General features: G+C 39.6%; 8 protein-coding genes and 1 long non-coding RNA gene across 18 annotated transcripts; 4 read left to right on the forward strand and 5 right to left on the reverse strand.

The window, feature by feature from the left end:
* The first annotated feature begins 41482 nt into the window (after positions 1–41482).
* On the forward strand, positions 41483–47182 carry LOC109852910 (zinc finger protein Elbow-like). The gene is made up of 2 exons (XM_020424488.1): positions 41483–42025; positions 45169–47182. The coding sequence occupies exons 1-2, from the start codon at positions 41963–41965 to the stop codon at positions 46657–46659; spliced, it is 1554 nt and encodes a 517-aa protein (XP_020280077.1). The 5' UTR covers positions 41483–41962; the 3' UTR covers positions 46660–47182.
* Positions 47183–56462: 9280 nt separating this feature from the next.
* LOC109852912 (mitochondrial GTPase 1) lies at positions 56463–98005 on the forward strand. 2 transcript variants are annotated; one of them, XM_020424490.1, is made up of 2 exons: positions 56463–56831; positions 96874–98005. In XM_020424490.1, the coding sequence occupies exon 2, from the start codon at positions 96931–96933 to the stop codon at positions 97915–97917; it is 987 nt and encodes a 328-aa protein (XP_020280079.1). In that variant the 5' UTR covers positions 56463–56831; positions 96874–96930; the 3' UTR covers positions 97918–98005. The 2 variants fall into 2 exon arrangements, with proteins under 2 accessions (XP_020280079.1, XP_020280080.1); XM_020424491.1 differs by lacking the exon at positions 56463–56831 and adding an exon at positions 96044–96121.
* Positions 62413–95749, reverse strand: LOC109852909 (syntaxin-binding protein 5). 5 transcript variants are annotated; one of them, XM_020424482.1, is made up of 23 exons: positions 95604–95749; positions 88313–88410; positions 87373–87555; positions 87028–87162; positions 84943–85006; positions 83282–83486; positions 83118–83193; positions 82839–82993; positions 82431–82722; positions 81959–82202; positions 81440–81699; positions 81039–81228; positions 76035–76325; positions 75081–75612; positions 67884–68009; positions 67664–67783; positions 67378–67503; positions 67002–67208; positions 66778–66886; positions 64549–64632; positions 64101–64196; positions 63857–63981; positions 62413–63780 (listed from the first exon to the last, which is right to left on the reverse strand). In XM_020424482.1, exons 1-23 carry the CDS (start codon positions 95721–95723, stop codon positions 63527–63529), a joined length of 4092 nt encoding a protein of 1363 aa, XP_020280071.1. In that variant the 5' UTR covers positions 95724–95749; the 3' UTR covers positions 62413–63526. The 5 variants fall into 5 exon arrangements, with proteins under 5 accessions (XP_020280071.1, XP_020280075.1, XP_020280074.1 ...); XM_020424486.1 differs by lacking the exons at positions 75081–75612; positions 76035–76325 and adding an exon at positions 72583–72628 and having other exon boundaries at positions 67884–68000; XM_020424485.1 differs by lacking the exons at positions 75081–75612; positions 76035–76325 and adding an exon at positions 72583–72628.
* LOC109852913 (phosphatidylglycerophosphatase and protein-tyrosine phosphatase 1) lies at positions 96680–100512 on the forward strand. Of its 4 annotated transcripts, none has more exons than XM_020424493.1 (6): positions 96680–96689; positions 96874–96946; positions 98724–98866; positions 99140–99217; positions 99486–99725; positions 99808–100512. In XM_020424493.1, the coding sequence occupies exons 2-6, from the start codon at positions 96931–96933 to the stop codon at positions 99934–99936; spliced, it is 606 nt and encodes a 201-aa protein (XP_020280082.1). In that variant the 5' UTR covers positions 96680–96689; positions 96874–96930; the 3' UTR covers positions 99937–100512. The 4 variants fall into 4 exon arrangements, with proteins under 4 accessions (XP_020280082.1, XP_020280081.1, XP_020280083.1 ...); XM_020424492.1 differs by having other exon boundaries at positions 96687–96801; XM_020424494.1 differs by lacking the exons at positions 96680–96689; positions 96874–96946 and adding an exon at positions 98435–98520.
* A 1407-nt stretch (positions 100513–101919) lies between these two features.
* Positions 101920–103267, forward strand: LOC109852907 (guanine nucleotide-binding protein subunit gamma-1). 2 transcript variants are annotated; one of them, XM_020424481.1, is made up of 2 exons: positions 101920–102056; positions 102267–103267. In XM_020424481.1, exon 2 carries the CDS (start codon positions 102272–102274, stop codon positions 102482–102484), a length of 213 nt encoding a protein of 70 aa, XP_020280070.1. In that variant the 5' UTR covers positions 101920–102056; positions 102267–102271; the 3' UTR covers positions 102485–103267. The 2 variants fall into 2 exon arrangements, with proteins under 2 accessions (XP_020280070.1, XP_020280067.1); XM_020424478.1 differs by having other exon boundaries at positions 101922–102173.
* A 25-nt stretch (positions 103268–103292) lies between these two features.
* LOC109852906 (X-ray repair cross-complementing protein 6-like) lies at positions 103293–106152 on the reverse strand. Its single transcript, XM_020424477.1, has 9 exons — positions 106071–106152; positions 105668–105839; positions 105401–105572; positions 104889–105312; positions 104701–104800; positions 104367–104610; positions 104130–104291; positions 103796–104020; positions 103293–103636 (listed from the first exon to the last, which is right to left on the reverse strand). The coding sequence occupies exons 2-9, from the start codon at positions 105830–105832 to the stop codon at positions 103530–103532; spliced, it is 1599 nt and encodes a 532-aa protein (XP_020280066.1). The 5' UTR covers positions 105833–105839; positions 106071–106152; the 3' UTR covers positions 103293–103529.
* Positions 106153–106505: 353 nt separating this feature from the next.
* Positions 106506–108116, reverse strand: LOC109852884. Its single transcript, XR_002250048.1, has 3 exons — positions 107980–108116; positions 107572–107767; positions 106506–107473 (listed from the first exon to the last, which is right to left on the reverse strand). It is a non-coding gene; the product is annotated as an uncharacterized LOC109852884 (long non-coding RNA).
* Positions 108117–111555: 3439 nt separating this feature from the next.
* Positions 111556–113868, reverse strand: LOC109852885. Its single transcript, XM_020424445.1, has one exon. It carries the CDS (start codon positions 113866–113868, stop codon positions 111556–111558), a length of 2313 nt encoding a protein of 770 aa, XP_020280034.1.
* A 5907-nt stretch (positions 113869–119775) lies between these two features.
* LOC109852886 (adenosine receptor A2b-like) lies at positions 119776–120877 on the reverse strand. Its single transcript, XM_020424446.1, has 2 exons — positions 120614–120877; positions 119776–120081 (listed from the first exon to the last, which is right to left on the reverse strand). Exons 1-2 carry the CDS (start codon positions 120875–120877, stop codon positions 119776–119778), a joined length of 570 nt encoding a protein of 189 aa, XP_020280035.1.
* Positions 120878–122417: the final 1540 nt, after the last annotated feature.

A 122417-nucleotide genomic window follows, 5' to 3' on the forward strand; every position in this document is an offset into this window, starting at 1 on the left:
TTTTAACGAAATATTTGAAGTTTGTTGTTGTTAAAAATCTCATAGAATTTAAATGTTCTTTCTCATTCATTTTGCTTTTGTTTGTGTTACAAAAAATAATTGAACGCGTAATAATTTTAAGAAATGAAAATATTTCAGAACAAAGGAGGGTATTTTATGAGATTCATAGAATCGATACCATAAATGTGAAATACGCGCGATTAATTGTGAAGTGTGTATTTAGTTAAACTTTCGTGAAATATAAATCTAATTAATTACTGTGCGTTATAAAATAATCTCTTTCGACTGTCAATAATAAATGTACGCGTAACGTTACGTGTGTGTAACTTCGCTTTAATATATTTAAACATCGATCAATTTTATCTCGAGTAAACACATAAGTTAGAACGCTGTTTATTATTATTTGATTATATATGACGACGAAACGAATTGATTTTATCGTTACTTCCATTTCTATCTCTTTTATTGATAAGTAATGATCTGATATTTATAAAAGGCTGAAAAAAAATCATGTGTTATATTTAATATTTTATCAGACGTGTCAAATGACAATAACGTACTCAGAATAAATGACTTTCATGTTTGCTATCTCGGCCCAAATAGACGAAAATATTAGATATTAATTCGAAATAAAAATTATATCTATACGTTCTATCATTTAGTTACTAAATCATATCATGACTCTACATATTATTTTAGAAATCAAAAGCGATACAAAATGACTTGTGTCGCTCGTGCGTAACAGAATTGGTAACGATAACTTCGATTGTTTTGAAGCTGCTGCGCCAGTTTTGACATTTCTAAGTTGAAAAACATGTGATTATAAAGATCGAAAATCGATCTAAAACTTGTCAGGAACGCGCGATATAAAATATCATATAACATTAAACCGTGCGCGTTTCCATTTATTTCTCGCCACGTTACCTCTCAATAATTTTATCTGTACAACATAATCTTTTCTTCAAAACAAATTGCACACAAGCTCTTGCGAGAAGTTCTACTAATAAATCTCTGTTTGAGATTTTAAAGAGAACAGAAAATACTTATCTTGCTTAAATAACACGTGTACACACGTAGCGCATTACGTCATTGCGCACATTGACTTCAGAGAACATTCTCTATAATATTCTAATAAATTTCTAATGTCAGTTTCTGGTATTTCTATTTGCGCCGAGATTGCGCCAAGTGTCAGTATCTTCTGTGAAAGGACACTGACACTTCGCGAATCATCGGTCGCCGCAATTTCTCATTTATTTTTATTCTCTTTTCTTTTCGCGAGAAATTAAGAGAGAGAGAGAGAGATGGAGATCCGGTGATAATGGCAGCGCGAGCGTACTTATGCGTACGCGGAATTGCAAAATGGCGAATGTACGAGCAGTAAATCAAGATACGGAGCTCATCGGGTAGCCGTATATTGCGACAGTTATACGAGCCATCCATCATCATTTAGAGGCGGCATCTATCAGCGTCACCACTCTGCGAGAGCGATAATGACGATTCAACGGCTTAGCGGCTCGCTTTGACCCGCGGCACTGCCTGTACAATCGTTAATTTACAGGCCTTTCCTGCGCGCCTCGCCGATATCTCGCGTGTACTCTTCCGATAAAGTCGACGGCTGTCGTGGTAATCGCCTCTGTCAGTGGTTCTTTCCGTACGAGCCTCTCAAAAGCAAGTTTCCGATAATGACTTCGTACCTCGAGCGACTATCATCGCGCACGCAACGGCGCGTTACACGGACTCACGTACTCACACGAGAATCACGTTTCTCAGGTGTATATGTACCCTCGAGTATAGGTGTAAGTGTCGGCCGCCGAGACCGCATATCGTTCTCGTGTATCGCATCGAACCCGATGATTTCAGATCACCGGTTAGAAAAGGCGAGGCGTGTATAAGAAGAGCAATTATGTGTCGGAGAGACGTCACGCGCTGCTGCTGGGAACACCAGTCATATTTTCTTCGTCGGGAGTTTTCGCCGGAGAGAAGTCTCTATGGCGCGTTAGAAGCTTGTTCCGTCGAGCAATCGTCGGCGTCAGGCCGAGAAGAGGCGGGTAAAGAACGGGGGCGGACCGGGTTGAGCATTGTGCGCTGATAGATGTGTCAAATCCGGGTCGTATTGTGCCCGCGGAGATAAATGGAAGCCGGGTGAAGAAGCAAAACACGTGCCTTTGTTAGCGATCTACTCATCGAAGGTAATTTGGAGCGCTTCTCCTTGATGATATCCGTAACGGCGCGCGGTGCTCGTGGCGTGTGTATATATATATATATATATACTTCGCCTTGATTTAACCGCGACGACTGGTAACGACCAATCCATCATTGCGATAAAGCATTTTGCATATCGAATCGACAAACGTCGTTGTCGATTCATATCTCTTTGCGAGTGAATTAATGTAACTTTATTACGTGTTTGCTACTGAAGTAAATATACGACACACACTCTCCCAATGTGTGTCAGCAAGTTTTTTATACTATTGATAAATAAATTTCGTTCGCCGCAAAATTTTTTCTCCTCAGCACACACACAAGTCCCGTTTGTTTCTCACGCGTAATAAGAAAATACCTGTCTAAAGATAAGTAACACAAGAAATTTTCTCTTGCATGCACTTCGGGACAGCGCCTCAAGCTGCACTGATTTCGCGGCTTCATTCTCGACAAATTGTGCGACATTATTTACCCCGAGTCATTTCGCTTGCTATTCGCTTGCGACATAATTCAGGCCAGTTTCGTGGGTCGGTCTATGATTAGCCTTGCCTCCCGCGGAAATATTCGGGAAAAGACCCGGGACAAGAAAAGAAGGATGGCCCGGTAGTTGCACGTTATTCGAGAAAGACGCATCGCGGCCCTCGCGTTGATATGAAACGGCAGGAGAGAAAGATAAAGAGCGAAAAAGAGAGAGAGAGAGAGAGAGGAGAAAACGTAGGCACACTTCGCCACCCCAGCGACACGGCTGGGTGCGGAGCTGAAAGCGAGAATTCTCCCGCGGCGCGGAGCCGCGGCACCCGCTCCGCATAAATCATCCCGCTTCTGCTTGGAGCAGGGAAGCGAAAATAGATGGAGCTCTCTCCCCTCCTTCTCTCCACATCTCCCTCTGAAGCTTCATAGATGGAGAAGCACCCTGCCTCGTAAGATCTTGCGGATACACACCAAAGTCCTCGCCTCTTCTCTTGTCACTTCTGATTCCCACCCCTTCGGCGAGGAATAAAGACCTCCCACGTATTTCCGTCTTCTTCTCTTGGTCCAGGTAGCCAAGATCTTAACGATTGCCACCTGTACACGAGCATCTACACGCTTCATCTGTCTGTATAGACGGTAAATGAAAGAGCATCATCTGCGTCTTTTCAAAGTTATTATGCGACAAAAATTCGAAATCGAAAGGTTACTCCATGTTTCTTCCAAACGTGGCAATTGCTCTAGGACTGAATAAATCAGGAAATGACGAAGTCCTTTTGCTGCAATCTCATTCATCGTTTTCCGAAGTTGTTCGAAGTGCTCTGCGCTTGATAGATGATGCTAGACGGACGATCAGCAAAAATCAATTCATACCTGTTGGTAGCCATCCGCGCGCGCGCGTACACACACACACACACAGGATTTCCGGGGTTTGCATTACTTTCATCAATATCCCGTAGTCCTCCGTGGTAGAATAAGAGTTTCCATTATATTCCGGTTCGCAGCATGCTATCAAGCTGAGCGAAGCGTGGTGTGCTATAAATCTTCGCCCTGTTTTTACGTGTTTGACCCCTCGAGCGACCGCGCCATTATTAGACACAGCTTTCAGCCTTAACCTACTAAGAATCTCAAGAAACCACACCAGTAGAGCTTCCCGTTTTCTGACGTTTATTGACCAAACCGTTTGGCTCGCCGAACCTCTCGCTTCCCCGTTTTCCCGAAAGTGCATTGAATTCATCGTCTCTTCCCCGTGTCAACGACTCTCTCATGTTTGCCACCAGTTAGACCGTGTCTTACCCTATCTGGATTTCACGCTTGTTCCCCGGAATCATACGGAAGCTCGGATTGTCGGACGACAAGAGAACTAAAATGCACAAATTGCTACATTTAACACCTCGTAACTTGTCAAGAAGCGCGTTGTCGTCTCGACCAAAACATCCCTTTCGCACAAAAAAAAAAAAAAAAAAACACTTGATGTTATAAAATAAAAATAGAAATGAAATATAAGCGTTTGGTTTGAACAGCGTCACGTATTATGGCTTTTAGTCGAAAATAAAAGTGAGCCGTAAATATAAAGCGGAGGTCTCGCCTCCTCCGTCTGATCCTTTTTGGTAACGACTTCTTCGTCCGAACCGTCAGCAAAGCGGGCGTAAAGCCCGGGACCGACAAATCATGGCCGGTCCGGGGTCAGAGGGCGAGAGCGACGTGAAAAATTGCCGACGCTTCCATGGAAAACTAATAACGCCCCGCCACATCAAACGCAATTCCGGGAAATTATTACACGGACCACAACCGCCCGGCCGCAGCTTATACTGGCGCGCAACGTTTAAGGTGGAGGTGACGCGGTTCTGCGCGTTTCTGGCCCTGGTCGTGAGTAACGTCCCGAGTAATATTACGATGACAGTAATTGCCGCTTTGATCAATGCGAACCCGGCCGCGAATAGGCGACCCGTCACGCAACCGGGATTCAACGCGATCCTTTCCGGCGTCGCCGAAACGTTTTCCCTTCCTCGTATTGCATTTATGCACTTACCGCAAAAGGGGATGATAGCAAATGCGCGCACGATCGCTCTGTGTTCGGTGAAATAAAGATCAGAAATCAGAAAAAATTCAGAGAATATATCTGTTATTACCCCTTGACAAATACTATTCATCATAATACACACTCTTCTCCAACGATATTTCTTTTATTCCGATTGAAGGATTGCAAAAAATTTGAATCTGCCGAGCCGAGATGTATTTATACAGCAATCGCGGTAAACGATCTTTTAACACTTTCGCACACACTTCGCAGCAATCGCGCCCCCGAAGCAACCGAAAAGTGTGAATACGGAGAGATCGTAAAATCGAGATATCGCCGGCGAGTTGATGTCGATTAAGAATTACGATCGTCGAAAATCGCCAGAGCTATTAGGAGTCGGCGAGTGACGATAGCGTTGCGTGGCGCGGCGCGACTCTGCGCGGCGCGGCCGCGAAGAAAAAGAAGAGGCGACCGAACCGAGGCGACGACCGCTTCTTCTCTTTCTCCGCGAGGATTTTATTTGCGGCGGAATAAATAAAAATTTACGAGCAATTTACAGAGGGTCCTCAGCCGCCAGGTCAGGGGGATCCATCAATTTACTCCGAAGTGCTCGTTTGGCGCGCGGGCTACAAAATCGTCGACGAAGTTCTCTTTATGAAGCTAGAATAGATTAATGCTCTCGTTTGTTCGGTAATGGCCCCGATAAATTATCTTAATAGCTTGAGGCGGCTATAAATATATTCTCCGGTTCCCGCGATCTTACGCTTGTTTTCCAGCTATATCGCGATCTCCCGACCGGCGGCAATGCGCTTGTCGAACCACGCCACGTTTTCCGTGTCACTAATTCGACGCGAAAATGCGTACCGCGGTAGTATTTGGAACGAAAGGATTTACCGCCGTCATCGCGGTGCGGCGCGAATTATCGAAGGGGGATATCTCTGTGTGAAAACACTTTCGCAAAATGTCCGAGATAGGAGCGACGACGTCTCCTTTATTTTCGCCGAGAACATAAAATCTTTTAGAACCGAACTATCGCTTCTCGCGGAAACGGTTATAACCCGCCTAAGTCGTAACTCTCGCGACTGATGGACGAATAATGTAAAAAAAAAAAAAAAAAGAAACTGGTAAATTACAAAAAAAAAAAGCCGCGAATATATATTTGCCATAAATCAACTCTTTTCATCGTCTTACGTTGTAACAATTTATGTTACGCGCTGTTAATGGCGGTGGCAAGGATACGCTTGGGAAGTCGCGTAGCTGGCACGGAGGAAAAAGATTACGGAGAGAAAGAGAGAGAGAGAGAGAAAAGAAGCGCGGCGAAACGCGACGGCTTCGCATCAGCCTGGACCGAAAATAATCGGTTGCCATTAGCCGTGCTACACTCCACCGGAAGATCAAACGGTTCCTCCATCCGTCAACGGCGCGCTAATGCACACGTTTCACTGCGCGCCGGCTGCGCGTCGGTATTTGGCAGAAATTAGGTTGGTAATGCGTCAGCAGCCGGTGCCGGGCGAGCACTTAACGCCGTAAAGTTGTTTGATGGCACCGCTATCACCCCTAACAGTTCCTAACAGTCCGACGCCCACCTCGCGCTGCGCCCCCGAGAGTCTGACACTGCAACCGTGAGTTATTCACTTAATGCGGCCATTACGCGCTCCTCGATGGCGCTTCATCCTGATTTACTCGACAAGCATTTATTGCTTCTATCTCGACCGGCGATATTAAACCCTCCGCTCGCATTTCCTACGTGCGTACGTTATACCTACGCGATTCGCTCTCGGCGCGCGCGCTCCCGCCTTCCCCTCTCCCCCAAGCAAGCAAGCGAGCGAGCGAGCGCGTTGGGAAATTGATTTGAGACAGTGGCAGCGCTGGCATAAACAATCGCTGGGAAATTAGGACGGTCGTCGTGAGACCGAGAATAACGAAGAGTAATTATGACTGATGTTTCAAATGGGATGCGATAAATTCACGACAAGCGCGATTTTACGCGCTTGTTTCCTACGAGTTGAGTTTTCAAGATAGTGTATCCGTTTATTAACGTATCTTGGCAACAATCGGATAACGGGACAAATTAGCGGTTGGCATCGCGGAGACATTTTACGTTAGAGGATATATGCGCGAATGTCAACGTAATAGAAGTACAATCTATTAAAACGATTGTTCTTGAAACAAGCTCGTTTCGCGCGAAACTGTTCGCTGCCACTTATGGATATTGCGGGTTTCTAGCATCGAAACCGCGTCTGAAATTAACAGAATAATTATCGAGGATTCGTGGCTCTTGAAAATAGAGACTCGCATAGATTTCCGTCGGTAGTGGCTGGTAGTTCAGCGGTTGGCATCCTTTGCGGCTCGTCTCCTCTCATCTCTCTCTCTCTCTCTCATCTCTCTCTCTCTCTCATCTCTCTCTCTCTCTCTTTCTATCTATCTATCTCTATCTCTTTCTCTATCTCTATCTCTTCGTCGTCGTAGCGCCTCGCTTGAAACCTCGTAAACCCGGGAACGACCAATTAAACGAAACGAGCAGCGCACTGATGCACTCTCCTCTCTGGCTGGTTGCCTGCCTGCTGGCATTACCTACAGGTTATACGACTCGCGGAATTACCCTCAAATTACACAGTTCGTACCGATGTGTGCACTTCTCCCCGCTACGGTGCGCGGCTCTGTATACTTACAGCTCGGATAACAACCGGGCTGCTAGCGACGCCGCCATTCGCTACGAACGAGAGAGTATAACCGCTCTCTCGCGCGCCCAGAAGAGCTCTACGTTAGCTCCCTATCGAACTCCCAGCCTCGAATCGGGAGGATTCGCGAAGCCTCACTTCCATCAGAGGTATACTTGGCGAGGGAGCCAGTAGACTCGCTCTGATGATTGACCGGCAACCGAAGAAAGTGACGGTTATGAGGGGCGTTCACACGCGCCGTTCGATTTGACTTAACCCGCTCTGTTCCTGGAACTGCGTTCCTGGAACCTATAAACTCGGTAGTTGCCCGGTCGCTCGTTTCTCCTGCCCTCCCTGCATGAAAACATTCCTGTGTGAGTTGTTGTACACCTCTGAAAGGATCTGAGAACTTGGACGGAGGCTAATACATTGCGCGATGAAAGAAACAATTTGGGATATTAAATGAAGTCGATAAATCTTGACGAAAGTTGATTTTGTATCTCTTTTTTTGTAAAAAATATTATCGTTTGTTGCGTATCTAATCAGTATGTGTGATCCGGTCTACAAAAAAAAAAAAAAAATCTCAGGATGAAATTTAAATACAACATGGAGAAGACTCTCGATATAGAGTCGTTAGATTACATCACACAACTCCCTCTAGACAGAGTTATTAAGGAGCATGCTCCCTGTCAAATTATCTGGATACTCTCCTCCTACCGTATGTCTTGTCGACGCCTATCACCCCAAACACGCTCGGAGAGAGACCAGGTGCGCGAGAGCAAATAAAAAACTTGACAACATAATTAAGAATTTTATATAAACCGTCACCGCGCTTCGTCTACTGTGTGTGTGTGCGCGCGCGTGTAAATGCGATTTTATTTTAACGAAACTCTTGACGGCTATTTTGACGAGAAAAAAATATCTCGCTCCGACAATTTCAATAATACCGTCTACATCGATTAGGTGATTAACTGTCTGATCCCGAGTCTCGGCTCGGATATATCATATTATACCTTAATTTTGTATAATGCTTCTTTTTTTTTTTTTTTTGCTCATAAAAGAGATCCATCGCTAACGAGCGATCCGATGGAAAGAGGGGGATGCCATTGAGGCCGTTTGTTCGAACTCTTTCGGACTCGTTGTGTAACAAGACGAGTAGCCGCAGCCGCCGCCGCCGCCGCCGCCGCTGCCGCGGCTTTCTTTTGCCAATATGAATTTCCGATTCCGCGAAGCGCCTCGCCGCGCCGAAAACCGTCCACAGTCGTCGCCGTCGAATACATTAGTGATTCCTAACGGGCGACGCGCCGTAATGAATGTTTCCGGTGACAGCCGACAGCGGGGAATGCCTCCCGCGACAAACAATGCGGCTCTGTTCATCGGAACCGCCTCCAACCCCGTGTCTCTGTGTGCGCATCGGTAACATTTCGCCGCTGCTGCCGCCCAAAAGAGAGAGAGAGAGAGAGAGAGAGAGAGAGAGAGAGAGAGAGAGAGAGAGAACGAGAGGAAGCCTCCGTCGCCATCCCATTTCGCTCGAAATTCATTCCTACCGTTCCCGATCTGGCCGATCGCTTTCTTCGTTCTTCGAGGAATGCCGCTCTCGTTCGATCGTATATGCGCGAGTCTGGCGGATTATAGTTCATCAGATTCTCTAGCCCGGCCGTTTTGCGTCCCGAGACTTTCGGAAACTGAATACGTTCCTTCGCGCAAGCACCCGAGCAATTTGCTCGATATTGGCAGTTGGGGATCACGCGTTTGACCTACGACACTGACGGATTGCCGACTGACATTCATATTACCGCTTTGCGCGGAGAATTGTTGGAAGAAACACGTAGTCAGGATGCAACATCAAGCAAATTACGTGCGCACGCGAATCGATCTGCGATAAATTTTGCACTTTGATACTACGTACATAAAGTAAGAAACATAAGTGTAAACATAAACATAAGTAAGAAATAAATCAACATTTCAATGTCAAAAATAAAAAAAACACGCTTTTTAGCGTTAATATTTGTAAATAAAAATATATATTAATATATATATAGTCAGATATATATAGTCTTTTATCTTCAAATTGTTTTCGCTATAATTAGTGCCGCATTGTACAGCCGATCGTGATAATATATCGCGACCACATGCGGCTGATTTTTATTTGCTGCTCTCGTCGATAAAAAAAAAAAAAAAAAAAAAAGTTGAAGCTTTCAACGGGAACGTCGTGCGCTGAGCGGACTCTCCGGGGTGTCATATATCGTGAACATAGAGTGGCCGAAAGCGGTCGCTACATTGTGGGAGGTCTTAACATATCCAAGTCGAAAATTGGCCGATCTGTTAGCGATGCGGTATGCATGCGTCCGAGATGCGGGGCGCGAAAGTACACTCGTGGTCTTCCGTTGCATGTGTGCTCACATTGCCGGGCTCCAACGGCGGATTCGATGTTGGAATGCGGGGCCACTTGTAGGGGCCACCCAATGCTCGCGGAGTCCATTTCCATTGTTGGCGGCCGTATCGGTAGCCGAGCCGCGAGAATTCCAAAGCTCCGTGCGGAAATACGATTTGTTCGTGTCCCGCGGCGACTACCGCCGTATCCGCACTCGCATCGCTCGCATTATTTATACGGTGATCCATAATATCGATGGCAAAGGTATCCTGGGGACGGCATTATGCGCGAGCCGACGAATCTTCCGCGCCCGATGTCTCAAATGCAGCCGCGGTTAAATGATAAATTCTGATCGATCATACGCAAACGATGATCAAATGTTCTCTCTTGAATGTTTTTTTTAAAACTCGACGAACATCAAGCTCCACGCACGGGTCATTGTTATTTAACATCTGCAGAAAATCCGCGCTGCTGTTTTTCGCGAAAAAGTAGTTTTTTTTTTTTATATATTTGCAATTGTTTTTATTTATTTAATTTTAAATATTTAGATGTGTGTGTGAGATGTAATAAAAAAACATTTTTAACAATCTCTATTTTATCATTTTCAAAACGGACGACGATTTTCAGAATCTTCGAACGTGCGTAAAAGTTATCTCGCGTTCTCGCGCGCAAATGTTGAAGAGAGCACATTTAAGCGTTACATTCGATTTATTTCACTTTGTGTTGCGCCGCATTCGGTTTTCGCCGTATAAATACTTAAACGCGAAAGCATAGTTTAATTCAGCGCATCCGGAGATACCGGGGGCCCGAGAAGTTGATTTCCATTGTTGGCGGCTAACCACCCCGCAAGAATTCCAAATCCTTGTACGGAGATTGAATTTGCGCCGCAGCGTTCCGCGTGATTCCTACCGTTTGCATTGCCCGCATTATTTGTACAGCGGACCGTAACCACCGCCGTTGCAGTAAAGACATCCTGTATCGTTCATTGGATCTTGGAGCGTTTGCGCTTTAGACCACACAATGCGGGCGCGCTCGCGTTCTTGCATCCGAGGATTTAACGGATAAACCATGTGCGAAATAGTCGTTACATCTCGAAAAGCTAGCAGCGTCCTCGCCTCAGAGTTTCTGCGGACTCGATTAAGGCAAAATACTGAAATTGAATCTCGCGTTATTACTCGCTCGCGGAAAAGACGATAATTTTTCTTTCGAGCGATAAGAGCCGTTAAGAGTGACACACCTATAGTAGACGTAGATTCAGCACCGCGAAGAGATATGCGCGAAGTTCTCTCGCGCGGCGAAAGTCTCGTAAATTTTCTCGATTCAAACAAGAACGGGGTATACGTATGAAACGTCGAAGAACTTGCGTATTTACGATCGTAAATTCACGCGCGCCGTTGTTACATCTATTCTACACCTGGACTTGCGTTATGACGTTCGACGAGAAGAAAAAAAAAACGCACATTCGCTCGAGTGAACGAAGGCGGTTTTCTGAACACGTGTACACACACACACACACGTCCGACCGTGCGATCGCCATCGTTCACATCCATTCCCGCGGAGCGCGCGCCACGAAAATCGCGCGCATAATTTCGTCTCGCCGCGCGCTGTTTGTGTTACGCATCGCGTAATCTTACAGCGAGCAAGCGTGTTAACAAGCGCGCGCATGCGAGTTTGGCGATAAACTTCCAGCGAGCATTTCGTCGCTCGCCCGGGAAGCGTCATTTTTAATTCACATCATACATCCCCGCAGGCAGGCGCCGATATTTGTTATACGATCAACGCCACGCAGCGTTTCTCGCCAGGGGCGGATCAAGAAATTATTCCAGTTTGCGTTCTAATCAATTTGTTTGTTTTGTTTCGTTCTCATATTTACAATCAAAACACGCGACAAAAGCGCGAGCTCTATTAATTTTCTATTAATCTCACACATAACTCGAACTGTCAAAACAGCGTGTGACACCAATGGTGAACAGCAATAATAACTAATCACAGGAGGTCGGGTTGACAAAATGCTTTTAACGTGCACCGTAAAATGTAAAAATACATTCGGCGTGAAAAAAAGAAAAAATGCGGTCGGACTCGTTTTTCAAATTTTCATGATTCGACGGTACCTATGTATGTGTTATCCGTGTGTTGTTTGTAGATTTTCTCTTGTCATTCCCAAGAATTCACATTAAAATAAAAATAAAAAAAAAAAAACAAAAAAAAAAACTTGTAATCGCGTATTCATTCTCTGTTGATTTTTATTTACATTTACCGAACCGCGAGATAGCTTTCATAAATACAAATTAAAAAGATACTCGCACGGATAATACACTTGAGGCACTCTCTATATTCGAGAGAAGAAATGTTCTCTTTATTTGAGCGATAAGGGCGTTTCAAACAACATTTAACCCGTGTATCCGTCCGCGCCTGTAGGCGCTGTGCGCGACGTGGCGCGCCGCCATGAATGGCCCCCGAGATTCATGCCGACCTCGCGCTCGGATCATGTAGCGTGAGGCCTTTAAGAGAGTAGCGGGAGAATCGTTGATCAGAGGCGAGGTTATCTCTTGTCTCTCTGGCGAGAGGCGGTCGAATGAAAGGCACCGACAACGTCCAGCAGCGGGCCATACATCAACTCGCGGCCTGAGTAAATAAGCGGTGCCCCGGCGCGACCCCCCAGGCCCCGTCCTCGCTCATCCCGAAGCATAAGACTCGTCGCGCACCGCGTGCACGATGCTGGCCGTGATAAGTGTCCCTCGAGAAAGTCGATCATTCCGCTTATTTCTCTCTCTCTCTCTCTCTCTTTTTTTGCATCCCGCCACGCCAAATATCCCAGGCAAACGACCAGGCTCGCTCTCGAACGAATAATATATAATCGGGGCCACAATGTAAAATTACACGCCGTAAATACTTTATTTACACGTCTTAATCGGCGCTCGATTCAGCGCCGTTCACATGCTATCCTATAATCACCCAAACACCTGCCGCCAAGTGGTGAATTATCGTCGTGAAAGGTAATATCTGCGTGTTACATTAAGGGTGGGGAAATGAAAGTCAAAACGATTACGTGTGTACGTGTGTGCGTGTAAAAGTGTTAAAAAGAAATCTCTCTCTTTCTGTTTGTTGAAAACGCCTCGATAAATTATTTTTGCTGTAATGACAAGTTTCTCACATTTTTCTATTTTTATTCATTGACATTGTGTTCCAATCGAACGTTTTAACTATATTCTTCGTTCTTTCTCAGCTTTTTATCAAAAAGCGGCAGTTATCTAACGATAAACTCTTATAGTATTTCACAATAGGTACAGGGAAAAAATAATATATATGAAAAAGCATGTAGTGATATATATGACGCATACGTCGCTTAACTACTTCACGATAGAGATAATCGATTCGTAACATTTGTCATTGTTGTAAAATTAATTATAGACACTGGAGACACAAAGAATGATATATAACACGTAATTTTTCACCAACGTCAGTGCTATATCACAGTGCTATATCAAGAATCCAAGTTGTAACATCAATTCGCATAAAGTAATGGTATTTTTATGGTTATTAAAAATTTATCACACACTTGTCATCAGTCATTTCGTCGTTTTTTTCTCGCGAATTTTGAATTATTTATCGTCTTGTTTTGACATATTCCATTTAATCTCATTTAATTACATCGGAAATCTATAATTTACGACAAATGATGGAATTAAAAAAATTGTTTAATCTTGAGTATACATATATATGTTTATCATTGAATTTATTATTTAACTTTCTGAATACAATCATATTGCATTCGATGTTTCTTTGTCTTCTCAACTCATTTCCATTCGCCAAAAGCCCACTGATCCCGGACTCGCGAGTGAGCTTTGAGGCAAGATAACGGATATTGAATTGCTTAGTTTATTCGATTTTGCGGATATATCGCTGAGCAAACATCCCATGAGAGTGTATACGCCTTTTGAAGAACTAATAACAGCGGCGAAGTCACAGCCTTTGAGCGCAACCCTGCCATCTTGGATTACAGTCTATCTTTTCAAAAAAAATCTTCGATATAAGTTCGTTAGTCGTTTTCTCTCTCTTCGGTTTAACTTTTATTTACAAATATCGAACATTACGTAAACAAGTTTTTGCTAGTGTATTTAAAGTCATACGTACGCGTATTTTGCTACTTATTGACATTACATAAATAAATAAAGTAAAACTACTACGTTCCAAAAATCCAAGATGTGTTTCACGAGCATTTCCTTTGCAAATTCCATTTAATATTTCTGCGTCGTCAACACGACGTGTGTTTTTGAAGAAGCATTTTGTACATAAAGACGAGAGAAACCTGACAGACAGAGAGAGATGATGCGTTTCTCGTGACGCGCGAAACATTCGCGATGTAAAATCATATAGAGTTATTGAACGTCAGATATTAGAGCAACTTACATCGCTGCTACGTCGTAATGCGCACATTTCAAACATATATTTTCCGCAACACCGGTGCGCGATAAACATCCCTGAAATAAAATAGCTATCCGGCTGGCAGTTAAACCGGTAATATGTTTCAGGAGCAAATGGCCGGATTCTGATAAACACAAGTTATGCGCTTACGCGCAGTGTCTTTTCGGTCGTCCAATAAATTAAAGCCCACCCCCTTGCCCTTCTATGAGTCCCCGAGCATCCGCCGGGTCGGATACGAAAACGTTAGTATGATTATAATTTATTCTTGATTAGCATTAATCCTCACGTTCGCTCCGGGTTGCTTTTTCCTTGCTCTCTCACTCTCTCTCTCTCTCTCTCTCTCTCTCTCTCTCTCTCTCTCACTATCTCTTTCGTTCTTCCCCTCTCTCCCGGTTTTTTTATTTTTTTTATTTCCATTCAGTCTCCCCGCCCTCTTTACCTCTCTTTCAGTATTAGCTTCACCCGTAGCTTTTATTGGGCCATTGGTCCGGTCGTAACTTACACTTATGATTATTAATGCCGACAGATTTATCGGGGATTGGCACGAAAATCTGAAACGTGAAATAAAATGGTACATAAATTCAATTAAGACCGGATGCCCCGCGCGCGTGAAAGTATCATTGCCGGACATATCGCGCAACGTGGCGCGCTTTTCTCGACCGGCTGCGACTACGCTCGGCTCGCTGCTGGGTACCGTCGTTATCGATAACGCGGCTATTTAATTCGATTATAAGCCGAGAGTGATACAATATTCTCCGCGATGTCGTTGAATAAAAGCCGTGCGCGCGGTGTTATTATTACGTTTCCGTGTAACGAAGGAAACGAATGAAAATTGCTTGATATATCGGCTATCGACGGTTCCGCTCGGATTAAGTGCTGCATTAAGTGCTACATCGAATACTTAATCCCGAGTGAATATTTCACAGAGATATATATTACGAGAGAGTGCTAGATTTCACGATGTGTTAACCGTAGTTCTTATATTCTCATATATATATATATTTAATTATGCCAAGATGGTATTTTTCACAAGATAAGAAAAGTAAAAACTTTTACGTACATTTCTATGTGTAGCGTGTCGTTGCAAAAGTAATTAAGGTCAAGGGGGAAAAACGGACGAACTCTCTAATATGCTAATTTATAAGAAAAAAAAAAAAAAACGGTCGTCATTATAAGTCGTTAATCACTTTCAGTTTTTTAAATGCCTCGCGACCTCACTCAATTAGCTGTTAACTCAGCGCGATTGCTTCTTCCCCTTCGCTTTCTTATACGCGAGGAATATTTTTCCCCCGAGATCCTGTGTAACGCATAAGGTAATTATAAATATCAGAACGAGCGATCAATATCGGCGCATCGCGTTAGTCCGAGTGACGTTATCAATTCAAAACCGGTATTAACTGCGGTAAGAAAAAGCATCAATAACCGAACGCGTCAAGATGTCACCACACTTGATTAATGGAGTGACTGTTGGGTGGATAATGATGGATGAGGAGCACGTCGTTTCTGGCTATGGATGACTAATCAGTCCGCGCATTTGCTGCCATTGAAAATTCTCCTATTAAATTTATGTAAGCGTCCCATGTTTGCGACTCCCCTGATATTTACAACGTTTGTATTATTTATGAATAAGATAATCATGAAAATTCCGATCAGCCAGTCAACTGTGATGGAAGTTGTTTTGTTATCTCTAATAGAGGCTTTCGCGAACTGTTTTTCTGACAAACAAGCGCGAATGATTATTCAAAGGTATGCAAAAGTGTCCATATAATGTAACGACAAAACGCTTTTAGATACATTCAAACGCGTTTTAACCCATTTGCATCATGTGCCTACTTTAAGGTGTCGCTTGCTAGCGTCAGCGTCGTTCAACTGACGACTGGCCCGTATCACCGCGCGCGATCGGTCGTATGTGCCGTAAATGACACTGAGTTAATCAAAATTTGTTATGTGGTTTATTGAAAATGTACTGTTGAAAATAATTGGTAGTCACATCGCGTTTTACATTGTTTTTTTATAAAAAAGGAAAATTAACTTATTTTATTAATAAATACAAAAATTATTTCTCGTAGAAAACAAAAGCAAAACTTGTTTAAAATATAATGAAGTATTGTAGGCGAGATACCCATAAAGATAATTAAACGAAATCCGTATAGCATCTGAAGAATATTTAGCTACTGGTAATATAACCAGTCGCGGTTCGCGAAATATTCCGCGCTTGGATGCAAATGGGTTAAGCAGACTTGTAAATTTGCGACATGCTAATATGGAACATGTGCAAGACACACGGTCAAAGATAAGCGTTTTATCTTAGCGAGAGACATATTATTTATTGACAGACCCGGAAATAACAGCGATATATTCTGGTCGGAAATATATCGCGACGAAATGTGATATTTCACGTATCCGCAATCTACAATTCTTAATCCGTCCGGTTGTGCTCGCTCAGCGCCAATTCTCTCGAAAAAAGAAAGACGGAAGAGATGAAGGGAGAGAAAGAGAGAGAGAGAAAGCGACATTAGCCACTCTTATCCATTCAAACAAAATGTCAAAGTGCCAGATGATAATGCGCGGAAGATAAATCAAGCATGCTGAAAAGATGACGGTGATAAATGTAAACACGTCTGCCAGGCGGCCCCGGAGATAGTTACCGAGATACACGACGGGTCGTGACTGATGGCGATGTCGTGAGATGTGGTATCATAATAATTCATAAAGGCCGAGGCCAGAGGCTTAATCGCTGATTAATGAAAGAACAGACTTGTCTCGATCTCCGCTCCTTCTTTTTCTCATTATGTCTCTCTCTCCTCTTTCAGTTGAGATCCTCTCTGACGCGTTCCCGCTTCTTCTTCTCCTTCTTCTACGTTATCTTCTTTTCTTCTTCTTCTGTTTCTTGGCACGACGGTGCTGCCGCCTGACGTATGTATATGTACCAGAAGAGTGGGACGAGTAATCCGACATGTGTTCGTTTGGGCGATAGACCCAATTAATGTTGCGGCGGCCGCGCTGCCCTGTCGAGTCCATAATTCACCCAGGGATGGCCCCTTCCACGAGATTCTTCGAAGCGCAGGGACGGATATATATACGGGAGACGCAACAAATGCGCGCGTTTTAGCTTCTCTCGCCAGTATCGGCTAACGTTAATCTTGATTTATTAAATTTATCGTCTCCGCTTATAAATTATACGTACTGATGTGTGTTTTATCTTTCGAATCATGTTAGATATCGGATCGAATAATCATGCTAAAGGAAATGTTACAGATTTTTGTTTTAACTTGCAATTGCTTCTTTATTAATTCAGATTTTCAATAATGAAGAAATGTCGTGATCTTATTGTCAAAATAGAACAACGATATATTGTGTATTTTCTTTTAAAAACCAACCGCCTAATTAAATTTTCAAATATAATAAATTATTTTATATTTCTTCAACAGTCTTACTTGGTTTTATCTTCTTATCTATTATACGTACTGCTTCCCGTACACGTTGTTCTTTGTATATCAATTTATTTATCAGTGCTCTTTTGTGTGTGCGAGAAAGCAATAAACTTTTATGCTTACCAGATCAGATAGCGATACGTGCTCGACGAGATAACAGAAGTTAATGCTTTTATCGACAGTGGACGAGCATGTATTTACCGCCATCTGAGGTTATCTTCCATCAACCTGCATCGGAACTTGAAATCTCGTTCATTTCGAATGTATTTCACAGGCGGACGTTTGCCTGTCTCAGCTGGGTGTTGAACTAATGGCCAATTTACACGAAACGTTATTTTAAAGGGTACACGACAACGTGGCAGCAGAGCGTTGCTAGTTTCCAGATCAATTATAACACACGTTGAATATTTATGCCGGGGGAAATGAATATTTATGCCGGAAGGCGTGTATATATATACATATATAACGTCTTGTGCTTAGGATACTCTTCTATATACATAATCGATAATCGCCCGCTGATAATTGTAATAACGTAAATCAAAATTGATGTGATCATTTATTTAAAGCGATATAATCTAATATTTCTCAATATGTGTATATATCGTGCGAGCTCTCTTCCTCTCTCTCTCTCTCTCTCTCTCTCTCTCTCTCTCTCTCTCTCGCAACAACCGTTTCCAGTTAGAAAGCGGAATGTACAGAAAAACCATCGACTATTATATTTACACCGCTCATTATCTATAAAGTGTCGGAGTCTGTATCTACTTCACGGTAATAATTTGTAAAATTTTCACATATACGAACATCTTACGTATCGCAGAGGCGGTGAGTTTGAGAAAAATTATCTTTTTATCGTATACAATATAATTAGTTAATAAACGTTAACGAGCTCGATGATATTTTGATGCGGCCATAATATTTCTTAATTAAATGAAAAACGCGCAACTGATCGAGTTATTCAAGTTGGACGGTTTAACGGTGCGGCATTCCTGTCGCTCTCAAAAAAACAACTGCTATTCGCCGCACAACTAATTAAACGCGATACGTACATACGTAATCCATATGCGAATACTTTCTTGCACGTGCTGGTTACAAGCGCGGCTGTTTAAAATTCTTGAAACTGTTATTCGAGAAGTTATACACGCTGCCAACTTGACCATTGCGGACTGACTTAATCATTGCCTCGTTACCCTCGTTAAAACTCGCGTTTTAACGTCGATATGTTTACAATTGCGCCAGCGCTTAACGCAGAAATTGCTCACGATTTGGCAAAATGTGAAATGCGAGAAATCATCTACCGTAGAAAAAAAATAAAAACTATGACAAGCACAAAGTTATCGAACGCGCCAACATTTGAACCACTAAATATCGAAGCGGACAGTTCCGAGTACGAACCGCCCCGCCGCCGCCAAAAAATGACAAATGAGACTCGCGCGCGTCAGCCAAAATGTCAAGGGTCATCTTCGAACTTTATACATACGCTACACCGACTGTATTGTTTCTCCTCGAATCAGTTCTCTTTACAACACATTATGTAATCGCGTTTCGACGAAGCTTTCTTCGCTCTCGCACACGTCCGGCTCTCGTCGCTTCGTTGGTATTCCGCATCATCCTCGGATTTTTCCCTACCTCCCTCTCCCTTCTTCTTCCCCCTTCCGTATTCGGCGCGGACGCGTGTTGAGAATGATACATTATTTCCCATGCGAATGTTTCTTTGCCGCGTAATGGCCGATAAATAACACAAATTAATGCCTTATTCCAGACATGTCGGTTATTTATGCCCCGGAATAACTTTATCCCGGCGCGTGATTACCGGCAGGCACGCAGAGCCCTGCGTTTCCACTATACACACGCTTCCATATACACGCACGTACAGACACACACACACATACATACACACATAGCACGGCCAGGCAGAACCGTCTTATCGCGAATTATCTGCCCGGACTTGCGGAATGTAGGTGAACCTGTCCTGATGTATCTACGACCGTAGCGAAAAGTAAGTATATCGCGCCCCCCGTCTCGGATTCGGTGTCTCGGGAACGGAGACTTCGCTCTGACTAAACCACCACCACCACCACCACTTTCACGACTAGATCTGCTACCGTGTCGTTTGTAAGTCCGTCAAGTTCTCTGTTGTAACTTGAAGAGACTTGAAACACAAGTATAAAGACAATTTGTTACACCGTTGCTCTTACGACGTGTTCTCAATTCGTCACGTAACAGTCTCCGAATAGTGAGACCATAAATTTTTCACAATGATATATTGTCCAAAAAAAGGAATGAGAGAAGCTAGAATTTCTAACGTGTTAATGGATGTCGAAAAATATCGTATATTAAGGGATCGGAAAATCGTATTTTGGAGATTTTTTTAAAAGGGTTTTAAAATTTGTCTAGACCGAAAAATATATGACCGAGAGAGAGAGAGAGAGAGAGAGAAAAAGAAAAAGAGAGAAATAAAAAAAGAATAAACGTCGGTTAAAGCTAAAGTTTATTGTCACTTTTGAAATAACGACATAGTCTCTTAAATGTATTTTTATATTCTTTGTATATGACGTTTATAAAATGTTCGACTTTTTGTTTATATATATATTTAAAGCTTGGCTAAATTTTTTATTTAGTATCCTATTATTTGTGCATCCCAAACGTATTATTTACAATCTCTTCGTATAAATTACACATACAATATCTCATTATATATCGCTACGTACGTGTTATTGTAGCGTGTCAAGAGAGACCTTCGTTACGTCAGGTAATAAAATATTAAATTTATATAAGAACGTAAATCGTATTTATCACGTGTGTATGTACGTAGCGGCCGTCATTAACATACTTTCAAATGCAATGTTCCTCGATAATATACACGCACGTTTTACTTTTTACTTTTGCAACATTGTTACACTTCACGAAGTATGATACCTGTCTCATGCCTAGCCAAGGAAAAAAAATATGTTGCAATATATGAATGTTAATTGCGTGCGACTTTGCTAACGTGTGAATTAAATCAAACTTGATAATTCCCGGATTAATTAGCAATGTAAAAAAAAAAGTAGGACAAAAACAGGTAGAATAAATATTCAGTATATTATTTGCCGGTAAAAAAAGTACGTATACATATATATACACATATATACGTATATCTATCGAACAGTCGCAATTATTCAGAGATTTTGTGCACACCGGTCACGTAAGCATCAAGACGAATGTTCCGTTTATTTTCCGAGCTCGATATCGAAAAACGAAATCAAGGACGGGAGCAAAACGATTCTTTATTCACGCGACGCGTGTCCTATATATCGGCGAAACGAAGTGTCAATATATGTACAAGGCTACGAAATAACGTACTCCGCTTTAAATTGGGCGATTAAGAATTTCGCCGATTCAATCGCGAATTATTGCCGCTCGCAATGTATTACACGCTCTTTTATGTACATATCGCATAAATTATGATTAATTTGCAAAGATTAAGAGATGATCGTGTTGCACATCCCGCTGCAATTTCTCGCCCGCTTCTTTTTGATGTATTTTCACGGCGCGACTCTCGCGCAACGAGACGAGATCTATCATTTTCGACTTGCTTTACTTTTAACACGATCCCGTATCTAATGTAATATGTCACGATGTATGAAATGTGTTCGCGAGTGGAGAGATAACGATCGCGAATTCTCAATGTTTCTCGGTCGTGCAAACCGCGGCGCGAGACGGCGATTCTCTCTCTCTCTCTCTCTCTCTCTCTCGCTCCCGATCTTTCTCTCTCTCTCTCTTACCGAAGTAATACCAAAGTATATCTACGTAATTATTCACGCGTCCTCGGACTTTCCAATCACGTACGCGATAAAGACGGATACCGCCGTTTATCCCGCCCCGTGGATCGGAATCGAGAGAAACCGAATAACCAAAACCGGATAAGTAATGCGATTCTTTAAAACGGTTGCCGACCGGCGACCGGTTTCAATCATCGACAATTGTGTCGAATTCGTTTCTAAGAATAAAGATTGTTGCAAATCGATTCGACATCGATTTCACCCGATTCGTCCCGCGACATATTTCTGTCTTTGAACGGGAATAAATAAACACAAGAGATTTTAAAAGCGCGATGACAGACGCTCTCTCTTTCTTGGCAAAATTATTTCAGATTGCGCGGACCGTGTAATCCCCGGAATCGTGAAACGGGCGAATAAATAAAGAAACCGTGTGCCTTTCGCGTGAATATTATCGCGAGTGTGCAGCGAGGCGATTAAACTTTTCTGGGAACATGACGCCTAACCATGATCAGGCACGCTGATTGGTTTCGACGTAGCGAAAAGACGCTATACACGCGTTAAAACGCAAGTCCCCGCGTTTCGTTTCTCGCAAGCTCTTTGCGGCAAGGCTCGTTCGTTGCTTTTCCCGTTGATAGAGGTCGATGTTGTCGCGCTAATTGCATATCCAGAACACAATTTACAAGCGCGAACTACCGCCGTTTCGTCGCGTAAGAAGAATAAGGATAGGAAGCGTCAGAAAGAAAAGGAGAGAGAGAGAGAGAGAGAGAGAGAGAGAGAGAGAGAGAGAGGAGAAAACATATTTCATGTCCCTTGGATAACAATCAGTATCCTCAAAACATTAATAACACATATCGAGTGCAACAGTGTATATGCGCGCGCGCGACGAATCGTAATTTTATCGATCGTAAATCACGCGCGTAATTTATAATGCTCCCCGATGAATATCTCTCGTTAATTTGTGTTCTTAATTGCAGTCGCTCGATCGCGCGATCAATTACGAAATACTCCCGCGCTCGCGCAGTCCGCGCGCGAACGTGGACAAGGTAAGAGTCACCGGCTGTGACTTTGAATTGAATGAAAAGCCGATTACACGCCGACGGATTTCCAATGAACTCCCGGACGGATTCAGACGCGATTAAAGAGACTGACGTGCCCGAGATCGGTGAGGAAAGAGCGCGTGTGTGCGTGCCTTTTCTGTTGTTCCGTGTTAGGGTGCGCAGGAAAGTTTACAGGCCTGCTAACCCCGTAGGGACCGTCCCTCTTCTTTTCTCCCTCTCGGACCGTACATCGATTCGTATGTCAAGTAACTTTCGAGTCCGGGGGTGAGCCAATATTTCAGGAACAGTGGAACCAAGATTGAAGCTAGGAAGCGATGGGGAGGCTGCTGCTGACCGCAGAGAAGATAAATTTGTTCCGCAATTGAGACGGGCGTGCCGCAGTAAATCTTGTCTATTAGGTATCTCTTCTTCTTCTACTTCGTTCTTCTCTTCTCTACGCCGCAGGTATAAAACTATAAATCGGCAGTGGAGAGACACCGCCGTATTCAACCTGACCGCAAGAAATCACGTTTACAAGAGAAAAATTTTCACCTGGCATAGAATTTAGCTTCGAACAGTCGACAGTAGATTATTTTTGTCGTCCATCGTGACACACACACGGCGAGATACGAAAACACAATAGATTTACCTCTTAGCCCTCTAATGTTATTTCTTTCAAGACGCTTTAGTTCGCAAAGAAAGCAATTGCTGTATACCAATTTATCATTATTACGAAAATACAGACGAAATGTAATAACTCACGCGAACAAGAACGATATTGCGACGTTTTGAACTGCGAATGTCAATTTATATAACTTTCAAACACTGGGGATGTAAAAAATGGTTTATTTTGATGCAAACCGCGGGAGAAAAATTCGTGCGATTTCTCGTTTCTGACACTTAGAATTCAATATAGCTGGGAACGAGGCTCCAAGGAGCCTTAATATTTCTTGATTCTTCCCCTTTTTTCCATTACATTAAGTATCTATTTCTTCAAGGTTTTCGTGAAGTTTCTTTCTTTGTCGGCTCGCGCGCGATGCTTCGTTTCAAATTAGATATCTCGACAGAGATTTTTTCGAAGCCGAGTTCGAACACGCGTATAAAGATAAAGAGAAACTTAACTCGTAAATTTGTTTTTTAGTGAATAATAAATAAAAACAAAAAAAATATCAAAGGAGACAAGAGAAGATTTCTGGCATTCAAAGTAGCACAACGGTATAAAAAAAAATAAAAGCAGGGTAAAACGTTTCGTCTTTTACGATCGACACTATAATTTCTGTGTCGCATTTTCCAGCATGTCCATTGCTTAAGTACGATTTATAACGTGATTTCTAGTCTCATATTTTGCGAAAATGGACCCAGTGCGAGAGAGCAGTTAAATAGCTAGGGAAACGAGGACCTCCTCGAGGATGTTAGGCAAAAGAAATCAGATAGGATGTTTGGACAAGCTGTCGTTCCACGACAATAGAAAAGTAGAGCGTGGAGAATGAGGAATCTGTATCGGGCAATAAATATACGCATATAGATTTTCTTTTAGAAAAGATGTCGACTCAAATATATGTAGCACGTATTGCACGTAATCCTATAACTGATATTTTGATTCACCACTTGCGAATATTTATAAAATTTTTGCGACATTTGTTTATTCACAGTTTCATATTTGTACATCCTTGATTTTATTTATTTATCTCGCAAACACGAGAGACAAACAAATAAACAAGCATTCGAAATACTGAACATACAATATCACGAGTAAACCCGAATATTATGATCTTGAAAAAACAAATAATAACTAATCTACTAATTTTTTTGTGATTTTACCTCAACCTTTAGAGAGTAACTATTATAGTAGCCAGCAACAAACTCGGAAACTTCGCGCAAACAACGTAGGTTTTATACATGTGCAACATTTTACGTTAAAAACTTCAAAATTTCAAAGAAAAAATGCCGACTCTCTAAAGGTTAACATTGACGTTTTTTACAAACAAATGTTTGTAAGATTTTGATTTGTATTTTATTTTTTAGTAATTGAGAGTTTTTATTATATAACTTTTTTCTTTCGTGTTATTTGTCTCGAAGGAAAGAGAAGGCGAGAAAATTTGTGTCGTGTGTAATTATTTGTTCGAAATAAATGATTTGACTCTCTTCTCTCGTAAAGCTCTGCGGCCATTATAAATTTCGGTTTTTCTAAAGACTGTGCTTTTTTTTTGTTCGAACTATAATTTTTAATAAATAAAAAAGGTTTTATAGTCGAGCATCTTGTGTTCTTTTTCAACGACTTAATTCTATTCTCACTTCGTTATAAACATGTCTATTTCAAACGTGTCTGAGCTGATGGATGTCCGTCCTTCAATCGTCGATATTACCAACAAGACGTTCTTTCAAAGCGCATTAGTTCCCGTCGTTTTGACACTAAGAACTCGGAGAGGGATGGAGGGGATTCGAAATCGATGACAAACGCGCGTGATAAATCGACTACTGAAGCGGCTGATTTAGCTGCAGCAAGCTATCCGGAATCTTTGGCCGAGTGAACACCGGTATCTAATGGAGTCGTTGATCGGTCGACGCTCCCAGAAACACGGGAGCCGATGGTGCAACGCGTAACCCGCCCCCGTTAATACGCCCGATACCTTGACCGCGCGTAATCTTTCGCGGGGGCAGGAGGTAATTAGTAGTAACGGACGGTTACGTCCGACATACGAACAATGGAACATCGGCGATGCGATGGGAATAGGAAGAGGGCGATGGCTGAGCGAGTATGATAAATGAACGGTGCCTGACAAGCGGCCATCGTTGCCCGATGATGGATGGCCGGCGGTCCCGCTCCCTAATTATTTCATACTTTGCAATCAGAACGATAATCCATCCGCGGTACCTGCAGCCTGTCACGGATAAATCATCGGTTATCATTCCTGAGTCATAACACGTGTGCGCAAGCGAGCGCGAGCGCAAAGGGATAAGGGTAGAAATAGGAAGACTCTGCGTTGCGTGTCGTGTAATTGACCAATTTGAAAGAGAGTGAGAAATTACTACTTTTACAATGTAACTTTTACAATGTAATTTTTACGCTTTTTTTGTTTTTGCAATATAAGACTCCTAAATACTCGAGAGTTATGACAAGCAAAAAATTCTGTCACGCACATTTCTATCAAGAAGCAAACCAGTATTTTTCTTAGTCAAATACGCCAATAATTCTTTTTGATTACTAAGCATCCGCAAATTTAGACCAGTTGTTACAAAAACTATTTTCTTGCTTCCGTAATTCAATGTCCGCGAGAAACATGCTTAGAACGCGAAATAAAAGGGAAGTTACTTCAATTCCTTTTTTTTTTTTTTTTGTTTGGTATATACACAGTTCAGTGTAAACTCTCAGGATTTCTAGAATTAAAGACTCTCATGAACACACTTTTAAGCTTAAGAGTGGTCGAGCAGATGGCACCGGTGCCAAGCTTTGGCGCTCCATTTTAGAGACAGAAATTATCCAGCACAACGCTTTCACCATCTTTCACGACCCAGTCGTTAAACTCTAGACACGTTTGCGCGAATAATGATCGTTAAATCCGGTAAATCTCCAGAGTATTTTCAGCCGCCACGCCGGTAATTGCGACCGAGTGAGTTTGCACCAAGTGAGTTTGTAATAATTAACTTTGGGACAAAGTTTCGATAAAAGATGCGATATACGCTTGTGTGATTTTGGCGATATATAAAAAAAAAAGTACAAAAAAAAGTAAAGAAAACAAAACCGTATAACAAGTGATCTACATACGTCTAAAATAATTAAATTATGTCTACTTTTTTTTTTGCAGATATATTACGCTGTAACATATAAGCATATTGATATTGTAAAGTTTTAATACGAGTCTCGCAATAGCAAACTCGTCTTTAGCAAATACTTCCACGTAATATAAATATAAAAGTTATTGTGTGACACAAAAATCTACGGTATATATCGTCGTTGAAATTAGCGTTTGCATGATTAGTAGGCTGTCGTCGACGTCGACGTTTAAGCGATATTAATAATTCAACGCTCGTTCGGGACGTTTGCGGGACGTTTATTCTCGACTATAAATAAAAGAGAAGCTAATATGCAATTGTCTTGCCACAGTAATAACGAAACCTTATCATTTTTATAATTCTCATGTTACAAGAAACGTGTTTACATATTTACGATCTATACTCGATGAAAAATAATTGTAATCACGTTTGTTATTTTCTGCATGTAATAGAATAGAATTAACTCGAGCTGAGATATTAAGTTAAATAGATATTATGTTACATGTGCGCGCGGATTTTCCGAACATTAATTGTTGATTGTTTTATAGAATTGTTATTGGCTTGTTGTCGGAAGTAACGACGACAAGCAACCGCGATGTGTAGTTTACATTAGTTCTCCGTGAGGTAATTAGTTTGTAAAGGGAACACAGGTACGCACACGCGCGCGCACACACACACACACACACACACACACACATACACACACACACACACACACACACATTCTCTCTCTCTCTCTCTTTTCTCATTTCGTAATGGTACGGGATGACAGAGGCGATTCGACGTCGAGCCAATAATTTGAAGAATACCCCACCAAAGCACCACCATGCAAACAATTGAGCCCGCCGTGTCTAATTGCCGCGAATGATTTTCAAACCGCCCGTCATCCTAAGCGCCTAATAAATGGATACAACGAATCCCTTAAGCGATATATATATATATATATATATAAGACCCGGCCGTCATTTCCGACGAACGCCGAAAGGTTACAAAGAGCTGTCTAATTTACCTTCTAGCGGCGCCGGCGCACCATGTTGCCACTGCTCTCTCGTCACGTTCACCCGATGACCTGCGTGATCCTGATAATCAACCGCAGACAAATCCTCAATGTCGGTAGCCTCGTAACTCACCGATGAATGACGACGATACTCGCTCACGGTAACCAGAAAATAAACTGAAACATAAAAACAATATCTCTGTAAAAGGATCTTTCATGTTTCCCGGTTTAATCACATGCAATGATCCGTTCAATGCAACATCTCTATCTCTACACTTGTCCGGCTCCCCTATCAATTGCAATATAAAGTCAGGCTAATCAGAAAAAAATGCCACTCAATCGTAACAGATGATGCGAGTCGCGACTTATTGAAAAAAGAAAAACGTTTATTCATCTATCATATTCCGCGCGCTCTAAGCAAAATATTATATATACAATACATATATCCGAAAATAGATATTTTTTGACAGTGATAGTTACACCGCGCCGTACAGATTGCGGAGATCCCACGAGTGCGAGCTACGCGCCCGTCCAAAGAGAGACAAGAGGGGGCCCGGGAGACGGACGGGGTGAAATCGAGACAGGAAACACCGTTAGCCGCGCGGGCTCTTTGATGTCGGATGTTTACTTTATGGCCGCGGCATGATTGTGACAGCGTCGGGCTGTACCGAAGGGCCCGTGACGTCATAAATGAGGTGGTCTCCCCTCCCCTAGTACTCGGAGAGACCCTATACCCACACTGTACCCAACTTGTGATCCCCTCCCCGCCCCTTTACCCACGTCTCCCCCTGTGCACTTCATCACATAACCCACAAACGCCTGCAATCCCTCGACCATGCAACCCCTCGCGGACAGCCCAGTGTCGTGTTATAAACGCTCGGTACCTCGTACACCGGACACGATTCTATTTGTAGCGCGTTGCATCTCTTTCAAGCCGCGCGTGTGTGTACATTCTCCTCGCGACAAAAGCAATATGCGATACACGAATTTACATACGACTTGAATGATCATTATTGCAATCGTGTTGACGAAAAAATCTCCTGCTTAAAATGCAAGTTAAATTAAAATAATAAAAAATAAGAAAAAATTTAAACGTCATTATCGCGCGATCAACGCGATATCTCCGTCGGAAAATTGGTCGATGTTAATAAGCGATACGACTTGAAAGATAAGATGTATATAAAAAAACTAGATAAAAAGAAGAACAAGGCTCTTGAACGCGGCGTATATGACGATCCTGATCGTCGCTAACGCGATGCTTCAACGACGCGGGGTGAGCTAGCCCGAGGTTTACGAGCCGGTAGAGCCTTCTGACGAGGGCCGCGGCTTTACGTCGTCGTGTGTCACGCATCGTTACTGCCGCAACGCCGTTATGAGACGTTTACGATAAGATATGTCGCACCTTTCGCCCCTGACAGCCCACAGATTTACCGTCGGTGACGAGAATATAGCTTAAAGGAGAACGGGATGAGACGAGAGAGAGAGAGAGGCGGCGAAGAGATGTTGCCACGTCATGGCGGCAGTAATAGCGGTGTGTGTCTGGAAGGCGCCTTTTGCCCGGCTGTCCGAGAAACAATATTATACGTTAATAGCTTCGGCCGTTTCGTAAAAGGTATGTCTCGCCAGGATTAGCCGAACGGTCGAGTTGCGCAATGAAATGCAAATGTATGATGTCTGACCGCTAAATTTGGACACGCGCGCGTGTTGTTGCACGTGAATCTTACGCCAAAATTCTCCATTTTCTCCCCCCAAACACAATTAATTATTCATAACGCGATTAATATTCTCGTCTTGTTGACGCGCAGTCGATTCCACGGATTCGTAGGCACATCAAACGTTGACAACAGTTGTTGCGTCTAATAATAGTAGTTTGCTTATTAAGCGCTGTTGTGTTGAAACTATCGAAAAGTCTGTAATTTACAATTACAACAGACAAAGATACAATGATGCAAAAATAAACTTGCCGATTCACGAGTGTTAATCCCTTGAATTTCCTGCGGAGAGAAAGAGAGAGGGGGAGAGGGAAGCACGTCGAGCAACCGGTCTACACCAGTCATCCTCGGTCATGTCATCAGAATATACACCGAGACAAAACGCGCGGACTATAATTACCAGACTGAATAGGCAATTTATGCCTGCATACATTGTGGATAAGTGTCGTTCCATGTAGATAATTGCACGGAGCTCTACAAATTACATGTATAATCGTACGTCGAGGACAGTCGTCTCCGGTTACATCCCGGAGTACAAAGTTCTATCTTTGAAGAATCCTTGAAACGAATGACGCGAATTATTCTCACAAATCGCGATGCTACACACTCGAAAGATGTTTACCAACAAATATACTAGAAAATATTCGACCTTTTCTACAATATTTCTTCCTTTCTCTCTCTCTCTCTCTCTCTCTTTCTCTTTTGTATCGCAATTCACTTTTGCTTCCTCAAGAGTTACTGTTGTTTTTGACCGAGCGAAGAATGTTGGCTTCGCGTCAGCGAGAAAAATCGTTAGTCTATATTTTCCAATGGCGGTTTTCTCGACGGAGGGTAAGAGAGCTTGTTGCTTGTTTAGGACCGGGACCGTGTATTAACTTCAACTTCGATAGTATAGTCGGAACGATCGCCGGGCTCCCCCTCCTTCCCAACCCGTCTACTACCGAAAACGCTAATGGGGAACGTATACAGATTGGGAGGAACACTTAGCGGAGTTAGCGCCCGCGGCTACTTTATTTACGCCGTTCGACGCACACGTCGACCCCGCGACGGGCAACGACAAGCCTATGCACACAGTAGCACTCGATGTTAACCGACTGTGCAAACACAGGGTCCGCGCAGACTGTGTTTGTGGATGGTCCCGCTGCTCTTCGCGGTTACGCGCGGTTGGTCCTCGCTAAACTGACGTCATGATGCTCATGTCAGTCGAAATGTCGGTGCTACTGTACGTTCTGTTTACAGAAACAACTTCAACCGTTTGACACTTTCGGAAAGATCCCTGATTGGTCGCGGCAATGTACGGTGAGCAAATATGCCTTTAGTCGAAGGTAACGATGTTCAATTTGATCGTTTCGGAATCTTCAGAATTCCCGACTCGCCACCTTTGCGCGGGAACCCGTTGACCAATCGACCGCCTAACAACATTGCTTTCGCAAGTGTTCGTTCCGATGTCGCGTGCGGGTTTGGGCATTCGAAAACGTTTGTAGCAAATGTTACTTGTTTGAATTGACGTTATATCAGAGAAGCAAAAGCGGCGGGTCTCCAAGTTGCGTCGATCAGAAGTTACGAGATGTCGCACTTTAAAGTCCGTCAAAGTCCCTTGCGTGCCGCAATCGCGGGAGCGACTCTCTTTCGTACGATTGCGGCACCGCACCAATAAATTCAGGAGGGGTGTACAATGTCGCTTTATATAAACGGCGGTACAAAGATACTCTCACGTCCGTTTCCCCTGAATAGACGGGGTCACGCCTATTCGGCGCGTTCGGCACTCAAATATTTCATGTTGACACTTTCGACATTAACTCTATTCGTCAGGGACTTGTGCCTATCCACAGTAGCGCCGTATTCATCCGCTTGACACGCTGTGCACGCTCCTCGTCCTTTTCTTCTTTCCTCGCGCGCTGTGACGGGCAGCTGTTCGCGCGCCCCGCGCATTCCCCCTTCTTTCCTCCAAGAGTCATTATATACAAACTGCACGACGTGTCCCCGGCCGCTTTTGTACGCTCGGAACGTTCTGTTTGGACAGGCCTCGTTTCCGGATGTCCACCGCGAATTTCCCGCCGCGACGACGACGACATTTCACCGGCGCGCAGGTGTGTCTTTCTGACTATTTCTCGTCGCAGGTTGCGCCACTTATGCGCGCGTCGTGTGTCTTTTTTTTTTTTTTTTCGCGAAAATTTAAACGCCTCGGGAATTCAGAGGCATTAAAAACATGTCTTTCGAAAATATCGATGCGCTCTACGACGATGTTATGTTGCATTGCGATAAGAGAAAAGCGAAGGTAAGTATATACACACACGCTACGCATAGCGCCTTGAGAGAGAATGCGAAGCGCATGCAAATGGCTCACGTTTAAAGTGAGAAGTTTTACGACTAGCAATATTATAATATTTTTATGCAACATTCTTATAAAATGTAAATACATATACGTGCAACATAAACGTGTATTTTATTACAATCATTGCGATTATTATACGTGTACATATGTATATCTTTTTCCACATTAAACAATCTTAAAGATTAAATCAATTTTACGCTCGCATGTATTTTTCTCATATCCTTTATCTCTTATTTTTTAATATCATTTTGTGTGTATTGATGTCAAAGTGCACAAATAAAAATACCAACGACATACACGCTAAGTTTCTTCACCACAAAATAAAGTATCTTATTTAAAAAAATATAGAGGTGCATCGGGAGAGACGTCTCTCTCCCATTGCGTCCTTATCGAATGCTATCGAGACGACGTCGGAATCACGAGATATTATCCTACGGAGAATCGCAAGCGCGAGGATGATTCGAACGCGCAGGCCCTCGCGCGACCGCAAATCATTCGCGTCCCCGCCTCGGAGCCGGCTAACAGTTTTGTAAAAAGCTTTTGTGAGTTCACCGCGCTCGTAACTTCAACTTTGTCGCCGACGGTGTTTCCATCGTGGGACAGGAGACGACCAGACCTGTACCGCCGGCGCGGTAGAGGGATTAGAGCCGAGCACAAAGGGGTCGGCGACAGCGGATCCGCGGGGAAAGGTAAAAGAGGAAGAGATAAAGCGGAGAGGGTGAGAGAGACGCCCCTCTTTCTTCTCTCCCTCTCTCTTTCTCTCTCTCTCTCTCTCCCTGAAATTACAGCCTCGTAACTCCCGGTAAGCGGGAAAGAGCGTATGTGACAGCGGGCGGACAGGCGCGCATGGTTTTCCGGAAGTTTTATAGCCATCAGGGGGGTGTTCCAGGGGTGTTTCGGGCCGAGCTATCCGGCCGTTGCCTTACGCGGTCTACGCCGTTACACGGTTCCCGCATTCTCGTAAACAACCGGCCAGACGTGCTTATCGTGTTCTCGCAACGCACGCCGACTTGTGGTTCTGATGCACATAAAACTGCGTGAAGATTCGATAATGACGTAATCGGTGCTACAAGAATCGGTTTTTGAAAAGCCATTATTCGGCTTTCGCAATCCCGGTTTAGTTCAAAGGTCATATTTTCATTTTCATGTATCAACGTTTTGGTTATAAAATTTATTTTAATAAATCTTTTTTACTCAAATTCGATGTGTCTCCAGAAATTAATCGTTCTTGTATAAATGTTCTCTCTCAACTTCATGCATAATTCACTTAGTTTTTTTCTAATTAATGAAGGCGATACTTCTTTCGATGATAATAAACTTCACAGTCTTCAGCGGTTTCTGAATATTTTAAAATTCTTTTATTTTTAACACAGATTTAGTCTCGAAGTAACAGCAAAATCTACAGATGAAATCTCGCGTTTGATGTATGCGTGTCACGTGATGAAACAAGATCCTCGAACTTCACAGTATATCACTCGCATTCGCAATCGCGCGTCGTTTTCTTTTTTTCAAAAATCATGTAAAAAACTTTAGACTTAATATTATTTTTTTCGCGTCATTTAAATTCTAAATCCATGAACGTTCTCTCTCTCTCTCTCTCTCTCTCTCTCTCTCTCTCTCTCTCTCTTTCTCTTTCTCTTTCTCTCTTGTGTGTGTGTTTCACGACGAATAATATTAATTATGAGGCTAAAGTTTCCGCTTGAAGTTCTTCATACGAAAAGCAACGGTAACCTTGTAAAACTGGCACCTAAATGGGCAAAATTTGCCTGTTTGATGATCGCGTGATGCAAATTACTTTAGAGCTATTGGTCGCGTGCATGCCGATTGTAATACATTTAACTATGCCATAAATCTTACAATCGCGATGCACAAATTATTTCACTGCACGCGTTTACAGCTCCGCGATAATAACTCAGCGTTGTATAGAATTTTTATGACATTTATATTACTAACATTCATCCATCCCGTCGAAATGATTAACTTTATGCTCTATGTTTTCTTGTTAGAGAAAATAACAAATTGAAGAAATAACATATGGTTTTGTGTGTATATTAAAAATATAAATTCCTAGAAAAAATTTTTAGTAATTTAAAAATTACTTTCTCGCGAAAGTTACGAGTTTTTTTTTTTTAAATTGAGTGATAATACGCTATAATTTTCGAGACGCCATTCGAGAATTTATTAGCAATCACCAACTGTCAATACTATCGATCGATATATATTTTCAAAGTATTTCAAGAAGAGTCTCTCGGTATCGCCTTACAAGTCACATCGTTTAATAGCTTCCGCGTTGTCGTATATATAAACTGTCAAGACCCGATGTATTTATAGAGTTGCCGTGATACACAACTACAGCGTACTTCCGTCAAATAAGAACGCGGTAGGTAGGTAGGTATATATAAGTGCGATAAAATTTTGTGTCAAAGAGATGTTAATGGTACGAGAGAAAGCGCATGTATTAATATAAATCTTTCTCATGTTTTTTTTTACGAAACAGTAAAAAACGTCGTGTTTTCGGCTTGTTACTTGTGTCGTAACTTTGTTTGGAATTTGTGTCGTAATTTTGTTTGGAAAACACGGTTATATTTGTTATTCGCAGGTGAGGTAATTAAAAAAAAAACAAAAAACAAAAAAAAACCAAAAAAAAACAAATGTGAAAATATACACATGTCATTGAAGACACGCGTCTAGAGTGTTAATCGATTAAAAACAAAGAGAGATATCGTTATTTATTTCATCGAAGAGAATATCAAGATCATAAAGGACAGTTGTTTAATGGCACTTTGTCAAGCGAAACCGTGAAAAATCCGCGCTCCAGAAATGGAGAGCAGAGATAGATCTCAGACTGGGCGAAATGCCGCATCGTGTTTACCGCATCGTCGACATCGATCAATCAATACACACGGTAGTAGTGGACTTGCCCACGTGATACAGTAGGGGGATCGGGATGGATATTGGATTGCAAGATGAAAGCTGCTCGTTAAATTAGTTTCTAATCTGTCTGATCTCTGAAAGCGCCGAGTTCCCGGGCTTCATTCTCGTGCGTCTAATCATTAATCTCTGCCAGCAGATGTGCCGCCGTCATTGATTTAAATCACCGGCGCGTTGGTTAACCCTTCCTAATCTAGTCTGCCCGTCTGGACCAAGCCTGATGCCCGATCGAATTGCCGGGAGGATGTAACGAGATAACGTGTACTGTTGCATATACACACAGAAGTGGAAGCGAACGTGTTCCGCGTTGCTGTCTCGAAAAGGAAACGGAAAAGAAAATCCGACTTCTGCTTCGATAGACACTGTCAATTTTTCTTTTCTTTTCCCCGTGAGAAGCTCGATGTCGCCCGCGTACTTCGAAGGAACAAGTCCACCGAGAATGCACACATACAAATGTAAACGCGACGATCGTGAGAGACAAGTGTACATTGTATTGAGTTGACAATGGCGCGTACCAACAAATTTCTGAGAGATTAAATTCTCACGTTCTCTATGTAACTCAACGTACAGACTCAACCTCAACCCAATCTGATTGCTTTGTTTCATATTACGAAAAACAAAATTAATCTGACTGGAGATTTTGATGATCCTCAGACTCGATTTGATCGCATTTTGTTCATTTATTTCAACGTAAAAGTAAAATACTCCGGTTTCCAACAAAGCTTAGAATGCTCTAATGCGGAATAAATTAAAAAAACTTCTGTATAAAGTAAATTAAAAAACTATTGTATATATAAGTATTGAAAATATAAATTTACATTTTCTAATAACCATGCAAGTAAAAACAACCTCTGATCTTAATTAGATCCAAAGCTCTCTCCCTCTCTCTCTCTCTCTCTCAATACAAAGAGCAGCACTCGCAAAGTAAAAGACGAGAAAAATGGTGCGCATCTTCGCTGCGTTTTCCTCGCACTCTCGGCTGACTCGCGGGGGTTGACAGCGGAAAGAGAAGCGCGCAGTGATATCTCTCGACGAAAATTTCGGTACACGCTCTTTGCGGGGCCGTCCGCGGGCTCGTGAGCACAGGCCGGAGACAGTAAATCAAGCCCCCGAGAGTGAACTCTCGGCGGTGGCAAACAATGCGCGGCGTGACGAAGGCATTGTCGAGTTTACGCCCCGCGGGGTGGCTCTCTCCCGGCTAACATCCAGAGCTCAGTTCACTCACTATTATGGAACGAGAACGGCGCGGCGGCGGTGGCGGCGGTGGCGGCGACGGCGGGAGGAGAGAGAGATGGGGAGCCCCCATCAATTACATGGGAAATTGCGCTCGCATTATTTATGTGCGTATACACCGACACGAGCCGCGCGCACTAGGCCACGCCACGCTACTCCACGCCACGCCGCCGTGCCATGCCGCAGTTCTCCGCAGCGGTGGTTATCGATAGCCCGACAAAGAGGACATAAATAACGCCTTTTGCGCCAGTACACGTTCTGTATGCTCATATCGGTACCAACGTGTATATGCTCTCTCCCGTTATTCGCACATCGGACGGATGATTCTTAGCGAAGCGACGATCCATTATCGGAACTGGCACGTACTCGGGAATAGGGGAGGGTCCTCCTCTTAAGCGTATGTACAGGGTTCGGTATTAAATCGAGGAAGCCTCGCGATGCGCTGTTATTGGCTCGCGACGCGAGTTACTCGCGGTAATTATCGCTGTTTGTAACTTCCGTCCGTTAAAATCAGAAATTCCGAGTACGGAAAGTGCAATTGTGTTAAAAATATTGTCTTTCTCTTTAATTGGGTATCAATTATTTTGTTTATATTGATTATAAGTTTAACAATATATCTAAAACTCTTTTTTTAAAAAAGGAAATAATTCAGAGAACTTGTCTCTCAAGATACACAAAAGATTTCGAAATTTTATCATATTTACTTTATGTTGCTGAATTCCCCGCCTCGTCGTTCGATGATATAGCGGCAACGGCACTTAAGCGCTTTTACCACCAGAAATCGTGTCGCACGGAAATATCGCGCGACTAACGCGACGCTTTATACGTCCGACCGTACATAATGTACGGATACGTAAGGTACGTGAATAGGATGACAAACTTAACCTCCGGGCAAAAGGAGTAGGATATACGGCAGGAGCTGCCACATCGGTGGAAAAGTCCGAGAGGGTGGCGGAGCGCGGTATTCGGAGTGAAGGGACGGGAGCGGGGGAGATGGATATACGGAGCTGCCGAACGAGGCGACAGCTGTCGATTTCGTGCAGCCCTTGTGCAGAATGCGCCAGTGGAGTTGCAACCGACTACCCATAAATAACGCGCTCGTTTCTGGAGCGCGCACGAGACGAGGAGGGAGAAATTGAAAAAAAAAACAGAGCGAGAGAGAAGGAGAGAAAGAGAGAGAGAGAGAGAGAGAGAGAGAGAGGGAAAGAGAGGGAAAGAAAACGCGCCGAGAAGTGGAAGGATGAGAAGGTGAAGAGAAGGATGAAGAAACGTCAGCGACGTCACGCGAACGTTGTCGACCGAGCGTCGAGCCGCCACCTCGCGCGTTCCGTACGCGTTCGTGCTCGTCGACGACGTGGCGGGATTAGTTCATTACCCGTGCGTTATACTAATCGTGTTTACGCTTCGCCTGATCGATGTGCGGTGAGCGGAGGGTGATTATCCGTCGCCGGAGTAGCTGAGCTACGCTGAGACACGATGACGCGCGTGAGGAATCACGGACTACGGCAAGTCGGGCAAAGTCAGCTCCGAAGTGTGGCAAACGAGATTCCCTCTTTCTACGGCGGCGCGTCGGATTTGAGAGCTAATCTTAAAAAAGTTCTTCGAGAACCTTCGGGACACAGAAAAAGAGAAAAGAAGGGTGAAAGAGAAAAATGACGGTCAGGTGGAAAAATATTATCGGTTGTTGTTTCGTAGAAGAGCGATTTATAACACAATTATTCGAGTAATTTTCGAACACCGCGCCAAGTGTTGCTCCTAGGCATTAATTAACATGATTGATCGCGAGATGATGGAAAATAATGGAAACTTCCCGCCGGAATAACTTCAGAAGCCCCGGCACAGTCATTAAGAAGTCAAAGGAAGTAGAACTGCGTGACGAAAACCTATAAATCGTTCGCGTAATTGCGCGCAACGCGCTGCATAGTCTGTTATTACCGGAGACCGATAACGATAATGTTCGCACAAACCATGTGCCGTATGCATTAACTGTAGCTTTCGAGCGTCATATAAATTCTCTTTACGTCATTCTCGTATAAAATGAGAAAACGATATGTGTCACTTAACTACATGTCATACTCGAGTAGCATCAGGTATAATTATTGTAAGATATCTCGCGAAGTTTGAATGAGAGAGAGAAATATTTGTCGGTCGTAAACAGGTCAGGTCAGATATCGTATATTTTCGTATCTGCAGTATTCCATGTAGTCCACGTCTTTAAATAGTTAATTGACCTTAATTGATTGCAGAAACTGTGTTATAATATATTATCAAACGAGAAAGAGAGAGAGAGAGAGAGAGAGAGAGAGAACTAGTTATTATTTAAATCGGTCCGTGAGTATCGTTTTGCTCTATAAACATTTTACAAACTCCTCTAAAACATGTAAATGTATTTGCATTTAACTTTAACTATTGTAATCATTAATGTTATATAAAAAAATATATAAAAAATATATAAAAATAAAATCATATAAATTATTTAAAATATCTTTAAAAAGAGTGTACCATATAATTTTTAAATTGTTGCTCGTCTGTTCACAATACGTATAATTTAGCGCAATCGCGTATGTCGTGTATAAAACTGACTTAGAAAACGAAATAAAAAACCTCGATTATCTCTTATTATACCAATATGTATGTATGATATTACTCGTTGCCAGTTAAATATGACTGCTATCTCATAGTCAAAATCTCTTTGTTTCGTCGCTGTTTATATTCTTCTATGCGTCATGATCTCTCGTCCCATCAAGGAAGTAGATTCTACTGATGCTTCACTGCCATAAGTAACGTGACAATCTCTCTGATCCATACATCATGCTTCATGATTTGTTCCGGTTCGTAATGTAACATCGCTGCTTCATAGTCAATATTCATGTTAATCATTTATCATTCTGTCGCAACCACGGGCTTGTAAATGTTTGCTCGTTCTGCATTAGGTTGACGTAATGTTCACGGAATCATATAAATCGTTGCATTAGATACGCACATATGTTGTACGTACGCGCGCTGACTCAAATAAAAATAGTTTTTATATGCGCATGCTAATTGCCTATCATTTATCGAGCGATAAGTATGCACAAGCAATGAGATTATTAAGATGAGCGTTAAATTGTAAACAAACCGCGTGTAATGTTTTTTTTTTAGTTGCCGCAAAAAAATAAGCTGCCAACGAGTAACACGTTCGTCAGAATACGTCAGAAAATGATAGAATTAAAAACAAAAAAAGAAAAAAAAAGAAAAACATTACCACAAGTGATATTTTTACAAAAACATGTTGATTCGAAGAGAATTTAATGTTTTAAAAAATAAAAATCCTGTCGCTTTTATTTTATTTAAATAACGCGAGAAACGCGACGACGTTGTAAAGAGTTAATAGGCTAATGGTTCGCTAATAGTCACATATTGCACAAGTCTCGGCGCTTTCCCATCCGAAAGAAACCCGGGCAACAATATCCCCGGCACTATTTCTATCTTATCTTCCTGCCGGGACGACGTTCCGGGCGGTTGTTAAATACGAACAGTTTCCACGGAAGAGCATTAGCGGCGTTATTAGCGCTAGTTAGAGGATACGCTTTGGTGAGAGATGAGAGCGGTGTATAATTATCCGTGCCTCTTCCCCTCTCTCTGTCTCGGGCCCGAACAGACGAGGACGACGTGTTTATGTGGCGCCGACTGAGGCAGCCTGGCAGGAGTGTCTTGTATTATCTGCAACATCAGACCAACCGACGACGACGGGTCGTTGAAGGAGGAGGGTAGCGAAGTCGAAATGAGTAACAAGTAATTCAGCCTTTCTTGCGCGCGTCGCAGCTGCTCACTGAGAAATTACGAACTTAGAGAGCGGGTACTTACAGCGCGAATTTATTACGATTTAACGACATTGCGATATCGCGCACACAGATTCGCGCATGTAAATTTGCGTCAAAGAGAGAAGCAACAACACGCATATTTCTCTCGATTAGAGGGTTGCGAACGAGAAGTAGCAAACAATTTATTAACGAAATTTATGCCAGTCTCGTTAAAAATATTTTTTGTTTTGTTTTGCAAAACTACATTTCATACGTTTTGCGACTGACAGAATACACGGGCGTATGTAAAAATATATTTTTATTCTGATTTTTAAAATAAATCGAAATAATCGAAATCGAAAATTTGCCGATTCATGATTTTTAATATCTATCTCTTTAATATGCATCTCTGCGACATAAACACCGCGGTGTTTCACGCATCCCCATCACCACTACCGTTTTCACAAATGTCACGTTAATGTCGCGAATGGTCTTCTCTTAATGTTTAATTAAAGCACCGTATTAAATCAGGTTACATGATACAGTACGAGAGAGAGTCAATAATCAATACGAATTACGTAAATCACCTTTTCCGCGTGGCACGTGCAACACAATCATGGCGCGCCGCGCACAACTCCCCTATAATTTTGCGAATAGTAATGAGAGGAATTGACACTCGAATTTCCATGAAACAATTGATATGCATTTCGATACATCGGCTAACGCATCCGTATCCGCCAACATGCACCATTGCCATTGCCACTTCAATCCATTTTAGTCAAATTCATTAATTGTTACAATATGCATTAGACTCCGCGTACCAGGCGTTTTAAACGTTTTCGTATTAAATTTATTTCGGTATTAAATTTTCATTCATGTATCATAAATATAAAATTCTATTTCTCTACACACACACACAAAGAGTGTGATTGCTGAAGTAAAATAATAGTTTACATACAGACAACAAACATTTGTGTTCGCACAAAACATAAGATGACTTGGCTATATATGCAAAATAATCACTTTAAATAAATTTAAAAGAAAATGTAATAAATTACAATGTCTAAAAAATTGCGATCGTTATATTTATGACCACATACAACTGCAAATATTAGATGTTGTCGAAGAAATATTATATTGCTTAGTTATACAGTCGGTAGAATATCAGAACTAGTGTTTATTATTATGGTTTGCAACACACACAGCGAGGATGTTTTTTGCTATTTAGTTTTTCATGGCTTTACAACTGCTCTAAATAAATTACATAGAAAATCTTTTACTATCTGTGCCTTGTGTTCAGGCATATCCTTTTTATTGCGGATAGAGAGCCTTTATAACGCTCTCCCGATGCGTTTGCCGTATATTGGACCTCAAGCGTGAATGCATCGTCGTAAACGCATGAACAAAGGCTGCGTTTAAGTGCATAAGGCGATCGTTATACTGCTTCACGCTCTACTTATTGGTATATTATAATTGTTCGATATACTTTATCGCTTTACTTTATCGCCCTAGGATTCGATGTCGAAATAAAACGCTTTGTAACGCGATATAAAATAGCTCCCGTTTTCCCTTTGTGATAACCAAAAAATTCTTTCCTAAACAAAATCCTCGACATCAAATTCATCAATCAACGTTCGCGCAATTGTACAAGAACCTTTTCTCGCGTGCGAGAGAGCGTGTTTTATTTTGTTCGCGTAAACGACGAAATGCCGCAATCCTTCCAAAACGCTAAGAGCGGACCGTTTTACGATTACGCATTCAACAAATCTCGCATGTAAACCTTATCATTTCGCACACTCGCGCGCGCGCGCGCGCGGCGCGTATCGTGAGATCGTGCAGGTGCCGGGGCGTTATACGGTGGCATCCATACCTCTTTAACAACGCCACGATGCCAGGCCCGAACGTTGGAGGTAACAGTATCAGTGCGAAGTAGCAGTACATGCACGAGAGAACTCCCTCAGCGGTGGCGCGGGGTCGTGGTGGGAGTCGCGAGAGGGCACCCCGTGCCAGTTGACACGTCGTTGGCCGGGTCGCTCGCACCCGGCAAAAGTGTCGGAGTAGCGCGAACCGACAACGACCACCGTGTCGCTACGTCCGCCGTCGTCGTCGCCGCCGCCGTCACCTTTGCGTTCGCCTCTTTCGCCCGCATTGGTTAGTCGCTGCCGCTCGTGGTGTTTCGTGTCGCTCCGCGCGTCGTAGTCGCGATACACCGTCCGATGTCGTGGAGAGGGAAGGGGGGAGGGTAGGGGGGCGCCCACGATGTTGTCGCGGAGACGCGAAGAAGGGGAGAGATGCTCCCCGGGGGAGCGAATCTGCGGTGGTATAGTGGGGGAAGTCAGCTGAACAGTAAGGGAACAACGAGGGTTGAGGCGACGTGAAGGGCGAGCGGCGTTCCACGTCGACCGCTCCGGAGCGTTTCAGTTGTGAGTCGAGTCTCGTCGCGTCGACTTGTAGTGTTACGTTTGCACGAATGTTGTAACGTGAGTCATCAGTTTTTCCGCTTCTTGTGTGGCGAAACGGATACCACTTTTGCCACTAGTGTGCTACCGTTTTTCTCTTTCTGTTTTCGTTTTGTTTTTATTTTGGCTTAAGACGAAAGAGCGCTTTATTCAAGTCTTATGGGCTAAAATAAGTGTCGTCGAAAACCTCGTGCATGGCTCCGTTCGCGAGTGACACCATTGTTCCGCTGCTGCCACGGATATAAGAAAAAAAAAAAAGTGCGACGCGAATCTAAATCAAGTTGGTTCGCCGATGCGCCGAAGAGTGCGGTAGAAAAGTGGTGCTTCTGACGGTGCGAGCGAGGATCGACCGCGAAAGATGCTGACGTCCAGCGCGAATCAGTATCTCCGTCCTGAATACCTCACGCCGCTGCCTACTACGGTTAGTCTCTCTCTGTCTCTCTCTTTTTTTCTCCCTTTTTCTCCTCTCTTTGTCTATGTACGCTATTTACGAACGTCTATTATTATTTTACATCCCCTGTTCTCCCCCTGTTTACATCGCGAGTTAACGATTTCTCGAGATATGCATCTTTCAGCGTTTCATGTTTAACGAGCTGTTATTTCTTAGCAGCTGTCGTTCGCATCGTTTTGCGTGCGGAAAAATTATAGAGTATTTTGAAGAAAAAAAACATCGTTTTCTTTGCATCTGTTTTATATGCATTTCAAAAAAATGGAGAATATTTGCTTTGTTACGTATTGAAATGAGAGAATTTAAATTCAATTTGTACCGTGTGTATGTGTGTGTGTGTGTGTGTGTGTGTGCGTGTAAATATTTAACATATAAATTAACAACATTATTTTGAGCGCGCGTGTATAATCTTTCGATGAAAATAAACGACTCTATTTCGCAATTTTTGTACACTTCATTTCGAAACTAATTGCAACGCGAATAAATAAATAAAATAAATACAACCGGAACGCGCGCAACAATCGCACTGATTACCAAAAAGCATTTTGTGGAAATTCACATGTATTTATATTTTATTAAGGCAAGTGCATCTCTCTCTAGTCAAATTATTCCAAGTGTCGCGTATACACAAGTCTCGCTTGAAAATATCTTTTCTAGCGGCTCATTAACGTCGCCTGTCGTCGTTTCGTTAATCCCGACGGAAACACGCGCGTCGCGTTTTATACTCTCCTCCGGACTCCTGTTAAACTATTTTGGGGACAGCGAATGTTGGCAAAGTCTCGGCGTGCGTCGGTCTGATTTACGCGCGTCATAAATCAACATGCGATTCGGTAATACAATGCTGATTGTTGCGCGCGGAGAATGAGATGGAAAAGCCAGTGAAATATAGAGCATTCGATCGACTCTTCGTTATTGCGCGGATATTGCCGAATGTATTATTGATATAATAGGCTTACGTGTGTGTAATGGTCAAATTTTTCCGCAGTTAATCAGCTGCAGTTAAGCGTTCAATTGGCGACGCACATGCGTTCGCTTAAATTAGCATTTGCAAAATCGAACGGAAATTGAATGTAACACAGTAGCAATTTGATTTTTACGAGAAAAAAAACAATTTGTCACGAAAATAAATGAGAGATATATAAATTTGCACGTATGTAGGAGAAATACTCTTTGGTTTGTCTCGTTAAAAGAATCTATGTCTATACAGAACACGATGTTACAAAGAGTAAAAAAAAAAAAAAAAAAAAAAAAAAAAAAAAAAAAAAAANAAAAAACAATTTGTCACGAAAATAAATGAGAGATATATAAATTTGCACGTATGTAGGAGAAATACTCTTTGGTTTGTCTCGTTAAAAGAATCTATAACTATACAGAACACGATGTTACAAAGAGAAAAAAAAAAAAAAAAAAAAAAAAAAAATAAAATAAAGAAAGTGCTGTTTTAAATAAAACATTTGTCGGTTTTTGACGTTATAAAAAAGAAATAAAAATGACACGATGTTAAGTTTTTTGTTTCTTTTTGAAACTAGAAACAAATTGACCACATAAATATCTTTGTAACAAAAGGAATCGACCAAACAAAAACTTTTGGCAAGACTAATGCTTTTTATGTGAGTCACTTTTGAAAAATAATCCAACAATTGCAGTTATTGTGCGCAAACAGCAAATCAGTAACATAAGAGAAACTCTGGAAAAAAAATCTGGTTCACGTAAAGAATGAGGATCATTTCAACGGGGGGTTGCATAATGCACCGGACGAAGGGTTGGAAGCTCGTCACGCGGTGCATAAATTAGTCGCTACAATTAAAAGCCGGCGGGCGACATTAGCGGATTAAAATATTACGTTCGAACGTTCCCGTTAACTTTCACGAGCGCAATTAATATATAGCTCCGCGTTGCCGTAATGGCCTGTTGCAATTCACGGCATTAATATCTGTCGGCGTCGCGCCATTAGTACCGACCCGGCCGTGAGCGGCGGGTTAGTGTTGCATGATCGTTGCATTTTAATTACGACGGAACATCTGTTCGGTGGACGTATCAGTCGACGAGAAATATCGCTCCTCTATACGTTAATTATACCGAGTGCATCATCGTGGCCACTTCGAGCCGGGGGACCCGCGAAGGCGCCGATACTAAATTCCCGCACTTTACACGCTAATGACGTCTGTATCGAGCAATTGCATATTGATTATATTTCTTAGTGCGTTCTTCTTTTCTTTTTTCTTTCTCTCTCTCTCTCTCTTTCCGATATAAAAAGAAAAATACTCCACACGGATGACGATTATCAACGACGTTCCGCATCGCTGACGCGTCGCGCCTCAAGCTTCTTAAGAGTTATAACGTGTGCGTAAATACCTCTTCCGATTAAATGATCGATTAATCGAACTAGAGAGATTATTTGCAGCAATTTTGCAAGCGTCTGAATTAGAAATTTGCATCAGATTAAATTGCCGGTAGAAATAATTTTAATACTTAACACGTTTGTAGAACTCGTCAGAAGACGCATAATCCGTGCGTCGAGCAAAAAACGAAGTTTTCGATAATCAAATCAAGGAGAATTCTGACGGATAAGTTTATCCGACTCACCCACCCTTCATCCACGTCACTTCTCACTTGTCGAGAGACTGACATAGAGCTACAGATTGCGGTTTGCGCGTCATTAATTGGACTTGCTTCCATCCGGACACGTCACGCGCCAAGTTTCGAGTTGTCAGATCGTATACTGCGGCGTAAAAACTATTGATTGGAAATCATTGGTGTGCGCGTTGAGAAAAACATCGGTCAAATAATTAGATTTCTTTCTCGAACAACATCGACAGATGCTAATTACTTTGAAATTAGTTGATCGTAATTATAACGTTTACGCATCATCGTACGTAACAAACATAAAAAAGTTTTGCGTATCAAGTATCTACACTATTCTAATTTCTGTAACTTTGTGAGAGTTGTAAATCTCAAGTGTGTAATTATTATGTTGAAGAAGTGTGTGAGTCGCTTGTTTAAAAATCTCAATTTTTAAAACATAAATGTATACATAAGACACGGTTCCCAACATAAACATCTCACCCAAATAGTGCAACTCAAGGTTAAGTAGATTATTTTTATTTTGATTTCAGTTAGATGCAAAGAAGAGCCCACTCGCGTTGTTGGCACAAACGTGCAGCCAGATAGGAGCAGATACACCGTCCAACAAATCCCTGCTGAGTTCTTTGGACAAGTCGTCGAGTAACAGATCATCCAAGACGGAGCAATGTCGCGAGAAGTCGTCGCCGGCGGTGACAGTGTCAGTCACGACAACCCCGTCGATCGAGTCCACAAAAACCAGTTTCAAACCGTATGAATCCTGCCTGGGTCGCGAGAAAGCGTCCTCGCCAGATGAGCCACGATCGGCGTCGAGCCATTCAACGTCCGGTCGATCCAGGACGCCAGGCAGCAGCGGCAAAAGATGTCCCAGCAATCAAAGCAGCACGTCAACGCGCGCGGTTACGCCGCAAGGTAGAAAAACCGCGACTCCGAACGGCGAGGTAACGCGGGACTCGCCGGCTTCGAGGAATTCGTCGTCCTCAATGATACAGGCATCAAACAGTACGATGGATTCCGCTGTCACGAGTCAGCCAACCGTCAGTAGCCCCTCGTTACAGTCGAAACCCGCCTACAGTCCCGCCGGCGTACTGGCGATGACCGATCCGTCTATCAAAGATCTCCCATTGGGCACGTTTAAGCCGGCCTGCACTTTGCCGGCCTCCACCGCCGCCTACTTAGGCTATACTCCCGGTCAGTTGCCGATCGACGTGATGGCCAGCTCGCTCATGTCGCAGCACCATGCTGCTGCTCTGAAGAACGGTTTTGCGGCCGTCAACCCTTACGTGTACGCGCGGCTCAAGAATCCGACCGGAACGGTCGACGGCATGATGCCGATTTGTCGCGATCCCTACTGCACCGGCTGCCAACTCAACTCGCATCTACTGTCCAACTCGAGCTCCGCGGCGGCGGCGGCGGCAGCGGCCGTCGCCAACCTCGCCAACGGCAAGTTGTCGGCGAGCGCGACTCCTGGTACCTGTCCAGCCGGCTGCGCGCAATGCGATCATAAACCCGGCACCGTCTCACCTTACGGACCGCTCGGTGCGGCCAGTGCGGTATACGCGCACGCGCAACTAGCCGCTTTAGCCGCGGGCACGCAACTTCCTTACGTGTGTAGCTGGATAGCCGGCGACACCGCGTACTGCGGCAAGCGATTTGCCACGTCGGACGAGCTGCTGCAGCATCTAAGGAGTCATACCAGCGTGACAACGAGCGCCGCAACCGATCCTGCGAGCGCAGCCGCCGCGTTATCCCTGTTGACGCCACCGGTTGGATTACCACCGACTCATTCCCTACTTGCAAGATCATATCCCACGCCGCCGTTGAGCCCGCTCGCCACCGCGCGTTATCATCCGTATGGCAAACCCTCACCGTTGATATCACCGTCACTGTCGTCACTAGGTCTGCCGTTGCCGCCACCGCCGCCGCCACCGCATCCGCACGCGACTGCCGGTTTACCGCCGTACTTCACGCCGTACTCCCTCTATGGACCTCGTCTGGGCGCCGCTTCCGGGATGCATCAATGAGTTCTTGGTACTGAGCGTTCGTGAGAGCCGAGGAATAGTAACTTGCGAGGCGAACTGTGAATTTCTCTGCAAATTCTCTCGCGTAGTATGTAAAACGGAAAGTGTTGGTTTTTTATGCTTGTTGTTGTCACGGAGCTACGTGGGAAACATCAAGTTTTTGTCGAGCAGAATATTGGCGCGGTAGGATATATTCTTTTCGATTATTACATGATAGGGTATACTCTCTCGGTGTGTCTTCCGCAAATTGTGAATTTCAATTTATAATTAAATTACAATTAATACAATTATGTTGAATTTTGATTGTCTTGTATTCAAAAAAATCAATATAAAACTTAAAAAGGAAGAACATACACAAAACGATTTCTTTTTTATTTATGGATATGATGTTAATATACCGATTTTCTACTATATCAAATGCAAATGTTTCAACCCTCGCGCTACACTTAAGTAATTTGTAATTTTGTTTTCTCTCGTCTTTAATTGTTGCTTATTTATAATAAATCTTCATAAATTTTATTCGTAAAGTCTGAACAAAAAAAAATTAAAAACAAAACAAAATCTAAAAACAATAAAAATATATAATTGAAAATATGTGAATAATTTAGAGTCCCAATGTATATTTAAGATATGTAAATAAAATTTAAAAAAAAATGTATTTTAAGACTTCTGAGCACTACAGTCATATTTACGTTAGAATAGAAAATTATGACCTTTTGTTATGCGCAATTTTTGCATCAAAGAACTAGATTTTTCAATTGTAATTCGAACTTTTATTATTATACACTAGTACATGCGATAAAAATCTATGTATGTCACGTATTTCCAATAAAAATATGCCTTACGATGGCAAATAATAAAAATTTACAGATAAGTATCAGGCTGCTCTTGAAACCCTGATGAAGTGAGCTGAAGTGTTTACAAAACGTCAGTATAAAAATGACACTAACGCGGTTCAAACCCGAAAAACATCTTCGAATGTTAATAAAAATTTACAGATATGGTGAAAAAAGTTCTTTAAAATGTAAAAAAATCTAGTTTTTTCGCATAATAAAATGATTCGAATAAATTTCATATGTAATTTCTCACTTCTGACATCACGGTATGGCTGCAACAAATACTCAGGAGTCTTAAAACACAAACGCGGGAAACATTGTCTATTTTATTATCAGTTCGTATAAAGCTGTTCACGCAAACATTCGAGGATTAAAAGCGCATCACTTCGCCGAGAGCTATTAGCTAATTTTGCTTTGCTACTTGACGTTATCATAAAAAGTATCACGCTAATATATCGAAGCAAATAATACAAACATGTAATTTCAATATACCGAAACTGCTAAACATAAGAACAACATTTACGAAGTATCAGACTGCTCTTGAAACCCTGATGAAGCAAGCTGAAATGTTTACGAAACGTCGGTATAAAAATGACACTAACGCGGTTCAAACTCGAAAAACATCTTTGAATGTTAATTTACGAAGTAATCTATAATAATAACTTGTTAATTGTAAATGCAATTTAACAAACTATTATCGATAATTGACGACTGGTTTCTCCGAAAAATTAAGATTACGTGATCGAGTTGAAAAAACAACACATTTATAGATAATTAATCTTTGGACATGTGCGATGTAAAAAACGTTGCTCGCGAAATTACTAAATTCTTCAAAATTTCAAACTTGCAATTATTTCAAAAAATATGCAAAAAAATTGTCGGTGCTTTATTCATCCTTTGCCCATCTACCGCATCCGCGATGCCTCTTGCAATCAGAATCGGATGATGAGTGTCACACCAAACGTCGATAAACCAATGTTTAACTGTGATTTCTGAGTGAGAAAGTTGTGTGTGAGAGAAAGAGAGAGAGAGAGAGAGGGAGAGAGAGAGAGAGTGCGACGCGTTGCGCTTCCATGAGAGAGATTATATGTGAGTTCGAATGTGTGCATGACTAGAATTTGTTAATGCGCAATTACGGGGATTTTATTTCGAACGAAAGTAATCGTAATCGGGTAGACAAATATTTTGTCAGGCATTTACTTGATCACTCGGCGATATGAAAAATTTGCTGTATGCTGTGTAGACGAATATTAACATTATTCGGGTTTTGCGTTAATAAAAAATCAATTGTTTTCACAACAATAAAAACGTTAAACGTTTTTTAATTTAAATTATAAGAACAATGAATGTTTAAAGTACATTCCTTTGGTTAATTGCATAATGAAAGAATTTATATTGTTGTTAATATTATTATTGTCGCTTAAATAAAAAGCGATCTTTTCAAATCTTAATTTATCGATTACTTAATTTTAATTTAATTTTTCCCTAATCTTGATTTATAGAGTCAACATTGTATATATATGACAACTGAAGATAATTAATTCGGATAAATTTAGCATAAAAAAGTATTGGCGCTTAAGAGCATCTTAATCTTTTTGAAGTAATATTTTAGACAAATATATATATTTAATGGCCGCATTCAGCACAATTTAGCGCTTTGTATTTATTGTCTGTAATTGGTCTATTTCTCTTATTGCAATAGATTAGATTGCAAGATCTATTGCAAACGTAAAAGTATATGCCAATGATAAGCAATAATCACAAATTGCTTACTAAGCGCTCGGTTCTGCCGATCGCGGCCATTGTTTTCCTTATAAGAAAATACAATGCACAAACTTGCTTTGTATTAACATTTTTTAATGCAAAAATATTCAAAAAAAAGAATAAATTACAGAAACACACTATCATCCACTATATTATTATTCTAAATTGAAATATATCGTAGAAAACTTTGCTTGACAATTTTATTATGAAATATTATTTTATCATAAGTATGTAAATAGAACAAAACGAAAATACGCAATATTTTTTGTTCGAAATTCATGTGAAATTAATCAAAATTATATACGTGATGTGAATAATCTTTTTTGTTTTTATTACTTTTAATTAAAGCGTTCTCCGTTTTTGCGACTATGAGAAAATAATTGATATATATATATAAAAATGTAATCACTACATATATATATGTACTATTTATAAATTATGTCCATGTCTACTTCTCTCTTGTAATTATTGTACATTTGTTTATAGTCGTGCAACAAATCTCTAATGTAAGGTGGCAACTAGTTCAGATATACATATATATATATACATATATAAATATATATATAAAATATATATCTGCGTCTATTTTTGCGTAACCAAAGTTTTAGTAACTATCTGTATTATGTGTAGTGCAGCGAACTTTTTGTGTGTGTACATGACATTACATATGGAAGAGAGGCACGAATGACTATATATTACGAGACACTGTAAAAGTTGTGTAAATAGCTTTATTATTAACGCAACGTCGTAGTTAAGTGACGTTACAGTTATGAGAGATATTGAACATTGTCGACAAAGAGTTGCTCACTCAATTCTAATTTTTGCGTTGACTTTAAGTATTTCTCGTTTTTACATATTATATACAGTTAAAGCTTTGTATTTACTTGATGACACGTGTCAGTGTCACTATCTATGTCAACTCTAATACGTCGTTATAATATGATTGTTATTCTATGTTATTCAAGAGTTTGATTCTCTTTTTAAAACCGAAATACAGCAGATCATTTCTTACAAAAAAAAATAAATAAATATTTGATTGTATTTATTAATATTGTTAAATATGCGAAACACATCATTTTCTTTGAAATGTGTAACACGATATAAATAGTGCCGTACGAAGTATTCTTTCACAGTAATGTTTCTCATCGTGTTTTGTCATCATTTCACGATATGCTGTTTTATCGTGTATAAAAACAGCTTTATGTAAATGCGCCTAACGTTTAACCAACTGCGTAAATTAATGATGTTCACAGTCAAATGCTCCGGTGAGAATTACAAATTACGGTCGTCATCGCTTCTGTCGTATTACGGCGAATCAATATTAGCGCGCTCGCGTTTCCAGTGCAAGCACGACCTTAATCACCATCGCTACATGAAAATAAATCATTCGTAATACGGCAAACGATCGCGTTATAAAAGCATCGATTTCCCAATGACAAGCGTCGACAATTTACCGTCACGCGGCGGACTCGCCGCGCGCCGGTAACAAGACCTAAATTACTTGAACTGCGTTGTAAAATTGATTTTCGACTGAATAACATTTATACGCACGAGTTTATACGGATCGGCGAAACGCGCGTTGGCGTTATTATGTATCGCGCACAAATCGGAATTTTCATTCTTCGTGAAAATATAAAATCACGAAAACAGTAGGCCGCGGAATTATAAACAGTTCCACGATTATTCTCTCGTGTCGCGAGCTATTATCGCTTTTCCGCCGCGCGGAACACGATAACAGAACGCGACATGCGAAGCATCCCGGATAAAAACCCTCGGTAATTTTACGATAAGTTGAATAAAGGAAAACGAGAAGCTTGGCGCGCGGTCTTCTGCTCTCCGCACTTCTAAAAGAGAGAACGTCAGCGGGACTCAACGTCGGGACACAAAAAGCGGAAGCAGATGCATGAGAAGTCGAGCGGCATTGAACGCGGCTGTGCTTGCACGTAGAGCGATCTCGCTTGCCCTTTGAGTGATTTATGGACAAACGCCGCGACTCCATCTACTTGACCTGTTCACCTCGTTAGAAAGGATAATGTATTCATGTGAGTGGCCAACCTCAGCCGTTCAAAGCTTCTATCGAACCGCAAAACCGAACGTAGGAAAACAGCCTACAGGACAAAGACTCTCGTTTCGCGTCGCGAATTGTGTTTCAATCCGTGTTTACACGTATTTTTTTATAGAATATTGAACTTCTGTTTTTATCACTATTATTTTTTATTATTAAAAAATAATATAGAACACATTTGTATTTTCAAGTTTTCACTGTTCGATGTGGAATCGATTCCGCAATAACAAAAGTTTTCTGCATATATATTTTCCCACGTGTTGATTTTCGTTCATGTCGCAACGTAACGCATAAATGTTTATCATTTCCCGTCGAAGAGTCATGGCCGCACCCCGCATCGCGCGCGTAACACGCGCGCTGTTCTTGGCCGTGGCAAGAAAGTTGCAGCACACATCAAGTACCTAGTCAAGAGGCCTCTTCCGGCAATGTTTTGCATCAGGGAAGACATCGACGGCGGTAAAAGAAAGCACCGGCACACTCGCTGAAGAGTGCTTCAAACGGATTAGTTGGCGCCAGTAAATTCAATGGTTTCCGTCGGTCGACAAACCGGTTTCATCGATGCCCTTTTACACCGTACACGTACGTATACCCTACACATTGTTTTTTGCGTCGCGCGTATTTTAAACTTAAATCAACTCAACAAACATGAATATATCGCGTTATACTGTATTTAATTGTTAACATAAAAAAACGCATGTTTGCACGAAGTGAATAAAATCGTGAAAAAAATGTGCAAATTCGAGAGGTTTCCAACGATGTTAAATAAAATATACGTTTTTTTTGGTTTGAAATGTATTGTTGAACAGTAAAACGGTATAAAAAAATATATACATATATAAATATAAGTTACGCATCATAAATTTTAATTTTCGAAACTTTTGCATATTCTATTGACGCGAAAATATTTTTTATTCTAAATAATTTGTAAAACAAAACTTGACGTTCGAGAGTCAAACACGTAGCATTCGCGTTGAGAAATTTGTTACTATGGATAATCACATTTTCCCACAAAAACTTAAGTCCGAGAATCGTTGATCAAAACAGAGTGGTCGAGAGACAAGCTGAGAGTGATTAAGTGACCACACGTATACGCACACACGTATATATATATATACATGCACATCGCACGCGCGATTGCCACTCTTACAGATCGATCGTTTGCCAATCGCGGAATTGGGGCAAATCGTGGAAAGGGAGTAGCGCGGAAAAGGACCCATGAGTAATCCGGTACTGCCTCGATAAGGACCAAGAGAGCCAGAGGGTTTCGTCCGATACAACATTGCTGCATAAACGAATTAGACGGCGTAACACGGTTAGGCTGATTGGTAGCTCGCGATTAGGAAGCAATTACCTCTGCTAAACGAGATTATGTGGCCGCAGGCTTCGTCGATTCGCGCCAACTCTCCCTTAACCGGATCTTCTTCGAAAACTGCAAATCGACCCGTTTTCGCAAAGTTATTTGCGTCTTTTCCCACACTAACGCTACGTTGTGCAAGCAACTATTTAGAAAATGTTGCGTCACGTTAATGTCATCGCAAAATACGTTTATGAAAGTGAAATACATTTTTTCTAATAATCAATTTTTTCTCTCTGTGTACAACAAAAGAAACAATAAAGTTACAGAAGTTGTACAATACAGTTATATCGTTGCACAAACAGTTGGGAAATGTAATAGAAGAAAGAAATAATTTTTCTTTTTCCATTACGGCGCACAAAATCCGGAAGAAAAAAAGTTTAGATCAGACATAAACCTCTTCACGGCACTGTTGTGAAACTATGTCTCGTATAAGATCGGACGTGGAACAGACACAACCCCGGAGGTGACTGCGCGCCCCATGTGACTACTACCTACCTACCTACCTTTAACGTTAAGGGCAAGACAAACGACGCGTCAGCGCAGCCCAAGTAGAAGAGATTAGTCTCGGAATGATGAACGGCCGGCGAAAAACCGCGCGATGTGCTCCAACTGTATATTACAAGGCCGTAAAAGCGGCACGGAAGGCTATCTCGACGGAAAAGAAACGAGCAACGATGTCAGGGCGGTTTCTCGCAATTAGTCAAGTTTTCCCGTCCACGAGCGGATCGCGTCCGGCAACGGTGCCGCCCCTACGGGCTTTATTTATGGTCGCCGGCATACGTGTAAACACGAAAATGGACGCGGACAGTCGACAGAGCGTGCAAAGGACAACGGCGTTCTTGGGAAATCGGAGCAAAATCTTTTAGTCAACGGAGGGGCAAAACAAACCTCTGAGGCGTGAAACGACCTTAACTGAAATAGAAAAGAAACAACATATCTCAATATTGTGTTTCGTTATCTCGAAAACTGTTGAAAAAAAATGTAATTGCCAAAGTTGTTTAATTTTTTTTAACGTGTGCGAAATTTTTTAATTTACTTGGATTGTTCTCTGAATTGTATTTCGCAAGAAAACGCTCGTCGCGCACACAATTTCATATTCTTGATTTCTTTAGTACTAATCATCCACCTAATCTCTCGATGACGCAGCGTGCGTCCAAGTTTAGACCTTCCTGCCAAACGTGTGCGCATACACACACACACACACACACACCATGCCAAATCTCTCTCGACCCCGACGGTTTCTCTGTTCCTTTCACTCGCCGGTAATCGATTATTACGGCGGATATTTCCTACGAAGTCGAGTTGACGTCGCGCGGCCCGCTCCATTGTGATTCCGTGGCCCCGGGGCGAGATAAATTGTGTTGTACAAATACCCATAACGACCGCGGAAAGCTACGGGACTTGACTAGGGTGAGAATTGGCCCGCTGCAAACCAACGACGGCCCAACGAAGAGTAAAACCGATAGCATACAAGCATCGCTCCGGGAAGCTAACTGTCCTTTGATTTCTTTGTTCGTCGCGTTTCGCGGGCACCGCGCGCTATTTCCATTCAATTTCAGATCGTCATCATCGTCGTCGCGCGTTGCCTCTCGCTATTCTCCGTAACGGACGCGGTCGACATAGAAGCGCTACCTTTGAGAGCGAATTTTCTTTTGCTAAATCGATTACACACATTTTGCGAGAGAAACGGAGCCGAAATTAAGACGATAGTTTCGCGCGGGGCGACAAATTCTACATGATATTAATAATTAATTCTATGTAACATTCTCTACATAACGCTAATAATTAAATATCTCGTGTTTCTCTAACCTTGTTGGATAAAAAAAAAAAAATTCATTAATACTAATGATGGAAAGAGCTTTCGTTAAAATGCAACAACGTGTGCTTGTAGTATCATCATCGGATAAGATACAAAAAGTTATATATGTACGCGTGACTTTAGTAAACTGGTGCTGCATTATCCTTCTTCTGACTCAGCGTTCTGTCTGGCTCAACAGTGTATTCACACGCCGCGTACGTGTATGCTTCCTCATTAATCTTTTTCTGACACAATTAATACCCAACGATTTGTCCATCCGACAGCCGTCGTTCTTAAAGGAAAATCACAAAGGCGAAGAGAGATGACACGAAAACTTTTTCCTTTTCTTCTCATCTCGGGCTTCATCGTCGCGGTTTTTCAAAAAGGTTAATAATGCGAGAAGCAAACTCGAGATATTACAATACCAGAATATTTTTTGTCAAAAATATCAATATATTATATAAACTGTTTGCCTCGCTTGACCAAACACATCAATAAAATGCAAAGTATAAACTCACCGATGTTTTTTTTCCTTTTTTTTTTCATAAATTTTTCAATTTGTTTTTATAACTCGCATCGTAAATACGATTACTGTTCGTAAATAGAAAAATACACACGTCGGTCTCTTCGGGTTTTATATTTTACACGTGATATATTCATTCGAATGCGCGGAAGACGTGTCCGCACGGACATCTCGCGACATCTAGAATGTGAAACTAAAAACTCGTAGAAACACGTGGTGCGACCGAGTAGAGTTGGATCGCCGCGCGACGAAAAATAATGACAAGACAAATGATTTATCATAACAGGCTTATAATTCTATAATCTATAATCTGATCGCGTATAATGAGAATCATTATCATAATGCTTGTCTTCGAGCTGAGTGATCACACTGCCCTGAAATCTGTGATCATTTCCGACAACCTCCCGGTGTATCACGGCGCTGCGTGATTGCACGTTTATGCGACTCCTGTTATTTTCAATCATTACTCTCCTCGCCGCTTTCCCCCGCGTTGCCCCCAGACGCAACTTCCCCCTTTCCACCTCGCCCCATCAACAGGTAATTGTTATAATGAACAGCAAAATAATAGGCTTAATCCGCGCTGGTTTCATGCTTTGTTTCGGAGAGAGGCACGGCTCCGATACACAATAGCTCCGACGTGAAATAAATCGCTAAACCTATCCTCAAATTCCTCTCGGCTTGTTATTACGTCCAAACAGTGCCCACACAAATTATTCGCGGCTCTCTTTCTCTTTTGTATATATTTATTTATTCTTACCGTTAATTCTTTTGTATTTAAAAAAACAAAAAAATCGGAAATTTTCATTATCGCGAATCATGTTGCTTGGCGCGTGACAATTGATGACGGGTTTTGTCGATATTTTACGATGAAACGTGAATATCAAAAAGAGAGAAATAAAGTAATATCAGAATCACTCACCGGTCAATACACACCGTGTGCCATTATTTAAATCCATTTCGAACGCTCCGCTACGCGCCGTGCGAAAATTAACCTGATGAGATAATCGCCCGCCACTTCGTATTGGCACAGCCGACACTCGGCGCTGACACTTGCGGATTCTTGCGCACCGCTCGCTCACTTACATGATGTCGCACCGTGGAAGGCGAGAACAAATCACGCGAGACACGACGATCGCTTGTTGCTTCTCGCACGGCGGCGTTTTCGATTTTCGCGATCTTCGATTCGCGCGTCCGGACGTTTCGCTTGTTTGATTTGCGATCATCGATCGGAAATCACGCGAATCACAATCCCGCACTGGATTAAAACATGGCGATTTGCCACTCAACCGCGACACTTAAAAATGTACTGTACTTACACGCGCGAAGAACAAAAACGGAAGGAGCAAAACAACGCGCGGAAATTCACTGGACGCTAGTCGCGTTGTCCGGTCGAAAAACTTAGTGCAGATTTCGAATGTGCAAACATGGCAAATGGCACGGTGGTGAACTCTCGAAGCAGACGCGTGTGAGCGCAGATTGGTCAGTGCTCTCGGTCGGGTCAAGTGAAACGCATCGCTTATCGAAGTGAAGTTGTCAACGCGTGTTTCGACTGTTTTCGGAAAAGTCGAGACGACGTACTCTAGAAAGTTAGTCGGAATCGGAAGCTGTGTCAGAGGAGATCCGTCGTGTTTCGTTTCGTTAACGCGTTCCGCTCATAATGTGTCGTTGGTGATTCGTCCGAAGTGCCGTGCAAAATGACGATCGCGTGATTTCCACTCGTATCCACAAGTGTGCGAGTCCTCAAAACGCGACAAGGCAGGCGGCTGAGCGAAGTGAGAGAGGCAACAAACAAAACACGGCGACACATCGGCGAAATCGTCAAGTCCACACGAGTGAGTTTAATTGTCATCGTTATGTTTTTGTGCACGAGTGATAAGTTGCACCCGCGATTTATAGCAGATAACATAATCGCGCTGTTATGTTCGGAATTATTACGTTCCTGACAAATATAATAGAGCTTGCGCGCGGATAAAAAAAAACACGAAAGAAGCGTATCTCGTTGACTTGCGAGAACGACAAGGAACGCGGGGAGGAAGGTTGATTGTATTCAGTATGTAAGTTAAGCTCGCGCGCGATAAAAGCCACTCTAAATAAAGCGGCGTGTGTGCACACCGATCGCGTATACAGCCGATATAGAATTCGGTCGGAGGGAGGGGTGTGTTGTTGGTGATGGTCGGAGCGTCGCGACGACGTCGAACATATTCTATCAGTCTGATAGCTCTCGGTGGGATACTCGAAGGCGGAAGGAAGGTTAAGAGAGGGCGGGCGGTTTGGTATCTAATATCGGCCGTGCACCTTTATGTCGTCGGTATCGGTTTATGTTACCCTGGTAATCTTCGCCTCGCCACGCCATCACGGCTAAACTTTCCGCACATAAGTGGCACACTATGCCGTAAATAAAAAGGCAAAAAACCGGACAGCCGCCGAGAAACGTTGTTGTTGTTTTTTTTTTTTTTTTTCGTGCAAAATAACTTGAAAAATTTAAGAACGATGAAGAATCACAAGAAGTTTTCTTCGTTCTTCGATCTTAATTGTATATTCAAATGTACACACACAACTTGTACACGCAAATGAATTAAAAAAAAAACTACCCTGACTTTGTTGTTTCTTCGAATTTCAAGCTCACGACTTTTGTTTATTTTTCGATAGTTAAACCATTCTCGTAATGCAACAAAACAAAAACAGAAAATCTCAATTGTTTTTCCAATGTCTCTCGTTTGAGAGATTGAGTGCAAAAACAAAACACGGCATCAACGAGCTCGTTTAATTCAGCTTGTGAGACGCAGACTCGTTTCGCGAGCGATTCCCCGCGTGCTAGTTTTAGGGCTACCTGAAAGACGACCGGGCTATTTAACATTCCGCCTCATTTCCTCCGCCTTCGTTCTACTTCGCCGTTCTGTCGTCGTCGACGCTCCCGAGGAAACGTTCGCGCTCGATGCGAAAATTGCCTCGCCAAGAATTATTGACTATAAATTACTCGTCTCGCTTACCCTTAGCCTTCCGCCGTTCCACGGGCGCGCACTCCACCGTTACTCATGCAAATGACGGCGGGGGCCCGCGGGCTCCGAACGGCGCAGCACTCGCCACTTACTCACCGTTACACGGAGATCTCTCCGGAACGAGATAGGTGAAGGCGAGGAGAGAAAGAGAGAGAGAGAGAGAGGCGTCCGGGTTCTCGATATCGGGAGGGCGAGGCGCGAATTGCCGCGAATTTACATTTTATTGCGCGCGCCCGAGACAGACTGCCGGCGCTTCTTCGCACTCCGATCTTTATTCGTTTCCTATTTACTCGCGTGTTGTTGTCGAGACACAAACCAACGCCGTGTATATTGTCGTTCGAATCGCGTGAGAACGTCTCTCGATCTTCGGGACGTCGATCACGACGAACGGTCAGAAAATCAATCGTTGGTAGTAAAAAAAAAAACGTCGGACGTATCTTTCGCAGTTTTCTGCAAAACTACATCTTAGAGAAAAAATTTCTTAAAACAGAAAATATTCAGATTTTCGCGAACAACCGTATAAATTGTTCGGAAAATACGAAAACGTTTCATTATAAATAATCGTGATAAGCAAATTTCGGTTCTTCGTTCTTGTTGTGGCGAGGAAAGGAAGAGCGGCGTCATGTCGCGTCGAGACGCGCGAGCGAGTCGACGGCGGCGGCGGTGGTGTACCGGAGGCTAAATTGAATTTTTTTCAATTCATTCCACTCTCCTCTTTCGCGCACGACCGAGACGCCGCTGTAGTCAATGGGTATCTGTGCGCGACAGCCTCACCTATTCGCAGTAAATTCTCATTATTTTTAAATTGGAAATGAGAAGTGTGCGCGAGAGTGCGGTCGAGAGGCACCTCCTTCGACGCCCTGAGTCGGGCGCGTCGCAACGCGTCGCGCCACTGCATTATTCCACGCCAATGCCTATACCGGGACGCGAAGGAAGAGACGCAGAAATTAATTTAATTACGGGCCCGGGTGGTGTCGATAGCAGTCACCATTCCTTCCGGTTAAAGAGCGCGAAAAAAAAAGGACAGAGGTTTACGAGAGCTTTGACCCATGCGCGATTTTTTCTTGGCGCGAGGAATCTCGTCGTAAGATGGCTCATCACCTGGCGCAGTCTTTCTGTTTTTCCTGTGCTAAATAACACGTCGATTAAACAGAAAATAGAATTTTTGAACGACATACGAACTCGATGTGTTTGTAAAAACGTGAAGATTTATTTTACAAACTTGTAAAATCTATTTTATACGGTTCTGCAAATACAAGAAAAAAGTTGACTCTCTCTCTCTAGTCGTAACAAAAAGTTACTGTGGTTAAAATGTTTGTGTTGCAACATACAAACGAAGTATTATATACATAAATTTGAATAACACAGGGAACTGTTCACTTTGTATAGAAAAAAAAAACTAGTTTTTAAAACAGATGAGAGAGACTAACGTGTTCTTTTAAAAAGGAAGAACAATCATGCAAATTAGCTAATTATACTATTGTACTTTTAAAATAACATTATGACGTAAAGAAAAACGGGAGACCAGGATATGATGACGTTGGTTGACTGAGTAAAACTCATTTATTAAAGTTGAGAGCCAAAGATACAGTCTGTAGCCGAGGCAGTACTCTTACAATTATAAAATGATATCTACACGTATATCATAGCTGTTGAATAATAAAAATGCTATTAGATCAATAGTGTAGTGGTAGAAGTCGAAAGCATTAAGTACTTGCGCTAAAAAGCAAAAAACATTTTCTTCACAATATTAAACTTAAGTAACGCATCTTACGACTTAACGAAGAATCTGAAATCATATGTTTAATCATACGAGCAATGTCAAAGTTTGTTTTATAAGGAGAGAGCAATGATATTTGCATAAAAGAAATTTTTCAAAAAACATACATAACAAAAATGATTCATTTATGTTTAAAACAAGTCATATAACTTGCAAACACTTAGTGAAATTTCAAATGGCGTATATTCCGATTACTTTTTTTTTTTTTTTGTGTTCGGCCCAACGTTCTCTAGAGCACTGTAAAGGTTACTTGAACTCAACTAATATCGCGTATATATTTTTATTTATATATATGTGGTATGTGTATGAGTGTATTTATTCGTATATTTATTTGTAATTTAGAACATAGCTGTACATTTTTCTATATAATTCTATAATTGTGTACGCTATTATTCTTATATTTATATATATATATTTTTCAGATATATATAATAATATAACATGTGTAAAAACAACAAACGATAAACAATATATAAGTTTTCTCTGATTTGAACAGAAAAAACTTGATATACTATTAGAATAAATATATAGATTTAGAAATGGTAGAAATTTTTCATTTTTTTTTATTTTTAGAAATATAACGTGTTCGCTAAACTCTTCGAGACCATAGCACATAAAGCTACAAAACTTAAACAGTAAACGAATCGATCAATCAATCAATCACAGTCGAGCATCTTTTTTGTTTTCATCTACTTCTCGCAATTCTTTTTACGTACTATGATCTTTGAAGTACTTTGAAAAGTTTTTCAAAGATATGACTGAGTTTTTCAATAAATAATGAGAAATTGACGATAAATATATGTATATATAGTATAAGTTTTTGTGCAACAAATTTTTAGGATATATCACTGCAACATTAACAAATAATAATTTAAGTAATTTGTTTCGATAATTAGCTCACAATTAAGCTGTCTATTCTATTAATATAGTAAACAGTTCTTGTTCCACCGAAAAGAGAGAAAAAACGCCTCTTCCCTATACAATATATATGTACCAACACTCGGGCATTAACAAATCTCTCCGCTTGCTTAGGATATTTAATATTTTATTTTGAATGTATCTTATCTACCATTAAACTGCTTACATACTGAGAGTGTGTGTGTCGGGTATTCGAAGGAATAATTAATTCTAGACGCAAGATAGTGTTGCGGGGGGGGGGAACGTCTGTCAGAGTGTCAGCAGTTTAGCTCTCAAAACAGGATTCTCGAAATTCAGAGTCGTCACTAATCTGCGCACTCTCACGAACGTATTACAAATTCAGCATCAATATATAGGTATTTGTATATGTATATATATATTTTTTTTTTCAACTACAGTTCGCACACACCTCGCGACGAATGAGCTCGCGTCTTGTTTTTGTACTAATAATCGATAGTGAAGACATCCCGTGATAAGAGTGTAATGGAACAACGGATTTCTCTATTTCTTTGTGTATATTGTCGAAGGAAAATTATATTATGAACTCGAATTAAAATTCGAAAAAATGCGTTACTAATTAATCTTCTGCGGATACATTATTTAAGTATAATATATATATATATACGAGTGTGATATTAGTACCATATTAACATCAACTATACAATTATTGCTATGGAAGCAGTATACGACGATTCAGAGCCTCGATAAATTCAAACGAACTTATCACATATGTGTATGTATATATTTATAGACATATACATATGACCAAACATATACATGCACACGCACATGTACGTATCTGGTTTGCTCACGCATATGTATATATTTTCATATTGTCTTTAATTAATCTAAACTATACGCAAGTGTTAAAATTACGGTAGTTGACTCATTGCACATTGTTTGAATATATACCGTAAATCCAATTGAACTTATCGTCGGCATTGAAATAGCGTAACTCATAACACATTGTTTATATAAACAGCTTTATAACGCGGAATCTGGCCTACTGTATTTATTTCTTTATATATATATATGTATAGGTATATACATAGCACAAGTGTGTATCTAGCGATATATAACTACAATATCGATAACAACTAATACATTGTTATCAGCGTGACAAGTGCGGCAGTTTCTGCGCGCGACCCGCCATCCTGGATAAAATATATTCTTCATTGCATTCAACTTTTATCCGATACTCTCTCTCACTGAGTATAATTAACTACGTTTATTGTCAATACATTCGGAATTAGTGTCGCTGTGCCGTCTTGCCTGCGTTCGTGACTTTCTTAGGATAAAGCGTGAAATTATCATTTTCTTTTTTTTTTTTTATCGAGAATTCCCTTCCCCAAAAAAATATCCCGTCTACAAAACTCGTACAAACTCAACGAACTCACAAGAATCGCATTGGTTGTTTCACTTTGTCCCCTTAATGCATATTTATTACGAAATTATCTACGGTCGCGTATAACGATAAATTCTTAGATACAAGTCAGCTTACAATGTACACGATTATAAAATTTACACCATCGCGGAATAAGAATCATTATGTCAATAACAACTCTTCTATAATATGTTTTATTCGCTACACTGCAAAGTTTAATGGCATTATTATATGTTTTATGAATTAGCCATCTTTCTCTTTCTCTCTTCCTTTCTCTCTTTCAGTATAATATATATTTTCTTAAATATACAACACATTTATATTAATATTAATCTAAGAAGTCATGTGTAATATATGTATATATACGTGTATAATGTATGTATATTATATTATTATTATTTTTAGCCAAATTAAACCTAATGCGATTCTTTTTTGGTGTTTCACTCGACTCTACATGTATTCAGAAGTGCTTAAACCATGCAACAACGTGACATTCTGTAAATACTTATTGACAATTCTTTGCTGAGAAGCAAACAAGGCAAGGCGCCAAGAAATAACGTTCACAGGACGTCCGAATGAATTAACGAGTGCCATTAGTTAAAAGGCGAATTATTACATAATTGCTTATATTGACTCGCGTATATCTCAATTATCTGTCGCATCTCTATAATGCGTGTCGTATATATAATAAGTACTTTTATATTTTGTATAATCATGATTTATACGCGACACATCCCGCGCGCAAGCGCAACGCGGCGAAAAACCCCGGTGTGTGACCTCTACTCTCGATGTCGCAAAGATTCGGACCGTTTCTCGAGTAAATATATGTGTATATTTTACGTTGTTGCTTTTTTCTCGAATTAGTTCGCAAGTTTGTTTGCAAAAATATAGCGCTGCACTCTGATAGCAATCGCTAGAAGTTGTTGAAAAAATTTGCCACAATTAACGTGTAATTTTATGACTTTGTTTTAAGAGAGTAGAGTTTTTTTTAGATGGGACGCAATAGAAGCAAAATACATTTCTTTGTTCCAGAAACGGTCCGAACCTCACCTCGTATTATTCTCGTCAACGACGTCTCTCTTTTGTTCATCTCTCCGTGCAGAAATTTATTAATTATATGCTCGAGATGCGCCGCCGTTAAATATATACTTATTCGCTTTGAAATATATCTTTTTCTTTGTGTTTTCTTATCTCGTTACAGAATGTGCGTGTGTACCGTGTGCGCGGCACAGATATAATCGCATTGTACATTATATATATAATATATTATTCCCCTTAATCCCTCTTCCCCTTGTGTAAATGTTTCCCATATGTGCGTGTGTGAGGATCGTAATAACCGTCTAACGTATTGGTTTCTTAACGACGAAAAATTCATAGACGAGACACGAGCGTTAAATAAATGAAGAAATTTGCGTCGTTTTTCCAATCTCGGGCCGCGTTGCTTTCTCATAGCTGGTACCATTTCTTGTCTTTGTACTTGAGCATCAAGTTGTGAGCGTTCTGCGAGAAGTTGTCGGCCTCCGACATCATGCGCGCAGTTCGTTCCTCGAGCTGCGATAATTTCTCGCCGCGCTCCAAGACCATTTGATGCGCCATGTTCACCTCGCCCGTCGCGCTTGCGACTCGCTCCCGAATTGCCTCATTTGGTCCTGGAATGTGTTTCGCGACTGTGCGCGACGCACGACCGCTTGACTCACCAACTGTAATTTTATTTTGTTGAATTATTTATATTTGCTCCGTTATCTTGCGATAAAGACATGTGTATGTTTCGCTTACATAACTCCTCCCGATCGAGACTTCTCGAACCGCCACCGAATAAACCTTTGAAGAAACTCTCCTTAGGTGGTTCTGGCATATCGTGACCGATAAATAGATCGCCCATCATCTCCGTCAGTTCAGCGCTAATTGAATAAATATTATTATGAATTGTTATTAACGTTTTTATGAAGCTAACTCGATCTTCACGTGTTTCGTATTAGAATGAAAAAAGCGAAATAGGAGATGAAGAAAATTAATTTACCAAAATTCGCTCGAAACTGAGAACTTCTGAATCTCCATAGGTGACGAGAGATATAAACCGTGGCCTCGATTGCTGAAGCAAAGGGTCTTTGCAATCCTGTAAAAAATATGCGCATGATAGCTTTACCAAGGTGCGTTTTTTTTCACGAGTTTTTGTACATTACAAATATCACAATATCGGGATACAACTGTAAAAGAGTGTTGAGTGTGCATTGGTTGTATATATACAGCGTAAAGCTCTGAAAGATGGTGGAATTTGACAGTTATAAAAGGTATCAAGTTCACGCGAAAAAATGCATATTTCTGTGTAGAAAGAGTATGAAAAGCTGATGAGACAAACTTGTGTTGAGACTCGCGAGAGAAGACAGTATGTTGCACGCAGAGGCATTGTGTGTTTGTTTTTGTGTATAAAGGGTTATATGGTGAGCTGTACTTCATAGATGACTTACTGATCGGTATCGCCATTAACAAAGAGTTGGTGACCCCATATGGACAACATGGGGTCTACAATGCCGTGTTTTGTGGTCTGAAAACTGTTAGAGATTACAGAGACAGGAGGAATGTGAACGTTTGACCATACACGGGATTAATATAACAGTTACGTTATTTCTTTTTACTGTATTATAATTTTAGCATTAACCCTTAAAACAGCCAGCCCAGTTATTTTCACAAAAAAAAGGAGACTCATGTATATATTTACACGCGCGGTATACATCTTTTATTCTCTATGTATGTCGAAACATTTGTTAGAGTGGAACAGACGATAATGGTAAATGTCGGCTGAAAGTTCGTGTAGTGCCAGATTTTGCTAAGTAGAAATCGTAAATATGGTACACAATGAGATATAGACAACATTTTGAATGAATAAAAAATTAGAACTTACAGATCAAGAATTGCCATAAAAAATGCCAATTGTTGTGAAACGCTATGCGAGAAAAACATACGTAATTTCCATTTCTCAATGTAGCACGTTCTAGAAAGCGTACTTCGCATTTTTGTTCGTTTCACAACGTTGCTTTGAGAACTTAGCATACTTCAAGATAAAAGAGTGCAATAGAGAAGTGCTCGAAAAAAAAACAGTAAAAAATAAAGCATGCTCTAATTGTGTTAAGGGTTAACGAGTGCGCTTATTTGCAAGAGAAAAATCTCGCACATGCTAACAATATTATTAATAAATGTTAGTTCACTTCTTAATGTGTAAATATTCAATATTTATATAAAGTTGTAAAAATTATTGTTACTTTTTTACGTTTGCCCGTATAGGCCAAATTTTACAAGTAACGAAAAAGAATTACGTATCAACACATCGATAGTTAAAAGTTACTTTACGTAGCTCCTAAGCATTGACGCAATTTCTACTTATACGTAAGAAAATTTTTCCAGAAGTGTGCCGCATTATGTTTCTTGCTGAAAATATTCCGTTTTACGAGTAAATTTGTGCCTCAAAAATCATTGCAAATTTAGAGAGAACAAAATCACGTAAGATCTATGTAATAATTGCACACTTCTAGAGAACGTTGTACACATATATAATATAGATAGCGTAATATATTACTATACACTTTTATAAAAAAAAAAAGAGTAATTAATGCAAAAGTAAGATATATATTTTTTTCGAAGATAAGTACCTGAGATAGAGCCTGATACAATATTTTATACGTGTCGCGCGCACATATCTGGCTTTTACCTTGATACCTTATCTAAATCTACTCGATGATGTTAGCCGATGGATTTCAAACTTGCGTTTATTATCGCTCTCTACTGTGAATAGATACAAAATTTAAGCGATAAAAGTATAAGCGAAATTTTAATAAGATTAACCAATTCCATGCGCTACGGATAAATCTATAAATGATAATTGTATAAATATTAAAAAAGATAAACTCTTTGCGCGTTAAGAGAGAAAGCTTTGGAGATATAAATAATTTAAAACTTTCTTATAGACGCACTAACAAATAGATAAACTTTTGTTTGATATAAACGAAAAGTAAACTTCACGGTATTCTATTTAAAAATAATTTTCAGATTTTTAAAACAATTCTCTTTTACCTCTTAAAAAATACGTATATCCTATTTTCTGTTTTCTAATGAGAAGCAATAAGTTTTCGTAAATGTATACGATATGAGATACATCAATCGCCTTCCAACCTATCAATTGTAATATCGCTGTAAAATATGAGAATTGAAAGTTGCTTGATAAGAAGAAATACGAAAACAAAACCTTCTTTTTATTTTTAATTTCTCAATGTTTTATAGTCTCTTTGCGACACAAATAATATGATAAAGATAATTTGTATATGCAAGTTTGATCACTTTAAATCCCTTATAAAGTTCACTGGCTTGAGTAAATTTAATTACAATTAGAAGCGGATACGTATTATTAATTCAACTGCATGTAAGTAGATACGCAGAAAGAAATATACGTTATTCAATCTATATATACTTATATATTCATATGTCGTTCTAGAAGCTATAAATGGCACAGATTTTATGCTTCCAAAATATACGCTTCATATAATAAGTACGTACGTATATTAAGAGTATAAAAGTTTAGAAACTTCTGCAATATTACAGTAGCATATATAGTGCAACGCGTCATGTGCAAGTAATTGCCACTATTATGTTGCCTTGACAGCTAAAATAAGAAAGCCTGTAAGAAGGTGGTTTATTTCTCTTACCTCAAATCTATAAGAGGTAGAAAATCGACGTCTATCAGCAGTCTAAGGCTGGGCAAACTATAAGTAGTGATGTGACCGTTCGAAACGTAACACACCAAGCAGACATTGTCTAAACAGAAAAAGCGAATCAAAAATTACACGTGTTAAAGCGACGACACGGCGCGGGCACACAATAACCGATTGACACGTGTTTATTTGCGTAAAATGTAAAATGTAGACAATACCTTTCAGAGTTGTGATTTCTGCCTTAATTACCATATGAGTCTCCGCCAGCTGTTGTCTATATACACAGTTTTGAGAAGGTAACGCCACGACTCTCGCTTGTTTTTCCGATGCAAGAACAACGAATTGTCTATCCTCGAAACTATCCCCGCTGCCGACTTGCATCGACGGTGACATTCTGCTGCTGTTTGTACATTTTCCTTGACCCTCTTTAACACAGAAATTGAATATTATTATTAAAACGATACTATACATACAGAAAACCGTGACACAATCATAATAACGCAAATATCACGGACGAGACTGTGCTATGTTTTTGCATCGATTTTTGATTCTCACAAAAAATATTGTGAAATTAATGTAGAAAATAATACCTACTGTTGCGTTCTTTGCCGTCCGTATTTTCGTCTTTCCAAGACTCGTACGAATACGGAATTAGAGCACCGTTGCAATCTAAGAACGACATTGATAGGATACAACCTTTGAGTTTGAACGTAGATCCATCTGCGCACACAATAAAAAGAAAAAACATGTATATTAAAAGGCGGAAAAATACGATCGTGTTGTGCAAACAAATTTTAATAATTTGTAATTTTATTACATATATAGTATAATAAGTCTCTCCTTCTAAACAATATAAATATAATGAGAAAGCTTCACTTACTACAAGTAGACACAACCACTGGATGAGCATGACGTTCGCCATGGGGAGGTGTATTGAATATAACAGTCTGTACAGATCCCAGAGACGTGCCAATCCACAAAGTTGGCATGCCATTTGTATCTTAAAGAAATAAAACAATAGCGTCGTACTTTTCGCATTATGCACAAAATGTGTGAAAAAAAAAAAACCAAAAATGAGAATTAAAAAATGTAATCTTTACCGTTTTTTTTCGTATAAGTATCCGCAAATGTAAGGCAGCTTATGGTTTCTGTGGTGATGTTCTCGAGGGACGACATACTCGAGCTCCTTGATCGTTGGAAGGAGCCGTCGAATTTGTCTACCCGACCAGCGATCCCAAAAGAAAATCATCGATTATTTATAGAATATAAGATAATCCGTTTATTTTTCCGAGCTACTAAGAAGCATGCATAATGACTATCGAAAATCATTTCGGACACGTTTACATCGTCTTTTTTTTTTTTTTTTTGCGTATAACAGTGTACATATTCGCAAAGTGTGTAAACTAGAGCGAAGTCAGAGAACACTTATCAGAGACAGAGCGCAGCTTCAAGAGGACAGTAGTAAATAATGATCGTGACGATGAGAATGCTGATTATGGCAACGATGATGAGACGATGACAATAATAATAATAATAATATAATAATAATAATAATAACAATAATAATAACAATAATAATAATAACAGCGACAGCAACAACAACAACTATCACGATTAATCAAAGTCTCTCGACTGCAGTTCACATATTAATTATCCTTCTCATACAGTTTATTTAGACTTCATATCTCAGGACTTGTATAGTCAGTCATAAAAAATTTACACAGATGCACGTACACACACACAAAAAGACGCGCACGCACGCAGATAGTAATCATATCGAATTAGCACAGATCTAGAGAGAAATATTGTTTTACAAACTCGGATTACTTTCACAAGAGTAGTAAGCTGGACAGACGAGAGTTGCATGAAGAAGATTTACTCTTGCATGCACGCGCTTAAAGTTTATCCGGCCGAGATCCGGATTGTAAAGTCGAAAAGTAGTCGCCGACGATTAAAGAAGGAGTCGATCCAAGATTCTCTCTAATAAAGATCGGATCACAGTCACATTTCGCGTAACACTAGTGCAAGATAAGATATCTAAGATAATTTACACACGTATATAAAATTTGAATTCAAAATTTATCAAAGTAACAAAACATAACGTATAATAATCAAGCATACATGTAACAAATAATCCATATAATTGTTGAACGTAATTCAGTAGAGTAGTTTTTTTTTCTTACTTGGTTTTTTTTTCATCAGAAAGATAAATTTCTCTCGCTGCGTAAAGATAATGCGCGCGAATTAATTAATTCACACACAAATCAAAAATAAACCATAAACCAAATATCGACACGCATACAGTTTCACAAAGTCGCTTTTTAAAAATATTACGTAATCATAATTTTCGCGTGATAACACGATTAAAAGAACGAATAAATGATTAAGCGCAGATACACGAAAAGATCGTACGTTTCACAAATGCAGACAGAACGATGCGTTTTTTGTGGTAAAGAACACGTGTTGTGTTTCAAGACGACTAACCGATTTCTCTGATATGTACGTTTTTGCACATTCATCTTGCATAGTCTACCTCATTGTCATTTTACTCACGCAAGGTGCGATCTTAAATTGTGCATCGAGCTCGGAAATAATTATTTGAAATGCAACGTTATAGAGATCACATCTATAAAAAGAAAAGCAGAAACCAAAAAAGTTTGCCACAAAGGCGGAAACGAAAAGAGCGAGAAAGAGTATCTCTTTTCGAGAGTGCAGTGTGATAACTCTAGAGATCACGCAAGATTCAGAAGATATGTGCCGTTTCGTGTTTTTTTTTTTTTTATTTATTTTTTTATTTATTTATTTAGAAAAGTTTTCACTAAAAGAGCATATAACAAGTCAAGAAAGAAAGAGATGCATCGTAGCGAGAACTACCGAAGTCACACTCACAGATCAGTAAAGAGACCAGACAGTGTTTCTATCGATTCTAGACAATAGAAAAACGCACGTCGTGCTGGGAGGATCTCAAGAACGCAACGTTGCTTATAACAATATTGTAGATCTTACTCTCAATATTTATAAAAAAAAAAAAAAAAAAAAAACAATAACGAAATCTTAAAACCTCGAGAGAAGAAAATAAATATTTGCTTGTAGTAAATAGATAGTTAATACGAGATAAAAATAAATAAATAAATAATGAATATATACGTAACCATGCGTATTCTCTTTCATAAAAATTAAAGAAAGTTTATTTAACACAAACAATTTTATAAATTCAACACGGTGTAGCAACGCTGCGCGAGAGATCCGACACACACACACGTACACACTCTTTCGAGCTTTCGAAAATTCCTTCTGAGAAGAGAATATTCGTTCTATTGGTAACGAAATCAAAACTAAAAGATCACACACAAGCGATCACAGAGAGAAGAGTAGTAGCTTTCCCATTCGGTGTTTGACAGAAAAATAATCTGGTGGTCTACGTATAGAGTATATAGATATAGTCCATACATAAATAATTTGTAAGTTACGCTTGGCTTGTCGATAATACTACCGAAGCTGCTATACTGTCTGGTGTTGGTGAGTATATTCTGGTAGTTCAAAGACGCTTGGGGAGCAGCTGAGGAGTAGTTTCTCATCTCCGTGCTACGCTGAGCGTAGAACAGCGGAAAAGCGGCGGCGGGGCCGCCGCCCGAGGCGGAATCCACTTCGAAGTGGCTCGTAGTAGTGCTTAGACACTTCTGGAGCTTCCTTATGCCCTGGGCGCGTGAGTGACGTTGATCTAACGTGACACCCTTGCGTGGCGTCGTGTTAATTTCCTCGTCGGTACCGCTAATCGCGCCGGCGGCGGCGATACGAGTACCCGAGCGAGTTATGCTAACACCACCCGCGCTAGAGCCAGCACCACCGTCATTATTGTTGGCTCCGTTGCTACCGCCGCCGCCGCCGCCGCCGACGGTGCTACAACCATCACTATTATCACCATTGTCACCTTTCTCACCACCAACACCCACTGTACTTCTTCCTGTCACCGGCAATACGCACATCCCGTTCATCTACAAATCAGTGACAAGTCAAACGTGGAGGAAGCATACTCGGTTGGTTTGTTTTTTTTTAATTTTTTTTTTTTTTTTTTTTTTTTTTTTTTTGATCATATAAAGCAGATTTTGCGTGTGCGAACTCGATTTTCACAAACAAGTGTGTGTATGTGTGTATATTGCGACGATTGCGGACTTTTATCAAATTGCTGATCAAAGCAAAACAATAAAAGCACATGGAAAATGAATTTCCATGTTTGTTGCAATTTTCGTTGCCAAATTCTATTACATCGGCAATTGCTGTGTTTACGTTTATCTTATGCGGTACGTGTATTTTATTTGTTTGTGTATTTTTCTCTTTTTTTTTTTTTGTAAATAGCGTGCGTTAAGCTATTCCAGCTTGATCAATATGTATTTATATATGAGTAAAAAGAACTTTATATTCTCATAATATTTCTCTTTTCTAAGGACATGAATGAATCTAAAATTGTCTTGTTCATAAATTCCCTAACTTTTTCTTTTACATACGTACAGAGATTTCCATCCTAAAATCAAAAAAATTAAAAAAAGGTCAGAACTCCATCAAATATAATAATAAAACTGAAATATAGTGCAAGAAAACGGATAGTTAATAACGCGCAATTGTGCTTTATCCCTCAGTTCTCTCACTTCTGATATTCACAAATGAAATGTGACGTACGTGAGAGCATTTCAATAAAGAAATCTCGTCTCTCACTATAGACGCTTTTTATTGAAAAAAAAAAAAGTTCTCGTACAATAAAAGACGAATCTTAATCTCAACTAGCGACGTCTGGGAAATGACAATTTGTCAGAAACGATGAAAGTGTGCTTTTTTTTTTAAATAGACATTCATGTCAAGTGTCTCTCTCCCTCTCTCTCTTTCTCTCTCTCTCTTTCTGTCTTTCGAAAGCGAAGAGAGATTGAAGATAGACCGAAAGCAGATTCCTCAATTGGGCTTCATTTCGACTATTCGAAAAGTGATCTGTCGATTACATTTGTGTGTGAAACAATATATATATATATATATGTATAGTCATTGTTGTTGTCTGCACTGGAGATGTATTTGCAGAAGATCTAAGGAGAGAAACGTGAGAGAATGAGATAATTGTAAGACGCCTGCTCGTGTGTGCGCATCTCGTACTCTGGTTGCTCGCTATGTGGAATATCATATTATGCAGAGTCCTCTATAGCAGTCAGTCAATGTCGAGATAGAAATTTCATAGTGTTGGGCTCGCACAGCGTCATGAGCGTCTCTAAATAGCACGCGTTATTAAAGTTTCGCGTCTTAATCCATCTGTTCGATAAAGAAAGAAAAAAAAAAAAACAGAAAAGAAACAGAGAGAAAAATGAACTCGTTATCATTGATGATGCCACGATCATCAGTGTTGTTATTATTATTACTATTGCTATTTGCGTGCAAACCATCGAAAAAATTTCCAAAAGCTTTGAAAGCAATGTTGTACCGAGAGAAAGGTGTCTGGAATAATACATATATATATATATATGTTGTTGCAAAAATCAAGAGAGAGAAAAAAATACTATGACAAATTTTTCATGTAGACTTGCAGGCAGATGGAAGTGTGTAATCGATGTTACACACAGAATATGTTTAACAGTCTACAGAATAGAAATTTCGTGAAAATTTTCCGGATCGCTGTAAGACGAGAAACAAGCACTGCCTGTCTCAATTTGTAAACGTGTAATTCAGACATTTCACGACATTGAGAGCTTCGTAACAAAGGAGTGTACTTTTCTCTCGGTGATTAGACAACTGCGAAAATATGAAAGACCTTGTTTTTACCTGAATCGAGCTTGCTGTCAGGGAAGACCGCAAAATTGATTTGAACCTGAAAAAGTGTTAAAGTAGAGTCTCTCTTCAGATTTCAGGTGTAAAACGCAATGTAAAGTAGTGTTGGATGAAGGACTTGTCGCCGGTAACGATAACGGGATCGTGTTACATTTCCTTGCTTGTTGAGTATTCCCGCGGGAAAGGGGGGTTGTGGTATCTCCCAAAGTTTTGCGAGCACAAGAGCAATGTTTACAAGGAGTATACACGCAATATAAACTTGGAGTGAAGTTGACACAAAATCGGATATCAAGACCAAAAACGGGAACAATGCACTTTCAAAGTATCTACTACGCATTCCGGGTATACTGATAAAACCTAGAAGGGCGGAGGGGGGGGAGTGGGAATACTAGAAAATCTTAAGTGTACAGCTGTTTCTCTCGACCTAGTGACCTATCGACCATCGGAGCAAATGAGTTGCATACTATGAATGGTTCGGCAAGATAACGCTTTAAGATAAAGCAGTCAATGCGCGGTTTTGGTGAAGCTTTGACATCCTTTAAAATGTATTCGTCTGAGCGTATCACTCGCGGAGAAATCTCCGCTTGCATGATATCGTAAATCGAATAACTGTAATAGCGCAGAGATGCTTGCGTCCCCAATGCTTTTTTATTTGCGCGTCATCGGAATCGCAAACTAACTTTGATCCGCAACCTAGATATCTGCGTCTTACAGATTTTTACTTAAAAAATATTTATATAAAAGAGCAGAACTTGTGCGCGACTCGCTGAGACTTTTGACGTTTAATGTTAAACCGGAAATTTGAAAAATTGTAGCTCGTGTGCATATACGGAACATAATGTAAACGCACCCTCTGATCAAGATCAGGAATGCATTTTAAAGAATTATCAGTTTCAGCATGTATCGCGTTGTATTGTCCTCTAGTAGGGCATGTTGTCTGCACTCTTCTATAAATTATCAAGGCCTTTTCTTCATAATTGAAGAAACGTCGACACACTTTCAGACGAACCTAAGTGTCTAATTATCGATGAGCCTTATTGACTGACTATTATATTAGACTCTACATCTTGCCTGACCAAATTTCACAGCAGTTTCTTATTCCACATAACCACAAATGTTTATGCTGCAAAAATCTATAAATTTCCGTCAACTATGATATGATAATTATTCTGCGATAACGTCTATTGTGCCTTTATCGAGTGTTTTTTTTTTTTTTTTTTTTTGCAAAAACGTGATCTCAAAGAAAAACGATCGGAAACAATTATCCCTATCGCGATATCTAACACGTCAAAAATATAAAAAACTATCCAAAAAACTTATGGTTAAATTTAAATAATTATATAAATAAGTGAACTTTTCATGTATAATTGCCTATGTCATTTTCACAACAAAAATACGCGTATGAACACATGCTTTCTAAAATACTCACGAAATAAAATTTCTATATCGTTAAAATTTTTCGGTGACGCGCGTCGTATGTGTCAAAAAATATTTTGATTGTATTATGATATAGCATTGCTATGTTATCAATATGCATTTTATCGAACATGCAGTACTAATTACGTAGAACTAAATAATTTGCGAGCCATTTTTTTCTCAATTTTATATGCGTATGTGTGAGAGAATATATTGTTAGATTTATGTGATCTGTAAAGAGTGTCAAAAGAGATTTTTTTTTTTTTCAAAAGATGTCAATATTTAATAAACTTATATATATAATCGTTTATATATATATATATATACGATTGAACTGTCGGTTTCATCTGTGTTCATTATGCGTTACATAGTAGTTTAGTCGTGATAATTTTCGTTCAGCACATGTTTATCAGAGGCTCATTATTGTTACCTAGATATTGACTGTTTCACATAAACCTTTGATGATATGATGTTATAATGAGAGCCAATATTGGGTAATGAAAATCATGTCACAATTTGTCCCCCGTGTCAAGTCAATAATAATCACTTCTCGGCTAAAACAGAGAGAGGTGATATATTTGGTCTTGTTCTGCTCCAATTATCGAGTCGCGTTAAATTTAAAGTCACAGAAATGAACGTGTGCGTCTGTCCCGACGAATGATTTTATTTTAGAAGATCGCTTGTCGACGTCTGTCCGAACGAATTTTTACCCAATCTTGGCAGAGATGTATTATTATGAGCTGTGTTAACGTTTCCTCTGGAAATAACCTCGAACGCATCTAAGAGCATCCTAGGCTGTGTGTTAAAAAAAAAAGCGGCAGAAGCACGTCCAGGACCAGCCGAGCTCTCTCTATGGTTAGTCTACACCCACCACATGTTCTCAGTCACAGATACAAATGCAATTTTAATATTGTTAATCGCCGATCGTTTTCGATCGTTATTTTAATTAAGATTAATTACACGCACACATTCACATTTAACGTGAAAAAATCTAAACGAAGTATATGTATATAGATATCTCTAAGGACACACGGACGACACATAACGCTCCTCTACGTTAAATGTTAAACACTTACTGAATCTTCTCATAAGATTGCCGGTGAACGAAGATTCGGTGGTTGCGCTTTCTTCGCATCTTAGATCGCATACGGTCGACTCGTTCTTGGAAAATTTCAAATTCGGCACCGAGAGCAAGCGGCCTTCTCTCTTTGATTGCTTCATCTTGGCGATACGTTTCATCCGCGGCGGTTTCGCTTCGTGCTCGGGCAGAGACAGGTTCATCGGTCTTACTGCCTCGGTTTTCACGCCGACATTGCCGCCGTCACTTATTGCCGTCGGCTTTTCGCTCTCGTTTTCCGTCGTCGGGCTTCGAGCCTCTTGAATCTCTCGCTTCCTGTCATCGACAGGCGCCTGAGAGCTCTCGTGCCCCGGCGATTGATTCTCCGGCGATAACGAGGATTCAGAGTCGACACTTTCGACCGGCGACAACGAACGACTTGTGCTCGCCGTTTCGCTGATATTGCAGTAAAACGTGGAAGACTTTTGACTGCTTGTATCGCCGCCTACCTGCTGGCATTGGGGTACTTGCATGAGCCCCGACGACGAGCTCTTTCGGAAACACAAAAGACACGTGTTGTAGAATTAGATTCACGAGAAAAGAAAGCAAATCCGCTGTCAATTACGGAAAGCGACTCGATGATAAGCACTCTCAAAGCAAACTCGGAGAGAATGAAGTGTTTTTTTCTTTTTGAGAGTCAAGCGATCTCTTTTATGAACTTGAAGTTAGTTTGTATGCGAAGTCGTTAGTCGAAGAGGGCAAGAAGCATTGTCTTTATGTATCATGTTATGAGAAAGTCGCACACGCTTTAAATGACAAAAATACTTTGCGCTGCAAAAAAGCTGAATCGTATTGTGACGGTCTATAAATAAAAATACGCGAAAATAAAAATACGAAAACTCTTGAAGTTATTGATTCTTGTGTTAACGATGTAAAAAAATAAAGAAAGCACGTATAAAAAGCATACAAGTACCCCATTTTGAGACGACACCAAGGACGGTGTAAAAGTATTTTTGATCTTCAGATCAACCTTGCTCAGTTGTCTCTTGAGACTAAATCCTTTCCAACCTTGACTTTTCTGACACTCCTCGCCGTTAGGCAGACTCCCCGCTTTATTCGGTTCGCTCGTGGATTCCTCGGCGCTCGGTTTTTCGCCAGCATTTCCCGCTGTCTGATTTTCATTGCGGGAACACGTTGGTTGATGCTGCGCTTGTTGTTGAGTCGAATCTACCAGCTCGGATTCCAACGCGGATTCCCGCTGACTCTGATGAATTTAAGACGGTTGGGCTTTGCACAATCAAATTAATTTTTTCGCAGGCAAAAAGAGAGAGAGATGATGAGATATAGATTTGAGCCTAGGAATATAGGTGTACTCTAAAAAACAATTGCTTTTTACACATCATTCTCGCGCTCGTGTTCCGTAAGTGTCCACTAACAGTGGTGTAGACTAATCCCCTATTATATCGTGCTGTTACATGGTCTGCCGTGTGTCTGTAAACGCGTGAGAAACATGCCTTGAAAAGAAGCAGTAAGTATCAAGTTCAAACCGAAAGCTGTCGCAAAAACACGTGGTCACTTGTCACTTCCCAGGCTCGTGAAAAATCTTGTATTGAAGAGTGCAGACAGGACATTATCATTATTATTATTATTATCATTATTATTATCATTATCATTATCATTATTATTATTATCATTATCATTATTATTATTATCATTATTATATATGATTTTTTATGAATATAAATAACTGTCTGCCTATCCGCTAAAGATGCCTAAGATGCTCGTAGAAACGTAGGCCTTCTACTTACTGTTGGTCAAAGGAATGTAATGTATGATCTAGAAACAAAGATTATATATTTCGCCCTTTTGTGAAAAGATTGTTCGCAATATTATAATTTCAACTTTCCCAAAGTGTGTGAGTACAAACTATCTCATAAAATTGACTACATTCCGCTAATTAATCGCACGTATTTTATCGGGATATTTATAAATTATGAGAGACAAGTATTAAAAAAAAAAAAAAAAAAAAAAACTAACTGAAAGAATTACAAGTAGTTACGTATGTTATTTGGGATATGCGAATTAAAAAAATTCTGCATTACATCTAATACAATTTGTTGAAACGAGAAGAAATACGATTAAATGGAAAGAAGTACGTCATTGGCATCTCTATGTATTTGTGTGTTATAATTCTTGTGCTGTAAAAGGATGTTTATACAGTTTCTTCGATAAAAAAGCAGCGTGAAATAGCAAATATTGACTCTCGACAATAGTATAAATCTCGATGAAAGATAATTTACGATGAAGAATATGATGTGAAACTAGCTTGTACGTATATCTTTGAGATGACGTATATACACATTTCTTATATTTGTGCAAAAGGTCAAGTTATAAATCTTACCTACATCGTGTCGTGTAAAATAAGCAAAAAGAGAGTCAACAGCATTACATTGATGATATTATATGTACTAACACTTATATAATTTACTAAGCATGCGAATAAATATATATATATGTATATATAAGTATTGCTGGAAGGTGTAAGTGGATATTGGCTTCATACAATAGCTTCATAACAAACGTGGTTTCATAAAATCTGCGAACAGTTGTACCACTTGTGCTCGATAATAATTTTCTGTTTGTTTACCTCGTACAAGCAGAGGAAAAGTTAGAGATGATCTCTAAACGAACGGATGTAATTTATGCATTACATCAGTAAGAGGTAGCAGGTGCCGATACAAATACAAAAATACACAAAAATTTTACATGACTATCTGATAATAGAAAAAATTAAACACCACAATTTGCACAGTTGAACAAATTGACTTTTGCAACTGAGATAGCAGTTCAATGATAATGTTTTTTGCGCCATAAAGCACTTTACGGTAAGTTAATTTGAGGTCAAATTCACACAAAGCTTAAATTTGATTTAACAGAAATATACCGAATCTTCAATGTTCATTAGCAGTAATTTACTCTACATTCTTCTAATATTTGTGTACGGATATATCTTTAATCACCTGCTATAATTCTCATCAATAACTGAATAATGCTGACATTTACTGATGTGATGTACATACGTAGCTGAAACATGTGATTTACAATTATTATATATATATGTTCCGTTATATATAGATATTCCACAAAAACATATGTTTTTGTAAAAATATGCTACTGTGTTATCTACAATGATAAAAGTGTCTAAGCACTACGTTCAACAATCAAATATCATGTATTGAAATAAAAAAAAATATGACAAACATAATTTTAATTTTCTCACTAAAAATGTAAAGATAATACGGGAAACACATTAATTAGTTTCAACTACATAAAAAATAATCACACATGTGTGCAAATTATTCTACTTTGTTTATATAAAAACGTCATTTAGTCATATCATCTTTAACTTTTCTTTTAAATATTACCTTAAATATTCTCAAATATAATTCAATATTCGGCAGAGATAATACTTTTTGATGTTCGTAAATTTTTATAGTTGCTTTTATCAACATACCTGATAATTTTTTGCCGTATATAGTACAATACATAAATACACGAAGTTAGCTGGCCACTGCAAATGTTTGATGTAAGAAGTTCATGTTGCATATTTATAGTTATCTCTCATGCATAATAAGGCGTATCTTAATAACAATTTCTCTCTAATCGTATGTGTGTAAAAATTGTGATAAAAAAAACAAAATTACAAATAATATTGCAAAAGTTTATATATTACTAATATACATATATTACACTTATGTTTGTTCAAATAACATACGGTTTTCGAAGCAAGTTAATTATAAAGTATAATTTCAAAATATTGCGAATAATACATCATATTTTTTTTTTTAAATTGTTGCGAATCTTGCTTTATAGGATTTTCATAAAAATCTATGCACATGCACAGATCCCATCAAACGTTTATGTGAGAATCGTTGTTGTTTGTCATCACGTATTAAGTAACTAATATTTCCAATGCTGTTTTCTATGCTGTTTTCTACTTCTCCATTTGTTTATTTGCACTCAGTTTACTACAATGTTTTATCATCTAATTACAAATTTAAGAACATTGAAACCGAATGTTGTGTATACTATTGATTGCTACCTACTCAAATAATATATGTATAAATAAGTCTATAATTTTAACAGAGCAACACTGCACAACACAAAAAAACTATGATATTTCTTCAACAGAAATATGTTTGATCTTACTTGCTTCAATGGTAGACACAAAGTTAGCTAAACATTAAATGTAAAATATATATGTAAGTACAACGAAAAAGATCATTGTTCTTTTATAAAAAAACATAATTAGCATCTATAACAGCTTGGTTTCTTTTTTTTTTTTAAATGAAATAACATTAAAAACAAAATATCTGTTTTAAAAGAATATGAAATGCTCTTTTATAATACCTTAATTACTTAACATCTTACATTAGACCTGTTAGTAAATTATTACATATTGTTAATATTATATTGTAAAGTCTAGAGGGTTTGTGTGTATGTGTAATACAATATTTAAAAAATAAAAAAAAATTTTATATCGCGGATATAATTTATAAAGGAATCTCTCGACACATGGAAAATGACAAGTTTGACCAGTTGAGTTGCCGATATAAAGCCCATTATTTCCCTTAAGACACAACTGCTCGAATTCTCTCAGAGAATATGTATAGAGAAAGAAAGAGAGATAGAGAGAGATAGAGAGAGAGAGAGAGAGAAATAATATATCTTAATATCATCTGAAAAAATTTGTCAAGCATTAAGTTGTCACACAATATCTCTTTAGATATTTTTATCATTACATTAATTTTATATCTGAGAATATATTATATATGTATATTTAAAAAAATTTACATAAACTTTGGTTCACTACATTATATAAAAAATATATATAATAATGCATCTAAAACATCTCCTACACGTATGTAAACACGATATAAATATTTAATTTTTTATATAATTTGCATTTTAAAGAGAAATGTATCTCGTTGCAAATAATACCTTCTTGCTATCCAAATTTTGAATGTTAACTATGTGAATAGTGTAACAAGCGACATCTAAAATACCTAAGAGAAACGTTTGTTAGTTATATATAGGAAACAGTAATAAAAACAAAATGAGTAAATAATAAGCTAAAATAGAAAAATTAATTTGTACATGCTAAAAAATAGTTGATCTAATAACATCTTTCTAAATTATTTATATCTTATACATATTATGAGATGATTTTTTTTTATTTTTATCACGATTAAAAAAATCACGTATTTTTTAATTACGCCTGAAATATCGTCTGTGTTAAAAGATCAAATCATTACCTTTCTGATTAGAAATATGTCGCTGGTTTCTAGAGAAAGTGTAGTTCATCTTTTTGTTGCCAACATTTGCTTTGCTTTATAATATAAGGTGTTTTCAACAATGATAGATTATATGTGTAATATTTCGAGGATTTATAACACGTAAAATAACAAGAAGTATCTCGAATCAAATTGCAGGAAGATTCTTCAAGCAGGAAATTACAGAGATATCTTTAAATCTTTTAATACCTTTTTGATTACAACGTTAAAAATATTGTGCAATGCATCATATTGTGCAATTAAGTAGTAGCTGTTACGCACACGCACGTATATTAAAGTGTACGTGCGCGCGCGTGTCACATATAACAATCATTTGTGTTACAAAACGAATCGATAATTCATATTTACAGAAGTAAAGGTAGAATATTATTCCATCAAGTCATGAAAAAACTTGAAAAACTAAGATATTTTTTATATATAAGCGGAAATTATTCCGCACATAGGAATTAAATTAGACATCTTATAATCATGCAGTGAATAATAATGTTGGCACTCAAAGAAAGCAGAATGCAAGACGCCGAATATGTATAAAACTTCTATAAGAGGTCTTTCTAGACGTAATCAAGGGTAAACTTAATGTGTACACAGTTCTAATGTAAAAGGAAGTGCATTTCTATATGTACCTGGTCTGTGCTTGGACTTCTTGCCTTGTCTTCATTTTCCCGTCTTAGGTCGTCCTGTCGTTTGGGACTTCGTAAGACGCGTTGATAAGGATCAGACCCACCTCCGAGATCGCTGGTGTTCAGCACGACTAGTGAAATCTTCTGTACGATGTCCACTATCACTAGTCCCGACTCGTTCCCGTAGGCCAATCTGCGAACAAACGTTAAAATATTTTTGCGTTTCTGATATATTTTAACAAATTTAACAACAAATTTCAGCTCATATGATATCAAATTAGCGAAGATTTATTCGACTGATGTGAGCCAATGTGCTGTATAAATATTTTCAAACTTTTTTTGACGAGATTATCGCGATTCAGTTGAAAATACTTGACTCTTTGCAAGTTACATTTTACACTCACAGGCCATATGACGAATTTAAGCTAAGAGATGTTATACTCTCGGGCTGTTCTCCACTAGGTGCAGTTGTCAAACAAATTAACGTTGCTTGAAAACCGGGAGCCCTTTTCTGCAGACCCGTCTTGACTTTCATTGGATGATTGAAATCCGTAATCTTCGTTTCCACATTTCCTGTGGTGTTCCCAGGCGCCGGAGATTCTCGATCCGGTGAGCCGGTATCAGCGTCTCTTCCAGGATCTACTGATAAGCATATCTCTAAAGTCTGCAACACAGAAAAAAAGAGTGTTTCTATCCTTTTTTCCTGCAAGAGCGCGCAGAAAAGTCGTGAAAGGAACGTTTCATTAAAAAAAAAAAAAGTCTCCATAAAACTGTTTACTATGTACACATTAGAAAAGCGTGTCATATGCATAATTTATTTTCGTCATTCTGTCGTAAGTAAGCAAGTTCCTCTCTGCTAGATTAGAACGGAATGAGTGGTGCGTTAGTATAGTGCCACATTAAGGGAATGTAAAATAACTTACCACTACTTCGGACATACTCTCAACTTTCTTAAATTTAAACAAGACGACGTGCTTGCCGCTTCCCGCGATAGCTAATTTCCGACTTTCGGGACAAAGGAAGATATGTTGAATTGCTAACGGGTCTTCCTCAGAATCTATACTACGCGTTCTAGTCTTTTCGAAAAGTTTCGCCGTCTTTAGTTTGTAAAGAACTTGTAATGTTCCTGCGGAAGCGTCCCAAAACTTTATACTGCCGTCGGCATGTCTGCGAACAAACATGTATGTAACTATAGAAATTTAAGGAACTTATCGATCATAGGCGCTAACATGCGACAACATGTACGATGACATGTACAGTAATATATTGCTCTACACGGCACGTTTTAACAGCGCTATATATGTATACGCCATATACATACGTATACACGTATATGTACATCGTGTTATCGCAATCAAAAAGGCAAACATAAAGTCATATCCGTGATAATATTACCCGGTGAGGATAATCTCGTTATAACTGCTAGAACTAGAACTCCATTCTCCACCGGAAATAGGCCATTCCTTCTCGCTAAAACCGGTCTTCTTCTGCGACTTGGATCCGACGGAATAAAACGCAGGTACTAAATCCGAGGGACAATCCGCGAAATATGCACAACACGTCACAGGCGATTCGTGTATATCCATAGGATACGGATTCTCGAAACACGGAAATCCGGGAGTTAACAAATCTATCACAACCAGATCGTTTTGTAGTAGAACAACAACAGCGTAAGGATCTTGGAAATCTGAAAAGTTACAACGGTGCTAATAGTAATGTAATGCCGTTGATTGAGATATATCATATTGCAAAAGAAAAGTAACATTTTGTCTAAGAATTATTGCAAAATATGTTCTACTGTACCACTAGCCCATGGACTATCACACAGCGTTACAAAGTCTATAACATTATGCTCCATTTCAAGCACCGTAGTAGTTTTTCCATGTATCACTGTAATACTGGGTGTTCTCCCAGTGGTGTCATATGCCAATCCACCGGAAAATATCACATATGCTTCCCTGATAAAAATTTATCTTTAGTAGTTTGTAAACTACTCGGGAAAAAGAGATTAACAATTGCTTATGTTCTAGCAACTAAACTATTCTACGATATAAAACAAAAGACGTATCTATCTCTCTTTACCCTGTTCTCGATAATTTCCACTCTACTTTCTGAATGGGTTTGCAAGGTTCGGGTTCTCCGTCTTTAGTGGATTTCGCTGTTAAAAAGAGATATTAAGAAGTTTTGGTCGATGTAATCGAGAGTTGTACTAATACGAGGTTTGTACTATCGCAATCGAGTCTCACCATGTGGATATGTTACATTTGTTGGCTTTGGTTGCCGAACTGTCCAAGTCGAAAGAGAGCCGTCCGCGTGGCTGCTCATGAATTGTTTACCTTCATGGTGCCATGTTATCGATTTCAATTGTTCATCGGTCTGACATCTGTAGTCAGCACTCTTGGTTTTCAAGTCCCACAAAACGATCTGTCCTGAGGTATATCCTATAAGCAACTGAAAGCAAATCATCCGTGTCTATGAGGTGCACCTTTACCTATTTTGTATTTGAGACACACATATTTCCTTGAAACGAGAAATCGTGGGTATATATGTATATAATTTTTATATATTTATAGATGACGAAATGTATATTCTTGATAAACTCGATTCTATTCATCACGATAACTCATTTAACATAAACGTACAGAGAGATCAAGTATAAAAATATAGTGAGAACAATGCTTTCTACGAGATTTGTGCGAAGGGCACATGTAAAACTCAGAAAAGTACGATGATTGCTCTGCATGATACTGATCAAATGACCCGCTGAGGAAGTACGAATAAAGTGAGCGAAAAGTTTAAGTCATCGATCAAATAAAATTATAATTAAATGTAACGCACAATTTGCACTATACTCGAGTTCTTCAGTTGTGTTAGAAAACCCGTGTTTTTGAAGAATTATAAAAAAAAATAAAATAAAGGTCTTTGTGTATACAAAAACCCTTGCGCGATCTTACATTACAGTTGTTCAACAGTACTCTTTTCTATGGCTATAAAAAGAAAAAATGTAATAAAAAGTAACATGTAACTCCATTGCAATTAAACTGACTTGTTTCAACTTTTCTATGTGGCTAAAGAAAAAATTTTAAAAAATGCGCAACTTCTTCATTGCAATTAAAGTGTAAACTAACATATATTTCTTCATACACACAGACACCACTGAAAGAAACGAAACAGTATATATTTTATACTTATGCGACATCATATATGTAATATCAAATTTACACAATATATATGTATATATATATATAATATATATATGTATATATATATCAACACATATCAAAGGACACAGAGAAGGATGCAGATGCATCCCGAACACACACTCCAAACCACTCGTCACATACTCGTGACTTCACAATTTAGTAAGGTAAATACATGATATATACGTTTGCGTAAGTTCTCTAACCGAAATTCCGTTGTACTAACAATGAACTCGTACAAAATGTGTAAAAAGATGAGTGACCATGATCGCGATATGTGACTTTCTCATCAATTTGCAGAACCAATTTATATAATTTCTCAATTTTTCTTTTATCAAACACATCGGAACGAGATGATATATACATTTCTATTTGAGTATCAAACATTGCGGACTTCTTGTTTTTCTTTTTTTTTTTTCGATGAAAAAAGGCGTTTTTGACTCGTTTTTTATACACACAAACAGTGACAGCATGCACGCATGCACACATACAACATGCAAGCACACACTTGCACTTATATATTTGCTTGGATCGAGTCCAATCCAAGTTTTGGAAGAAATATCGAACGAACGCCAATATATAATATCGCGCAGGTTTTGTTTCTTTTATTAATGCGTCACACGATTAAAATTGAATAATGTCAATCATGAAATTATGATAAGAATGGGATAATAATGCAAAAAAAACGTACTCAAAAACGCGCGTACCTTGCTCAAATCTAAAGGATTATCACTCAAGTGTACTACAGCACCAGGATGGGTCTTTCTAGATCTGAAAAATATATATATTTATAATATTTTTATATATATATATGTATATACACACACATGTATATGAAAATTATTCTTGTGTTAATTGTGAAACATATAAAAACACTTGTGTGCAGTTTTCATTTGCATGATCACGGTTTTTTTTTTTTTTTTTAGCGTAATCATTACGCTGTGTTCATTGAAAATGCCGATGATCATCATTAGTCTTGTACGTCACAATTGACGCTATCACTTATATATTTTGATGAAATGCGATAAAGAAAACACATGGTCGATAACTATTTAGAAAAACAATAAACAATAAAGCATTCCTAAACAGTTACCAAGATTTTGTTGCGTATGTTAATGCCAAGAAATTAAAGCGTAAAAGTATTAACAAGAGGCTCGGTGTCTCGACAGCAATAAATTTTTGGAAAGTAAAAGAAAGATTAAAGGATTTGCTTACATAATTCAAGTGTCTCGCTATTGGGAATGTATTACATATATATTGTCCATGTAACTAATTCTCATTAAGTTAAAGTAGGAGAGAAAGATAGATAGAGAGAGAAAGAGAGAGAGAGAGAAAAAGAGAGAGAGTGTCAAACGTTATTTACGACTACATAAATTACTTTTAATGACGATATTAATTAATTAATATTTCGTAGCAAGCATTATCGGAAAAGAGATCTATAGTGATATAAATAAGAGCCAATATATTCCTGGACTTCGTTAAATAGAGTTCATAACTGGGTCAATTTATTTGCATTTAATTATTTAATTGATTTATCGATTTAATATTTTCTATCGTGTCGTTTGAAACATTCAGTCCCAATGGTGGTACACTTATAATGAACACCCTTACACCATCACTTGCCACATTCACATCTATGGGTCTACAATCAGGCACAAAAAAGAATCTTAAAGAACTACACATTTGTTCTTTTCGGTAGTAAAAAATGTGGAATATTAATAAAATTTTATAAATCAGAGATAATTTATAGGCACCATGTATAGTATATATATATATATATGTTATCCGTCACCGAAATGTAGTTGTGACCCATACATTCACACATTTAGAACGCAATCTTGAACGACACATCCGGAAATTACTTTAAAAAAAATAAAATAAAATAAACAAATAAAAAGGATCTGACATTACACTTCACTCATCTTTTTGAAGTATTAGTCTAAAAACTTCTCTTGAGTAGCAACCTGTTATATATATATATTGTAAATGTTTCGTAAGGACAATTAAATGAATTGACCTAAACTGTTATTTTTTAATTTAACGCGTTCTCCAAGTTACTGCGATGGTTGCTCGTCGTTAATACGTATTTATTGGAAATAAAATCAAGGGAATATCACATATTTCATATCAAATAATCTATACCTAACGAGACGGAATTGGAGAAGGCTTTAAATTAAAAAAGATGTGCAAAAACTCATCCGCGATATATTCTCCGTAATACGACCATAAATGCCAATATTTCGCAACTTTTAAAAAAGTCTCTCGCATGTATACAGGTATCGTACGCCTCTCTTGCGCAGCAAGTCGTTCCGTTGCTAATCTCCTTCGGCCTTACAGAAAATTTCATTAAAACAGTATCTAATTAAGAACTAAAGAAGGCAAATTTATATTTTGTAGTCTTTATATCATTACATTACGCAATATTACATTCTCTGTGTTCGATAGAAATGTTCTCTGAACGTAGCTGAAATCAATTGAGTTAAGTGGCATTTTATACCCCAGGTACTTACCTTATTTCGATGCACAACCCCCGAACGTTTAATTGCGAACGTGTTTATTTTATTTTGCGCAATTAGTGGAATTAAAACTTATGCCGATCAGCGCGTGATACATCGAAAGCTTATTATGTTCTATATATGCGGTTTATCGATTCATCGACCTTGCTTATCGACTCCCATTTGTTAAGTTATACCGTGTGTTTCGTACATATATGTCGAGATAAAACATAGGCTGCTACTTTGCCCTTGTTCATTTATTATTTGAATATCCTTAGCAAAAACTTATGTACTTACATTTCGATAGCCTTGTTCCAATTAATTACGTATCCGGATAGAACGAATGATTCAATGTGCAGTACATGAATGTTTCCTCGGTCCGTCCCGACGTACAACCATTTACTCTGAAGCGGTAGGTGAATGCAGGTGATTCTGTTAGAAACATATTACGCGATATTAATTAAGATCATCGTCGCAGAATCCGAGCAATTTCCGCAAAATGCTTTTGCGCGCGGAATGCGAAGTATCTGCTGTGCATGACATCATTATGTATGTTCGTCGTAATTACATTGTTTCACGTACGACAAAGTTCATAGGAGTAAAATTAGGAGAAGCGAGTAAAGTCATACTCTAATGACCGACCTGTCTCTTTGAAATTTGAGACTCTGCACCACCTGCGGTATCTTCTGCCGGAAGTTCCATAAATGCAGAGTGTCGTCCGCCGTGGCGGACACCAGTGCTCCCTCGTTGACCAAGAACTGTAATTGTATAACTGCCGCGCCTCCCTCATGTTTAACGTGTGCGTCAACACCTGGTCTACCCAAACTGTTTTTTGCGCGTGATTTATAATTCAGGAAAATTTTAATCAGAACCACAGAAATTATCTATTTATCACGGTAGCTTGTCAAACAAGCGCATACAAATTATCACAAAGAAAACCATCAAACGATACAAAGTTAAAGATTTTTTTTTTTCGCCACGTGGACAAAGTACTTGCTGACGTTGACTCATTAACTTGGCGCGTCAAGCGGACGACAAACACGTTAAAATGCAAATCGTAAAAGTTTTATGTGTACATCGTGATTGACAATGCGGTTCGGAACTTTTCCGTTCATATAGCGTTCGGCGTCGATCGTGGTAGTTAGTATGCCCATCGAACTGCGATGAACATCTATTGCCACACACTTTGGCCGTGATAGATCAATGAAGCCACTGACGTGTAAGAACACACGGTCGAAGAGTCACGAACCGACAGAACCGTGTAATTAATCCGCTAAAATTGTACAAACCCGTTCAAACTCCCGAAATTTTTTTTAAGGCAATCTTCTAAAAGCGGACACACGGCTTATGAAGTTTTTACTTCCGTCAATATAAAATATTTGTCGGATACGCGTGTATTTCTCTCGCAATAGATTTTTTTTCTTTTTTTTCGAAAGACTGGAATATAATGGTCCATAAATACAGTGATTTCTCTTTTCAACAATATAAACGGTGTTTCTTCTTCTTTTTTCAAGAGGGAAAAGCAGGCGCTTAATTATGCGGGATGCCAGCGTAAACGATTAACGATAACGTCAAAGGATACATCCTGAGGGATCCTGATTTAGTGCCAATAGCTAGGAGCCTTTGAACTGGGTCGAATGCCAACGCTGTCGGCTGATGCGGGAAGCCGTGTCTGAATGTCTGCAACATAAAAGGCGTCCGTTTCATGCCATCTTTCCCGCTTTAGTCGTCTGGAAGACTATTCATCCTTGCAAGGGGTTGCGGAGATATATCAAGCGGGGAGGACAGAGTATTGTTTCACGGGCTCCTATTGTGCTACCTCGTGGACAACCTGGCTACTGTTAATTCTATACCTTTGTTGCTCGATACGTAAATGTTAGTGATATGTATTGTCCGTCGGAGGTATTTAAAGTCGCGGGCATTATCCCGCTCTCTCCCAATAAAGAGCTCGTCATCATTAGAGAAAAGGGCTGATATCGAAGATGAGAAAACCGCAGGAGGCTCAGGAAGGATAGGAGTTTTCTCCCGACTTTTCTAAAAATAAATTCTTTCTTTTTTCTCACAAAAGCGAAATCTATATTTGCGAAACAAATATTTCGAGAAATGATCGTATTTTTCCTCCAGACCGGGGATAAAACTTCATCGCATAAAGTAACACAACGTACGACATTTGTGCGCTATTTCCCGATGTGCGCTGTGTCTGGTAAGACCATTGAGGCTTAGGCGCCTTCCGCGCAGGAAACTTCTCTTAAAAGCACTTCGCCTTACTTTACTTTACTTCGTGCAAAGCGAGGGTTGGAGTAACCTTATGAAATAGAAGATGCGTCTCGCTAAGCGCTTTTCGCAAAACTTGCTCTCATGATTATCCGCCGCGCTACATCAACATTCCTTGTCAAAGTTAGAGTCAGTTTAGCTCGCTTGAAAAAGAACAAAAGAAAAAAAAAACGACCTAAAAGAATCGCGCCACGCTCGATAGAGTGACGTGATCAGCGATCATGCAAACTAGTTGGGAAATTCTTGTTTCAGAGTTAATCGTGAGCGCGACCGGTGTTCGAAAGAGAAGGAGACGCACAAGCGAGACGGATACAAGGTTTGAGATCGATTTTGGTGCAGCGGGACTCCACCACCGCTTTTCGCTGTTAGTGAAAACTGCCCTCGTTCCATTTCACCGGCCGCCACTGTCGGGCGCCGGGGAAGTAGGTTAAAATACGACGATACGAAAGTTACGAGCGCCCAGGAAGAAGCAACCTTCTCCTTTTTCCGATTTCGCGTCTCCGGAGGCGCGCAATTTCCGATGAGCCTGTTTGCCGGTCTACCGACGATCTATTGTCGGTGCCGCAGAGTGCATTTCAGCGACAAACCATTCGCGGCACAGTAAAAAGATTACGAAAGCTCTCAAAGGCGAAGTCGAAAAAGAAAAAAAATTGTAAGTACCAACGTACCGTACAATGTGTCCTATTTTTTAAAAAATATGTCCGGAATACGTACGTATGTGTACGTGTGTGTGTGTGTGTGTGTGTGTGTGTGTGTATGTGTGTGTACTCGAATATATAACGTATGCAAACAAACGCGAGATCCTTTATACGGAACGTCCAAGTGTTGTCCTGAATTTGCTTTATATGCATCGCGCACATACGTCAGTGTAACGCATTGTGCCAGATTCGATGTGGAAAGCGGATTCTGTTTTGTGTGACAAAACCATTGACCCATTAATTAAAAAAGAAAAAAAAACAATACTTATATATATATATTTAACAAATTCACCGTCGTCTGGTCCGGTTGTCTAATACATTTGCGTTTTTCTATTCGGAGAAGTAATTTGCGGTATATCGCGAATGTGCAGTTTTCTCATGTAGGTAGCAAATGCAATTTTGCGGCTTTGAGGCTTAATCTGCTTACACAGCGTGACGAGCTCGGATTATCGCGAATATCAGAAAACGTTTTGGTCGATCGTGTTATAGCGTGATGATTGCATTGTAATTTGCGGCGGCCATATATACGATTTTACCCCCGTGCAGGTGCGGCAATCCGATCAACGCGCGGCCGGAAAACCTACTCTGCGGTGCGCGCAGGTGAACTTTATCCGCGCGAGTAGAACTCTTCCCCGAACCGCTTTTAGCCAGTCGCTAGCCGCAATATGACAATCCCTTTGCAACACAGCTTTGCGAATTCAAACACGTTTCTCCGATTAATTCGCGTTTGTTTTGTCTTTCTCTACGTCGTAACAAATATAACAATCATGGGAAAGTACACATGGCATGCCCGGCATAAACATTCGCTCGGGAATCTGCGCGCTTGAGAACGGAACCACAAGCGAAGTTTGCACTAACTAAATAAATGATAGAGAAAAGGACCTAGACCAGATTGATGGAAAATAACTTCATCATTTGTGACGACAATTTCCGTCGTTTAGAAAACGTTTTCTCTCGGAAAACGACGAGGAGTAATATCGCGCAAATTACATTACGGTAAAACGCATAATCGCATTACAAATCCTTCCGCATCTAATCGAGCGCGCATAAAATCAGCATTATCTTTCACTTAGCCCCGCGCCGTGTTAATGTAATTGTATAATCATATCAAAAACTTTCGAAGAAACTTTCTCATTCAACGGTGCGCATAGTGCTTTAATATATTGCTTAAACAACACGGAAAAAAAAAAGTTTTTGCTTTTACACGGCCAGCCGAAAAATTTGTCGAGTTCACTGAATTTTTTTGTTTCATCAACAAAACATTTTGCTGGCGAGACAAAAATCTTTTAATAGGCTTGGTAAATTTTTCTTGTTAGCTATGTTAACTAATTTCTTGTTATTTCAGCAAATCTTTATTTTTCCGCGAATGCATCGTTGAATATTTAAATAGCACGTTAAAACGAAAAAATTGTGAATCGTGGAACATCTAAAAAGAATTCTTAATTTAAAACATTATCGAATTTTGTTATCAGCTTCACGCACGTCCAAGTGTTTAAAATATTGTCACACACTTTGTCCCGATAATGTCTTACAATCTGGATCGTTATTCGTTCGAGTGGCAATTCGTTTGGCCTTGAATACATCTCGATTGTTCCTGCAGTCTTCTCGGGTTGCGCGGTAAGAATGGAACGCGGGAACAAAATTGATGTGCGGTCTGGTCCAAGGAGTTACGACAAAATGCGCATATACGCGATGTGAACGAAAATGATAGATATGGCGAAACGTACACGAGTAACTCACAGCGCGTCGGCTCAATATCAAGGTTGCTATCAATTTTCCGCTAGTGAAAACTTTGGCGCGCGCACGTCAGCTTTTATTCTGTTTTTTTTTTTTTTTTTTTTTTCTATGTGCCCGGGTTTTTTTGTATAACATACAGCATGCAGGATGATGTATATACGGTGCAAAAAAAAAAAAAGAGGAACAAACTAAAAATGTTATTCTAAAAAAAAAACTTGCGCGTGACGGTTATCTCAAACGGCGAGGAAGAAATAACTGCTCGTATTATTTTATTGTAAAACGGGAAATGTGTGACAATAAAAAATGTGTGCGCGAGAATGAAGTCAGATCGTTATGCAATAATTTCACATTCGCGCGTTCATTTCTGTGAAACAGCCATTAACAAAAAAAAAAAAAAAAAAAAAGTTTGATTACAACGGATATTCCCTGGAAAATTATTTTACGTAGCTCGATATCCGGGTAAATTAAAAAATATCGCGTGTATATCTTGCTGTATCGCGGCTCGAATTTATTCATTTCAGCATTCTATTATACTGCTGCGCTAGCTAGGCGCAGTTGCAGAGAAGAGAGAGAGGCGCCGGGGGCCATTATTTCCGTTCTGCTGACAGATTCAGATACGCGCGTGCTCAAATGAATGTGTATGTCGCGACGTAATTTCTAATTTCTCGCAAAGGTTCACGCACTCTATCTTCTCTCTCACTCCATCTTTCTCTGTCTCTCTCTCTCTCTCTCTCTCTCTCTCTCTCTTTTTCTCTGTACAATAATTTCTTTGTCACGTCCGACCTGCATGCAGGGCAAATTTGTCTCTTGTATTTTTCGAAAGATTACGACGAAACCTGCACGATAAATGGTTGCGAGTTATCCCTTAACAAGTAGAAAATCTTCCGTATCTCGCAAATTTATACGCTTTCACTTTGCTTTTACTATGTAGCAGAATTTTTCGCGTTCAAAATTCTCTCGCTATAAATTCTCGGTCAATCTCTTTTGTTGCAAAAGAATGTAATATGTACGCGATTAAGATATTTTGTCCGATCCTTTCGTAATATCGAGCGCGATCGCTGTTTATCATTGCGTTTCGAGTACCGGCAGTTTCTGGATACATTGCACAATGCAATTTCTTATTGGCAATATCATACGTAGCTATCCACGAGAGAGCGGGTCATCATAACTTCCACTGTATTGACAGATCTGTCACATGCTTCTTCCATAAACCGCTTTTATTGGAAGTACAACTGATCCTCGTTCTCCGTATTTTATTACCTGTAGAATTTACCACCAAAACGTTCACGATAAATAAATCTCAATTATCGTAAACACAAACACGTATACGTAGTATACGCCGGTCTTGTTGCCTTTATGATGTGTGGTTTTATGTATGAATAAAATTGTATGAGATGTGTATATATATATATGTGTATATATATATAATAAAAAGAATATCGCGAAAGATATAAAGTGAAATAAAACACTTGCGCATTTGTGCAAATAATTCTCTTAGCGTTTTCCAAATATTATTTTTCGAACATTTTAAGTGTCAACAAATGTAAAAGGAAAAGAGCGAAATCGATCGATACGGCCATCGATAACAAATTTTGTGCAACACCGATCGTATAATTTAATACATCGATCGGACTAAAACTACGCGACATAAGAGTAAACGCTTCATTTCGTAAAAGCCTCGATCAATATTCATTAGAGAATGCTTTCGAATGTGTGCTGCTCTGAAATTTTTGCGATGCACTACGAACGGTGTATGCAAATGTTACGTCAAGCGATAAACCGCGATACCGTGGAACAAACCGTCAGCAATTATGTTGTGCGTATAGCGTATACCAATTATTACTTTTTTTTTTTTTTTTTTTGCAAGAAAACTCGTGATTTTTTCGTGGAATTGCACGATCGCGCTTCTATAATGCACTTATTATCACCGTTCATAAATGCATAAACGTTGACTCGGGAACAAAGAGAGATAAGCAGAGAATTGTGATTGAGATTGCGTATTTTATTTGTCGATAAAACTAAACCACACGCGCTGCTCTGATTAAAACTTTTTCCTTTCTCCTTCTCCCCCCTTCTCTCTCTCTCTCTCTCTCTCTCTCTCTCTCTCTCTCTCTCTCTCTCTTGCGATTTTTTTACATCATTATATATTTTTACACCCAGTATAAAAGTGTTAGAAAGAAGATGCTGAATCGATACACGCAAAATAAAACAACCGATATATATATATACAAGTTACAATGTTATTCTCGGCGCAATAACACTATAACGATGACTAGTGTCGCCTACCTACGCATTGAGCGATGATTTCAGCAGAGGCGAATGCAACGCATTCGCGACGTAAGATCCGTGGTGCGGCGCCGTAACCAATCGCAAGTTCGTGACTTGCCGTGAAAATTACAAACGGGTGACCTCAATCACAAACAGTGTTATTTAAACGTTTTTTCCTAAATCGATTCCTGCACGAGCAATTTTGGAGAAAGTGGATTATCTCGAGAGAGCGGACGGAAGGACGAGCGAAGTCGAAAAAACGCTCCGCTTATTCGCTCGAATAAATTTTCGCGTCGAGAGATTTCGTTTTTCGTGATTTCTCGTCGCGAACGCGATAAAAAAAAAGAAAAAAACTCTTTTGCAAAATAATTGATCGAAATCTCAGAATAAGAAAAACCGTCTGTGGTTTTTCGCATATAAATTCAATAATTCGAAAACGTCGCGGAGACATGCATCGAGATCGATCGCCGTCGTCGTCAGCCGCATAATAAAATACGCGGCGCTATTACAACGTAAAACGCCCCTTAATCGGCAATGCTGTATCCGTCCGGGGTTTTCTTCCGTGCGCGCGTTGCAATATCTACACATATCGTTATCTGTTCCTCGACCGCGTATACGTAACGGATATTCGCACGAACGCGTGTTATACCGAAGCCAAGATATACGTAACCGATAATATCCAACTTCACCGACAGTTTGCGAACAACCCGGTGCTCGTGCAAATAAACGACCGGGACACAGTTTTGGCGCACGAACTTGACAAGCGAGATGCAAGCGATACCTCGTGCGATATAGAGCGAATATCGACAACCGGGGGGGGAGATGTTTACGTTCCTCGGCTCATGTTCTCGAAAGTAGACAACTTGAGATCCTTAGCAAGCTGTACTTGGGGCTTTGTGAGTCTCTTTGTGTGTCTCGTAAACATCAACATCGGAGCGACACACACGATTTTACATTCCGTAAATTGTCAAATACTGCCATCAAAATTGGATACGTAGTAGATTCAAAAGAACGTACAATTGAAAAGTATATATACGTACATATTGAAAAGAAGTTTATTTATTTTCATCGTGGTTTCAATCGGGATAAGCTTGTAAACGTGAGAACTTGCATGTGTGCGTTTCCGAACGAATCGAACGCGAACGATAATAAAAGCAAAAAAAAAAAAATGTTCCGATTGTATGTTTCAGTGGTGCTCCAAAAGAGTTGAAGCGTTGAAGAGTTACATAAGCTTACGTAGCTCGCATTTCGACGACGCGATTTTACGCCGAAAACATTTTTAAAAGGTGAAAAACTCGAAATCTCAAGAGCCAAGCGCCTCCGGGGAAAAAAAAGCTTTCCGCTCGGTTGTCCAGATTTTAAAATGCAGCACGTAAAAATACCGCAAATAAAATGTAAATCGTTGAAGTTTTCTATTTGCCGTGTATATAAAGTTGAATTTTATGTGATGCGAATATTAATTTTTCTCTCTTCTCTTTTTAGCCATTATATAACACATGGCGGAGCATGGATGTAGGTTTTGCACGCGCATAGGATCTGATCAAAGCCAACGCTATCTCCTCGTCGTCGGTGACACATTTTCTTTTATGGCTGACCCCATAAAATGTTTAATTATGCAACTTGCATCGCGCTCGCTTGGTTGACGGACACCAACGAGAATTGTAAACGACGAGAGAAAGGGTGCAGAGAGCGACTTCAATCCGTGCGATATATTTCGAATTAACATAAATTGACGCACATCGTTAAATTGTTGAAAAGGGATGTTTTGCTCGCTTAGAGAGGAGAAAATTCTGCGGGAAATTTATCTCAAAGAAACAGCCAGATATATCGACAGGTCCACTTTAATTAGGGCAAACAAAGAAATACTGCTTTTCGCTTGTTAGTGTCGGTACTGACCTTCTTAACTTGAAAGTGCTCCGTTCGCAGATTCTCGACGATCTCCTGGTCGGGCTTGACGGGTTGCGGGACCGACGACCGGAACCCGTCGAGTACACCCTTGATCGTGAACTTCTTCATCGCGTCTGCTAAATGGGGTCGACCACTCGGGGGGGATCACATGTGCAAACGCGCCGTTCGTGCGTCTCTCGTATAACGTCCGTTCGTCCGTCCGTCTGTTTCTCGTTTTCTACGAAATCACGGCCGGGATATGAGGGATATTAGGCTGACGCGCTCTCGGCTCGAGTCGTTTCGCGAAAATCCAATGACATGTTCGCTCCGTCTCGGCGCGGTCGACTCTCTCTCTATCTCGGATGCGGATCTCTCGCACGGGTGCTCGCTGCGCTGCCGCGGGGTGACTATCTACATTTTGACAGTACGTGTCAGCGGACGTGTCATCGAAGCCGCTGCCGAGTCTCGGACGATGCAACGTGCGCCTTTGCTCCCGTGTCGCGCACCAATCTCTATCTGGGTGCAAGGTGAATCGACACACGAGAACCGTTTGTCCGGCCGTCGCGCCAACGCTTTTACGCCGAACGCGAACGCGAGCGCGGCCGAGACGTGGCGAAAATTGTTTTCGTAGTTGACGGCAATGCGGTGTTGTTTAATCGCGCTAGGATCAATAACTGGCAACAGGCTCATGTGGACTTTCGCACGGCCGCGAGCGCGAGTTGCGCGGGCGCAATGCGAGCTACGCATGGGCGCGCAATCGCGCACGAGCCGCATTCATGATTCGCTATTGGAAGAGCTGATTCTTAAAGCTGCATACTTAATGCTCAGCACATTAAAAATCCGCGCTAATTGCAAACCCATGATCCGTTACGAAATGTTCGAACGCTCAATAATCGACCAATATATGCGTTACGTAAATTCGTAAAGAAATTATTTTCACTCAAATTTTGTGTTTACGTATTTCAGTATTTTCATGGAAATGTACCTTCCTGTGGCTCTCACGTTGTCTCTATTGTTATTTTGATCTCCGACCGCAGGAAACTGATCTTGTGAGCGATAACCTCAAATTGTTTTGCCGTCCTGTCTTCTGCTATTGTACGAGTTATTATATTCCATCTGTTTTCATTGACACCAACATTTGATTTACAGACTCGCCAAAAGAAATCTTGAAAATATTCTGAATATTTCAACACACTATATGGAATATGTACATGTTATAGTTTTTTGTGATGAAACACCAGATGTTTGTGAACGACTTCTTATTTTTATCATGTTTCAGAGTTTGGCAAAAACCCATCATTTTGAAGACAACAGACGTACAAGACAAAGTTGCAACATGTCAAACCCAGGAGGTAAAGTAGTGGCGAATCTGCGAAAAAAGTTTGTTTTTAATGATGTAGTCCGGTGGTTTCCCGGCCACATGTCAAAAGGTCTGAGACAGATGCAACAGCAATTAAAAAATATAGATTGTGTCATAGAGGTTCATGACGCAAGAGTGCCAATTTCTGGGCGTTATGTAGATTTTAGAAAGACTCTGACGACTCTGAAACCACATATACTTGTTCTGAGCAAACTGGATTTAGCTGATGACAAGTATAAAGAAAGTATAATGTCTACATTAAACAGAGAAAGGCTATCCAATGTTATCTTCACTAATCTCAAAAAAGAACAATGCAAAGGCATGAAGAAAATTCTACCTCTAGCCACAGACTTAATAAAGAATTCAAATCGTTTTAATAGAATAACAAATGAATCTTATACCTTGATGGTTATTGGCGTGCCCAATGTGGGAAAGTCTTCTCTGATTAATCGTTTAAGAAATAATCATCTTCGCATGTCCAAAGCCAGTCCAGTTGGTCCAATACCTGGTGTTACAAGAGCTGTACTAACACAAATAAAGATATCAGAAAATCCAAAGGTGTATCTGTTGGATACACCAGGTATTTTAGCTCCTTCTATTACAAATTTTCATACTGGCTTTAAATTAGCTCTAGTAGGGTGTATACAAGATAATATAATAGGAATAGAGATGCTTGCTGATTATCTACTCTATTGGCTGAACAGGAATAGCCGATTTGAATATGTTGAAAAATTTGGTTTGCAAGAACCAAATGACAATGTGACATATGTGCTTACGTACATCGCCGCAAAATTGGGAAAAACTAAGACTATAAAGTATCATGATGGTCTTCAAAAAATGCCAGATTTACACTCTGCAGCAGATTGTTTTATCAGCTCATTTAGAAAAGGAGAGTTAGGTCGTTATTGTTTAGATAATGATTTGTTAGAAAAATCACAGGAACGCAATGTTAGTTTAGCTTAATGAAAATAATAAAGAGTGTATGTAATTTAAGATTGTTATAATATTAATTTATGAAATTTCTCAAACTGAAACTCAAATGAAAACTCAAATGAAAAAATATATTTTCAAGTTTTATATAAATATTTTTTTCTCCTCTCGTACTCTGAACATTCTTCAATACTAAAGTACTCAAAAATTAATCTTTAAAAATGACTTATTATCTAAATATATCTTCTTTTTTTTTTTAAATTAATAAAACGATTTTTTTCTGTTACGTGCATGATGTTCCACAATTGTATTTTAACTCTTCTCTCTCTGATTTCATGTCTGTCTTACATAGTGTGAATAAATATTTAAAAATATTCAAGTCAGTCTGCAAATGTACAGACTAAAACTACAGATTGTATCAATGGGTGGGCTTTCCCCCCCACGTGTTTCTTTCTCCTCCTTCAGTTCTTTTCCTTTTACTTTTACGCCGGAGTGGGAGTCAAGTTCGCGAGTTGACTCGTCTTCTCTAAAACACAATTTTCATTTCTTTCATTCGTGCAGTGCTGCTCAGACAATCACATGTAGATATATTGAATCGAAAAGTCAATAATCTAAGATCTCCATTCTAATAACAAGGTAAAATAACAACAATAAAAAAGAGAAATTTAACATAAACTTGTTTTAAATAAGTGAACAGAGATTTACCGTTATCTGCGCCTGATCGGAAGAAGACATTCAGGACGTTCGAAAGTTTGTGCTCATATCACGCGCTGCGGCTCTTTAAATAAAAATCTACATCAGCATCTCAGAGTTTACGACTGATAAAAAATTGTTTTTAGCGAAAATGTTTGCGAGAGTGACATTCTTCCCAACTTTATTTTACAACATCGTTATGGAAAAAATTACATCTCGAAATTGGTACGACAGAATAGACGAAACTGTTATATTAGGCGCCTTACCATTTCGGCGATTGACGAAGCAGGTATGTACAAATATTTGTATTGAAAATTATTATTATTATTTATTCTGTATAAAAGAGATATATGAAAAAAAAGTTTAATTTTGTTAAAACGTTACTTTTTACATCTGTATCACAAAAATGCGCGTAATTAATAACGATAAAAAAGTGCCATATAATTTTTTGAATCTTAATATCATTAATAATCGCAATTCCGAATAACATTCGTCATTCAATTATTCGAGAGAAAAAATTATTGCGGTGTTTTTTATTCATTTCCTTCTTTCTTTATTTCAGTTAGTTGAAGATGAAGATCTCAAGGCTGTTGTATCTATGAATGAAGACTACGAGCTACTTTTTTGCAATACAAACAAGGTGCGCGACAGTAAAACGTTTTTTTAAATAACATTTTTTTAATAATAAGAGAAAATATTACAAAGACTACATATCAGAGGCCGCGTTTGGAGAGCGCGCTATCAACGCTATTGCGGTATTCTATTTTTGTTTCGACATTTAATGAGCGATATTATGATAGCAATAGCGCAAATGATGCGCTCTCCGAACACAGCCAAAAAAATTTCAGAAGATTTTGCATAAAATGATTATGTATGTATAAATCATTAATATGATATTTTTCATCCAGGAGTGGCAGCAATACAACGTAGAATATTTACAATTATCTACAACAGATATCTTTCAATCACCCTCGCAGGAAAAATTGCAGAGTGGTGTGAACTTTATTAACAAATTTCGTTCTGTGCCAACTAAAATGCTGGGTAATTCTAACAGTGTCGATGTTCACAACAAATGTGGCACAGTTTACGTTCATTGCAAAGCCGGAAGAACAAGAAGCGCAACACTGGTAGCGTGCTACCTAATAGTAGTAAGAGTTTTCATTGTCTTCTGAATATAAAATTAGAACATTTCATTCTTAACAGTAAATCTCACATCTTTTGTTTGTTTAGAAAAATAATTGGACACCCGAAGAAGCAGTAAGCTATATACAAACTAAGAGACCGCATATATTACTCCATACGGCACAATGGTCTGCGCTAAAAGAATTTTATAGAAACCATGTACAATCTAAGTCGTAATCAAAAAATATATTTTATAAATTTTTGTTGTTTAAAAAAAAAAATAAAATGTTATATTTCTAAAACATATTCGTTTATGTATGGATTTAAGTTTTGTATAAATAAATAAGAATTTACTATAAAAAATCGCGTAACTTTTCCGTACATGAGTAGAAATTACAAGAGTTACTTTAGGAGTGTCTTTCACTGATTATTATTGTTAACAATTTAAATTTTCATATTTTCAAATAATATGAGTTTGAATCCTCTAATTGATCTGCGCATTAAAACTTTAAAAGACAATGTCCATCAAGATTTGTGTGCATTAAATTCATTAAAAATAATTTCTCACGAGAAAGCTAGTAATTATTTTCACCGTTTATTGAGTAAGTACATACAGTATATTACCGTGTATTGCGAAATATCTTGTTCATACAGAAAAACAAATATAATTTCACGTGATGTTGGTTTGAAGTGATTCGTATATAACTGAAAGGACCTTCAAAGAGTCATTCTTTTTGTTATGAGATTAGTTATTGTCCAAAGATAATGTACAATTAAAAATAAATAGTAATAAATGCAACTTTTACACAATAATATATTATATATATGTATAATTGCACTTGGAATCATTTGACTATTTTATTTTAATCCTTACTTGAAACAGCATAGTGCGACCACAATACAGCCTAGTCGATTCAAATACGTGTCGTTCAAATCGGCGAAAATAATATCAAAGTTATCAGGAACGCATGGTGCTACAAGAGGTAGTATAATTCCACCGAGCAGAGAGAAGACTGAGAGCGGCCAAATCCATAAGAGAATGTGTAATCGCTTTACCTCCCTGCAAGCCAGCTCAATGTCCATGGGTGGTGTACATTAGCAACTACGTAGCCATGTCCACGAACGACTTGTCGGTACGTACGTTATGTTCAAACGTGGACATCGCGGCGCTTGTGAACGAAAACTTGCTCATGGCTTAAGCCTCGTTTATGCAAGTAATAAACCTGTGGTTCTGTGCATTCCGTTCCCGTTATGCAATTTTGCTCAATGGGACGCCGCTCTTAGCAAGCGCTTTGCAATTGTCGTTTGTCATTGGCACATACTTTTATATACCAAATAGATTTACAGGAAGAGGCCAATCACAGACAATAAGCGCTGAGCTCTGCTGAACGCAGCCATTGTTTGAGCTCAATCGATCACAAACGTGTTTGGTCCATATATGTAATACTCCTATAGGCGATTTTTGGCGATCGTATGGTACATATACCAAAGTGTACCAAACTATAGTTTGAGTGACTTCAAATTATAGTTTGGTACACTTTGGTATATGTACCATACGATCGCCAAAAATCGCCTTATATTGCTAGTACGGTGCCGACCTGAAGCTCACCGTTATGGTGCAGACAATATAGTAGCCTCTCTCTCCAGCTGCTTTGTGCGCATGCGGTGAACATAATGACGCTCGACCATCTATGCCCATATTTGGACTTCGTGCGTCTCCCTTTCTCGGGCCTCGTGCCTCTCATTGCGAAGATACGCGACTAGCAATATAGGAGTATTACATATATGCTCTCAGGTTTCTTTCTGCTAAAACTCTTTAAACCTCTCTGCTACCCAACAAAATTCCCTACCAACTCTTGTCTCCCTCCATGCAGTGTGCTCCGTTGCGTATGGAGCAAGCCTAGTCTCCAATACGCGCTGTGATCTACGAACAATCTTTACGCCTATGTCACACTACGGATTGGGATTGAGATTGGATTGAAATTTGACCAATCAGAAGAAAGAAAACCAATCCTAAGTTTACTGATCTTCGCTCTTATTGATCAAATTGCAATCCAATTTCAATCCAAATCCGTAGTGTGACATAGGCTCTAAAGACAGTATACGAAAAGCGCTCCGGAAACACATGCGCTCCAGAAACACAAGGTGCTCCGGAAACACAAGGGCGCATATATACTCAGACTGGCGTGTGGACTAATCTTTATGGTCCAAGAGCCATATTTGCACCAAACCAAACCAAACCAAACCAAGCGCAAGATGTGTGTGAGTCTGCCTTGAGGGAACGGCACAGGAAAAGCAAATTCTGTGAATACATATTTATGATTGAAAGATATTCCAAACAACAAAAGGGGACCACAGTAAGTGGATGTCAATAAGAAAAGCAATTAGCAAGAACTCGTTTCACAAAGAGAAACCGTCAATCGTTTGTTACGATCCGTAAGAGTAGAATTTGAGCGTAGAACAAGCAGGTCCAGGTAGATTTCGACGTGTATTTTCCTTTTGTATGTATCTCGTTTTCTCTTGTCCGAGTTTCACACGATTTTCTGATTTCTGTCACACGCATATAGCTGTTATGGACATGGTGATCACGAATTTGCAACAACAACGTCAACTGACGGAGCAGTTGCGCCGGGAGGCTGCTTTAAAGCGAATCACGGTGAGCAAAGCTGTCGAGGACATCATGAAGTACATCACCGAGCACGAGCAAGAAGATTGTCTGTTGGTTGGTTTTTCGTCGCAAAAGTCCAATCCCTTTCGTGAAAAAAGCACATGTATCGTACTTTAAGCCTTCTTGCTTGCAATGAGAATGTGGGAGAAATGTTGGAAAGAGTGTCATTTTAGACTGCCTGGTTACGAGAACAAGGATATTCATAGTTGTATAGGATTTATTATTAATAAGTAAATTATTTTATGATACTTTTAAGATTGTCAGAGAAGTGTGTAAAATCTAGTTTCATATCTTAATCTTTGCTATATATATTTATAATACATTTTATATCAAATTTAAGAATCTGTATAACAATTTATGGAACTTTCAGAATCTCTTATTGAGCAAAATTTTCATATATATAATTCTAATTCTCTGATGGCCTACTTGAAACTAATGTGATTGTAACAATAGATTTGAACACAGATAATATATATTATATACGTGCATACACTCATGATTAAAAGAAAATACTTAAAGGCAATTTAATTTGTACGTAATTGTCAAGTTACATTCTTTATCTTTCAAAAACTATTTTGCAATGGGTAAAAGAAAATATTATTTGACACTTATTTGAAATTAATTTGGATAATATAGTTTTTATTTTATGCAATAGTTTTAAGCATAAGAAAATAAGATATTATCTGTGTTTAATTCTTTATATAGTAAGTCAGTTCTAATGCCTTCTCAGTGCCTTTATACTGTTATCCAAGTGCCTACATTGAAATTTAAACTAAATACAATAGAGAAAAAGAGTGTAAATAATGTTAAGCCTTACAAATGTTATAGAAACATACTTCAAAGAAACAGGAATTTTTTTTAACATAAAACTATAGATCTGTATTTTATCAAAAAATATGAAAAATAAATAAAGCGTAAAACCATGTAAAAGGTCCACAAATTAATACTTTATTTACATTACATAATTATAAAACTGTTTTTCTTAGATATCTTCTTTCACACATAACATATGTAAACATTCATTACTTGATATAATGTGTATACAATTGCAAAATTTTATTAAGATTATATCAAAATATTTCTCTCATAATATTAAAGTAAATATTTAATTTTTAAATATAAAGTTTCAATGATTATAAAATGCATGTTTGCTGTTTGTTTTTTACTTCTTCCTAGCTCGCTTTGGTTTCGAAGGTTCATTGAATGTGTTGGAATACATTTCCTTAAACTCAGGTATTAAGGGTCTTACTTTCTCGCAGGCCTTCGTAACTGAAAAACCAAAGTACAAATTAATAAATAGTGATAAAATAAAATAAATAGTAAATAAAAAGTGATAGAATATATCTTCATTAATAATTCTTTTTGCAATATATATGATTTATATGAATTTTTTTATTTATATAATTGCACTGTAACAATGTAACTCACATGACTGTTCCATGGTATTAATCGGCGGCTCACCAGGCTCCTTGTCCAAAGCTAATCTCTCTACCATTTGTATTTGACATTCCAACTTGTGGGATTTGAACATATGCGGGTGATAATTTATGTCCAGTTGATCGATTGTTTTTTCCCACAACTTGACTTCTTTGTCAGTTACAGAATTCTGTGTATCATAAAGGTGCAGTACCGAGCTTTTGTCTCCAACGTCTCCTAAAGTATAACAATACATTCTTTAAACATATACTCTAACGAGAATATCTTTAAAATAAAATAAGAAAAAAAACAATTATACATTGTATTAATGCAAAGTGTAACATACCTTGAAATGCGACCTTTGACAAATAAAAACCACCCCATTCAACGTTCGGTATCATGTAGCACAAATTAGTTTGAGTATTTTTCCGCATTGTGATCGCGCAAACTATCATTTTTCTTTTAGCTGCGCACTGGGTTAGAAAAGCACCAAAGACCAGAAGATTGTCTGTGAGAAAGAAATAAAAATCTCACTTCTTTTTTAACACATTTAGATTCTTGCATTTACTTTTATGTGCATCACCTTTACGAGTGCTGCCGTAATCCGGTGTAACAAAGAACTTTCGATTAACATGATATCTGAAAAGATCATCAGGTAAAGGTCTCGTGCCTATTACTTTGATGGACGATGGATGGAGATGCTTCATTTTGGCACGTTCTTCTCGCGTAAAGCGCAATTTCCTCTTGCCGATCTCATCCCTCGTTACGAAACGAACTTCCTCTGGTATCATGAACGGTACGTTAAAGTCGTCTTCGTCACTATTTTCCTGCAGATATAATGGAACATGTGGGATATTTTAATGTTTGCAACTTATAAAGAAGTTTTAATTACATGTTATAGAGAAAAAAATACGCACCTCATCGTTATCGGAATCATTTGCTTTGAAATACGTAGTTCTCGTCAACACTTCATTGGTCGCTTTACTCAATAACTTTGTCCGCAATGATCTACGTTTTCTATAATGTGTTTCCAATGTTATTAGAGAGAGTATGGATTTTATGCATTATATTAATATATTATGTTTATTAATGTAAAGATTCTTACCTGCACAGAGTACGTATAGCCACATCGAGTTCCAAACCATCAGTTATTATAAAGCACAAGCGCCCTAAGTTCTTGTTCGGTACTTGAATCTGCTGCACCAGGTCTACCACTGACATTTCACCATCTACGTTTGTTGTTTTCGACAGCATTATTAAATCTTTGTAAAACTGATCGACTACCCAGTTCTTGTCCATACTGATCACATGCAACTCAACATCCAAATCTTTTAAAGAGCCTGCTTTGACTCGGATGCTATGTTTCTCCTCATTGGTCAATTCAGGACTGTGACAAGTAATAAGAATTATTCTACGTTTTGTAAACACAGTTTTTGTATTCAAGTAGATGTCCATTGCAAATGCCAAAGCATCGTGGAGAGGATAATTTCTAGATTTCAAGCTCTTGTAGTCTTTCATATTATTTTTTTCTGCAAAAATTTTCAGATAATTGTGAAATAAAACTGTTGAATAGCCTTTTAAAGCACACAGAGCACCATTGACTATAAGTATATTTACTCAAGTTTCTGACTAAGAGGAGATCATCCACGGTGACGACTTTCAGTTTTTGTAAGGTCTGAATGTTTTTCCACGCTGAATCCGCATCATTCTTTTCTGTGCCAAATAATATTACACCCAAATAATCTTTCATATTCCATGCTAGCTTTCGCCGTACAATTTGTTTATAAAGCTGAAAGAATGATTAGTAAAATTACGAGATAACAGAAAGCATCTTAATGCGTAACATTTCACCTATATAAAATAGGTATGCACAGTATATCTAACCTTTAAAAATTTTTGTATATAACTCAAATTTTCGTCTTTATCCTTGTCAAACATTTTTTCAGATGCATCAACGAGAAATAAGGTAGCTTCTCTCACACCATACGGCTGACTTGATTGTAGCTGGTCTTCATCATCAGTATCATAATCTTGATCACTTAGTGCCATTGTTGCGCTATCAGAATAATTGGTTATAGTTCCTAATTAATGTACAAGTAACATATACTTGAAAAATTAAACAAAATAACGGATATTTATATCTGCGAAAAACTCTTCTGATTTCTATAGCAAATATAAGAAATTTATTTCCTATTATTTGGTTTGATGTTGTGACTCAATAAACCGTAATGTGTAGTTGTTACATTATTCTGTACAAAAATCTCGTATTATTTTCGGAGTTCCTTACTAATCTGAGAAATGACGATTGAAGAAAATAACAACCGGCAACGAGATAAGAGAAGAATGTAAACTGACACGTAAAATCACGTAAAGAGCATGCGCACAAATTGTATGTCCAACATTACCAATAAGACGCCAGTGCACGAGTTGACGTATCATTTGGCGGGACTTACGGTAAATAAGTGAGTATAAACATATCGGATAAAGCAAAACAAAAAAAACAGTAAGGAAAGAAAAAGTTTCATGTGTACAAAACATAAATATTGCTTTCACACAAGAAGTTCAAAAACATACACAGGTACATTAGTCTGATAATATAAGAAATACACCTGCCGATTATACTTAACGTGAGCTTTATTCAATCATATACAAAAATAGAAAAAAGTTACACTTTTATTTCGAAACTAAAGAAACAAATCTTAGCTTACATTAATATTATTAGTATCACACTTGTATTGTACTTAGTCAATTATTTTAATAAAAGTGAAAAAGAAGACGGAAAAACACTTTTATCAAAATATCAAAAAAAAAAAAAAGAAAAAAGTACTGAATCTTTATAGAACAAGAATACAAACTATGTATATATATATATATATAATATAATGTATGTAATTTGTTAAGAACATATTGTCAAAATGTTTTAATATTCTATTGCTTATTCTAGATCATCACAGAATAAATAGCAATATCCATCGATCATTACTACTTGTATATATATACACATGCATAAGCAAATATATATATATATGTATAGAATATTAATATGTATGACACACATGGATATGCATTAGGTTTTAAGTCTTTACTTTGAAACATTTTCTTCTTTCTGGTCTTGTAAAGAAAGATGTTAAAGAGGAGAATCTAGAGTCAGATGATGCTTAATTGTGAGAATGCAAATTTTTTATAACAACATACATTGAACACACCGAAAAATTTGCCATTAATTCAATCTCATCATGTGATAATCTCCATTGTTGCCATTATTTTTAACTGTTCTTTACACACAATTATACATTTTAATAATACTTTTATATATATATATATGAAAACAAAACAAGTTAACTTAATACCTAAACAGCCTACAAACATTTTGACAATTAGTTCAATTATACAATTATCTCTAATGCAAATAAGTAAAAATATCACGCTTGATTCAGAACATAACATTCTTATGTCACTATTATATGAATATTATATGAAAAAATATTTGTTACATGAATAAACAACAGTCTTATGTCGCTATGTTTATTGTATGAATAACAGTCTTATGTTTATGAATATCTACCTATATCTAACATTCTAATCTCTGTGGCTTCTCTGCTATGGATGTCAGTGACTTCAAACTTCTGTCAGCATAAAGTTATAGCTCTTGCAACGTGGACATGTAACATAGTCATATAAGAATATCATCTGTAAAATAAGAAATAAACAATAGGTTTGAGAAAAATATCTTGAAATTTTGCTATTAATTTATGCTACAAAAAAAAAAAGCAAAAAAGCATTATAACCTGAGGATGTTGTGGGCAACAGTGTCTCACTCTCCCTTTGGTCCAAAATCCACAACTGTTGCATATGATCTTAGAATGCGGTCTGTAGCAAATGCATTCCAAAGATTTATCCTTCATTCGCAACATCTTTCTCATATTGTTGAATCTATTGCTGCTCATCACGTATGTATCCATGATTGATTTAGATGTGAAAAATCTGAAAATACGTGCCGAAACACGAACAAGTGGAATTAAACCTCGTTTTCAAAATTAACGAATGCCTTTGTCTCAAAACCGAATAACTCAATCGACACAAAACAGAGTTGTCTCGAAAGAAGATTCGAGACGTTATCCTTACATTCTTCCGAGAAAACAACGAAACGAAAAATTGGCTTACGCGAATATTATACAGAATATATTTTACTTTACCGATATCTTTTGTTCTCGATAAATCACTTGAGACACCACGTAGATCGCTGGAATATGTCCGCTCGTACCTTCGCGTATTTGCTGACTGAACGTAGTCAAGGACAAAATACAAATAACAAGACTGTGTTTGGACTCGAAGAACGGTATTGCGCAAATGATGACAAAAGAGGTCACGCGAAATTCAAATCGATAACTTTATCAATTTCACGACAGATGGTGCGCGAAAACAAAACTATCAGAAAAGCGGCGCTTGCAGTCGCTTCAAGTCGAATCGACAATAATCGATAATCAATATCGCCAAATTCAAATTGGTTTATCTCGGATACAAGTGCGACGGTATGTACGCGAACGGCTTGCAGCTGACTGTAAGAAAATTTAAATATAAAAAAAAGAAGACGAGAGGAAAATGTGGTTGTTTGTAAATAATAAGAAGAAGAAGATAAGCGAAGGAGAAGATGTCTCTCTTAGTCAAGTAAGCGGATTGAAAACAAGGACAAAGAGGATCGGGAACAATCATCGGAACGATCGCAAAGAGAAACGCTATACGTTTAGATCTAATTGAGAGGTATTATATATTTTTTGTATACATAAATATATACAAAAACATACACATGATTGTATAATTACAACATTCGCGACGTAACCTCTTCGTCGTCACACCTCCCGCGTCGAATTTTTTTTTTTTTATATTTTTTTTTTTGTATCCACGCGGTTCTGTAAAAAATAACGAGAAATAATTCACGCTCCGACGCTTAACCAGGCAATAATGATCATTAATTCCTCCATTGTAGTTTCTTTAGTCTTCGTTGAATCGTTACACGCGTCGGAACATTTTTTCCGGCGAATTTTTTTGTAAGTTCGAAACTAGCACGTTATAAAAAGAAATGTATTTCGTCGGTAGAACATCTAGATTCTCGCGTTATACATCTCCTTATTTTCTAGAAAAAAAAAAAAAATAATAATCTTAACAGACTATAACGCCCGTTTCCGTCATTTCTGATTAACTGAATTGACCGGTTATATTCCGTCGGAAACTGACCCGTCATCGTGTCGGTCGATTAACTGAATTCACACCAATCGCGGTTGACGCGTAATCGACCGATATATTATCGTTATCCGGAAATTAACGGAAACGGACAATAACACGCACACACACACACATGTTCTCCATTTCATTCAAATTCGTTCTTTGATTTTTTCTTATTAGGCGAATACATTATAGGAGACCATTTAAACACGGACGAGAGAAAGATTTTCTTTCTTAGGATATAGTAGAGTTTAAAATTTGTTAATTCGCATTTTTATTTTATTTTATTTTTTCCTCAATCAATATTTCTTCATTGGCGTTTCAATGCTCGTCGCTACGTATTTCTATTTTTTTTTTTTTTTTTTTCGAAATCGTGTTCAATGTTAGAAGGAAGGATGCGTTGCGCGCGCCTCATCGCGATCATTTTTTCTCTTTCCACGTTCTTTCGGACATCGCATTAGGCGCGAATTCGAGGCTTCTTTTTTTTTTTTTCGCTCTCTCACGCTTAACACTTACGAACAAGTAGATAAAGTTACTTCATAAAAATATATCAGTGCCTGTCACTTCCGTGTGAATACTGGAGTTTCATTCTTACGGAACTCGTATATTGCAACAGTGTCTTCCGTGAAAAGAAATGACGAAAGCTCAGTTTGGTGAGAAACAAAAGTTCACTCTCACGGTGTAAATCCGTGTGTATATCCGTGTGTGACTTGCAATAAAATAAACCGATCGCGCGGAAGGATAACACTGCGTATAATCGAGGATGTATTTTCGGAAAAAGAGTCGTTACACATTTATCGTCTCTATATCTCTTTCGAACTCTGTAGAAAATTGTTCTGTCGTCTCATTGCAAAACGATCAATACTGATGGTCGGTACTTTTATTGATCGTTATGTTATTGCAAGACAAAAAAGGAAAAAAAAAGAATGAACGGTATATAGCGGCGAGAAAGATCCTATGTGTGTGTACGTGTATGTATGTGTGTGCAATGTGTCTATATATTTATAATTTTTACATCATTACAAAGTCCCATGGAAGACGAATCGAAAGATCAGTCAACGTGAACACGAGAAGAAAGAAAGATCTATTTTTAATCAGCCGGCTCCCTCTCCCTCCGTACCTGTCAGTGTGCGTGTGTCATAAAATATTCCCTTGGTACGAGTTGCATTTAAATTATTCACCGCTTAAACTGTTTCACGTACGTCGCTTAAGTTATTTCACGGAGACACCGTTTAGGTACATGGAGTATATAGGAAACTTTATGTTTTTTGAAAAATGTAAGAGTACATGATAAAAATAATTTACATTTACACGCGTGATTTCTCTCTCTCTCTCTCTCTCTCTCTCTCTCTCTCTCTCTCTCGATTATCGTACGTATAAAAGTATTTTAGTATTTTTTTAATTGGCATTTAGTTGTGAGGATCAACGCGAGTTTTTTTTTTTTTTTTATCTCGCGTTCTCAATAAATACTCTCTTCGTTCTAGCTAGAAAAGCGATTTTTTACACAGCGACGTAATACAAAAGTTAAAGATCTTCACAAGACGTTCGCGGAAAAATGTCACTATGTCGCGCACCCGACGTGTGATGAAATGTCATAAAGAAAATAGTACGTCTAATGCTATTGTTTGTCCTTTGTGAAGTTTGCACTTCTTCTGTACTTTGGTCCTTCCTTTCCCTCCATCAATCGTATATAATATATATGTATATATATATATATATATATATATATATATATATATATATATATATATATTTGTTAGCCTCTCTCTTTCTCTCTCCCTTCAACATCCTCATTTTTATTCATCTCGCGTATGCTTCTGTTCGTCATCAGTTTTGTACGTTATGTATGATTTTGCGGATTGCCATTATTATATTATTGTCGAAACGAAAAAACGTGCGTGAGAAAATGTAATTTGTTGAAATGCGAACGAATTAAAAATTTCCTTACATTTCTTTCATCTTCGTGAGAGAAATGCAATGAATATTAAAGAGAAATAATGTTTTTCTAGAACATTAGAACATTTTTTTTTCAAAAAATTGCACGAGAAAAAAAACGTTCGCAAAAGTAAGGCAAAAAAATTACAGATTTTTATTTGGCTTCGCAAAATCGCGTTATCGACATATCGCAGTAGATTTTAGCATAATTCTACACATCTTGCTGAAGAAAATATTCCAGTAACTTCTGTAATATATTCACGAGCTTTTTCTCTCTTCCTCGCTCTAGTCAACAAATATATCATTTTTTTATCAGGTACACAAGCAATAACAGGTTACAAGCTTAACTCGACGTCTCCCGCAAGACTTCAATTTCACCTTAGCAAAAATTTCGAAATAACCGTCTCATGATTCGCGGATCGATTCGCGGTACACGAACGCAATCGCACGCTTGCGTAACAACGCATCGATTCGCAGGCAATGCTTTGGACCACACAGAACGCGTTTTCTCTCTCAATACGACGATTAATTAGCAGTTTGAAACACAGTCGACTTTGTACACACGGTGACGTACGTGTTCCCCCCCGAGTTTATTTCGTTCCCAGCGAGGGAGTTCACACTCTGACGCCGACGCCGTTGTCGCTCTTGATCTCCGACACGACGTCGAACGTCGGGGTGCAAATGTCGGTAGGCGTGGGGATGGCGAGGGGCGCAAGTTGCGGATTCCTTTTGACCGGCGGGTCCTTCAGGATGTAATTCCCGCAGTGTCGAACACGCAGCTTGCTCGAGTGCACCTCCGGCTCGAGTCGGAGGATCGCGCAGGATCGCGTCGACGGGTATCCGGCGCGATGGACCGACTCCGTCGATCTGCTCTGCAAAGCCGCCTCGATCACGCATCGTCGGAGATTCACCGTCGACATCGAATTGTACGCCGACGAGTTGTCGCGTTCGGAATCGGGCGTGAAGACGTCGGGCGTAAGGACCGGGGCCCCGTCGCTATCTTCGAAGGACGTGAAAATGTCCGAGTCGGGTACGGACGGCGCGCTGAAGAACGACTCGCGCAGCGACGACGACAAAGCGTCCGGACACATGAACGGGTCCAGGGACGTGACGTCGTTGAGATCACTACTGCTGTTGCACGTTTGGAAATCGTTGACCGAATAGGACGACGGAAATGTTAGGTCACGTTCCGTCACGCTCGACAGAATCTCCTGACTTCTCGACGATTCCGACCACTTCGAGTCGGACGGTCGCCTCGAACTGAATCTAGTCGAATCGTGTTCGGCGAAGATTGGATCGGGCAGTCTTACGTCTCTACCTTTGTCCGAGTTTTTCAGCAGCGCCTCGAACAGATCGATCGGCTCCAACATCGGCGTGTTGCTGGATGGAAGATCGTGGCTCTGATTATTATCATTCTGTTGTTCGGACGGCTCGCTATAGTCTTCGATGTTCAGCAGCACGGTGGGTATCACCGGATCCGAGTGTCTCACGGGGCTGCTTCTCTTACCTAGAGGTGACTTCGCGCGTTGCGTCGCAATGTCGATGGCGACGTCGCGCGGGATCTCGAGACTCTGAGTCTCCTCGTTCTGAAGTGAGGCCGCGGGAAGAGGCTCAATGGGACTGGGAGGTTCGGAGTGTATCGTCGGAACCATCAGGGTGTCCATCAAGTTGCAGGGTTCGAGTAGAATTACGCGGTGCGGATCGATCGTGTTTATCGACTCGGAGTGCCTCAGGACGTCCAGGTTTTTGCGAGTTTGCATCACATTTCTGGCAGTAAGGTCCGCTCGGTGATGCGCGGACGCGCCTCTCGACGACGGTGGATCCAAGTTGATGAGATTCGCCAACTTGTTCGGCGTGATGGTCACGTGCGGCACGCTCGGCGACGCGCTGCGCCTCGGTGTGCTCGCCTCGGAACTCGGCAGGGCGCTGTTGGGCGCCGATGAAGAAGACGCCGGACTGGTCTTCAGCTTGAGCTTCAAGTTCGGACTCACGCGCCCGAAGCCGCGGAACTTCGGTCGCGGATGCGGCGAGGTGGTTTTGCTGGCTCTTCGCTGCTCCTCGATCTGCCTGTAGAGCATTATCGCGTGCCTGGCTAACGCGCCCTCGAATCCGTGATTGAGATTCTGGACGGAGTAGCCGTGATCCTCGTCGCCGCTTCCGCTCGTCGGGAATGGCTTTATGTTTGCGTCGCAAGTGTGCGTCGTGGCGGATTTGAGATTGGAATCCGACATGGACGACAGATTCGAATTTCGTCTCTGACCGTTGCCACGGCACATCGCCTCGTCGAAGTCCTTCGTCTCCACTCCGGGTGTGTCGGTGCTCAACATCGGGTCTGATAGCGCGTTCAGTTGGAAAAATCTGCGACTGCTGTGCGGTCCGTCGCTCTTCAAGTTCTGATAGGATATAAACTTTGGCTCGGAGATCAGCGGAAAGTTCTTGCTGTTTATCCGCTTATGATTCAGTCGCCGAAGATGCCTGATCTTGTTGAAGGTCGGGTCCAGCAGGTATTTCAAGTTTCGAATCTTGTCGATGTTGTGGTTGGAGTCGATCACGTGGGTCCGATCGATAATGTACTTCGGGTCGAGCATTTTCGTGAGATCGTGGATGTTCTCCTCGATGATGTCGTCCGCCCGACTGCTGCAGGACGCGGCGTGCTCGACGTTGTCCTTCTCGGGCGAGATATCGGTGAGTTTCTCCAAAGGGTCTTGGCACTTTCTGCTGGCGCAGAGAACAGTGTGCGGTTTGGCGACCGCGAAGCAATCTTCGACGGGCGGATATCGCCTGTTCTCGTTGCTGTCGTTGTTCACCTCGGCCAGCTCGAGATTCGCGTTGATGCTCCGTCTCATCGGCGAGCAGACGTAGCGACTCGGCATCAGACCGAACAGCGCGATCAGATCCTCGGCGATCTTGCCGGCGGCGACGCGCATCTCGCCGTGATGAAACGCGTAGATCCAGGGATTCGCGCCGCTGTGCGCGAGAATCGGCAGACCCAGCCACACCACCGTCCAGTTCGACAGTATGTTAGTGCCGCAAAATATGTCGACCAGCATGCAGGTCTGGAAAACGAAGAGAGATGTGTTCTCGATTATTGCTTTCGAAAGTTCGCTGCGGCCGACCGCCGCCGTTTTATAGTGAAAAGGAATTTCAACAACAAAGCTATACTGATAGATATCGATTTCCGAAGAAAACGCTCGAAGCATAAAGTCGATGCAACCGCCGACGCGCCCTTTGAAGTCTCTTCCCACGTATAAAAATTATTTTGCGATGCACATCGCGGAGGTTTTTTTTATTTTCTATATATATATATAGGAAATATGTATATGTGTATATACGTATGTATATGTGTGACATAATATTTTTCAAAAGCGGAACGGAGAGACCGTTTCGCTTTCGCGTCCCGCGAAGCGAATTCGTCTCGACGTAACCCGAAGGGATGCGATTTTCCCGCATTGCGCCAGAGAGACACGTGACGTAACGATTTCTCGCTTATCATTACCGATGAGCGACAGTCTCGCTGAATTAAATCGCGCCACTTTATTCCGTAAAAAGTTCGCGCGCTAAAGGAACGGAACTGGGCTTGCAATTGTGTGCTTGCAATTCTCGTATTTTGCTCGGATTTTTTTACAGCGCGATCGCATAAAACAAAAACGCGTTGAGAAGAACGCGAGAAGCGCTTTTTTTGTCTCGTCATTTTTTGTATAAATTGTTCTTGCGTCACGTCTATCTCTTTCTCTCTCTCTCTCTCTCTTTCCATAATTCCGCGAGTTACGTATTGTTCCTCGATCGTTGAAACTTTTCCTCGCTTAAAGTAATAAGTCAAGACAAACCAAGGTCAAAACTTTCTTATCGCTTCTCTTGACACCACCGTTTCTCGAAGTCGGCCAGTTTCTCAACTCTTAAGCAACCGAGTGTACTTAGGCTCTCTCGAAGCTGCGGATTTGTCAACAGAATTTACGCGAGAACTTCGCGCGAGATATTGCTTTTTTTTTTTTAAAAAAAAAAAGAAGGAAAAGTATCCCCTTGCTCGTATTTCTTCGGGTTCGGCGTGTTCGACAGAGCCGCCGGATTCGACATATATATCTCGTCGAGATGTATTTCGAATCCCGCACTTGATCCCATCATCATCATGCGGGCGTAAGCTTATTAATTTAACTCTTCTTTGTTCTCTCCGAGATATTCTCCGTATCGATCCGCGGTGATCCTTCGAACACACATGTGACAAACGTGCGCGAAGAACATAGGCGGCGAGAAAGAAAAAAAAAAAGAAAGAAAGAGAGAGAGAGAGAGAGAGAGAATAGATCTCGTTATCGCGTGTGATCTCTTGCGCGAGAAACTGAATTTTACCCAATAAAACGCGTCTGACGTAACAACGTCTCGTAATAAACGCTCATCATGAAATCTGATCCTCTTAAAACCGGCGTGCGCGCGCCTGTGCCCGCGATTTAGACCGGCGAGGTAAAAAAAATAAAAAAATAAAAAAAAAAAAAAAAAATGCACGAAGTCTGAGAATCACGTCGAAGAGCAAACAAGTCATTACCTCCTGTGTGTCGAGGTAATCGTCTGTGACCGAGATGAACGTCGTCAACGTGTTTGGTCGCGGAATTTCGTAAACGACCCGGAAAGACGATGTTAAAAGGCGGACGGGAATAACGGACGGAAGGCGAGAATCGATACACACACGTATGTGTGTGTATGCATCGTGAACTCGGTCTCGGGAGAGATTAAAAAGTCGCGTGACAGGTTAATCATACATACGTTGGACGTATACGACGCGTCTCGACCTTCCTTCTTATTATTATTTTCTCTTGTCTCTTCTCTTCTGTTTATTACCGGCGCTGCTGCGCGTGGATACGAGCATCGAATGTACAAGCTTGTGCTCTCTATATCGTATACCGTCTTATGAACACTATATCAAACTTAAACCTCATTTCCACGTGCGAGCACGTGATGTGCGTATGTATGTGTGTGTATATATGTGCGTGCACGACGGCGACCGCAGCAGCGAAATGAAATTGATGTCGCGCGTGTCCGACGCGACGTCCAAGTAGTGGCGGCGTTTATATGATCAGACATGGCGCGGCGCAACGTGCTTCTCGCCGCGCCACGGCACGGTTTTTACGCAAGCGGAAAGATCGTAAATCTTTTCGCGCGCGCAAGAGAAAGAAAGAACTTTTCTTTGGTTTCACATTTCTTTGCTGTGCACTGCGGCAAGTAGTACTCACTTGAAACGGCAGCCACAAGATGAGAAAAGCACCGACCGTGACTGCGAGCGTCTGTCCGTAACGCGGCAGTAACGTCTGCGTTTGATGTCTGAACGACAACTCCACCGTGTAAATTGCGCGCGCGTGTGCACGCGCGACAAGATAAACGTACATGTAACAGCCGAGCAGGACGAGGGCGCTCGGCGCCCATACTGCCACGACCAGGAACACCCGGACCGGCGGTAGCACGGCCGCGTCGAATCTGCAGCTTCCACTGTAAGATGAAACGTCGAGATAAATGTAAATTTAATTGCAACTTTTCAAAGCAGAACGCCACATTCAATTGCTCTAACGATGTATTTATTTTACTTTTTACAATATAATAACGATGATATAATAACTTTATTGAGTGCGCAATTGCAAAAAAAGGATAGAAGAAAAACGTTCGAAAAGCTAATATTGAAATGAGAACACGCTCTGTAAAATGTAGAACAACGTTTAACGTTAAATAAATAGAATATAAAATAAACGTTAAATAAATAGCAACAGAAAGATAATTAATTATTAATACGTTATTTATTTACACATTAATTATTAATACATTTATTAATTACATTTATATGAAGAGTAAAAACAAGAATAAATGAAAAATACAGATTAAAACGCAGATTATATCTAAGCAAATAGAAATCGGAAAGATGAGCAACGATATAAGCGGCGACAGAAGTGTGTGTTTACATGTTTTCTCCGATTATTTTAGAGTGATTTGCGAGCTCGCAGAATACACACGTTTATCAGTAAATCACATATCGTGTACGTGTTTCCTTGGAAAAAAAAAAAAAAAAAAAAACACAAACCTCGCGCGTATACTTTTTCTCTCTCCGCTCTTTCCTCTTCTGCTAATATAAATTTATGTCTTCATGCATGCGATGTCGGATATGAACGCGAATGAGGTGGATGTGCAACGGAGTGCGCGCCGGGGGAATCGATCGAAGGTTCCCCAAGGGGTTACTTTGATTGCGCGAAGGTACGTGTCAGAGGGTGAAAGAACCTTCTTGTCGCCCTTTGTAGTCTAACGTTTTAGCGCGTCGCTTGATCGCTCGTGCACGACCCGCAATACTGCGAGGCTCACAGAGTGAGAAGCTTCGCCCGTCTCGCCAGGTGGTGCAAGCAATATACCGCAGAGCTAATATCGCTGCTAGACTCGGCAAGCAAGCGATATAATTTGACACCTTTTCCTTCTTCTTCCTCCTCATCTCCGTGCGTTAGTTTTTTTATGTCGGAAATTGCAATTGCGTCGCGCAAGACCGATTATCGCGGAAAAATTGTTTTTGTTTTACGTGCAAACAATTTTTCTGAATTTGCATCTACATAATTGCGCTCCGTTTTTTTACGAAATTAAATCGACTGTTCGTCGATTAATCAACGGGGGGCGATTTGTTATAAACAGAAGAATGCGGACGGAAGTATCTTCTTGTAAATTACGCTCTTTAGAAATTTCCTCCCACGGTGAAAGATGAAAATAATGATTAAAAATAAAACAAAAAAAGATAAACGCAAAATTCTTGATCGCGTATATATTGAAGCGATATACAAATATTACATCGTTAAAATATTTCAATATTTTCTCGAAATGAAAGTTGCGCGGAAGGTAATTTAAAATGTTATCCCCCTTCGCATCGTAATTAAAAATACGATAATAAATTGCGATAACTTTTGCGACCGCGCTTAACGTAAACGTCATTTCGATGACAAGCTGTCGAAGATCACGACCGAGTGCTGACACGTTTGTTATTAAAATTATGTTACGATAAAAATGTGAAGGAACGTTACGAAGACGCTCTCTGTACGAGAGTTATTTGTAAATAAAGCGTTGAAAAACGAAAATTAAATATAATGGAATGTTGATAAAAGAAAAAAAACGATTCGAAATAAGATTTCAAGTTCCGTCTGGTCCTGCGGCGACGCGCGCGATATAATGTATAGTTTAGTTAGTCTGGAATTCAATTATTATGTATCATCCGTGTAACGAGATCGCTCCTTTCGACGACGACACGTGCGTGAAGGGATAATGTAACCGCGACGAATATAAATCACGTGGGTGTTTTCATACACTCCATGATTTCTCGGTAAGATTCCTCGCGTTTTTTCTATTTGTAGAAACGCGATGCGTTAAAACGTTTGCTCGGAACGAACATTAAACGCGTGTGTGAGAGAAAGAAAGTGACTTTATCTTCAAGATTTTAATCACCGAAGTGCGTTAGTTTGAGTAAAATTCTCACCGGATTGATTATAGTTAGAATTTCTACGCTCACGGATCTTTTAATTAATTTCATCGTCTCTGTGTACTTTAAAGTGCGGCGAAGAGATATCGATTCGATCGCGCGATAATAAAAATACCGCACGTGTAACTCGTTTTTGCTCTATTTAAGTTTTCTTATGCTCGTTCGTTTCTCCCGCGGTAGAGGACAGGCAAATGAAAGGCTACTGTGTAAACTTCTTTTGTTACACTTTAGTGCGCGAAGCAAACGGAAAACCACCTTTTTTTATATTCCTCGCGTTTGCTCGTATAACGCTATAATTAGAATGTTTAAAGAGCGGAAAAAGAAGTTGGTTAAAAAAAAAAAAAAAAGAAGCAGTTTGCGCAAAAAACAAGTTTGATGATATTTGGTGGTTTACGTCGAAACATTGTAACGGCATCAATTAAAAATTGTGTGAAATCATTTGGAATATCGCCAGATGGTCTCGCGAATGCGCTCGCGTGGGATACGCGACATCGTGTAGGTGTTAACGAAGTTTAATGTTTTGTAAATAACTGACTGAAAACAGACAGTCATCGAAATATTGAATAAATACTATTTTTTATGAAAGAACACAATACCGTGAACGAATAGCGACGTGTAATATCGTGCGAAATTGTGCACACATTTGCTCTTTTCTTTGTTTATGGAACGTGACTAGAATAGGCAACGCGATTTTAACAATTTTCCGGAACCGATGGGGTTTGTGAAAATAATACGTGTGTTTCTTCATATGCGTGTGTGGGAAGATGAGATTAAAAACAGAATACAAATCTGCTAAAAAGCAAAAAAAAAAAAACAAAAATAACCTTGATCTCTTTCGAGGATTTTTGTAAAAAAAGCGAATCTATCTAAACTTTTACTTTACCGTTACACGGATTAAACGAAAGTTCGCGTATATTCTTCCGTCCGTAGCTAAAACAGAACAGTATTTTCCTTGACGTGAACAATCGCGAGGTTCACGAGTTGTTCGTGGAGTATATTCCCGAGAGAAGATCATCTTTAAATAATTAATGTATTCACGAGACTCTCGCAATCAGATACTCTCCGGCAAAGATTACACTGAATAATTAATCTGTTCCGGAATTAACTCGGAGATGTTATAAGAAATTATAATTCGTCCATTATATTTCGCTTATATTTTAAATTGTAGCCCGTCTTCACGATACTTGTGAAAAATTTGGTTTTAAATTAAATTGTTTGTTTTGTATGGCACTTAAATAAATTAGTATTCTTCTTCCTTAAATTACTCACAAGTATACAAATCTAAACAAATCACTACTGTCTACGTCTACGAAACATCGGCGATTTACAAAAGTAAGCAAGTGAGTTATTACTTGTACGACTGCGTCCTTCCGATGATTTGTGCGTGAATGAGGGGTGAGAGGCCGACGGCGATCGCGTATATCCAAAAGACCGCGATGTACTTTTCTATGCTGCTGTGGGTGATGATGTTTCTGTATCTCAGCGGCTGCGCAAGCGAAGTCAGACGGTCCACCGCGATGGCCACGGTCACCAGGACGCTCACGCTGCAGAGCGCGATGATGATGCAGTATGGCATGATACACAGGGTGGAAACGCCGTTTTCCGGTAGACCCGAGAGCTCCAGCTGCATCCCGAACGGCATGAACACGCCGACCTGACAAAAAAAAAGCCAACACCCCGGTTGTTATCGCGGATCTAAATGAATGAGGATAACGCGTGCCTTATCGCGCGCGGAAGTTGGCCGCGAAGACACGTCAAACCGCAGCAAGATTGATGCCGCTGAGAATCAGTTCGCAAAAGCGGCGAGAAAAGTGACCACCGTACAAACACTGAATTTGTTTGCAGCCGTGACGCAAAACCGCGAAAATTCTTTTATAAGAGAAACGGAAAAGGAAGATTAAAAGAGGACTCTAAATTTAACAAACTGCAAAAGAAAAGTAAAAAAAGTACAAGATTGTGAAGAGTCTACGCAAGATATTCGCAATGTGTCCATTAATAAAAACCTAAACAATAATTTTCAATATTTTTTCTTTACAAAAATATGAAACTTGCTGCAATGAGACTTGTTCGCGCAAAATTAAACGTTTTTTTTTTTTTCAAAATTCACGTTAACGTAATTTGCTACTTTGCGTAACGTTGCTTGTATAAAGGAGCGAGAACAGAGTCGTGTGGATAAATAAACTTACGCCGAAATCGCTGATGGCCAGCGAGACCAGGAGATAGTTGGACGCAGTTCTGAGCCTCTTGTATCTGTAGAAAGCGGCTAAGATGATCGAGTTGCCGGTGATAGTGACGGGCGACAGGATGCAGATCACGGAGACCGCCAGGATCACCGCGATGGGATTGACGTCCAGTCGCGTGTCCCTGGTGACGGCGGATATGAGAGCGGTCGTCACTTCCTCGGCAACGGCGGTTGACGACAGTGGCGTATCCGTGGCGAGCGCTGACATTGTCGCTCACGCGGCGGCAGGAAGATTCTTTCCCTTGTCTCACGTGGCCTTCTCTCAGGTCAAGTTTCTCTCGTCGCGGACGCGTTGTCCTTCTCCGTACGACGTCATGATGTCATGAACGTCTCTCCAGATTGTTCACGCCGCGTTAGCGTTGGACAATTGACGGGGAAAATCACTTGCTCCTGACAACAAGCGAAAGGAAACCGGAGTCAGGCGGTTTTAGAGCAACAAAGGACGGATTTGCGTCTATTACGAACGTGTTCGTTTTATTAGCAAAAACGTGCGTATCGATCGGGATGAGGTAATCGCCAAAATCTTTGATCCCGCACGTTCGATTATATTTGAGAACAATACAGGTGATTAACGCACCGATGACATACAGTCGATGACGCAAAGTATATGGAGTAATCGAAAATTATTATCCAGACTGCGCGCGCGAATACTTTTGGTTGTTATTATCACATAGAATTTCAAAATCAATATGTGTCTCTCGCAATTTGCATCGAGATAATTGGATACACTGCGAAATAAACGTGTGAATATATCGGAAACAAAAAGTTAATTATGCGTTTCGCGTTAGAATTCGTAATGAGACCGGGTTTAGATTTATGTGCATGTGAAAAAAAAAAAAAAAAACTGTAAAGTCGTTTTTATTTCGAAAGAATAAAATAGGAGAGAAGTGTAACAACAATACACAATGGAAATTACAAAAATAATTGCCGAACCGGTTTTATTACATTTGTTTTATCTCGTAAAATATCAACGTAACGCGCAGAATGATGTTATAACGCGTACATCGCAAATATCTGAATTTTAAATATTTTTATTGACTCTTTATTTTTATAAAAATTTTAAAATAGCACTTTTCGAGTTTAATCGTTCAAATTTATCCTCCCGACGAAATGAAAACGATTCAAATTTCCGACTCTCCAAATCGCTTCCGTTTATAATGCGCAAAAGTTTCGCGCTTCGCAGAGTCTTATTATAGCACGAAATTTAAACACAAGATGAGATTACGATTGTAACACCAAACAACTTTGCCAAAGTCTTTACGATTTGCTTGTTCATAAATTAATTCTCAAACAAATTGAACATTTTAATTAAAATCTAAAAGAATAGTTAGTCGTTCAATAACAACGCAAACGCGCGCAATTCTTAATCGATACGGAAAACGTTCGAAGTTTCATCCTTGGCAGATCAATTGTGAGAAATGTCATTGCATACTTCGGGAATCGTAAATATTTATTTCGCGCTAATTGGCATTTTAAATTGAAACAGAGCATTGTTTATGGGGATATTTTCAAGGTAAATTACTGTTTCTCTCTCGGAGAGTTTAATCATCAGATGATGATAAGGCAATCTGTTATTTAGTCAAGGAAGATTTAATTTCTGGTAATTATGCAGTTATACGGACTATTTTCCGATCTCAACAATTTTGACATATGTTATCAAGGTCACCTCCCTGAATAATAATATGAAGGTTTTAGCCGTCGCTCATTGTTTATAAAAAACTTATGAACAAAAAAAGTTTCATGAATAA

The sequence above is a fragment of the Pseudomyrmex gracilis genome, unplaced genomic scaffold (assembly GCF_002006095.1).
Source record: "Pseudomyrmex gracilis isolate BER0280 unplaced genomic scaffold, ASM200609v1 scaffold_39, whole genome shotgun sequence".
Lineage (NCBI taxonomy): Eukaryota > Metazoa > Arthropoda > Insecta > Hymenoptera > Formicidae > Pseudomyrmex > Pseudomyrmex gracilis.

Bases quoted from the DNA above. Each gene is read 5' to 3' on its own strand.
- LOC109852910 (XM_020424488.1), top strand. From the start codon at position 41,963: ATGCTGACGTCCAGCGCGAATCAGTATCTCCGTCCTGAATACCTCACG. The intron at 42,026-45,168 runs GTTAGTCTCTCT...TTTTGATTTCAG, and splicing joins TCACGCCGCTGCCTACTACG to TTAGATGCAAAGAAGAGCCC.
- LOC109852909 (XM_020424482.1), bottom strand. From the start codon at position 95,723: ATGAAGAAGTTCACGATCAAGGGTGTACTCGACGGGTTCCGGTCGTCG. The intron at 83,194-83,281 runs GTGAGACTCGAT...TCTTTTTAACAG, and splicing joins AAATGTAACATATCCACATG to CGAAATCCACTAAAGACGGA. The intron at 67,504-67,663 runs GTAAGTGAAGCT...TTGTGTGCGCAG, and splicing joins AGTGGTTGTGTCTACTTGTA to ATGGATCTACGTTCAAACTC.
- LOC109852913 (XM_020424492.1), top strand. The intron at 96,947-98,723 runs GTAAAGTAGTGG...AATTGTTTTTAG, and splicing joins CAACATGTCAAACCCAGGAG to CGAAAATGTTTGCGAGAGTG. The intron at 99,218-99,485 runs GTGCGCGACAGT...TTTTTCATCCAG, and splicing joins TTTTTTGCAATACAAACAAG to GAGTGGCAGCAATACAACGT.
- LOC109852912 (XM_020424490.1), top strand. From the start codon at position 96,931: ATGTCAAACCCAGGAGGTAAAGTAGTGGCGAATCTGCGAAAAAAGTTT.
- LOC109852907 (XM_020424481.1), top strand. From the start codon at position 102,272: ATGGACATGGTGATCACGAATTTGCAACAACAACGTCAACTGACGGAG.
- LOC109852906 (XM_020424477.1), bottom strand. From the start codon at position 105,832: ATGGCACTAAGTGATCAAGATTATGATACTGATGATGAAGACCAGCTA. The intron at 105,313-105,400 runs GTAAATATACTT...AAATTTTTGCAG, and splicing joins CCTCTTAGTCAGAAACTTGA to AAAAAAATAATATGAAAGAC. The intron at 103,637-103,795 runs GTGAGTTACATT...TTGGTTTTTCAG, and splicing joins TAATACCATGGAACAGTCAT to TTACGAAGGCCTGCGAGAAA.
- LOC109852885 (XM_020424445.1), bottom strand. From the start codon at position 113,868: ATGCGCGTCGCCGCCGGCAAGATCGCCGAGGATCTGATCGCGCTGTTC.
- LOC109852886 (XM_020424446.1), bottom strand. From the start codon at position 120,877: ATGTCAGCGCTCGCCACGGATACGCCACTGTCGTCAACCGCCGTTGCC. The intron at 120,082-120,613 runs GTAAGTTTATTT...TTTTTTTGTCAG, and splicing joins TGGCCATCAGCGATTTCGGC to GTCGGCGTGTTCATGCCGTT.